Genomic DNA, 142402 nt, shown 5'->3' with positions numbered 1-142402 from the left:
TGCCACCACTGCCACAGCACCGGCAGCAGCCACAAACGCTTGCTCTGACACGTCCATACCCTGCAAGTTAGTAAATCAGGCTCAAGAGCTCTGTGAAACACACTTGCTTCTTTCTGCATGAACAAGGTGAAGCACCCCCCTTTTCAGCCACCTCTGGGGAAAGAAGCTCTGTGGGAAGATTGTCAAACATTTTCCATTTTGAATAGCTAAATAAAAACCCCACATTCTTCCCCTTTTCAAAAGAGCTAGGAAGCCTTGGCAATACCAGCATTCTCATCCTTCTCTGTAAAGCAAGATGCTTCCCAGAGGTTGTCCTGTTTAATATCAGCTCAAGTTTCTTGCACTTTTTCTCTTGCCTTAATGTTTTATTTGGAACTCATTCAAGCAAGCCAACCCCCAATTTAAATTTAAAGCAATGCAAGCTTTGTTTGTGGAAATATGTATGTTGGCAGAGATGCCTCCCAGACGCGTGGGCCAGATTTAAAGATTGCTTGGGCAGCTGGCTTCAAGTATTAACAAGAGTAGAAGCTGGTCTGCGATGAATACAAACCAACAACAATCCAGCAGATTAGTGAAGACAGGATCTCAGCTGGCATTGGGAGGAGAAGGCGGAAAATACCTGGAGGGTAAAGTGAACAGGACAGAAGCAGATGATAGAAAATTGTGTCTTCTGGTGGGGAAAACAAATTGAAGTTCTGCCAGCAATACAATTGAGTTTGTGGTTACACTTCAGCCTAGCACAAGGAGAAATGGACTGTAGTTCTGTAACAGAGGGTGCACTGTTAGTACATCAACTTAACACAGTTTTCAGAAAGGGCTTTTGGGTGGCAAAAATGAGCAAGAATTGGGTCACAAGGAGGGTAAACATTCATCAGCCCCCAAAGCTTTTTCTTCACAAGCTTAGCTCAGCAGCCTCCCAAGTTTGCCTTCTGACACAAAGCTCTTGTTGACCAAGCAGAGGGAAGTCAGGCTCTCAATCCTAGGATGTTCCTCCTGTAGAACGGGACACGAGCTGCTGAATACTCCAATAATATTTTCCAGTATTTCCGCCTGTGTTCAAGATATGGGTGAGCCTGACTGACCTTGGGAATAACTGGAAGAAAACAAAAGGGGAACTGAAAGGACAAACCGCTGTGTCTGATTAGCAAATGCAGCCACACTAACCAACTCCACTGTCATAGCTGGAGCAAAGGTCTGTTGCCAGCAGCTCCCACGCAGCAACAGGAGATGCTGCAAGGTAGTACCGGTGGTCACAAGGCCTTCATCTGTACTGTGGAGGAAAGCAAACTGGGTCTGCCTAAATCCTTTCAGTGATGGCTTAGCAAATTCACCCTATTTGCATCTTTGAAAGTGTGAACTGATTAAACCTGTCCAATTTTAGCAACCAGCAGGTCTCTAAAATGGGGTTGTGTCAAGCTGCCTCTTCAGTCAAGGGAAGTCACGACGTTCAAGTAGCTGTCTGATAATGTATGCAAATGTTAGCGTAGCTGATCAATAAGAAACCTAAGCTCTGAAGTGCTTGAGTGCCTCACGTGAACCAGTATAAGGCCCCAGTATGAACGCTGGATTGATTATAGGTGCAGAGGGTTAACTTCCAGCTGAGAAAACGTGAACTCCTTAAAGCTGTGCTATGCCCTGCCAAAGGCAACGACCTCTCTGCACCTAATCGAGAGGAGCTGGAGCCAGAACCACTTACAGATGTGTATGGTGCTTGCTTAGACAAACAAAACTGCTCAGCTGTTTAACAATCACCTTAGCTATTGTTATCCAAATAAAGCATACTAGATAAGGCACTGGAATTGAACATTTCAAAGCTAGTTAATAAAGCAGGTCTTTGAGTCTTGCGGGGTATTGATAAACTCCTGCAACAGCAGTTTGATCTTTGCCTGTTAATTATTCAAACAAGTTCAAGTCACATGCTCTTCTTGCTAGCAAATGTATGTAACAGCTGCTAAAAAGATAATAATCGTTCTGTTCTACTGTAAAGCCACTTCTGAGGCTGCAAACTCCCCCCAGGGAGAGACGATGCCTCAAAGGGTTGAAAATTTCTTGTGACTCTTAGGAGATTTGTTTTGGGTTGGGCTTTGGGGGGTAGAGGCTTTCTCCACCCCATGGAAGAAGTATGGGAACCTACTGCTGAGTGGAGACTTCCAAATGCCTTTCCAAGGTCCCCACAGCGGCTTTTCAGGAAAACCTCAGAGGGTAAGGTGGTTCCTCTTGGCAGCCACAACCTGAGCTGATGTGTAAGAGACGGGGGCCATGTGCACGGGGGAAACAAGGGCTCCACGCCAACAAGAAACTGCCAACAGCCAAGCAGGCAGCAGATGAAAGGGTCCCCATGCAGAGCTGGTTCCTCCGGCCCGTTTGTGAACAAGGCTGGGAAGTGTCACACTGCAGTGCCTGGAGCAAGAGGAAGAACATTCAGGGAAGCACAGCACAAGATGGCAAGATAATTAAGCAGCCTTTCACCAGACTGAAGGAACCACTCATTTCTCAAGGGAAAATATCTCCTTGTTGCAGCCTAACATTGAGGATAAGGGCACCGGAGACAGGCTGTAATCAGCACAACCCAGCGGCTTTTACCGTCAGTTTGTTTGATTGGTGGCAGTGAGATTGGCTTCCCTTTCCTAGGGCCAGATCCTGAGAGCAAGCAGCGCCGGTTCCGCAGCTCCAGTCGAAATGCGTTGGCTGCCCAAAGCAGACGATGGGCAGAGGAGTTTGCAGCGGACAGGGCTTATCTCAGCCACAAAGAGCCGCTTCTGGTCTTGGGATGGAGGTTGTGGTTTGTTTGCCACGCAACAAACTTTGCAGAAATACCCATTTGGAGCTATCAAAACACCCTGTTTTCAACTCTGATAATGTAATACAAAAATTAAACCAAGATGCTAACTTAGCACAACATGCATGTTTTACCAAAACAAAGGAAAAATATTAGTTGGAGACTAGGAAGAGGCACATTCCTGTGCAACCTCTCAATTTTAATGAAACTAGATTTTTTCCAAAGGAAAAAATGTTTCAGAGAATACATTTCAACCAGCTCTACAGGTACCCAGTTAAAATAAACCTCAAATGATACTGAAGCAGAGATTTCACAGGCAGGAACAGTGCTACTTAATCAGTTGCTTTCCCAGGATATCTCCTTCACCTACTTTGGTATGATTATTTGTGTGGACACAAAATTAAACAGGTCAGGGCATTCAAGTGAAAGGTGACTTTTCAGGCCAGCCAAACAGCTCCCTGACCCAGCTGGCCTCAAGGTTGCAGAGTTTTAGAGGTGATCTAAGGTGGAAATGACACTTCGTAAATGCAAGAGATCCAAAATCAGAACAAAGCTACTTTTCCAGTCACCTTCCATCCAAAAGGTGCCTTCACTCCTGGAGAAACTAGATGGCTGCATCAGCTACAGGCACGGGTGGGAGGGAGGTCTCAGCACAGAGGAGCAATACTCAGTTTGGAAGAAGCCACCCCGGGGTGTGTGGGGTGGGGCGCCTGACCAGTTCCCAACAGCTCAGGAATAAATATCCCTTCTTGGAAAGGCAGGAAATTGCTGTCGTGGCTCCGTCTGCAAAGAGCACATGCCTTGGGAACAAGACGTCCCGTGAGATCAGTGGTGTCATATGGCGATATTTAGCTCCAGGCAGCATCTGCCAGGCCGCACACCAAAGTGCTTTTGGGTGCGTCACTCCAAGGTGCACCTGGATCCAGGCAGGCACAGAGACCCCGGTACACACACCCACCGCCTGGCTGCAGCCGCTGCCTTAGCCCGTCACCTCAGGCTATGGGGAGGCCATGAGAAACACGCTCGGCTATTGCGCAGCACCAAAGTTCTTGCTCTGAACCATCCTTCACAGGAGCAGTGTATTTGCTGTTTGGTACGGAGAGCACCAAAGAAATTAGATGCTTAAAGCCACATGATACGGAGCCACCCTCCAATGCAGAGCAGCACCCTGCCTCACCTACCGTCTCTGAGCAGTGACAGAGCCACGAGCCCTCCTACTCTCAATGGGTGTGATGAGTGCCCTTCAAACCATAGATAAGCTACAGTTCGAGCTACATCACAAGAAGCTATTCATGGATCAGGTCAGGGAATGGCACAAACCACCAGGTTTTAACAGCCCTCTAGAATTCCTTAAAGTGGGAAGTCACATTAATATACTAAGCTTAGACTTGAGGAACTGTGGGGCAGTGGATGAAAAAGGAAATAAGTTGGCAGGCCTCATTCAGTTTCTAGAAAACGGCTCCCCAAGATAGTGACCCCTGTTTGCAGTATCCCACTATGACTGGCTGGCAGCTCCAGAGACATTCAGGTCAGGAACAGGAGAGGCTCTGGTGGGTCAGGACTGAATTAGCCTGAGGACCAGAGTGGCTGATATTGCCGAGGCCGGGACGACGAGGCAGCAGCGGAACTATGCGGAGTCTAATGCAGGCGTAAGCAGGACAGTGGTGGCCACAGGGCTTTGGAAGAGAATCTTATTCAATGTTTTTCTGCCTAAAGCTGCAGAGAGGGCACTCTTTCATCAACTGGCATATTTTCTGGTCTGCATGTGTGGAAGCAAGCTTGATCAGAGAGCATCTCTTACCCAGCCTCCTCTCTTTTTCAGCCAAGTCACCAAGCTCTTGCGGACAAACTCTCCCAGGCAGTCTACGATGGTGTGAACCATGGCTGGCTGTGCGTGCCGCACGCAGTCCACCGCCAGCCCCGCTGCCACAGCGTACAGGGACACCACCTTGCCCCACGTTATGCCTGTGGAAAGAAGAAAAGTAATTCAAATTTACACACGCACAGAGCTCAGTCTTGAATAATCAAGGGAAACAGCTTTCCTTCATCACACATGCCCACGCTACACGCGTGCAGTTCCCAGTTTAGGTGCAGCCGCAGTTCTGCACCATGGGGGAAAAGACATATGATGGAAACAGGACTGGGGAAAACTCTCCATCTGGAGAAACAGGATTAAACAGTCTGACTTGGGCACACTTTGACCCTCTCTCAGCACTGGGTGCACAGCTTTGGAGAAAGCAGCCCAAAGGCACCACCAAAATTGGGAAGCTGTGCAGCACCATGGTTTATATTGCCGTTAACTTTCAGCCATGCACGTGTAGCACAGGAGGCGATTGAATTCAAAGAGTTTGAGCAACCTAGGATTTTTGTCACCAGCACAACTCTTGAACACCCTTAAAACAAAGCAATGTGAAACACAGAGCAGATGAGATAAGCATCTTCAGTTGGTTCTACCATGACACAAGAGCAAACAAGGGAGGGGAGGCTCTAGGGCCAAGAGGGATGGCTTCCTCCTTGATGTGAGGAGTACATCTCAGTCTCCACCTGAAAACCAGGTGGCTTCAAGAATTCTGCCACTCTGCCTACAATACTTAACATTGCATGTCCTATCCCATGGAAGGCAGCACAGGGATGGGGTGTCAGTCAGTTATCTAATCTCCTGGAAAACAGTCTTCCTGCTAGACTGACCTGTCAGCAGCAAACGCCCCATGGAAGCTGTCCCAGCAGCAGTCATCCCCCTGTTAGTGCTGGCGGTAAGCGCTCCAGCTCAGTTCTGGATACCAGCCAGCAAGCCTGGGTCTCCCTCAGACTTTGCCAACACCACTGGGCATAAATCCTCTGTGCTTGAACATTGCAGCCTGCAGTCCTTAATTGGGCTTTTGTCAGGCCCAGTGACATGGAAATGTCACTTCTGCACCCATATTGAAGAACTATCTCAGAACAACAGCACTGGATTTGCTTTGGATCCACTAGGAAGTTTAATTCCCCCCCTTACTTCATTATAGAATCACAGAACAGTTTGGGTTGAAGGGCCCTTCCTAGCTCCCCCAGTGCCACCCCTGCCATGAGCAGGGACATCTTCACCAGCTCACGTTGCTCAGAGCCCCATCCAGCCTGGCCTGGGATGTCTCCAGGGATGGTTCATCCACCACCTCTCTGGCCAACCTGGGCCAGGCTCTCACCACCCTCACGGACAACAATTCCTTCCTCATGTCCAGCCTGGATCTCCCTTCTTTAATTTAAAACCATCACCCCTTATCCTATCACAACAGGCCCTGCTGAAAAGTCTGTCCCCATCTTTCTTATCAGCCCCTTTTATGTACAGAAAGGCTGCAATGAGGTCTCCCTGGAGCTTCTCTTCTCCAGCTGGACACCCCCAACTCTCTCAGCCTAAAATTGCCGTACCTGACAAGCATACTGTGAAGCATTTTACCGTGTTAGGTCTCTGTGGAGTCTGTCCAAGGCCTTTCCCAAATGTAGCCAGAAGCCAGGTGAAGTTTCAGTATTTAAAAATCACACAAAACCATTTGTGCTGAGTTGCAACAAATAAACAAGCAGGTGAGACAAAGGAAAGCTTAGTTCAGTCACTAGATCTAAAGACCAGAAGGGGTTAAACACACAACCAGAACACCATATGTGCTCAGCAATCCATGAGCTAAGAAAGCAAAACCTTAGCTACAATTTAAATGAAGGGTCTCCTTCTTTCCTTCCTCGCACTCCCACATACCCCGGTCCATCTGTCTGGGATGGAGCTCCAGACTCCTCATGCCTGTTCACACCACAGCCATTTACAATAACTGCAGGTTTCAGAGCTTTTACACAATCCTTCCACTTACTGCCTCTAAAGGGACACTCACAGTAACGCTTTAAGGCATTTCCTAAACTTTAGAAAAGCTGTTCAAACGTCAGCCACAGGAATGGCTTGTTATACTGAAATAAAACAATTCAGTGTTCAAAAAAAGCCACTTTTCACTCCTGGGCGATGTAAGATCAAAAGCTACAGATGATCCTTCTGTGAGGCTCTGTAGCAACAGGAACAGCAGTAGCTCGGAGTCTCCTGTGATACTCTGTCCTTCACCAGCACTATCTCCAAGATCAGAGGAAGTTATTAATATAGCTAAATTGGCTGCTATTCTTTTTCGGGTTTTATTTTCCAAGTAGGCCCTGCGGTGTCCCTTCCCCAGAGCTGTCACTCAGGAAGTTCACTGCCGGTGTGGTATTCACACCATTTATCTGTCTTTCTCACATTGCATGTCACCATGGAGCCAGCAGAATGAGCCAGGAAGAGGCTATGAAACCACATGAGAAAACACTAGACAGAGGCCTTCTCCTGGCAAGAAAGCGGCTGTCCTCCTGCAGGTCAATACGTCTCCACTCAATTAAGAGGCTTTCAGGGGTTACCTCTTGCTGACTACAGTCTCCTGGACCAGAGCCTCAGCTGGCTCACATGCAGCTTTAGTGTGAGCCAGTTTTTACAATCATCCATCCTTACAGGAATGTGGCTCCTTGCATCCGGAGTCACATGAACCAAAGTTACCCAGAAATCCAGGAAAGAGTTCACTGACTTTTTCCCAAGCTTCTACTGACAGCGCTCGCTCTTAAGGATCTTATCTCAAGCAGCAAGCGATAGGACAAGAGGAAACGGCCTCAAGTTGCACCAGGGGAGATTTAGATTGGATATTAGGAACAATTTCTTCCCCAAAGGGCTGTGGGGCATTGAAACAGGCTGTCCAGGGCTGCGGTGGAGTCACCATCCCTGGAGGGGTTTAAACGATTCATAGATGAGGTCCTTAGGGACATGGCTTAGAGGTGGGCTTGGCAGTGTTTGGGTTAAAGGTTGGATTCAATGATCTTAAAGGCTTTTTCCAACCAAAATGATCCTATGATTCTAAGCAAGTCCGTTAGCTTTAAGATATTTACATGGCAGTAACTTAAACTGATCGGGGGCTGAGGCTACCCTGGTAGAGAAAGACTGCTGCAGTCTTCACTAACTTTATTTTAAACCCAAGTTTCTCCTTCTAACAGAGAAGTGCATCCACAACCTATGCAAAATAAAAGCTCAATAGACCCACGGTTTCCCTAAAACAGAGGAAAGCAGTTTTCTCTACAGACCTGTTGGTCCAGGTGTCTCCTCCCAGAGAGGATGGAGAGAAAGCCCTTCAGCTCTGGCTTGTCTGTCACAGCTGCTATGTAGTGGCACCTGCTGCAGGACTTGTGTGTGGTGAACACTCCCCAGTAAATGGACAGAGCCCCTTTCCCTCTTACACAGGCAGCAGAAAGAGGGCAAGTTGTTGGCCAATGCTTATCATGGTGATGGATGTGAATGGCTCAGCAGTCACTTCGCATTATCCTCTGCTTTACAGAGCATGACTATCAGGGTCAAGCCAATCTTACAGTCTGTTATTCCTGTTGCTGGCAGAGCCACAGGTGTGAGAGAGGAGTTCTCTGTATGGAAACTGCTACAGCCACTGCTGGAGGCAGAAGACAGAGACAGCTGGTTGGGGTCCTCACCTGAGACAGCAGAGATCACGAGATCATACACGGAACCATTTTGGTTGGAAGAGACCCTCAGGATCATCGAGTCCAAAGATAACCTGACTCCAGCACTAAACCATGTCCTGAGAACCTCGTCTATGTGCCTTTTCAACCCCTCCAGGGATGGTGACTCCAGCACTGCCCTGGGCAGCCTGTTCCAATGCCCCACAGCCCTTTGGGGAAGAAATTGTTCCCCATATCCAACCTCAGCCTCCCCTGGCGCAACTTGAGGCCGTTTCCTCTGCTCCTGGCACTTGTTCCTGGGGAGCAGAGCCCGACCTCCCCTGGCTCCAAGCTCCTTTCAGGCAGTTCAGAGATCAGAAGGTCTCCCCTCAGCTCCTGTTCTCCAGCTGAACCCCCAGGTCCCTCAGCCACTCCCATCACACTTGTGCTCCAGCCCTTCACCAGCTCCGTTCCCTTCTCTCCACTCGCTCCAGCACCTCAAGGCCTTTCTTGGTGTGAGGGGCCCAGAACTGCCCCCAGGATTGGCGGTTGGGCCTCACCTTGAATGCCCACACCTGGTCCCTCTGTCCCAGGGGGCTCCAGCAGCCACCCAGCCCCAGGCCTGGCAGGAACAGGCCAAGCAGCCCCAGCTGCTCTTTTCCAGAACACCAACGCAGTTAACTTTTCTCTCTCCATGACTCCCTTGGCAGGGGTAGAGGAACACAACCTACTGAGCAGGCAGTGCCTCTGCCCCCTGTGATTCCCATGCCAGGGTGAGAGTCACTTGATGCATCCCTCAGCGTAAGGTGGAATTGCATGTGGTCAGTGCAGATGAGAAGACACATTGTCTTGCTGCAAATTCCTCCACAGGTATAGCTGCCATCCAAATTGGGTGAAACAGGCGCTCATCACCAAGAGAAACAACCTATCCACAGCTTCCCACTGTGCACAGGAGCTAACAAGAGGGAATGGAAAACTGGTCCAGAATGATCATAACAGAGAAAGCTCTGATACTTGTGCTCACAGAGATGGAACAAAAGAAGACGGAAAATATGAAGAGCTGATCAGAAGACATTTGAAAAAATTAGAAATACAAGTTGCAGTCTGAATGCCAGCCATGGAGCCGAAGGTATGTAAACACTGGCAATCCCAGGGGAAAATGAATTAGCAGGAGAAGACCGCTCTTGAAAGCAGTGCTGCTGCAGATCAGCTTGCCTGGCAGATCCAGCAGCCACGAGACTGGAGTGCGCAGAGCCGCCGAGCACCGCGCTGCCAGCGCCACTCACACAGACTTCCTTCTGCTCCACTCAGCATCAGAGCTCAACTTGCAAACCAGGCCTAAGACAAACATGACCAAGTGCTACATTTCAGCTGCTGGAAGGATACAGCCAGACACAATATACTTTCCTCTGGTGGAAAGAAAGAAGCCAAGAAGGACGTGCACAAGGCAGGAAGCTTAACTCATAAGGCCCAAGCGATGAGGAAGCAATGGGATGCATTTCTGACACCACTTGCTCCTGCAGAGGAAAGTGTTTCCTCCTGAGAACACATCAACCATGCACACCCACTGTACAAGGTTCACTTTAGCCCAAGAACTCATGATTAAAAACTGAGAAGCACCCAAACCCATCCAAACGCAACATGAAGGCTTTGGGAGAGCTCTCATTCCTAGCAGCCTTTACCAACTGGAGGAATCTATTTGCTTTAGGAAAGGAAAATACATCTCCCTTTTCTTCTTCTGTTTTTCCACCAAGTGACCCCTTCCTTTTGGGATTTAATTAAACTGCTAATGTGAATGCCAGCTCAGCCAGACTCCAATCCAAAGCCTGTAGAAGTCAGTGGAAAGTCTCCTGCTGGCTGCAGAGCAGCTTTGGGCCCCGCACCAGAGCCAGGGCTATCGTCACAGAAGTGATGCTGCTGCAGATACTTCACCATCCAAAGCAGGTTGGGCTCTGCGATGCCAGGCTCCACACAGACGGATTCTCCTCACTCCAAATAGCTAACACGTCGTACGGCAACAGGGAAGCAAGATACTGCTTGAGCCTTCCCATGCTCTGTGAGCTGCTCGCCTTCTGCCTATATTCTCAGCTGTAATAGGAATTCAAGCTGTCTTTGCTACACCAGAGAAAAGCCAAACCTGAGATAACTGGGACAGACAATGCTGTAAAGTCAAATACGGCACCATGCACTCATGCAGTAGGACCAATAAGGATGCCAGATGTCCTCAGTCTCGCCTTCCTGAGAGGTCCAGCAAGGTCTTGTGCTTAGTCACGGCTTGAACACAGCGAGGACGGGACATAGGCACAGCCAGAGGTACAGTGTGAAGACTCGAAACCAGACCAGGGTATGGAAGAAGGTCATGTAAAAGATTAAGGAGAAAACCTCACCAGCAGCATAGGGTCAAAATGCTCCACTCCCTTGCTGGAAAGGCATTGCGAGCAACTAATGGGGCTCCCCAAACTGCCTAGGCACTGCAGTGTCAGACTGTAGCTGTTTTCTTAACAAACTGGACAGTGAAAAACAGTCTGAGATGCTTTAGCTGTTGGTAATTGGCATAAAAACTCCAGCTGCACTTGAGTCTCCTGTTTTCCTTTGCGCAAAAAGAGCCTCTTTCCTCTGAACTGTGAAAAAAACTAGGAATGAATGTCTGGCTGCCAGACCTAGCTCCAATTTGCTGGATTTAGCATTAAATGCTGAGTGTTGAGACTGCAGTTGGAATCCAGGAATGTTAAAAATCAGCGAACTCCTCTGCCACTCAACAGCCTTATAGCAAGAGAAATCACAATAAAGACTTGAAAAAAAGCAGTTGAATACACAACTCCAGCTTCATGCTCACGGGTTATCCTTTTAGTTGCTCCAAGGCAGAGATGAGGAAGAGGAAAAACCAGAGCATATAGAGCACCAGGAAGGTTTGAATCCACCCCCAGTACAGCCAGCCAGCTGCCAGCTGTTTATGCAGCGCAGTATCCCCAGGCGAGGGGCAGCACCAGCAGCAGAGGTTGAGCCTGGGCTTCTAGCATGTTCCCAAAATTTCCAGCATCACCAGTCTCAACAGGCTGAGCCCAGATCCCATTCTTACTACCCTGAAAACCTCAAGTTTAGAACCAAGAGTTACACTTTCTAGCTTTACTTTCAACAAAAGCATTTGAAACCATCCACACTTTTCACTTGACTCCTGAGCTGAGAAGCTGAAGAACATAAAAAAATACAACTCTCAATATACACGGGGGAGCGCAGGACTTGCAGAGGCCAGCAGAGCTTTCTCCCCGGCATCACGTCTGTGCAGCACAGCAGCATCCACAGGCTGCTGCACCTGCGGCCACCCGCCTTTCCGGCTTGATTCCCTGTGCCCCTTCAGCTTCAGAGGTGGGCCAGTTCTGATGTAGTCACCTCTAGTCGTCTAAGAAGATCACCTACGTACCTGCAACAAAAATACCAGAGCCTGCAAACTTGACCTCCGTGTTCCTGTAAGCCCTGAAGCCAGTAAAGCTCAGCACCAAGTGACAAGACAGGGCTCCTGCACTTTGAATGAGACACACTCGGACATTCCTGCCATACTCGCCCAGCTCTTCCTTTCTGAGCCTCCATGGCTTGCTTCCCAAGCCAGCCCAGTGAAAAGGCAATCTGCATAACAGGCATGCCCTGAAGGGATGAGGGCTGCACTACTAGCTACGGAATCCAATTCCATCCATTTCTTGTGACACGGCTTCTGTTTCCCAGTTCCAGGGAGTGAATCTGCCCTGCTCAACCCACCAGGAGCCCTGCTTGAGCTCTCAGAGGTCAATTCTCTCGTGTTTCTGAAGAGGATCTGTGCTCCCCACCAAAACACACTTCGGAACTGAGTCCAGGACGTCAGCACAGGGCTTCTCTGGGGTGTCAGCAGTTCCCATGCAGTTCAGATGCATACAGATGCATAGCTAATTGAGAAGATACAAGGGATTTGGGTGACAAAGCCTATTTGAAAGTACAACAGAAACCTGGATTTCTGTCCTATATCAGCTACTCCCAGAACAAGAATCATGACCTCCTGGGACATTCCCATGTCAATGTCCCTGGATACCATGTTTTCACACTACTATGCTGCCAGCAAGTGACTGTCTTTGTTTTCTGCTCCCCGCCCCTTTTTGTTGTTGTCTTTTAGTGGGGTCTTATGGAGGATGGGGGAGGGATTTTTGGTTTGTTTGTTTCCAGCCTCTAACGCCTACTGTCCCTTCCATGGACAATACAACGAGACATTGCAGAAACCCCACAACTGTGTGAGGGCTTGCCTGACATGAATCTCCATGCCAAATGTTTCTCTTCCCTTGATTCCCCACCACAGGCAGGCAATGCTTTCAGGGGAGGCTGAGGTTCCCTCATAGGAGGGCAGTGCAGAGTGCATCTTTCCTTACCACAACTATCTCTGGGAACAGGCAGCAGAACAACATGAGCCAGCGTGTGCTCAGCTGGCCAAGAGGCCACCAGCATCCTGGCTGGTACCAGCACTGGTGTGGCCAGCAGGCCCAGGGCAGTGACCGTCCCTGTGCTGGGACCTGGGGAGGCTAAACCGCAAATCCTGGGGGCAGTTCTGGGCCCCTCACACCAAGAAAGGCCTTGAGGTGCTGGAGCGAGTGGAGAGAAGGGAATGGAGCTGGTGAGGGGCTGGAGCACAAGTGTGATGGGAGCGGCTGAGGGACCTGGGGGTTCAGCTGGAGAACAGGAGCCAAGGGGAGACCTTCTGATCTCTGAACTGCCTGAAAGGAGCTTGGAGCCAGGGGGGTCGGGCTCTGCTCCCCAGGAACAAGCGCCAGGAGCAGAGGAAACGGCCTCAAGTTGCGCCAGGGGAGGTTGAGGTTGGATGTGGGGAACAATTTCTTCCCTAAAGGGCTGTGGGGCATTGGGACAGGCTGCCCAGGGCAGTGCTGGAGTCACCATCCATGAAGGTGTTTAAAAGACATATAGACGAGGTTCTTAGGTCTAGTGCTAGAGGTAGGTTATGTTTGGACTTGATCATCTTGAGGGTCTCTTCCAACCAAAATGATTCTATTATTCAGGCCTAAGCAGTCAGAAAGCTGACACCTGCTTGTCTGGAACAGCGAGCCTTGAAGGCCAAGGCTTGCTCTCTCTGCCTACAAGAAAAGAGAAGCAGCAACTGGAAGCAGCAGCTCCATCGCAGCCGTGGCTGTTGCTGCGGGACAGACAGCCAGGAAGAGAGGAACTCCCTTGTGATGAGTTGCTTCTGGCTCCCAGCATCAGTGGCGTGAGCTGGAACAGGGGAGACTCCCATGTAATGTATCTTCTCCAGCTGCCAATGGTGAGCAAAGGAGCTTGGAATGAATGACCTCCTTGTGCAATGAGATAACACCACCTCCTAACAAGGAAGGGCAGGAGATGCCTTCTAGAATGAGCAAGAACCTGTCAGGATTATAAAACAGGGCATTTCCCTGCCAGAACAACAGAGCACCGAGGAGCTCTCATTAAACCATTAAAGCAGGGCACGCTGCCAAACTGCCCACGGCCCTTTCAGAAGCAGGCCCCACCTTGCAGGCCATCCCAGCAACACGCCTTCTCCGGGAGACGTGGCTCCATCCCATTCCTTTCCACCCAGCCCTGTCTGCAGCTCTGTCAGGGCGCAGTACCTGCGGTGAAAATCTGCGCGGCTACTGCCAGGAAGGCGTCCGTCACCACCGTCTCCGAGTGCAGCGAGATGTTTAACTGGCGGGCGATATTCCGGTAGACATTGGGGCGAATGTATTCCAGCTCATCTCCTGGAAACAAACAGTCAGGAGTCAGCACACAGAACCCCGAGTCCTGCTCTCATCGTATAGGAGTTACAGCTGGGGCCACTCCACACATCCCTCCAGCCCAGGGGACTTGGGCCCAGCTCCACGGGATTTTAAACAGGCAGCAGAGTGTTTCAGGTCATTTAAACACGACCTCCTGCCACCAGCGCCCTGCCGTCCTAATATCCCCTGTGCCTGGGACTCCTAAGGGGTGTGGAGACAGGTAGTGGCCCCGTACCAGTGGTGCGGCTGCAGTAATCCAGGATATAAATGAAGTTCCCAGGCCAGCTGCCTGCCTTTCCTCCAGCACAGGAGACAGGCCTCAGACAAGCAAAGCCATCTCATTTTTCTTCAGAAGTGAAAAGGAGGCATGTACATCTACGTAAGCTTTTGAGAGATACGCCCTTTCTCAACACCCCATCAGACTTGTACAAAAAAGCCTCAAGATGAGAGCGACTCAAGAATGCTGGAGGCTGATGAAAGCCAAGGATCCACCCAGAGCTGCCCAGCATTAATTGAGCAAGGAGACTATCAGCTCAGCTATTTTATGCTCGCACAGGCACTGAGTGATGATCTGGAGTTCTTTCTCTCGTCCAAATTACTAAAGGGATGTCCATTTGCCTGGCTGACTTCCCAGAAACCAGGTTCCCAACACACACACAGGCATGTGCCTCTAGTTCCAGGCTGTTTTCTCCTCAGCTGGGAAATGGTTGGAGGTACTGAGCTGGCTTGAAGACCCAGACAGAAATACCAAGGACAAGCAGAGAACCACATGTTTGAGCTATGGAGCTTGGGCAACAGCGGTAAAGCTTTTCCTCTGTAGCGAAACAAACCATTTTTAAGCTGAAGAATTAATAAAGCCCAGTTTCCAATGGATTTATCTCTCTGCAGGTGTCAACAGGTATTTAATGAGGGCTGCACAGCTGCTGTAGGAGCATTACACAGTGCAAACACTGCATGGGACCAAGGCCCTTTGTGCATGGAGAGTCCTATTTGGTTTAGATTTATGACACTCTGCATCCTTCTCCTGCACAAGGGTGCTCTGGAGCACCCAGGGGAAGAGGAGACTTGTCACAACAGCCTTCCGTCCCACTGCGAGACTCAGACAGCTTGTCGCCGTCAGAGGGCAGCTAATCCTCCTGAAAATTTCATTTCTATGAGAACAGAAAAGATGCCACGCCAGCCAGGAGCTTGTTGGAGTCATTAGCTACTTACTGATCCTTAATTCATTTAACTGGCATTCAGCACAGCACCGGCAAACCCCAGCTCTACAGGATTCCATAGACGAGCTCTCTGGGCCCTTTGTGCGTGTGGGATTGTCCCACACAATGTGATGGCAAGAGGAAATGCTGCAAACACATGGTCAGCCCTGATAAGAGAGAAAATGACTTGCACTACTCACCAGCTGTTTTCTCCTCACAGGGAGCACACAGGCTTCCCTGTGAACGCAAGGAAACGGGGATAGCCCTGCCCGTGGTTAGCTGGGATCAGCACTTGGTAGCCTGCCACCGACACCGCTTTTAACGAGCAGTGCCTGCAGGCCCAGGCTGAGATCAGGACTTGTTTTGCATTTTGTTTGGAGCCGCACATGCTGTTAAAGCAGGCCCTGCCCTGCAGCAACCGGGCAGACAAGAGCGTCGGGGCAAGAAAAGTAGCGCCAGGCTCACAGAGACTCTGCCCCAGGGGCCCCAGGACCTTTCCAGCAACACTGTTATTTTGGTGGCAGTCTTCTGTGTCCATGTTCAGATGCCCAACCGTGCACTTTGCTATATTCAGAGTAATTTCTGTGCTTCTCCTTCCTCCAGTAATCGCGGAGGAACAAGCAGGGCAGCAATGACTGTGCCCACATACAGAAGCTCGGTGCAGAGGTGAAAGGATGCTTGTCTGGGTCTCAGCCACAGGAGAGACAAGTTCAGATAAACCAGACCTCTGACACACACGGCAGGTTGATCTGGAGTGGCCATACCACTAGGTTTTACCACCTCTGACTCATTAATTGCACAAATTAGCTGCTAAGCCTCCCTGAGCTGACAAGGACTCCCTCCCCAGGACTTTGCAACTGCATCGCCTGGGCCCAGCACCTCTGCCAACCCCCCGGCCACCGCATCAGACTCATCAGCCGTGGCACATGCAAAAGGGCTCGGAAATACTCTATCATGGAGAAAAAATTGGCCTGTCTTGTTGCACTGCTTAGCGAGCAGCTAAGGATTTCCTGGCAGGTGGCTGGATACCGCTGGCCTTGTACAGGTTATAGCAGCAAAGGAGAAAAGAAGATGACAGGCCATGTGGCAGGCAGCGTTTCTGAACAAACAGTTCGGAAACAACATCTCGTCCTAATCAGGAGGACTGCTCACCCGTCTTGTGGCATGGTTGCCACACGGCGCTCTCCAAACAGATTTGCTCAGGGAAAGTGCCAAGTTCCTGAGACTGTCAGCCAAATCTTTCCATCTGGACATGAATAAGGAACAGAAGAGTCATCCAGGAGACGCCTTCAGATCCCGTCTGCCACCTGCTTGCCCTTTAACGTGCTCCTGGCCACCCACAGGAGATCTGGTTGAAAGCAAACAAATCTCAACCCCCAACCCAGGCAGAGAAGAAATGGAAGACAAAGACGGAGTGAGACTGAGAGAAGAACAAAAAAACCCCAACCAACCAACCAAGATACCAAACAACCACTGGAAACAAAAACAGAAGTCAAGAGAGAAAAAGTGAAAAAGAATGAATGAAAAAAAGTCAGCTGAAAGAAACACACTTATGCCTTGAAAAGAAATTTGTGCTAATATCAAACAGAAGTAGAAATAAAGGGGAGAAAGTGGGGAGCTCAGCCTGGTCCTGAGTTGATTAGGCCCAGCTAAAGGTTACTTCAACAGACTTATTTGAGCTTTCATGTAATTAAATCAGATGCAAATGCTCACGGTAGTTTCCAAGCCAGATGTCAACTAATACCTGAAGGCAAGAGGGATGTTGGAAGCAGCTTCCAAGAATGAGGGAGTTGAGATCCCAAAAAACAAACAGCTTGGCTTGGGCAGGAGGCTCAAACCTACAGCAAAAGGCCTGGCAAGCACCGGCATCAAGAGGGTGCTCCTGGCACAAGCTCTTCTTCACACAGCATCCCACAGGCATAACCTGCAAATCCCTCTCCCCGCAGCCTTGGCGGTAACCTGGCCATGACAGGGGCTGGCACAGAGTCTGCCAGGCAACGTCAGCCAACTCCTCCTTGCTCCAGCAAAAAGCAAGAAACACAGGTCTTCCGGAGCAATTAAGGTAGGCAAAAGGAAAATTAAGCACACTGTCACTGAAAGTATTTTTTATAAGATCTATAATGCACATGGTCTAAGCAACTACCTCCAAATTAAATGTCCTTGCAGCTGGGTGAGGAATGGATGAAGCTCAGGTCTAGAAGTAGCAGTACTCTTACTAGATTCCAAACTTGGGTTGTGTCACGGCAGCCAAGTCACCTGCGTCTGGAGAAGACACTGCAAGACCCGCTAAAATGCCAAGTTGAGAAAGACTACTGAAACTACTGTGAAAACTTACGCAGGTAATATTAGTTTGCTGTTGGGCTTTCTTGGACTGCATCACACTTTAAAGATCTTGCAAGTCCTCAGAAAAAAGTAGCTCTAAGGAAACACTGCGCTGAGCAGTGTTCCAAGGGACTGGGGAAACGCAGGTAAAGGAGCTGTTTAGGGAAGATCAGCAAAACCAAACCACTAATAGCAGAGAATAAAATCCTCTGTATCATCACATGAAAGCCTCTTGGCACCCATCAGTTCCAGGTCTGAATTGCTCCCCCGGATCTGAGGGACTCACCCAGTCGCAGCAGGATGGTGGACACCTCGGCCAGCTTCCCGCCAGGCACCAGCGTGCCGGGCTCAGCTTTGCTCCAGCTCACACCCGCTCGGATCAGCCTGGAGTTGATGTAGTCTCTGCACAGAGCCTTGGCTTGGGACACGAGCTCCTTGTCAGTGGGAGACCTGTCAAAAACCTCCATCACCTCCGCGGCAAAGACTGAGGAACGGCGCAGCACTTCCATCCTTGGCCACTGAGTCCCCACCTCAGCACACACCTCGGGACGGCTGAGAACCTGCTGAGCGATCCTCCACTCCCTTGCTTTGTCACAGCTCCTGGCAGCTATTCTCAAAAGGCCAGCTTTTCATGTTACCTGGGTGAACAAAACCACCTGTAAGTCCTCTAGCACTGCAAGGATGTAAATCAGAAGCCCAAGTATTCTACCTTACAGTTACACTAACATCAGTAGTATCATAGTTGGAAAGCATCTGTCTCAGTACATCTTATAGACAAGAGGCAGTGTCTCCCATTTTCCCGGCAGGTCCCCAGCAGCAGGACCCACACAGGAGGGCTGCACTTCGGAACTATCAAAGCGTTTCCTCTTTTCCAGTTCAGATTCAGCAGTCCTAGAATTACCCTTTGGAGAGACTGGATGGTCAAGAGCGTGGAAACAATTCATAGAATGTGTAGACAATCTCAGCTTGTTTCAATTAAACTGGAAAAAAACCCTGAATCTCAAATACCAGCTACAGTAACTTCAACCAGATGTCAACAGACATTCCAGCTCAGTAGGTCATGAATCTTTCTGCAGAAATGGCACAGTTGCAAGAACAGGGGTGCGGGAGCATTTGAAATGCCTGACTGCAGACAGTTTACCACATTCTCAGTTTAAGTTTCAGTTCTGCCACTCTTTTTCTCTTTCTTTTTTTCCCCCAAAGGAGCATGCATGCTACTTCTCAAAAACCTTACTAACAGCACAGAGCAAAACAGAAGAGCAGATCTAACATTTTTTTTTCAGGTGTGAATGCCTAAAGAAAAAATTCAGAATTTCTTCAGTCACCTGAATTGTGTCAATATGACTTTTTAGCACAGTGCTGCTTTTGAGTCAGACCAGTCTTTATTCAGATGTTAGTATTTTTCAGCCCCCAGTTTTAGACATCTACTTACAATAATGATTTTTAAACGAAGTAAAGCCGGTTGTTTCTGTTTTATTTTTCCAAATGAAAAACATATTTACCTCTCATCTTGCACTTTTCCCCCCTCAGTGATCTCTTTTTGTGTTTGGTTTCACGCTGCTTTGGCTGGTCTGCATCAGTGGACACCTGGGCTGGGGTTCAGAGGACACTGCCACACCAGCCGCCTGCACCGCGCTCGCTCCATCACCCTGGCATCCCGGTACCCTCGCTCCTCCGGGATCCTCTGCTGCTTTTAAGGGACCCAGGCGGAGAGGAAAGCGTCTGGTTTGGCCTTGTAAGGAAGATGAAATAACTGGAGGTGGGGTTGCTATAGCCAGGGAGCAGTGCTTTCTCCTCCCCTTTCTTCTCTCTTAAGGAGGTTCTTTGTTGTTCTCCTGCCAGCGCACAGGGGCTTGGTTCAAGGGTCTCCCAGGTGAGGGAAGGAGCAGAATATCTGGAGCAGGTCGCCCCGTGGAACAGAGAGCGATGCAGGCGCTGCTGAAATAGCACCAGGTCCCGGTGAATTCCCCAGGCGACTTTTGCAGAGTCCAGTTATTTTCAGCGGGGATCTGTGGGATGTCACAACTCAGCGCTGGGCTAGGCACACCAGTTCTATCCAAAATTATGCCTAAGTGAGGGTCTTAGGAATATTACATTAACAGCTGGACTCAATCTTAAAGGTCTTTTCCAACCGAAATGATTCTATGATGGATGAAATTTGCAAACAGCTTGGGGCTAAATCAAGCGGTGCTTGCATTCCCCAAACATTGAGTACTCTGGTTAAAAACATGTGGTGGGTTTGCTGATAGGAAATAGTTTGTCCAGAATGAAGAGCTGTCCATTTAGAAAACTACCATACAAAGTTTAAGGATAACATTTCAATCAGTTCCAACATACTTAGAAATTAATTTCAAAATCAACTTTTTGCTGCAACACTATCATATTGATGCCACAACACTCAGGTTTTTGTGTGTGTGTGATACTATTCAAACCAGCAGACCACATACAAATGTTGGCTTCCTCTATTCTGATTTGAAACAAAAGAAGTTTTAGAAATACAGGTTTCCTGCAGACTAGAAATTCCACCAGCACAAACTCAAATTCTCTCCAGCAAATAAGAATTTGTAGATTAACGACTGGGTAGGTGGGATGTTCAAAACACAGCCTTTCCAAAAGCAGGTCAGAAACAAGAGGTTGCCATTGCCATCCCTTGCTCATCGCCTTTGAGAAAAGACAGAGACAAAAACAGTGCCCCAAGGTGAGGGTCACACAAAAACCCCAAGCACGACCTGCACTACTGCTGGTCTCAAAACTGAGGGATAAAAAGGCACAAATGAACCGCGTGAAAAAGCCTTATTATATGATGTATCAAATACCCTGGCCGGCATGCAACACACATCTCATGCACAGGCTTAATGCAGAGCACGTGCTTTGGTCTGCCGTGAACTGGGTGAACTGGGTGGACTGGGGAGAGTTTTGCTGCGCGGGGAGGGCGGCTGCAGCAAAACCGTCCTCGTTCCAGCAATGGATCCTCCTCCGGAGCCGGCTGCTCCGGGAGGGAGCGGGGCTGAGGACACACGGTGAGGGTGGCAGAGCCTGGCCCAGGCTGCCCAGGGAGGTTGTGGAGTCTCCTTCTGTGCAGACATTCCAACCCGCCTGGACACCTTCCTGTGTAACCTCATCTGGGTGTTCCTGCTCCATGGGGGGATTGCACTGGATGAGCTTTCCAGGGCCCTTCCAACCCCCGACGTTCTGGGATTCTGTGACAGGGACGCCCAGCCCAGCTTGATACCATCGCGTTAACACGGTGATAGTGACTGTGCGTCCCCAGCGCCACAAGCATTCGCTCAAAGATTCTCTCAGAAATTTGCTTTTATCCACTAGCCTTCCTCAAGTGTGAATATAGTCACTATAGACAGAGGTCCATCCCATAGAAGCTGAAACCAAGACTCCAGAGATCTGCTGTTACTGCTCATCCCTAACTCACCCCGTCTCCACAAAGTGTGCCCGATGGGCTCTTGGAAAATCATTTTTTTGCCCTTGCAACTCCGATGGCTGAAAAATCATTAAAAACGATGTCTTAGCTTCCTGCCACAGCTGACAGCTTGAAACAATAGTCCCATTTAAACTGTGCCTATTCAGTAGAGTTCTGGAACAAAAATGAGTGCTTAAATATCAGTATTGCTTAACTAATGATAATGTTTTCCAGAATTCTGGCAAATACGCAAGTGCCACAGTGCCTGCCAGCCCTCCAGGGGTGCCAAGCCCGTCCCACGTGTTCCCTGCCCGGCTGTCACCCCCTCAACTTCCACCCTGCAGGATGACAGAAAAACTGGAAACGTGAAGGCTGTGTGCAATAAACCAAGCTTTGTACTTAAAAACAAAGAAAAACAGTGCATGGTATTCTACCTATGTTATTTACACACTAAAAATACAGCTTCACACTGAAAGATACCTCTATAAGTAAAAATAGATGAAACCGCAGTACGTAGTGCTCAGCTGACTGCAGAAGAACAGGGTGTTACAATCCAAGGAGCTGCCAGTGGAATCTGAGCCCCTTTTTCCATAGTATGTGTAGGCTACAACAATGGAGACTAGTTCTATACTGGAAAAACCTCAGGAAACAGTGCAGAAACAGCTTCTATCACCCAAACCCACAGTTCCTGGTATAGCTATTATTGACCTTGCCAGTGTTCTGGCTGGAACAATGGGATTCCCATCACAGGTCCTGCCTGTCTCCAATGGGGTGACCAAAAGAGCTTGGAGTATTCATTTAGTAAAACTGGGGGACCACAGACATATGACTACATTTTGAATGTACCTCAGGTGGGAGCAAACCCTGGAGAAACCACATCAGTGAGAACACAGCAACAGCCCAAACGTGGACACCTTGTAATATGTTAACCATTCAAGAAGTCAGTCTCTGGAAGGGCCTTTTAATAGTTGCAGTGGAAGCAAAATAGCTGGCTAATTGTGAGCCCACGAAGCTTATGAAGGGGTCTGCATGATATGGTTTCCTGCTGCAGCATGGGAATAACCCTGCATCCCTCAGAGCTCGTTTCCAGCCTGGTTTCCATGAGAGCTCTTGTTTTGTTTCACCTCATGGTGCCAGTTCCAGCAGAAACTCCGCACTGGGCAGTGTCCTAAAACACCTGCAGAGCGAGGGCTTAGGGAAGCCAGAGACACAGAAGCGATGCCAGAGACACCAGTAACAGCCAGAGAGCCGGGGAACCAGCCTTGTGAGCCCCTGTCTGGGCAAGAGCTTTTCCTTCCAAGATGCTCTGCCAAAACACTGTGACCAGAGCAAAGCCTTCTACAGAACCATCCCTCAACCTTGCTCTGCAGCATCTCACCCAGTTAACATCCCAGCTGCTCCTCACTGCCTCTCCATCTCCCATTTTTGCAGTTCTGTGCTGGTGAAGTTACCACTTACCCCTGTGAAAACCCCTCGAATGTCAGGCTTTATGTTGCAGAGCCATACAGTAGGGGCAGGGGGGCTAGAATAAACACTTTTTTAAAACAGAAATGTTTTGCCAGCTGCTACAGGAAAACAATACATGGAAGTAGCAGCTGAATGGGACCCAAGCAAAACACCGGGGCTTTTTGAACCTTTCTCTCATTTCTGAAGGGCTCGACTCAAACCCTCCTGAAAGCCAGGCAGTGTTTTGTGTTCTCTGCCTGCCAGGAACACCCTGGAGCACCTTTCCCGAAGGAGGATTTTGCAGTGCCAAGCAGCACATGCCACCCAAAGGGGCAGCATAACAGCGACCTGATCTTCCACGGCCATCAGGCTGTTCTCCTTCATGAAGACGCAGGGATAGCGGCTTCTATGCATCCAATTTAGCAACCAATCTATTACTTAGGTTTCTAACACAGATTATCACTGATACCCATAGAATCACAGAACATCGGGGGTTGGAAGGGCCCTGGAAAGCTCATCCAGTGCAATCCCCCCATGGAGCAGGAACACCCAGATGAGGTTACACAGGAAGGTGTCCAGGCGGGTTGGAATGTCTGCACAGAAGGAGACTCCACAACCTCCCTGGGCAGCCTGGGCCAGGCTCTGACACCCTCACCCCCAACAAGTTTCTTCTCAGATTTAAGTGGAACCTCCTGTGTTCCAGTTTGCACCCATTGCCCCTTGTCCTGTCACTGGTTGTCACCCAGAAGAGCCTAGCTCCATCCTCCTGACACTCCCCCTTTCCATATTGATCCCCAGGAATGAGTCACCCCTCAGTCTCCTCTTGTCCAGCTCCAGAGCCCCAGCTCCCTCAGCCTTTCCTCACACGGGAGATGCTCCACTCCCTTCAGCATCTTGGTGGCTGCGCTGGACTCTCTCCAGCAGTTCCCTGTCCTGCTGGAACTGAGGGGCCACCACTGGACACAATATTCCAGGTGTGGTCTCCCCAGAGCAGAGCAGAGGGGCAGGAGAACCTCTCTGACCTACTGACCACCCCCTTCTAACCCACCCCAGGTACCATTGGCCTTCCTGGCCACAAGGGCCCAGTGCTGGCTCATGGTCACCCTGCTGTCCCCAGGACCCCCAGGTCCCTTTCCCCTACACTGCTCTCCAACAGCTCATTCCCCAACTTACACTGGAACCTGGGGTTGTTCCTGCCCAGATTCAAGGCTGCTGCTCCTTTGTGGCTTGGAGCTGGGTGGGGAGGAATTTAATGAAATAGAACAAGGGCAAGTCTTGAGGATATTTATATGCCATACCACCAAAACAGAAAAGGTAGAAGACACCTAATGAGGCCTCTACCCCCAAGAGAGCAAAGAGGACTAGAATCATAGAATCATCTCTTTCCATCCAAGCTCCAAGCCACAAAGGCAGAGGATGGGCCTTTGTCTATTCCAGTGACTGATCACCCACAAGGACTGGGAATCAGTTCACACTTCCACACGGCACAGGTGAAGACAGGCAGGTGCCTCTGCCCCAGCGATCCTGAAATCTCGAGAGCCCGAGGTGGCTGCAGGCACTTCTGCATCGGCTCGGCAGCATTTGTGAGCTCTGACACATCAATCTGCTGCTTCAAGACACGTGCTGAGGCACAGACACGTCCTCCATGGGCAAACAGGTCACTGGATCTGTAGCCACACATCGGCAAGCCCTCAACACGCTCCAGTGGATTTCAACTCCGATTTTGCACGTCCAGAATGTAGCCCTTCTTTCAATTAAGCCCTTCCTGACTTTCAGTCTCAGCCTCTAGCGCTGGGCAGGGCAGCAGCTATGTTTAAAAAACAAACAAACAAGCAAAGGATCTGTCTTTTCAAGTTGACAGACAAGATGGGCAGGCTGAGGTCTGTAGTCTGCACAGATCAAATTCGGAACACGTGGTTCCTTCAAGTGTGGTTGATTATACCATGCAGCGTTTCGGCCATTAGGATGCACAGTTCCACCCAGACTGCCAGCAAAATGCTTCTGCATACACAATACACCCCTGGACTTTGTGGAACTCCATGTTGACAAAAATTTTCTTCAGGACTGCTTTGGTTAACAAGATTTACCCTCTTACTTTGGGCTGTTTTCTTCAGCACAAGGTCAGCTAAAGCAACCTTCACCTCCAGCTGCTCATACCCATTCCCAAATTGTCCTTCCTAATTGCACTGCTATAATTTTGCGTTTGCTGGCACTGCAGACTGGTTCAGGGAGCTGGCTGGTTATTTTTCATCCGGATGCAATAAACCTTCCATCCAAAGCACATCTGCAGGCAGAGTTGTATTAGTACAACCAAGGCAGCTACAAACAGAAGGAAACAATTTCAGCTTTGCCATCAAATGGCCATGAAACTATAGCATTATTTTGGCATACAAAAATGCAGTTGTGGTGATCTGGAGCTTCCTAGTGCACTGCAGGAGACGGAAATGCTGACAGAAGGTAATCAACAGGTCTTTCTGTGGGAGCGAGTGCTCAGCACACCTGTGTTTCCCAGCACTGTGAAGATGACCGCTTGCTTCCAGGGCTTCTGGTGGAAGAGACCAGCTAAGAGAGGTTCCAGCAGGAGCCAGGAAGCTCTTCACCTCTTGCCGAACCTGCGCATCTCCCGTGCGTCAGACGCCAGCACTGCACATCAGCAGGACACCTGCCAACATCTGGCCAGGTGTTAAAAGCCACCCCCAAAGATGCTCAGGGTAGACCCACTTCAAAGTGATTCAAGTCAACTTTAATTGTACGTAAGAATCAGCAAGCTGGAAATCTCGTTTGAGGTCACCAATTTTAATCTGGGTTTATATTTGCTTCTAAGAGAGGGCGAGCCTGAGACTTGCAGGAATTAAGACCTGTTTTTATTTGCATCTGAACACAGCTCAATGCTATGTTTTCTTTCTCAGCTACAAAGGAGGAATGTGATGTGTATTTAAACAATTCTACAGCTGATACAAATCAGAAATCCAGGTCTCTGGATGGCAGCACAGCTTCCAGTGTCAGCCGCTCCTCCTACCTTGGTGGCATCAGCAAACTTGCTGAGAGTCACTCTATTCCCTTGTCCAAGTCACTGATGAATATATTGAATAATATAGGCCCCCGCACTGCCCCCTGAGGCACTGCACTAGATACAGGCCTCAACTGGACTCTGCCCCATTGGCGACTCTCTGGCTTCTTTCCTAACTCCGCATCTGCCTGTTTACAAAGGCTTCCGGACAAATATGAGCAAAGAGAAGTCTTTCCTCAACGAAACAGGGACTGCTAGTTTTCCCTTCCACAAGGTGTCTCGGATGCACAGCATGGGAGTTCTTTTCTCTGAAGTACCTACATCCTAGCTACGGGTTTTATTTACTGTTATATTTTAGTTTAATGGCACGTAAACCATGTATTGATAAAAAAATAAAATCCATCAGCAAGGGAGTAACAGCAGCTCAGAAGGAGGAGCTCGGTGCTCATTTTGAATTGCCGAGCAATTTGGAAACACGAGTGTGACCACACTGTGGTTTGAGCAGAATTTTAGCCGAGTACTCCTGTTCCTGGTTCGGACATGGGTGAGAAGGCAGATGTTTGGCTGATCTGCAGAGGCAACAGGCAGATAACTAGAACACTTTTCTTTCCTCCAGCAGTTCTGGATAGTGCCTTCTGTTTCTCCTAATTTTCCTGGGTGGATAATTCCAGCTGGATTCAACCACACTTAGTGGTTCCAGCTTAAAAGCAGGTAGGTGGGTGAAGCATAATGTCATGCTCTCGGTTCCAGCAGAGCATTTTGTTCTCTGTTTCAAGGAGCATTTATTCTAATTTCCATAGATCCCTCCTGGTTCCAGACAGGGCTCTCTCCTGAAGAGTTCAGGGAGTGCCAGGCCCATCCTCAGATCACTTACCCTTTGTCACTCAGCTAAACAGGAGTCCCATCTGCCTACGAGCTCCAGGGCAGTCAGAACACACTAGCAGGAAAGCAAAAATCTCTCCAAGAACGACACTGGGCACATCCATTCCTGCCTCAGCAAAGCACAGAGCCCAGGATTCAACTTTGTCATCTTCACTTGTTCCCTACCGCTAAAGAGGAAGAACAAGTACTCCATGTCTTGGCTCGAAAGAACCCTAGTTTAATTTAGGGGTTAGTCACTGTGGAAAGCAAAGGGATGCTGAGACGGGAGAGTCAGCTGCACTCTGAGCTTTGCAGCTGCAAGCGTCACTCTTGCTTATTCCACTTTGCCAGCAGAATTGGGAGATAAAGGCTTTTTCTAAGACAGCCTTAAGAGACAGCAGAACTGCCCCATGCAACTGATATTGCAAGGCCTGTAGCAATAGTCGGACTGCAGGAACAAGAGCACTTTGGCTTTAACAGTCTGCTGTGGTCTCCAGGAATCTCCTGAAGAGCTATTGTGGATTTCTATAGTACCAGCTCAGCTGGGTCTATCTTGTAAGGGTGTAGAGTCCTCTTCGAATCCCCTCTTGCATTCCTACAAAGACCAAGGTTTAAGGCCCAGAGCAGTACATTAGTGCCAAAACAAAGCTTATCACTTCATGTTTATCAGTAGCTGTGATGCGCCCAGGTAGAGCAGAACTAAGCAGCCCTATGCCTCTCACCAAAGGGAAAAGCACTTTAGACGTAGGGCACTCTTTGCTACTACTTTGCTAAATGCAGGTAAGATACTTAATGTTGCAATTCCAAACTTTGACCAAAAAGAAAGGTGAGCAGGAAGAACATCCACATTTTAAACTGTCAGTGTAGGTTGCAAGTTCAAGCAGAGACTGCTTGGCATGAGCTCATGTAGCATGTGGTATAGAGAAGCTCAGTGGCCAAGTCCAGTCTGGCAAAGAGGAAAACAGCAGGTGAATGCCAACTCTTGCTTCTCTCTGTACAAGCGTGTTCTTTCTGTGGGCCTGAAAGCTCCACTTTGCGCTGGGCAAAAGGATATACCTTGGGAAAGCCACAAATTCAAAAGGACCTTCTTGTCAGGAAGATAACTTACCTTCTGTTACCCTAGTGTTAATGTTTAACTGCATAGCGCAGCAATAGCACTTTTCCACAAATCTGATCTCCAGAAGTACAGTACAGAAAACTACTTCAGCCTCTCGGCGTACTAATGGAGCTAGAAATATCTCCTCTGTGGACAAGCACTGCAGCACTGAGAGAGTTATTCTGCTGTACTTCTCACAGTAAAGTTTAACCCACGTAACTTCAGGGAGAGCACTCACCCTCCAGCGCAGCCTCCGAGGCTCACCGCTGTGCCCAGAGAGCATGGCCACTTTTCAAGGCTCTCCAGACTCAAGGTGCAAATAACATCCCAAAATGACTCCACAGAGCGGTAGAGAAGCAGCTGAGATGCCAGAGCCGATGTCATCCAGACACCACATAATCCAGTCCATTCGCAGCTGTTTCCATTGTCAGCCTCTGTGAGACACACTTTACTCCCTGCTCTTTTACCCTCCCTGCGCCTGAATTGCTTTTATTGTACCCGGGGTGGACTGAAACCGAACCAGACTTGGGCCACACAGCACGAAACCTGGGCATCCCGGGTAGTGATGCGGCCACCACCCCTGCTCCCCATCTTCCCCTTCGCAAGCGAGCGATGTGTGGTTTAAAGCTGAGCAAACAGCGTGGGGTGACTGGCTTGGAGCGCTGCTTCATGCTCCAGCACGACCCACGCAGGAAAGAGCAGCACCAGAGCAAGGGGGATTTGGCAGGAGTGGGAGCCGCCATGTGTCGCCTTCCTGCGAGGAGCGTGGGGTTGCAATGCACTGTTGCCACCTGCTGACACCAACAAAAGAGCGGCCCGGGTTTGCTTTTAAAACCGCTTAGCAGAAAAGCTCTCAGACAGCACGGTCTGTGCAGGGGGTGGAAAGCCCTGAGCTGCTCCAGCCCCAGGACTTGGACAACAGCACCAGGCTCGTGTCCTTGCCCTGAGGTCAGACCAGCTCCTGCACAGCCCAGGGACTGCAGGACACCTCACAGCCTAGAAAGGAGATCCTCTAAGGCAAACAAACAGACACTCAAATCAAAACAACTTTTCTAGATATTTCTTAAGTCCTACAACAGTTTGCTTCACCTAAAAGACTTAAAGGAGAGAATAAGAAACCAGTTGTTCATCAAACTTGGAGGGTTCCAAATGACATGACTCAGAAGTTCTCAGATACTGCCTTAACTTCCTAATGATTTCTTTTCAATAGCGTGGATAAACAAAGTATAGGCAACTGGCTTCAATTTTTAGACAGTCATGCTATCCAAAAGTTAGAGCCACCAGACTTAAAAACGCACACACTGCTCTATTTTCTTACCTCATTCTCTTTATATTTTGGAACAAAAGCAGCAAAATATTGAGCCACAGCAAAGTGAAACTGAGCTTCAGAGAGCACAACACAGCCATACTTCTCACTTTCACAGACTAATAATTCAAAAGCTATTTCTAGACTAATGAGTAAATATGATCTGTCAAAATTCCTTAAATTCCAACTCATGTAACCGGATCAGTATACAGTTGAGTTGCAGCCTAAATTCAGCTTTACCATAATTTTTAAAACTTCAGTAAGACTAGAACAGATAACAGAACTATGCACATAGCAGCATTTATAAGATAAAGCCATGAGAAATTAGGCTGCGTAATCTCAACCCACAAGGAGTTCCAAATATTTCCATTCACACCATGCCGCTCTCTGACAGCGGTGCTGCAACAGGTTTCTCAAGATGAACTGAACGGTGTAAATCTGGGTGTGTTGGGTAATTCATAAAGAAAAATCTGAAGCAACCATGAACAGACACTTCCTTGGAAGAGTCCCATAAGCCAGAGCAGGTAAAACGTAGAGCAAGAGCTCCTGAGGTCCTTTCCTCATGGTTTGTTTTGGCCATAAACAGCTACAGCCCCTGGCAAGCCTGCAGATCCTGTCTACAGACCAGCATTCTGGGCTCCGGATCATCCTCCTTAGGATCTCTTATCACACTTTGGAACACATATCCCCCAGGTAAGTCCACAACAGGTGGGGATAAAGTAATACAACTGCAGCACTTTTCCTTCAGGTGAGGAAGTGACTTTGAGCTGTCTCACTGAAGAGTTTCTTGTTCTCAAAAGCAGCAGGAGAGCAGGCGGCAGGAGCCGGTGTGATGGGCTCAATGAGCAGCGGGAGAGCAGGCTGTGATGGGCTCAACGCTGCCTGGCAAAACGTCAAAGCTGTGTCGCTTCGGTGGAACATTTAAGAACACATCAGCCAAAGTTTCTTTAACAACTATTCACCTTCTTCTCTGGACTTCGCTGAAACACAGCCAGGTGTCTCAGCTTATTGAGCTGTAAACATCTCCGCTAAGATTTCTCTTCCACAAGAGAATTACATGTGTTATCTCAAGCAGCGTTCGTGCCACACTGCCAGCAGAATATAACAATTTTATGAAATAATTACTTTTAGCTCATCTCTGACAAAGGCTCCTGTTCTGTGGACAGGCACAGAGCAGGTTCCACTGCCAGGCAGCGCTTGACTGGGGGACGGGGACCGCAGCACCTCTTTTCTTTAAGCGGCTTTCAGAACCGAGGTGAGGTTGGGGGGGGGGGGCACATGGTGGAGGTGAGCAGAAGACTTCTTTAAGTACTACTTCTTTTTTTGTCACCAGTTTTAATCTATTTTTCATTCTTTAGGTTTATATTTCTGCTTTAACAAAAAAAAAATAAGCAAAACTAGAACATGGAGAAGAAAAAAAAATCAACTAAATCAGCTTATCCCCTTTAAAATAATAATTAATAATTTATTCCTTATCTTTTGTGAGAAGAAACCCCAACAACATAGACAGATACCTTTGGGGTTTGGCTTTATTTCCCCACAGCCTCCAGGCTTGGGCAGCCATACAGCACACACAGCTAACACGCACCCACACGGGTACGTATGTGACTCTTCCCTGCTCAGTTTTCGACCAGTTTTAATCTGTGTGTGAAAAGGAGCAGAAACTCCCCAAACATGGTGTTCCTACAATTTTGGGAAGCAAAAGGTAAGAACTTACTAACCCTGCTATGGAGGAAAAGACTAACAGCAGCGTTGGGACCGGCACAGAAGAAGAGGAGTGCGGTGCGGCCGGCTCGCTGCTCAAGCTGCCTTGCGGCTCCCAGCGCAGCTGGAGTCGGGAAAGCTTCAACCCCGAACAGCAAGTGACAGACACTTTGTGGGCCTGGGAACGTGTCATGAATCCTCTGCTGCGTTCCTCCAACTGAAATATTTCCTCTTTTGCACTTGCTTCGCTGGCTCTTTTTAAGCATAGGTCTCCTGGAGGCAGGGACCGGGTTTCTTTCTTTGAAGGTCCAGCTGTTAGCGCAAGAAGTTTCTGGATGCTGAAGCAACAACTAGATATATACATATACACAACTTGTATGATGATAGTTCTGTAACCACAATGGCTAATGTTAAAATAAAAAAAAAAAAAAAGAGAAAGGGCTCGACTAGTAGAAATACAGCACTAACTGAATATGAGGAGCAGGGAGCATAAGGAGACACTTCTGTGTTCTTTTCCTGGATTTTGGGAATCAAATGGAGGTGGGGATGACACAAACATGCCATGGCAGCCACAGAGAAGCCAGGGAAGTCTGCTTCTCCATGGTCAGCAATTTGGGTTTGCACTCTTCTGAGCACACTAAGATTACTAAATCCTCTCCTCACACAAGAAAGTCACAGAAATAACTGCCTTACGCCAGAGCAATCACCTCCAGCACTATATATATATACATATATATATATACAACTTGTCCAAACCAAATTGACCAGGTACTGACCTGTATGTGGTTTCTTGTAGGTGGTGACCAGAGGACAATTCCCACACAATTGTTCCTGCCCATCCATGGACCCTGTTGTTATGAGGTAGGTGGCCCACAGGTCCCACATGAGGGGGAACACCAGCCTACACTTGAAACCCCCCCTCAGTCTTCTGTGCTTCTGGGCCAGCTCTAAAACAGCTGGTCAGCATTTGCAATTCCTTTTAAGATGGGTCTGCAATGCTAATCCCACATGCTAATCGCCCTTATTAAAGACTTACATAAATTAAGCTGACAAAACAAGTTAATTGCTGCTCCTCCCTGCAGTTGTTAGCAGCTCCATACAGTTATCCTGACACTGCACAACCAACCCTAAAATCTATGAGTGAGTTTAGCGAGGCAGCTTTTTGGAATGTGGTCAGACTTGGCACATTAATTAACATAAGTACTTTTTGTGAGAGTTTTGCCTGATGCCAAGAAAGAAATTATGTCGTTAAATTCATGAGAGCTGGGCTGTCAGGGTGGAACTATTCCCGGGTAACAAACACAGGGACTCACGACGTCCCCGCTCCGAAGTGGCTTGTGTGGTACCAAGAGGGAAGCGCTCAGGCCTCGGCCCCTGCTGGAGCAGAACTCCCTTCTCCTGCCTTTTCCCCTTCACAAGGAAGCTTCGATTCCTCCACGTGCTCCTGGACCTCCTAAGCCGAGCTGTGACGTTGGAATAGGGATGTTTATGAGATGCGTCTGTGGGGCTAGAAGACTGGTCCTGCAGGTATAACCCCAAACCTCAAGCAACCCAGGGATCCAACAGGTAAGCCCTTTGTTGAAAACCTTCCAGCCGAGATACAGTTCATTTAAACACTAAGGTATTATCTCATTACAGGGGTATTTGATACCAGTCTCTAACTGATGTTTTCACTCAAGTACCAGGTGGTTTGGTGGGGGCAGAGAACCAGGGGCTGCTGCCGTGGCCCAGCCCTCTCAGGGCTCTCCCTCTTGCCACAGCCTTCACAAAAGCAGCACAAATTCATCACCAGAAGCAGCAGCCGATGAAGAACAATTTGTGTGCCGGCAGACACACCAGAGCTGGGGAAAAAGTTGTGTTGGTTTTGTCGGCTGTGGGGAAGAAATGTCAAGCCTGGCGCTAGAGCTGACTGGAAACTGGGCTGCTGAGAACTATTTTGTTGTTGTTTAAAAACGTGAATTGGTCACTGACATTTAATGCGGAGAACAAAATTAATGCAGAGAACAAACCAACCTTGCAAAGCCCACCCTGGTGAAACGGAGAAATAAACTTAACAGCAGAGTCAATTATACTGTTAAGCATCATTCTTTATTTTATCAGCACCGGGGATCATCCTCCATTAGTGCTCCAAACACTGGATGCTCTTGCGTTGCTTATATTCACATAATTATTACATACGTGTTACAATTTTTGAAAATTTTGACATAAGTCAATACTAAGAAATAATTGTTTGTGTTATTTGTAATTGTTGCATTTCTTACTTACATCTATTAATTATTAGTTAAATATGAACTAAAAGCTCTGATTCAAACCTCATCTGGGTGTTCCTGCTCCATGGGGGGATTGCACTGGATGAGCTTTCCAGGCCCTTCCAGCCCCTGACATTCTGGGATTCTGTGATGCTAAACGACATGTCACTTAACCTCCTGTGTCCCTCTTGTCGTGTGGAAGGATCTAAAGCTTGAGAAATATCCCCTCGTTTTGCGGGTGGTCAGGAAGCATTGGTCACGTCGGTTGGTTATTGACGGGTGCGTGTTTTGCAGCTTGTACCACAGCGCACATTAACTGGGCGGCTTCTCTTCAGTGAGACACGTGCCGCTGAGGGGCTCCCGGCTCCTCACGGGGACGGCGGGCTGAGGCCGGGGCGGCCCGGGGACACCGCGGGCTGCCGGCTGAGCCCCGGCCGCACGGGCCCCCGCTGGCGGGCGGGCCCGGAGGACCCGGTGGCCCCGCCCCGCCCCCAGCCGCGGGCACCGGGGCCCCGCCCGCGCCGCGGGGGCCGCTGGGATGGGTAGTCCCTGCCGCCAGCGCCGGAGGACTCCCCGTCCCAGCAGCCCCCGCGCGGGCGCCGCGCCCTCCCCTCCCGCCGCGTCCTGTCGCGCCGCCTGCTGGGCCCTGTAGTCCGCAGGGGCAGCCCCGCCGCCCTTCGGCATTGCGCGGGAACTACAGCTCCCGGCAGGCAGCACGGCGCGGCTTCTCCCGGCCCGCGTCCCCCACCGCGCCGTGTTGTTGCGCCCGGCCCGGCGCGGCCCGGCCCTCCCCACCCCGCTCCCGGCGCTCCCGCCCCGAGCTCGGTGTCTCAGGGCAGCCCGGAGCGGCAGCGGGCTCGGCGGCGGCTCCGTGCGCCAGGGCCCGGCATGGCACCGCGCCGCCCTAACGGCGGGGACCGTTCGCCGTAGGTGCGGCGGCGCCCGGGACCGGGAGGGCCCCAGGGGCCGTGCGGGGCGGGGATCCGCCTGAGGGGCCCTGAGGAGGGGGCTGGCGTGGGGCGCTCCGAGGAGGCCGTGGTGGGGCGGGGGTCCGTGAGGTGGGGTGGCAGAGCGGGGCCGGGGGGCGGCCGTGGGGCACCGTGGCAGGGGGACACTGAGGGGGCTGTGGGGAGGTGGGGGAGCCCTGGAGAGGACCTGAGGGGACTGTGCTGGGTCGGGGCTCTTTGGCTGCGGAGCCCCGTGGAGAGGGTTGCTGAGGAGCACAGGGCCCGGGGCAGAACCGGGGAGCACTGGCGGGTGTACCCGGGGGTGGGGTAGGGTTGGGGTTCCCTGGGGAGGAGGAGGAGGAAGGGTGCTGGGAACTGAGCTCTGCAAGTGGATGTACTGGGGAGCAGAGGGGAACCCTCAGAGGATTGCTGGGGAGCACGAGGAGGAAGGGGATGTCAGGATAACACTGGGGATGGTGACGAGGAGATGGTGCTTGAGAGACAACTGTAATACTGGGAGCAAGCTGAGGTGATGGTGCCTGAGGCTCTGTCAGTATACATCATTAAAGTGGGTTTCTTGATACATCTGGAAAGCATGTCTGGAAAGAATTGAGAAATGGGGTCTGCAAGGAGGGGCTGGCATACTTAAAATGGGCTGAGGTTCAAGGAGAACTGCAAATCGAGTTGAAAAACGATGCAAGTAGCTCTTTTGGGGAATGAGCCCGGCTCCAAGAACCTTGAGTCAGAGCTGTTGTGTTCTTGCTTGTCGCAGTTGACCGGTGGATGAGAAAGCATTGCTTTCCCGCTGTGCTACGACATCCCAACCCTCCCTGGTTTTGCCAAAGCGGATGTCTGACCATCCCGTAGGCATGGCTCACTTGAGAGAATTTGCCAGCCAGGTAAGTGGTGATTAACATCTGTTTTAAACTCTTGTATCAAGAACAAACATAACACCCCCAGAAAAATCACATTTTGCCACTCTTTATCTCTCTTTCACACGTCTTGGCTTAGTCCTGTTAGCCAATTGATTTTTGTCTTAGTCCGTGGTGGCGTTGGACTGACAGCTTTAGGTTGCCAGCCAAATAGAAAGGGAATTCTTCGCCCGGTGTGCCACCTTTCTCTGAGGTTAACTTTGCTCTTCTTAGGGAGACCGGAATAATTTGTTCTCTGTTTTTGGGAGGGGGAAGTCTAGAAATGAGAACAGAAAAGCTGTGTGTGCAGGCTGTGCGAGACATACCTTACTGGAGTGTTCATAGCAGTAGCCTCAGGTTGCTTGTAACCTTAATGCATAGAAGGTAGTGATATTTGGTACTGAATGTTTAACCATTCTGAGAGAGATGTGAGCCTCAGTGGATGCGGTTAAATCCTGTTGTTGTGATGACATTTTCATAAGAGGAATGTGGAAGGATGATGTCATGGCTTGGGACTAGAAGCTAAACCACATTAATAGTATTGGCTTGAATCTTCTTTCTTCTGAATTTGGTTGTGGGGTGTGTTTTATTATTGGCAGATGTCAATTCTGAATGTACGTCTTGTTAAACCATGTTTTGTGAGAATTTTTGGCATTTTTCTGTTCTGCTCCTAGGTGTAGAATTATAATACTAAAAGCCTTAGTGGTTCGAGATGATGCTTTCACCAAGCCTTTTCTGATTTAGAAGTGATTTGCAATGCATCTTAGTTTGCATGCTGTCTTTCACATAAACTGTTTCCCTGCAGTGTGTATGGAATTAAATGCAAATATAGTGCTTGAGTGAGTCATGGTACAGGGAGGGAAATGAAAGGAATAGGAAAGGATACTGTCTGGTTAGGGCTGAGAACTAAGTTCTGTAGCTACAGCAGAGGTTGCTCTGAAGCTTTTTTGTACCCAACATTCACTAATTAAGCTAATCAGAGTTCTGGTGGTCTCATCTCAGAATTTATTATGCAGATGTAGGGCATTCTCAGGTTCTGTCATCCCATGACTCTCAGTCTGAACCTGGAATAGGAAAGCAGCCTGTGTTGTCCTTTCTTCGGGAATCCTTGCTGGGACCTTGTAGCCTTTGCAACTGGGGCTTGCTGGAAGAGCAGGAGGAACTGGCCTGCAGTTCTGTTCACCAGAGGCTGGGGAGTGGTGGGAGGCACTGTGAAAATTGAGAGGTGCTGGACTTGGCTTTGCCTCCCAGTTCTGTTGCTAACACGCAGGATTACCCTGGGCAAATCCCCCAGCTGCTTTACCTCTGTTTCCCTGCCTCCAGTAGCTGTCTCTCTCTTTTCTTGGCTGCCCTTTGTACATGGCACACAGTGGGCCTCTGCTCTCTGTTGGGAGCTCTCTCTGCTAGATGGTGTATTTGCAGTGTTTAAAGCTCTGACCTGAGCTCTGTTTCTAGTTTTGTTGTTCCTTATGTGACCTTGAAGGAGGCGTTCAGGTTCTCTGGCTATGTAACACTTCCCTTGTTTGAAGCAAAAGAATACTATCTGTGAAGCCAGTTGGGAGTCTCAGACAAATTGGTGTTCTTCAAAGGGTTGAACACAAATTTCCCTCTTGTCTACACTACAGAAGTTGAAAACTGTCTCAGGTTTAGCAGTCGAAAAGAGCTCTGCACAGATTTCCTGTAGACAGGGAAGCTTTCAAATGTTTTCAGGTACAAAGCTGATTTCCCCCAAGAGAACACAGTGCCTGCTGCAGGTATCTTTGGTGGTGGCCCAGAGATGAGTGTGTAGCGTGCAATGTGGGTAATAATGGATGGGAAGTTGGGGAGGAGAGGAGCCAGTGGAGGAAAGAAGGTCAGTAGCTGAGGTTTTTTAAAACCAACTTCCTCCTTCCACTGTGTTTGGCAGAGGAAAATGGTGTTTGTTTGGCTGGTTGGAAAGTGCTCTAGTCAGAAGTAGCACTAAATGCTGCTGTAGTTCCATATAAACCTTTGTTGGATGCCAAACTCCCAGTCCGCTTCAGCTCTTAAAGTATTGAGACCTTGACAGTCTTTTTCTGTTACAAACTTCTGCCACATAGAACAGTGATTCTGATGCTGACTGCTTCAGACTGAGGAACTCTCATTTCCAAAAGGGTTTAAGCACCTCTCCGTGTTCCATGCAGCAGATGCAGGAGTGACTCTTGCTCATGATGCTGAATGTGACTCTTTTGAGAGCGAGTTCCAGCCAGCCACAGCCCAGAGAGAAGACCTTGAGCTGGTTCAAAGGGTATTTGCTTCTGTTCCCAATATGCAGCTTATCTTTCCAGCTAACAGCTTTGAAATGAGGGTAGATATTTACCTTCCTTCTCTAGTCTCCTCTCACAGGCTGTGGCTATCAGGTCTCTAGCTGGAGGTGGCAGAGCTGCCAAACCATTTCTTTCCCCATGGAGCAGCTGGTGTTGCTGCCAGACTTGTCTCATAACACACTGCAATTCTTAATTCCTGATGTCTGCAGCGAGTTGCTCTGTTTTAAAACATGGCATCATTAATTGTGATGACAAATGCCCCCACACCTGTCATGACAGAACATCCTCCTTTCTTGGGGTGTGAGATTAAATCCTGGGGGGCAGAAGCAGAGTACGTTGCTAGTAGATTGTCCTCATCCCTTTTTTTGCCTCCCCTTCCTGCACGTAGAACCAAGATAGCACTTTCTGCACTGTTCATGCCTGACTGAGCCGTCTCTGGTGTCTGACTGCTCTCATAGGGGAGAAACAGCACGAGGCTTTTTGCTCCAGAACTGCCGTGTAGCTGACATTCAGTCAAGTAAAATGTGAGGTGACCGTCCCTTAAAGGCTTTACGTGTTGTAGTAGAACAAGGAGCAGTAGCTCTTCACACTCTGTCCTGGAGCTCCGTTTTGCACCTCTGGTGGGTTCTGTGAATGTGGAAGAAGATGGAAAGATCCCAAGCTGGCGAGCAGTTGCAAAGTTGACAGTTGCTGATAAGCGTCATAGAATCCTAGAATAGTTTGGGTTGATGGGACCTCCCCAGCTCCCCCAATGCCACCCCTGCCATGAGCAGGGACATCTTCACCAGCTCAGGTGGCTCAGAGCCCCGTCCAGCCTGGCCTGGGATGTCTCCAGGGATGGTTCATCCACCACCTCTCTGGCCAACCTGGGCCAGGCTCTCACCACCCTCAGGGCCAACAATTTCTTCCTCATGTCCAGCCTGAACCTCCCTCCTTTAGTTTAAAACTTGTCCTATCGCAACAACCCTTCTTCTTGTTGTGGTGTGGAAGGTGCTGGCCTCTTCTCCCAAGTAACAAACACCAGGACCAGAGGAAATGGCCTCAAGTTGCACCAGGGGAGGTTGAGGTTGGATGTGGGGAACAATTTCTTCCCCAAAGGGCTGTGGGGCATTGGAACAGGCTGCCCAGGGCAGTGCTGGAGTCACCATCCCTGGAGGGTTGGACAGACGGACATGAGGTTCTCAGGACATGGGGCAGTGCCAGGGGTGGGGGAATGCTTGGAGTCTATGATCCTGAGGGGCTCTTCCAACCAAAATGATTCTTTGGGACACCTGTGCTGATTTATGCAGGTGTAAAGAATTTCAGCTGGCTGCCGTTACTTTGTACTAATGAAGTTTTTCAGGTGTGTTCATAGCTGTGCATTTCCAGAATAATTCTCTAATGAGTGGCAGTGAGAGCAGTTTGTATTTAGAAAAGGGGCAGATCCTGCGTGTTACGCCCCTCCTTGCAGTGCTCTACGGATGCCGATTTATTGGGGTAAGGGAGAGTCAGGCTACACAGAATGCATTCTCCTGCCAGAACGGCATTTATTCTGCTGAGTGCTGAGGCTTCTTTGCCCATGAATTGGAACATCTGCTCATCAGCAGTGAGTTACTATGTGGCAGCTCCGACAGGACTCTTTTGATGGACAAGAGCTTCAGAGCAGATGTCCTGCAGACTGGCATAATTTTATCTGTCCTCGTCTGTCATGGGAGTTCAGGATTGCTTGCACGAAGGTGCCAGCTCACAGTGTGTTCTGCGGTGCCCTCAGTGGCAGTTCACAAGGTGTTCCACTGGGCAGGCACTGGCTTGCTTGAATCAAGGACGGGCCTGTTTCCTCCTCCGTGTTTGCAGCAAGTGAAGAGATTTTTTAGCAGCCTCTGGTCTGCGGCAGGCGTCCGGCAGACTGGAGCCGTGGCTGGAATGACTCTCTACCACTTTGTTTCATACTTGCTTACTAGGTTCTGCCTGTTGCTGGGTATGATTTGTGTGATTTTGGCAACTTGGCAAACATCCTCAGGCCCTCCATGAAGTCAGACTCTTGCCCTTGCACCTGAGAGCTCTGAAGCATTTCTAGATCAGTTTTGAAGTGACATGTACTGGGAAGGAAAATCAAGTACCTACAAAAGAAGTTTCATGTTCCAGCCTAAGGTAGTAGGCCTGTCTCTTCTGCTCAACAGAGTTGTATTATTTTCCTGAGTCCCTTGGGCAAAGTTTCCATGTGCTCATCAGGAAGGTTTGTCTCCCTCACCATCCCTACATGAGCTTCTTTTTTCCACAGAAAATGGGATAATCTGACATCAAGGTATGGAAGCTTGTTCACAAAGCTGTCTGTGATTGCAGAGTCTGATAGGTAAAAAGCTGCCTGCAGTAGCCAGTGCGCTTCTGTTTGATGTCCTGTTCTTGAAGAATGAGTCCTGATTCTTTGATGTGCCATGCCAGGCTGAGGAGGGGAGCAGTAGCTTACACCTTGCCATTTCTCGTGAAAAAAATGCTTACGTGGGAGTGGAGGAAGCTTTTCTTGCAGGGTTGCTTCCCTGCAGAATTCACGTGGATAGCGTTTCCTTTACCAGCTGAGCCAAGTGCTTCTAGGAGACGATCCTCTTTTTCTCCCTTCCTATGGTGTGTGGAGCGGCTGGAGTGGCGAGTGGCATTTTAAGGGGCGGTAGGTCGCTGTGCAGGGGAACAGCAGAGCCAGCTTGCTGCCCCTTCCTGTTAGTTGGTCAAGAGGTGGACACTGCTTCTGGAGTAGCAAGACCTCCCTGTGCTGCAGGCATCGTTCTCCTTGTCTCATGGCATTTCTCAAGCTCAAATCCTCTTCCTTTCCAGTGTGCCTGGTATGTATCTCCAGTTCCTTTCATCTCTGCGTATCCCCTCCAGTCTGTTTCCAGTGCATTTGTTGAAGTACAGCCTGTTTGGGTGTTGCCATGGATGCACAAGGATATTTGCTTATCCTTCTGTATCTTGGGCTGTGATTCTGTGACTGTAAAGCTCACTCTGGGCCTGGCTTAACTCCGTACAGCAGTGCCCTGGGCACAGAGGGCAAACAACCTGTAATGACTGGCTGGCTTAATCATTAAGCAGTGATGGCCTGCTGCTAGAACCGGTATTAGATGGAAAAATGCAGCTGCCCTGTTCTCGGATAAATCCCTGCCAGCTCAAGGCCCCTGCAAGGGAGTGGTCCCTCTGGGTGATGTATTGGAGGTGAGACCAGGTGGTTCTGGGTGTGTGAACCTCACTGTAACAGCTTGGCTGCTTCCTCTAGGTCGGGCCATATTTTCCAGATTTATTTATTTTTTTTTAAACTAGACTGATTTTTTTAAAAGTCAGAGAAACTAAGCACAAGGAGCCTTTTAGTAGCATGAAGCAGAGCAAGACCTCCTGGCCTGCAGCTGGGCAGAATGAACTCAATAATTTTAATTTCTCCCTTTTCTTGGCCATACTCATCTTAATAAAGAGTTACTCTGAAGACTCAGTATTTCTCGGATGATGATCGTGTTAGTGTCTTCCCAGTTGATGTGCTTATCTAACAATATTTGCTTTTGCATCTGGGCATGCCAGCCAAAGGAGAGGCTGTTCCAGGAAAGCAGGTGGGGTGTCCATTCAGCTCTTCTGTCTTCTCTGGTTCGGGTGGGTTCCTGATCTCTGTGCTGCTGACCTTCCAAAAAACACAAGGCTCCTTCTGCAAACATCTGAAGAGAGCTGTGCTGGGTTTCCGTCAGGCTGCAGCAGAGAAGTGGCTGACATGAACTGGTGTTTGTATTACCGGAGTATTTCACTCTCCAAACAAGTAGGGAAGGGTGAAAATCTTTCAGATCATTCCAGTCTTTGAGTGCAGGAAGGCAGACTAGGGAAGCATCCGTGTGAACTTCTGATGGCCTCTTGCTGGTGCCCATTTTCTCATCCAGATCTTCCAAAGAAGGCTGGTTCTGGTACACCATGCCTGCCCTTCTGTTCAAGCGTGAGCAAGTGCTTGCTCATGCAGCAAGTTTAGTGCCCGCAGTTGAGCACTCCTGTCCCAAAGGAGCTGCCACATTCCGTAGAGATTCTTGATGATTTTCTTCTTCTGGGTTTCTCTCCCATTCCTCCCTCACTACTATCTGCGGGGGCAGAAAGCCCGTGTAAAAGACTTCTTCAGGTCTTCCCATCTTGCATATGTTCTGTGTTAAGTTTCTCAGCACATGGAGACCCTTTAGGATATGTGAGTTTTGGGTGAATTAAATGCTGCAGTAGATGCGCAGGTAGGGGGATGTGCTGTGCAGGTGGGTATTTTTGGTGCTCCGCAGATGCTGTGAGACTTAGTGTATTTTTCTCATCTCTGCTTTCTGGTGTAGCACTCCAGGGTGGATCCTGAGGAGCTGTTCACCAAGCTGGAGAGGATTGGCAAAGGATCGTTTGGTGAAGTGTATAAAGGGATCGACAACCGCACCAAGGAAGTAGTTGCTATCAAGATCATTGACCTGGAGGAGGCTGAGGATGAAATTGAGGACATTCAGCAGGAGATTACAGTGCTCAGCCAGTGTGATAGTCCCTACATCACCCGGTACTATGGCTCCTACTTGAAGGTAGGACAAAGCCATGGCAACTCTCTTGCCAGCAGTTTGGGAATGGGGTCGGCATCTCCGTGGGTGCTGCAGCTGGTGGTGGTACACAGCGCTGAAAGGTGCCCGAGCTGCGAGTGGCAGCAGGAGCAGCAGTGGCTCTGCTCACTGCCCTTCTGTGGCCTTAACAGGAAGCTGGGCTTTTAGACACTCACCAAGCACATGGAAATGAGGTGCCTGGTACAGTGTGGTCCCAAGAGGAGGGCACTTCACTGGAGAGAAAATTTTTTGTTGAAGATGCTGATCTCTCCTCAGTTTGACCATTCTTGAAAGGAAGTTTGTGGAATACTTTCCCAAAATGCCACAGTTTTAAGGTAGTACCGCTGAGGGCTTTATGCCTCTGGAAAAAAGAGGAGTTTGAAAATGTACTTCGTGATGTTGTGATCATAATTTTGTCAGAACTGATGAGAACAGGACCCGAGTCTTTGTGGGAGGGCTGATACTGCTGCCATTGAGATGATGTTTAGGAGTCCCCTATGCAAGCCACGAGTAGTGATGACCAGAAGCAGCCTCTGCACGACGGCTGCTGGAGGTGCATGTAACACTGGGTCTGTAGCAAACAGTTCCTGACCTCTTTGGATCCCGATTATTCCTTACGTATTTTTCGAAGGCCATAATGCCATAATGCAAGCTATTGCATGGATCTGCTTCTGATCTCCTACCAGGACACTGTGAATCTCAGTCTGGAAATCTCTTCTCTTGAGGAGTACAAGAGTGTCTTGTTTATCATGCCCTTCAAGCTGGCAGTTGTGTTAATGAGATCAAAGACTCCAAAGCTCCCCTGTCATTGTCAAGAATGAGATGTGCTAGATCTGATGGAGTGAAGTTAAATGTCTCCAACCTGAGAATATGCATATATCTGTGGGCTGTGTAGTTTGGTGCCTATAGGGGCACTAAGCTTGCTCAGATAAAACTGCAGACCAAGAGAGAGAAATGTACTGGCGGCAGGTGTGCTGTTACAATGCTGTGTCAGCAGGAAAGAGAGAGCTGGGAGCTCCCTCCATAAGCTTCTGAGAGCTGTGGTGTGCAGCCTCTCTTGGACTGCGTACAGGACTACTCGTGTGTCTTGCTGCCTCTGGAGTGTTTCACTTTTCTCCCTGCTTTTACTAGTGTCTTTGTTCTTGATTGTGCTCTTGCTTGCAGGGCACTAAGCTGTGGATAATCATGGAGTATCTAGGAGGAGGTTCAGCCCTGGATTTGGTAAGTACGTGGTGAGCTCTGAACCATGAAAAATGTTGGCTGGAACCTTAGTTTGTGAAATGTCCTTAAGCCAGACACTCACTTGCCACATACCATCTTTTTGACAGCCCTGTGCTGGAAGGGTAGGCACTGCAGGACAGACAAGCTGCTGTTGTGTGTCCTAGGACAGAGGGAATGTTTGCACGGAGCTCAGCTGTCAAAGCACTCCTCTCTAGCACGCTCTGCTGCTTTACAATGGGAAGAGCCAGTGAATTGATGCGTGACAGCAACCAGTTGGTTTTGAGCAGTGGAAATCCACATTTCCCCTAATCAAAGCTCTGTGCCTGCAAAGAGTTTGTGATATTGTTTAGTGCTTGCGTGGCATCAAGCTCAGCAGGGAACCGGTCTACAATCAGGATTCTCGGGTGTTTGATAATACAAATTGCATCTAACAACTTACTCCAGATTTTGAGGGAATGCAAATGCAGAATAAATATATGGGTAAAGTTCTGCTGTGCTGTATTCTGTCACAGAATTTTGCTTTTCTCCTTAGGATAATAAAGCCTGTTTTTTCAGAGCAGTAACTAAGGTCGTATAGTGAAAGCTGCCGAGCCTGCACTGACCTGGAGGAAGCGTGTGTGGGAGGCTGTCAGCAGCAGAACTCAGTGTCAGAACCTCAGTTACTGCACTGTGAAGGCTGAGCTTGCTTTGGGAAGGGATTGAAAGGAGAAGAGCTTTAACACAATACTCCGCAGCCAGAGGGAAGAAGTTGTCTCCGGGCTATTTCAGTGGCTAAAATTCACACAGTATCACAGTATCATGTTTGGGATTGGAAGGGACCTCAAAAGATCATCTAGTCCAATCCCCCTGCTGGAGCAGGAACGCCTAGGTGAGGTCGCACAGGAACATGTCCAGGCGGGTTTTGAATGTCTCCAGAGAAGGAGACTCCACAACCTCCCTGGGCAGCCTGTTCCAGTGCTCTGTCACATCAAAGGTAAGAGTGGATAGCTGGGCTCTCTTTCTTGTAAGAGAAGTTCAGTTCTTGCATGCTAGCAGAGACTTGCACAAGAGAATCTGCTCAGATGTTCTGTTCACCACTGTATTTCCAAGCCAAAGCGAGAGATGAGCATCCTGCTGTTTGCTGGGGAAGCCTTTAATAAACTAACAGAAAATCCCCTGAAAGTTTTCCATTTAGTGTTACCAGGTGCAATGTCCAGCATTCTGCTTGCGGAGTGTAATAGGTGTTTCCTGCGGAGTATGACCTGTTGGGCCCAGATTCCCAAGTAACAAACTGAGAGACTGGAAAATCCAAGGCATCAGTCACCCTCCTTAAAAATCATCTTTCTGCCCTTTATCAGCTGAAGCCGGGACCCCTTGAGGAGACTTACATAGCTACTATCCTGAGAGAAATCCTAAAGGGTTTGGATTATCTACACTCTGAGAGGAAGATCCACAGGGACATCAAAGGTAAGAGTGGATAGCTGGGCTCTCTTTCTTGTAAGAGAAGTTACTACCATAAGATTCAGAAGTATTATACAGCAATAATATGAGAGGTTTCAAAGGCTGTTTGTTAGTGCTGGGTTGCTTGTTTCTAAATCTGATGCTTGTCAGTCTACTACAACTCATGTTTTTCACGTCTTTAGAGTTTAAAGTAACAGTAGGGATCTGTAGCTCTTTTCTGATATTTGTAGTTTGGACAGGCAGGGGGCTAAAGCAAAGGAGTCGGCGAAGGGCACGCTCAGATGTTAGCTGACTCTCAGTTATGTCTGGATATTTGCTTTAGTGCTGGACCTCAAGGCCCGTGTGTGCTGGTTATCGAGGTTGTAACTTACCATGAAGGTGAGCTGTCCTCACACAGGGTTCACAGCCCTAGAAAATCAGGGCAGCTTGTCTCAGCTTATCCTGCGCCTGATTTTTATTGTCATTGGCTGTGTGCAGTGTAGGGAGACCTGGCATCTGCCTCCCGAAGAGCATGGAGCATCAAAGGACGGGGGAGGATGAGGGGATGGTGCTGCGGAGACGTGGCCAACTGCTCTGACCCTCTGCAGGAAGGGGGAACAAGCAAAGCAGAGAAACCTCATGCAGGGAGATGGGTAGAAAAGATTCCATTGCGTATGTGAGACACCAGGTTTCTAGTGCTGCAGGCTGTGCAGGACTGTTGGCCACCAGCAGAATAGGGAAGTGCTGAAAGTTTGTAGGTAGAGTCTCTCTTGGAATGAAAAGTCCTGCCAAACAAACCCAAACAAAAAAACAAGCATCCCAAAAACTGAACAATGCCACTGTGGGAATCAGTACAAGACCAGGACTTGTGAGCTATTTAGAAACGTCTTCTATTTAACCTGTGCTGAATGCTGCTCTGAAAAAAAATTGAGACCATTTGAGGTGTCTTGGGCCACGTTACCCTCTCTTCTTTGTGCGGCCATGAATCACATGTAGTGGACTGTGTGGCCCTTCACATCTACTCCTTGCTCCTACCCTAGAAATATTCCCCTTCTGATCTGGCCAGGCATATGAACTTGCTCCATGTTACACAGCAGAGGTCAGAGCACGAGAATGAGTCTGAGGCTGGAAATCCCAGCTGAGGGTTTTCTCTGGGGCAAAGGCGGATGCCACGGGATGTCTGTTCTCAGTATTCAGTTTTGTGTGGGCTGGAGATGATTCAGAAACCAGTGGCCTTAATGCTTATTTGCATGAACAGCTGCCAATGTGCTACTTTCGGAACAAGGAGATGTCAAACTGGCTGACTTTGGGGTGGCTGGACAGTTGACGGACACGCAAATCAAGAGAAACACCTTTGTTGGGACTCCATTCTGGATGGCACCAGAGGTCATCAAACAGTCTGCTTACGACTTCAAGGTGAGCTGGGAGCAGGGTTGCTACTGTGTGTGAGAGATAATGCTAGGGTTTATATAGGGATTGTAAGTGCTGTTTGTTGCAAGAATGATGTTTTCCTGTTACAGTTCAGGGTCTGTTGGAGACGTTTGCCTATGAGATGTGAAACACCATATCTAATTTTATGTGATCAGCCCTTCAGCTGTGCTAAAGCTGCATGCTTCCATGTTGCAGATTGCTCCTTGCTGCTCTGTGCTGTCACTGTTCTTGCTCTTCTTTCAGGCAGACATCTGGTCCCTCGGAATTACAGCCATTGAACTAGCAAAGGGAGAGCCTCCAAATTCTGACTTGCATCCTATGAGGGTTCTCTTCCTGATCCCCAAAAATAACCCTCCAACACTTGAGGGTCACCACAGCAAGCCCTTCAAGGAGTTTGTGGAAGCCTGCCTCAATAAGGATCCTAGATTTGTGAGTATTGCTGTCCCCCTCTGAATTGCAGAGGGCAAAGATTCGTTTAGCAGGTAGAGCTTTTGGTGCAAGGCTCCTGAGGAGAAAAAAGTACTGAGCTTGTGGAAAGGGCGGGCAAGTCTGGCAAGAATTGAAGTCAGTACGCTTGCATGGTTCATGTACAGAGATGGTGACATATTGCATGCTTTCCTTATTTGCTCCAGAGGCCAACAGCTAAAGAGTTGCTAAAGCACAAGTTCATCACACGCTACACCAAGAAAACCTCATTCCTAATGGAGCTGATAGATCGATTCAAGCGCTGGAAGTCAGAGGGCCATGGAGAAGATTCCAGCTCTGGCGATTCAGATATGTACGTACGTGTTCTGTGCGTGGGGTGTCCCTGCTGTATGCTGCACGCCCTGGGACAGCCCACTGCGAGCAGCTTGGGTCCTTTTGAGCTTTTCCCTGCCTGCGCTGGGGATCTTGTGGAAGCTCAGGGAGCCCTCTGAGTGTCTGCTTGTGGGAGCAAGCGACTGAAGAGTGTGCCTGTGACCTCCTGTGTGCTGGGACCCGGTACTCTGTTCTAGCCTTAACCAGCGCAGCCTCTTTGCTGAGTGTAAGGAATCAGAAGTACTAACAAGAAACATCTAGACTGTGCATAACTAGTAAAACAAGGCTCTTGGTGCACATTTAGTTAAACACATCAACTTTCCAAAGAGCTACAGGCGTTAGTAGCTGTTGCAACAGCTGTGTGTGTTTGTGTATTTGTAGTTTTTGTAGCTTTGCTACTGGTGGGGAGGATATGTTCCTTGGGTGAGGACAGGGCGCTTCGTTGCCTGGCTGGTGTCACAGAGCTTCTCTTCACCTGTAGTGGCAGTGACTCAAGTGACCAAGGACTCTGGGAAGCTGGCTTGCAACATCTAAGCCTGGCCCCTCAAATTGTGAGCTTGGATTGTCTTGAAGTTCTCCTAAATTTAACTACTGCTTGAAACTGTCCTTATGCTGGCTAGAGCAGAAAGGTAGCTGTGGTGATTTGGAAATACGCTGTAGTACTTGGCTTAGATCTCTGTGGTGCTGTACTGGTTTCTCTTTAGGATTTTTTCTGGGACAGGGAAACGCCCGGAGCCCTGCGGTGATATGGCAGTTGGGAGGGAGAGCTTGTGGCTGTGGGAATGCGCGGGTAAAACACGCTGTGTGTGGAGCTGGGGCTTTGTCTTGACCATCGCCTTTTCATTTGCAGTGATGTGGACACAGAAGATGGAGACCAAGGTCCAATCTGGACATTCCCACCAACGATTCGCCCCAACTCCTTAAGCAAGCTGCACAAAGGAATGGCTCTTCATGGTTCCCAGAAGGTCTGTTTGCCATCAGTGCCTTCATAAGTGGACTGAACTAACACAAGCTTTTGAGGGTCTCGTGGAAGCTACCAGCCGCTTGTGCTCTAAAATTTACTTTAGTCTGCTATCAAGGGCTAGTGGCCCAGAGTTGCCTCTTCCAGGGTACCGCGGTCTGTGCCTTTCCTGAGGCGTGCTGGGGGACTGCCACGGAGGTGCTGCAGATTTACTGAAGGCTTTGCAGTCTGTGTGCCCTGGGAGCCTTGGCCTGTGCTTGTAACATTTTTCATGTTGCTTTCTAGCCTACTGAGCCCATCAAGAGGCAACCACGGTCACAGTGTCTCTCCACGCTTGTTCACCCAGTGTTTGGGGAGGTGAGTAGAACCTTCTTGGTGTCTGTGGTGGCTGGAGATGAAGAGATACCTGATATGGGTAGGCAACTGGGAAGGATTTGGAGAAGGGAGGTGGGGTAAGGTATGTAGTGGGGTTAAGGGGTTGTGCATCTGTTCAAAGGTGTATACCCTGTGTTAGCAAAGTGAATATGTCCCTGAGTGTCCTCTCCAATACGAGTGTGTTCCTAGCAGCATTGCATTACTGTGGTGTCTGCTGGCGAGGACAAGACCCAAGAGAACCCGTTTCTTATCAGCGGCAGCTCTGGCCTCTCATGTCCCTGGCTGACGTGCAGCTCATGTCAGGGCGGGCAGGAATTGGAGTTTGCTGTGGCTGTGCTTGTTCCCTGTCCCCACGCTGGGTGCTGCTGCCCACAGCAAAGTTGCTGAGGGGAACGTGGGTGGATTTAAACAGGAGCTGGCTTTGCCCGTTGTTAGGCCACCTTCTTAATTTGTGCATGCCTGCTATTGCTGGCATGCCAAGGAGTGACCTACTGCATGGCCTGTGGAAGAGAGACACAGAAAATGGTTTGGAAAATCCACCCTGTTTCCCTGCCTTGTGTTCTGGGTGGGGATGTGGAGTTGCCGTAGAAGCTACCATTAGTGATGGGGTAGTGTCTGTATCAGCAGAGAGCTGAATTGTTTTTCCAGCTGGGTGATGTTTTAAAAGGGAGGAGAAGAGGATGATAATCATAAGGGGATGACTGGCTACACAGTTCAGTTGCTGTTTCCAGTAGGAGTGTAGGAAAGGAGGTTCTGCTTCAGAAGAAATAGCTAACCCAGACAGCAGCCCTTTTTCTGCTCCTGATGAGTTGCTCTTTTCTCAGTTGCGATGCTGTTCCAGGAATGGTCCAGCAGAGAGCTGTGCTTTTTCAGGCATAGTCTCTGGACTTAAATTTCTTTCCTCAGGTTTAGTGCTATGTAGAAAGAGAGTTTGCTGCAGGGCAGGAAGCAGAGCTTGTTCTGAAAAGCAGGCATGCAATACTCTTGAGACAGCACCGCTTTGGAAATTGAGAGTTTAGCTAACTGGCCTCTTCTCTACTCCACTGGACTTGACTTCCAGAGGTCAGGGCGTAGGGCAGATGGTCTGGGTCTTGTAGACGAAGACCTATGAGATAAAAATGGGTAAAAACATTGTTGGTTCCTGATGCAGGCAGTTTGTCCGTGCAGCGTAATCACTGACATCTGGTTCTCAGTCCTTTCTCTGTAGGAGCCTTCTAGGGGAGGGGATTCTCAGAGCTGTGAGTTCTCAAACCAATGAGCACATCTTCATGCTTCTCATTTCCAACTCCCTGCGCCAGTTCCAGGCGGGAAGAGGCTTCCTGGGCCTTTCATTTCCGCTAGTTTGACTCCCTTGCCCCAGATTTGCTGGTCTTCCTTTCCTTTGATTAGACTTCTCCGCTGATCCCACGCAGTAAAATCAGGTGCGGGAAAGGTTCTGGGCAGTCTGTGAAATAACCTGCATTCTGTGTGCAGTAGCAGGGGCCTGGAAGGAAATCTGCTCCACTGCTGGTCACACTTGTTGTTCTTTTCAGTGTGAGTTTCCTACCAACAGCAGACTTTTTCCTTCTCACCATCGCATTAGTGCCTCGTAGGCTTTTTGAGTTGAAATCTTACAGAGATGCTGTTCATAATCTTTTATATGCCTTGCCTGTGTGTGTATTATTGGATGTTAATACTGAAAGTGACCCATGGTGGGTCGTTAACAGAGAGGTGGGCAACTGTGAAGCTGGAAATGTGTCTGCCCCCTCAGGGGCAGGGAGGAGAGGGCCGGGCAGTGGATAGAAGCCGCGCTGCAGGCTGTGTGCAGTGCTGCTCTCGGCCCCCTGCTGCTCCCCAGAAAGTTACTCTGCCTTGGAAAGCAGCAGATCACACAGACTGCTCACACCACAGGCTGCCAGGCCAACTAAAGGTCAGGGCTCGGCATCAAAGGCTGATCAGAAACCGGCAGCTTAGCTGCTCAACGGACCCTGTGTTGCATTCTGCTCTGGGGCAGGCAGTCCTTGATCAGGTAGACATCAAATAAAATCCTTGGCTTTAGCATCACAACTATTTTTGGCCTAAGAAATCTGTGTCCTTGATGTGTAACTGAGTTGCCCTCCATGCCCCCGGCCACTTCTGGCTGAGCAGAGGTGTGTGCGAGTTGCTCCCACAGCTTTGCCTTAGGCAGCAATTACCCCACTGAAGAGGCAGCAGCTCTTTTTGTGTCCAGCGGAGGGCATGGAGCACAGGGACGGCTCCAGCTGGGGACTGGCATTCTCATTGTCCTGCTATTTGCACCATGGAGAAAAGGTGAGCTCCAGCAACAGGAAAGGCTGATCCCAGGACTGCAGGCAAACAACTCTGAGGCTTATGTAAAGCCCTTTAATCAGCACAGCCTAACAGAGCTTAATTGAACTGGACAGTGGTTAGCTGGCAGACACTGCCAGTTCAACAAAAAGGTTTGATTTGTGTTCAGCTCACTGTGTAATGAGGCACGGTCAGGAAGGGGCTGTCACACCAGCTGATTGTGTGAAGGAGTTGGGGAAATGCTGCAGAGGATGAGACTGGGTGTTTTCAATGAGAGATCATTCAGGCTCAGCATCCGTGGCCTGTCAGGAGCTCCTTAACGCCAGAGGTTTAGCTAGTTCCAATTGGAACCATGTGCAGGTCGACTCGTGGCTGGCTCGGGGTGTGCTGACCGTGATAGATGCGAGCAGAGACTTTTCATCCGGGTCAGATGCTGCCCGTGGAGGTCCTGGAGCGTGGTTCCATTCCCTGCTCCCACGGGAAAAGCTCTTTCTCGGGGAGGAGCGATTGAGGCCGAGTGGCTCCGGATCTGTAGCGTGGCTGTAGTCTCCCTTGGCCTTCCAGCCACTAAAAGCAACTCAGACGTTTTTGTGGTTATTAGAAGTGGTGGTAACTAACTCCTGGTGTTACGGTATTTTCTGCCCTGCCTGTCAGCAAGCCTTTGTGTGTGCCTGGCTGCTGTTGTTAGCAGCAAAGGTGACAACACTGGTTCAGATATAGCTGGAGTTCTTTGTTCTCTTACTACTTTTGGGTTTTCGGGGCTGCTGATCCATTTCTAATATAATTTATGCTGTTTAAGAGTACACCAGGACCTGTTTGTTAAGGACTTGAATCGCTATTAGCACCTGGAAGAAATTCTGAACTCCAGATATTGGAATTCTGTCTTCCTGACCTACAAAAAGATCTCTTCTTTGTTCATGTCTTTTTAAAGAAGAATGTGGGTGTCATTCTGCACCCTTGTGCAGTCCCACTGAAAGGGACTCCACGTCTGTCCCGCACTGCTTGTCCTTCTGCAAGGAGGTGGGGAACTAACGCCTTGTTTCTGGGTTGCAGCTGAAAGACAAGCACAAGCAGACCGGGGGCAACGTGGGAGCCATGGAGGAGCTGGAGAACGCGTTCAGCCTGGCCGAGGAGTCCTGCCCAGGCATCTCGGACAAGCTGATCGCACACATGGTGGAGCGGGTACAAAGGTGAGTGTCCTCTGGGGCGGAGCTGGCGGGGAGCTGCGCCGCGCTCCTACCCTGTGGCTGCGTAAGGTTGGCACTGAAGACACCCAAAAAGCGAATAGTGATGACAGCTGACCTGACAGTCCCTAAATCACTGCTTTGGACTGCTTGTCATGTAACAGAAGCAGTTCTTCCTGCCTCAGAACTCCCTTCTCACACTGAACAGGTTTTTGTAGTGTAGATGAACGCTGCAGAGCACAGAAAGATGCTGTTGTTCACCTTCCTCTTGCATATATCTGTATATGACATCCTGCTGGTCCCGTGGCCCAGGTAGCAAGGACTATGCAAAATGTCACCAGGATTGCTCCTGCAATAGCGTTTCATGGCAAGAAATGTGATTTACAGCACGATGCGCAGCCAGTCACTCTGCTTGCCCAGCCTCGGGGAGCAGGAAACTCCCTTTCCTGAAGTGAATTACTTACTAAACCGGTGAAGGAGTGGTTAGAACCCTCATCAAATAACCACCTAAAGCTGGAAGCAGAATGCTCCTGTCTCTTCTGGCTGAGGCACAGAGGTCACAGAGAGTGTCCTGGTGGTGCCTGCAGCCTCTGAGCACGAGGGGCTCACAGATGTGTGCTGGGTGCAGCTGTTTCAGCGTCGTTCACTTCGGTCAGCCTGGAAACAGCGCTGCTGGACGGCGCATCGGGCAGGAGACTGGTTTTTGGAGTCTTGCAACACCTCAGAGACCCTGGGTGATTTCTTACTGCAAAGCACTACACTCAAAATTTATTATTAGCCTAAAATTGAATCTTAACGGCGTGAGTGAAGTGCCGCCTTGGCTTTTTGCTCAAGTACTGGATTTTTCTTTCAAGGCTTCTTTATCTAGAAAGTTTGGTAGTGGGAGCGGGACTGACAGGTCCAGCCGTACCAGTGTGACCGGTTCCCCCCCTTGTTCCTCCCTGCAGGTTTTCACACAGTCGGAACCACCTCAGCTCTGCCCGCTGACACCCGTTCCCTGCCGCTCTTTCATGAGAACAACATCTCTAATCCCGACCACCATCTGCTGTTGGATGTAACGTTGTGTTACGGACTCCAGAACATTTCAGAGCCTTCATGTTATACGTGTTTCCATGATAACCCAGGGTGGGGTTTGCAACGCAAGTACAATTTAGACCTTTTGCAGAACCCGAGATGGGTGGTCTAATTGTTTTTACCATGTAATCAATGCAGTTTTTAATTGTTACCCTATGGATGTATCCATTTTGGCTTGGTTTGATTCACAGCTTGTTATTGGTCAATGCCTGGCTGCTGGAAAAGAGGGAGACTCTTCCACTGAGAGATGTTTCAAAGGCAAGTCTGATGGGTCTGGCCTCCCGCCCTTCCTAAAGAAGCGTTTGTGAGCAGTTGTGTGCGAGCGCAGGTGCGGTTGAGCTCTCCACACGTTAGAGCAGCTCTCTCGTTGTTCTGGAGGACCGATCCAACCCCTTCACACACTAGCAACAAGAAGCTTTCGAGTGGAGCAGCCCACACTGCTGCTTGTGGTTTCACAGGACAGGTTTGGGGTTTGCTGACTGTTCTTTTTGTGGGGCTGGGACATCATTCTCTATTAGGCCTTGGTTCATCTAATTCAGGCCACAGCAGAACTTGCCTTGTGTCTCCAGGGACTGGAAGGCAAAGGGGTTGCGGCTGTTTTGGGAGCTGGTGGAGTTCCTTTGCTGCTGCTTTCTGCAGCTGAAGCGACTGGATACGCAGGTTTGGCAGTCGGGGTCTCTAAGCTGAGTACGTGCCCCACAGCGCGTGCCCAGATGTTGCAGGATTAAAAAACCACACCAGGCGAAGGTGCTGACGGGGCTTCAGTTCCACGGGCAGATCAGCGTCGTGTAGCAGTTCTTGAGGCGAGAGCCCTCTGCAGAAAGGTCTGAATGGGCGGCTGGCAGTGACGGTGTCCCTGCGCTGTGGGTGCTGGGTCGCAAAAGCTGACCCAGGCTCCTTCCCCTTCTTCTCTGCTGTTTCTTTCCAGCTCTTCTTTCAGTCTGGGATCTCAGCTCGTGGAAGCCGGGGCTCTGCTCGGCTTGACAAGCCGTGCTGGTGTTTGCTGGCAGAGGTTAAAGCATTTGCTGCCGTGTTGGCTGCTCAAGGTATTCCAGCAGAGCCATCCCCAACCAGCTTTGCTTTCTGTACAATACTAGTTTATAAAGCAAATCTTTAATCCAGGTAAATGCACAGAGCTTAAACCTGTACTTTAAAGGTGTAGAAAAATAGACTTATGAAAATAACTTATGGTAGTTGGTTGCTCAGAGATCTGCTCTCTAACTGTAAAGATATTCCCGTTAAGTCAGCAAGACCTTAGAGAGCCAGATCTTTGTGCCTGGGTGTTTGTGTGGATGCTGGGGCTCGCCCCAAAGCCACCCCGAACAAAAGCTCCGGCTGTTCAGCAGGTTTTTAAAAGACAGGCCACTCGGTTGGTTACAAGGCTTGGTTTTTGGTACGTTGATTCAGACCTGCAGATTGTAAGTGCTGGGCTAAAAGCAGCTCAGAAAGAGCTCACGTCCCCTCCTCGCAGCGCGCGGTGTTCGCTCCAGCTGGCGGCCTCCCTTGCTCTTCCTCTCCGATGGATAAATCCAGGCTCGTCCGCTCCGCGAACATCTCCAGCAGAGAAGAGGAGCTGCTGTTGGATCTGCTGCGAGAGCCGTCCGGAGCCTGCGGTCATGAGGAGCAGAACAAACCCATTGCCTCTCGGCAGGAGAAGGGTTGAGGTGCAGACAGGAACGTCCGGGGGAAGGCGGAGGCTGCAGCCGGCACAGGCGGCTGAAGGGCTCCTGCTGCTTTTGAAGTTGCTGTTCGTGACGGTAGCAAATTGTGTCAATAAGGTACCTTGTATTAGTACTCACATGCACTGCAGTGTAATGAGTCAACTTTTTAAAGGAAACAATTCCCACAAACTTTGTCCAGTATTCAAAGCAACAGTGGTTTTAGTTTTTAAAACCGTTGCAAGGGATCTGCCACTTTCAATAAAGTAACAAAACAAATGCGGTTGGTGTAACTTGGTTTTATTAGGGAAAAAGGTTTTGTTCAAGCTGCACTTTGGATTCTTCCTGGTCTTTCCATGCACCTTCTGCCTCCTGTGCGTCTGACAGGGACCTGTGAGCCAGACCCCTTAAATCCTGTGTGGGGAAAGGCATTTTAAGCCTGTGTTTAAAACCTCACCTGTGCCTGTCCTTGCCCAAGCAGAAACACAAGGTGAAGGTTGGGCTTGGGTCTGCACTGAAGCCGGGCAGTACTGCCTCAGCTGTTTCCTCCCAAGAGCCAAAAGGAGAGACTGACAAACATACTTGTGTGCTTTTTTTGGCAAATTTAGTTCAATGTCACCTCTCCTCAACAGCCCATGGGGGGTGACAATTCGCTCTCCCCCAGCTCTTTAAACGCTCCCCCCAGCGTGTTTAACTTCGCTGCACACAAGCACCGATCCGCCTGCACCTGTGCGGGAGGAGTGTCCGTGGTGCCAGTGACAGTTCACAGAGATAAAGCCGCTTTGAAAGAGGGACGTGAATTAATCTGGTGTAACAGGAGCTGCTCTTGTAAGTGGGATGCAGGGAGAACTGGTGGCGTTCACCAGAAACGATGGCTTTTTGACATGAGACAAGGGATGTGAAGCCCTGAGGCACCAAAAGCGTGGGTTCGTCTCTCCCTTAATGTCCTGCTAGCAAGAAACTAACGATTAGGACCAAGTGTCTGTTCTTTCCTTGTGCTCCTGTTAAGGAAACTGCTCATGATTGTAGCAAAGACAAAAAGAACACTCCTGCAGATTCTGGTAGAGTAAAAATCCTGCAGGGTATGTCACAGAACTGATGTGCCGCCAAAATCCTCAGCAGTTGGAAAGTGTGCCAAGGGGAGAGGCAGGCAGGTTTTGCCAGGAATAGTGATGTTTCTGGCTTTTATAGCCTATGCTCCTGAAATCTAAATGCAGAGATACTTGAGCTTGCTGTTCTCCATGTGAGAATTGAGTCCAGCTCCTGTCCCTGCAATGACAACCCCACAGGTCACCCCGTGTGTCTGAGGACGTTGTCCAGTCTCTTCTTGAACACTGTCAGGTTGGGGCCGTGACACCTCCCTGGGGAGCCTGTTCAGCGTCCAGCACCTCTGGGTGAAGAACCTTTTCCTCGTGTCCCACTGCCCCTCCCTGGCACATCTCCTGCCATTCCCTGGGCTCTGTCACTGTCACAGAGCAGAGCTCACCCTGCCCCTCCTGCTCCTGCTGAGGAACCTGCAGCCCATGAGCTCTGCGCTCAGTCTGCTCTGCTCCAGCTGAACAAACCCAGGGGTTCCAGCCGCTGCTCACACGGCTTCCCCTCCAAACCCTTCGATGGCTTCGTGGCCTCCTCAGACCCCTCTGCAGAGCTGCTCTCCAGCGTCTCGTCCCCAGTCTGTCTGTACAGCCAGGGTTGCTGTGTCCCAGGTCTCCAGTTTGCCCAGACCCCTCTGCAGGGCCTCTCTGCCTTCCTGTCGACAGCTCCCCCTGATTTTGTGCCAGCAAACTTACTAAGCAATCCCTCACGTTCTGAGTTCAAGTCATCCCAGTTGTTCTTCTTTGTAGATTGGGACAACATTTGCCAGCCTCCAGTCATTGGGATTTCTCCAGATTCCCAGCAGTGCTGAAAAATCACAGAGGGGTCTCAGTAGGACACCAGCCAGCTCTCTAAGCATCCCTGATAAAGCATCAGGCCCCACCGCCCTGCAGGGCTCATGCCGGAGCAGCAAATCTCATACGAATTCCGGATTGATTGGGAGTGTATTGTTCTCGCAGCCGTGGTTTTCTAACCCAGGGCATGGGGGCCCTCAAGCTCATTGTCGGTGTTGAAGACCGAGGTGAAGAAAGCATTAAATGTCTCAGCTTTGTCTGTGTTAATAAGGTAACCACGGTCATCGAGTAATGGGCCAATATGTTATTTCTAGTTTGCCTTTTGCCATCAACGAATTTTTAAAAAGCCTTTTGTATTGTCCCTCACAGTACTGGCAGCTTCAATTCTAATTGAGCCTTGGCTGCACAAATTTCCTCCCTGCCGTGGCGAGCAGGTCGCTGCAGCGCTCCCACAGGGCCTGACCTCGCCTCCACTGACCGTCTGTCTTTGTCTTATTTCAAGAACAAGATCCCTGCTTAACCAAGCTGGCTTTGGACTTGCCTGCTAGGTGTTCGGCATTCTGGAACCGCCTGGTCCTGTGCTTTGGTAGGTGGTGGGGAAGGCACAGCAAAGGACCTCTTCTCAGGCCCACGGCAGCTGCTGCGCTGGCACACGCGTGTTCCAGAGGGGGAACACGGAGCTGCAGGCTGAGCTGGCGCCAGCTCGAGGATCCTCCGCTCCTCCACTGCCAAAAACCCCGGAGGCAGGAGTTAACAGCGCTGCCCTGCACGGAGCTGATGGGAAGATAAACAGCGCAGGTGCTCACACAGGATGGATCAGCCATGGGCTGACACCATCAGATTGTGCCCTTCCACTGTGCTCTGTGATCATGTTGCGAAATGTCAGAAGCATTGAAGGCTGAAGCAGAGTTCCTGTGACAGGAGATGAAGCCTGCAGGGGAGCAAACACCAGCCCGGCCTCTGCGCCGCTGTTTGTGCCTTCCTTCCGCAGCACCTGGAATGTCTCAGTCTGATCTTTAGCGCGGCTGATTTATGGAGGCAATTGAGACAAGTCTAGCTGATGTTAAGAGAACGAACTATCTCTGTCAGCTAGCGAAGGACAAATAATTAAAAACCCCAGGGCCAAATACGAGGCTATTACACCCCAGGCGGAAAACGCTGCGCTCACAGAAACACACGTTCCTCCTGCTCCTCCGGCCATTGCCCGGTCTGGTGTTCGGAACACAGGTGCCAGAGCTGGCGCACAGCCCTTCCACAAACACAGCGGCTCTGCGGGGACCCAGCGCCTGCGCCACAGGGAACGTGCTCCCCCACGCACGACTTCGCACTGATCTGTGTGGAACTTCCAGCGGTGTTCGTCAGCGGAGCCGCCCCAGCTGCACTCACAGGCTCCACTAGTGGCTCTGCCACCTCCTCCCCGTCACTCTGACCCGGTGCTGTCTCTGCTGGGGATGGAGCTGAAAGCCACAGCCTTGGAAAACTGCCGAGTATCCCGAACACTTTAAAGTGTTTCGAGCCCGGCGGCAGGGGGAGCGCAGGGCAGCGCTGCGGCCGAGTGCCGGCACCCCAGGTGCTGCCAGGGGCTCTGCTGCCCACCAGCCCAGGGAGAGCCCTCCTGAAAGAGCCGAGCCCTGGAGCCCAGGAGAGGAGCCGCCACGTATCCAGGAAAACCACGGGACACAAAGACCCATTAACCAACCTCTCAGTTCTGAGGAAAAGCGACGCTTCTGTGCAGACGCCGTCCACCTTCTGCGGATGGGACAGTGGGCTCAGGAATAAGAGGCTGAGATAGTTTTATACCAAGATGCTATTTACTTTCAACAGTCATATGCAGCTGTGTTATAACATGATGTAGTCAATCTACATGTGTATACCTACAACAATTTAAAAAAAAAAAATGACATCACTAATAAATTAAGTACATTTAACTTGGCTGGGGCACCGGTCATTGTGACAGTGGTAGTGAAGGCTGGATCTGCAGTCACTCGTCTTCTCTGTGACGCAAAGGCCAAGCGAGCGGTCTGGACAATCTCCCTGGACGTCCCTCCGTGTCATCCCGCGCGTGCTCTGGACCAGCACCCGAACCGGCCCCGGGGATAACACGCTGGTCTCGGCACCTCCCGCGTTCCCGGGATCTCCACACTGCCCGTCCTCACTACACGCAGCACTTGCCTTTTTCTTTCGCTACACCACTTCATTGTTCCTTCTCCTAGTACACAAACACTTTTCTATCTAATATGAAAGCAGAGTCCCCAGAGCCCATCCGAGCCACGTGCACCAGCCTCTGCGGTGCTCAGCGTACGGCAGTCCTTCCGCGGAGAACCAAAGGTGACAGCTTGAGAAAAACAGAACGAACTGCAGGGATTTTGGATTTAATGCAGAGATTTAATGGAGTCCACAGACAGTAATGCTCCATCTGGAATCCAGTGACTTTTACACCTTCATGAGAAACAGAAGATGGATCCCACCCCAAATTTAATGAATAGGGATTTTCAGAAGTCTTCGCGTGATACAAGCACAAGGAACAGTGACTTTCAGAGAAGTTTGTTCTCCTGTATTGCCTAAATGCCTTGAGAACATCACCCATGTAGGGGTGGAGAACGCGTTTGCCATCCCATGCCTTAAGTAACGCCTACTACAGGATACAGAAACTCTGGAGCTGTGATATGAGAATAGCGACCGACCCTCTCGCACGTGCTGTAGCTGAGTTCTGAGGAAAAACCACACACCCTACCTGTACCAACCCACATACACCGAAACCTCCACAGCTTAGCAGAGCGTTCCACGGCAGTTCTGAAGAGCAGTTGTTCTAGGAGAGCTGCAGTTTCAGTTCAAAATGAATGGTGTTTAAGCCAGTATGTCTGTGGGTGCCGCTGGTCGAAGCCGATGGTGCCAGCAGGACGTTAACGGCAGTGACACAGTGGCCGTGCCGAGCAGCGGGGAGAGACCGGCTGGGTGGCAGCGAGCCCTGGCACAGCAGCTGGGAGCCCGTCACACCAGACAGCTGCTATTTTTCTCCCGTATATGCTGACCATCCAGTAAAATGTAAAAATGAGGTGGCATTTGCCTTCAGGGCAAGCAAAAGGGTGTTACTGTACAGGTACAACTGGAACATAAACCTTCCGCGATGTGTGCACACCGGAGCTCTGCGGTTGTTAGGTTCTCTCTAAGTAGGTTCAGCTGGAACAGACTTGACCCTCTTCCGCAGCGCTGCGAATGGAAGTGATCCCCGGGTGCAACTCCCTCGCTCCCATCTCCATCCCAGGTGGAAATGAGCTTCCTGGTTCTTTGCTTTATCAAGTCCAGAGACTCCTGGTTCCACCTGCCTCTTCCGCGGATGTCGACAGAGACCCAGCTCTGCCGTTTCAGTCGCTGTGACTGTCCTTGTCATCCTTTGGCAGCTGCAGGCTGGACCTGGCCGGAGAGCTGGTGGCTCTCTTGATCACCTCCATCCACCTGGCAACAACAGACAGGATAAACACTCGACGCCTCACCCACAGACGCACCCTCTTGTCCTTCGGTTATGAGCTGCACTCCCCAAACCAAACCTCCCAACACATCCATCTTCTACCTTTCTCTTAGGAAACTAATTCTCCAAATGAGCAGCTTGAGATGTGGTACATACACCGCGGGACACGGCTGCCTGTCCGAGTAACAACTGCTCTGCTCTCCTGTTCATGTACGGAAAGTGTTCACCAAGAAGGACAGGCTGACAAAAATTTTCCTTAGTCAATGGATTGCTTTTCTTACAATAAATTATGTAATAAACTTGATCATATGGAAGAAAGCAAAGGAAGAAGGAAAAAAGCAAGACAAACATCCATTGCGGATTAGACACTTTTTTCCTTGAAGTCACCACGAGCCCAGGGGATTGAAGAGCACAACCGCTGCTCCCAGGTCTGCAGTCACCGCCCACGGACACGGGGAGCGCGGGCACCTCAATGAAACCACACTCCAAAACAAGCAACGCTACCCTGCACAGCAGAACGCAGCGCAAGCGCTTTCAACAGCAGAGTTTAGGATGTGATGCATTTGAAACACGATTCACTTTGGACCACGTGTTGAAGCCCCTGACAGCGCTGCTAAACATAACTGTAGAGAAAGCAGGAAAGTGAAAAGCAGCGCTGCACTTGTTGCTCTCAGCCTTGTGTTATAACTCCCTTTTCCAGAGATCGAGAGGGGAAAACAAAAGCAAACAAACCGTTTTCTCACCAGAACTCTAACTTAGAAACGCGAGTCCCAGGACCTGGTGGGGCTGAGCGTCTCCCAGCCCCACTGTGCTGCCCCCAGCTCCAGGGAACCCGCCTGGCTCCAGAGCCTCCAGCTCGCGGTGCAGCCACCGGCTCTGCCCCACCAGGACGGTTCTGGAGAGGATGGATCCCCAGACACGGCCATTAGGAAGAGGAGGGAACGTCATAAGGTCACTCAGACTAGGAGGCAGTCCAAAGGGAGGGCTCTGGGTGATCAATCAGTGAGTTAAGAGCGTGTTATATACCAAAACAGACAGAGAAAACAGAAGATTACCTCTCAAAGGTGTATTTGCTCTCAGCCCTGAAGAAATACACATGGGACTTGAACTGCAGCTTGAAGACGTAATCCTTCTGGATGCCGTCGGCCTCGGCAGGGGAGCTGACTACGTAGCCCAGCAGCGGGAGACTGGCCAGGGGAAAATCGTCCTGGAAGAGCCGCAGAGCCCAGCGCTGAGCGAGGCCGCCCGGCCTCAGCGCTCACCCAACACGCTCGCTCCTTTGTACCACACAGCTCAGGGCTTGGTGGGTTTGTTAGGAGAGAACGGGAGGAGGAGCGGCCTTTATGTTTTGTGAAGCCTCCAATAGCTGATAACAAAACCTTTCCCCAACTCCTTTCAGTGTTTTTACAGAGCTATTTGCTTCTGTTCCCTTGCCTGTCACTGCCTCCTCGGGCTCCCCTCTTCCCCCTCCACATCCTCTCTCTGTAATTCCAAGCACAGATCCAATACAAAAGTTAAAATACCCTCCCCTCAAAAGAAACATGCACTCAAGGCAAGAAGCCTGAAGAAATAAACACGGTTTATTGGGTTAAAAAGATTAAAAGTTAGGGGTTGCACTACAGCAGAATTCATTACCTAGCAGGCACTGAATGCACCATGGGCAGAAAAATCCCTGTTGCCCGTGCCCATCAGGGAGAGAACTGAGCAGAGATTGAGCAGGGACTGAGCAGAGACTGAGCAGAGACTGAGCAGAGATGAGCAGAGATGAGCAGAGATGAGCAGAGATTGAGCAGAGATTGAGCAGGGACTGAGCAGAGATTGAGCAGGGACTGAGCAGAGATGAGCAGGGACTGAACAGGGACTGAGTGGGGACTGAGCAGAGATGAGCAGGAGCTGAGTGGGGACTGAGCAGGGACTGAGCAGAGATGAGCAGGGACTGAACGGGGACTGAGCAGAGATTGAGCAGAGATTGAGCAGAGACTGAGCAGAGATTGAGCAGAGATTGAGCAGAGATTGAGCAGTGACTGAGCAGAGATGAGCAGTGACTGAGCAGAGATGAGCAGGGACTGAACGGGGACTGAGCAGAGATGAGCAGGGCCTGAACGGGGACTGAGCAGAGATTGAGCAGGGAATGAGCAGAGATTGAGCAGAGATGAGCAGGGACTGAGCAGAGATGAGCAGGGACTGAGCAGAGATGAGCAGGGACTGAGCAGAGATGAGCAGGGACTGAACGAGGACTGAGGAGAGATTGAGCAGGGACTGAGCAGAGATTGAGCAGTGACTGAGCAGAGATGAGCAGGGACTGAATGGGGACTGAGCAGAGATGAGCAGGGACTGAACGAGGACTGAGGAGAGATTGAGCAGGGACTGAGCAGAGATGAGCAGCGACTGAGCAGAGATGAGCAGGGACTGAACGGGGACTGAGCAGAGATTGAGCAGGGACTGAGCAGAGATGAGCAGGGACTGAGCAGAGATGAGCAGGGACTGAACGGGGCCTGAGCAGTGACTGAGCAGGGACCAAGCACAGGCTGCCGATTGCCTCCCCTCCAGCAGTCACTGACCGAGGAGACATTTTCCCCCTCACCACAAGGTCAGCACCATTAACAGAACTGAAAACGCTGATTAAATTCTGCAAGAAGGTCCCACAGCCTTAGAGAGACCAGCTTCAAATGACCTCCTGTCCCACTCTCCTCCACGCAGCACCGAGCTGCAGAAACCAAGGGCTCCCGGGCGCCCTGACCCCCAACCGCAGCCCCACAGCTGCGTTCACCCACCTGGTGTGTTTTGTAGAAGAACAAGCAGAAGTTGGTGAAGACGACCCACAGTTTCTGCCAGCCATTGCTGTTCTTGAACTTCCTCAGCAAGTATCCAGAGAGCTGGTTCTAGCACAGAATGAAAAGAAAACTCCGGTGAGACCCCCGGTCACTGCCGCAGATTAAACCTGCCCTCGCTCCCCTGTTGCAAAAGACCTTCCAGATATTTCACGTGGTGACTGAGTGACTTTGGATCTTCATTTCACTACCTCACAACTATCTTCTGATGAACAAATCAGTAATTTCTCTCCACTAAGGGCAGGTTTGCCTTTACGACTAAGCGCTGGCCACAGTGCAGGGCAGCGCCAGGCAGCGCACAGGAGGGTGCTGCACCGACCCGTCCCTGCAGCAACCGCTCTCCTCTTGCGGCCCGTGGTCAGGGGAACAGTGACAGCCCCCAGGGCATCCAACCCTTTAGCCACATTTTTTCACATGCAGAAAACCCAGGTAGAACACACTGTGCGAGATGGAAAATAAAGCAGAAGAGGAAACCAAGGGTGCCAGAGTTGTGCCAAGCTCCACGTGGCAGCTACGCAAAGCCAAGCCCAGCATGGCAAGCAGGCTGCGGGGAAGCTGAACATCGCTGCCTCAGGGCCAGAGTGGCTGAGAGCTTGTGCAGCGGGATAAAGAAACCTACGGCACAGAGTGACAGCAAATGAGTTTTGTAATTAGAGGAAAAAGCAGGATACACAGCAGAATTACACAGAGAACCATTTTGGGAAGCAGAAATAGGCAGGTATCCTGTCTCAACACATCCCTGTGCCAGCGCATGTGGGGCAGTGGCACAGCAAGCAGCACTGAGCTTTCACAGAGTCCCAGAGTGTCAGAGACTGGAAGGGCCCTGGAAAGCTCATCCAGTGCAATCCCCCCATGGAGCAGGAACACCCAGATGAGGTTACACAGGAAGGTGTCCAGGTGGGTTGGAATGTCTGCACAGAAGGAGACTCCACAACCTCCCTGGGCAGCCTGGGCCAGGCTCTGGCACCCTCACCATGAACAAGTTTCTTCTCATATTTAAGCGGAACCTCCTGTGTTCCAGTTTGCACCCATTGCCCCTTGTCCTGTCACTGGTTGTCACCCAGAAGAGCCTGGCTCCATCCTCCTGACACTCCCCCTTTCCATATTGATCCCCAGGAATGAGTCACCCCTCAGTCTCCTCTTGTCCAGCTCCAGAGCCCCAGCTCCCTCAGCCTTTCCTCACACGGGAGATGCTCCACTCCCTTCAGCATCTTGGTGGCTGCGCTGGACTCTCTCCAGCAGTTCCCTGTCCTGCTGGAACTGAGGGGCCACCACTGGACACAAGATTCCAGGTGTGGTCTCCCCAGGGCAGAGCAGAGGGGCAGGAGAACCTCTCTGACCTACTGACCACCCCCTTCTAACCCACCCCAGGTACCATTGGCCTTCCTGGCCACAAGGGCCCAGTGCTGGCTCATGGTCACCCTGCTGTCCCCAGGACCCCCAGGTCCCTTTCCCCTACACTGCTCTCCAACAGCTCGTTCCCCAACTTACACTGGAACCTGGGGTTGTTCCTGCCCAGATTCAATACTCTACACTTTCCTGGGCATCCCAATGCTCCTCCCCACCAGTACAGCTCAAGAGGCATTTTTACCTGGATCATGCACAGGTAATCAGACAGGGACAGGCTGTGGTTCCGGTACCAACAAACATGGGTGATTGTGTTGGGCCGTTGGGCCTGGCCCAGCAAATAGCGAGGAGGAAGCTCTGGAGAAACAGCAAGAGAGCAGAAAACTGAGCAGAGAAAAGGGGGAGAGAAAGAGAACAATGGAATATTAGGATAAGAGAAGTGACGCAAGAAAGGCGTCTGTTAAAGGAAAATGGATTGTGAAAAAAAAAAATGGTATTAGAACATGGAACAGACCAAAATGAGAGGGAGCTGCAAGAACTCAGATGTTTAGTCCCAGACCGTGGCGCAGGGAGGCCTCATTATCTGCGTACAGAAGATAGCGCCTTTCACACACTTACCAGCAGGGAAAAGGAGGCTTGTCCCCTCTGATAGATACCACTTTCTTTGCCAGCTAAAGTGCCCAACATCTGGACTGTAAGCCAGGGTGTCATCTATAGGGCGCCCTTTACTGAGATGATCGATACGGGCTTTACATCAGGGAAACCCAGGAGCTTCAGTGCCCAACTCTTAACTCCCTCCATCAAACAAAAAGTGCCTTAAGAGCAAGGGAGGGAAGGCAGGAGGGTACAAACACAGAGGTGCAGCACTCTACCCCATTGCTGTTTGTCTAGTTAGTGACCTCGTTGTTCTCCTCTCAGTGTTTACGGTCCTCCCCACTTCTGAAAGTCTTCGAAGCATCCCAGCCTCCAAGAAGGTGTCCTACCCACCTGACCTTGCCAAGCTGCCGCCTGAAGTCAAACTGTAGTGCTGCTGCAAGCAGCGCTGTGTGTAAGGAGCGCTCAACAGACAGCTGTCTCGAAATCTGCAGCATTCAGTAGCAAAATGTGCCACCAGTGCTGCATCAAGTCATGCCGAGCAGTGAGACCCAAGGTAGGAGCAGCTAATAAGCCCCTGTTCAGCACGACACACCAGTGCCCCAGAATGGCACTTCCTAATGTCTGCTGCTTGCCCTGCCAGCGAGGGAAGGGCACAGAAGAGTCATGTTCCCGCTGAGCTTAACACGCTCTTCGTAATTCTAGGTGCAGTAGAGTAGCTAGCCAGACTCCAGCACAGCAGAGTCATTCTCTAAAGGAAAACATCACGGATATCTAATTTATCCTCCAGTGAGGCTGCTGAAACCCAGAGGAATCCTAGAATGCCAGGGACTGGAAGGGCCCTGGAAAGCTCATCCAGTGCAATCCCCCCATGGAGCAGGAACACCCAGATGAGGTTACACAGGAAGGTGTCCAGGCGGGTTGGAATGTCTGCACAGAAGGAGACTCCACAACCTGCCTGGGCAGCCTGGGCCAGGCTCTGACACCCTCACCCCAAACAAGTTTCTTCTCAAATTTAAGTGGAACCTCCTGTGTTCCAGTTTGCACCCATTGCCCCTTGTCCTGTCACTGGTTGTCACCCAGAAGAGCCTGGCTCCATCCTCCTGACACTCCCCCTTTCCATATTGATCCCCAGGAATGAGTCACCCCTCAGCCTCCTCTTCTCCAAGCTAAAGAGACCCAGGAACAACTCGGTCCGAGGATATCACGGGCTTCCTTTAAGGTCTCCCTCCTCCAGCGCCTCTGCCAAAGCCAAGCCCCGCTGCCAGGACGTGTACGCGGACACACAGACATGCACAGGCAGACATGCAGCGGCCCGCGCCCTCCGGGGGAGATGGAGGCCGAGGGGCGGCCGAGCGCGCTGGGAAGGACAGAGCAAGAGGCGAGAGCTGCGCCCGGTACCTCGACAGCCACACTGTGGTCAGTCATGGAGACGCTGGTGTTGCGGTACCAGCACACGTGCATGGTGGTGTTGGCACGGTGGTGGCTCTGCCTGTCCAGGGAGCTACGAGAAGAGTGTATGTCATCTTCGGACTCCTGTTCTAGAGAGACCTCATCAGAGGATCCTGGGGGAGGAGAATTCGGCAGCGGTTTAAGAAAAGTGTGCAACGCAAAGAGCAAGAGAAGCAGGGATTCCTGAGGAAAACTGTCGTCTCTTGCAACGGTCCCGTTTTAAAACACATCAACTTGGATTTGTTACACAGCTCCCAAAGGCCACTCGGAGCAGACTGCTGTGGCTGTCAGTACTCTGCTCTGCTCGGGGCAGCTGGCCCAATTCTGTGTAAAACAAACCAAAATCCCCACGCTTCAGCTTCAGTCGATTCTTGGTGAGAAATAGGAAGAAGTGCTCCAAGGAGGGATAACACAAGTTTCACATATCTGTAACACCACCGAAGACAGGCACAAGAATGCTGGGCTATAAAAGAACTTGTGGATCTCCAAAGACACCAAATTTCTGGACAAGAAAATACACTGCATGGTGAAATTGAGAAAAATCTATGTAGGAAATGAATAAGGACTTTATAAGATTAACAGTTCTGCAACTGGAACATCTCTGCCGCATCCAAAGCAACTGGAAACTCCAGTCTAGGAAAACAAACCAAAAGCACAATAACTTTCCATTACCATATGAATTATAAAAATACTCCATTTCCGTCAGCAAATTCACAAAAGGAAAAATGAAAAGGACGGGAGAACAGATGCTCTTCAGGACGGCAGGGAACATCACTTACTGTTGGAGCGGTTGCACACGGAGTTTTCCAGCAGCATGTCAGATTTCTCAGTAGATTTCTTGGCCATTTCAATTGCCACGTTGAGGTCCTCCATCCACTTGCCCATCTCCAGGCGGGTACTGCAAGACAAGCAGTGCAAACAGAGACTAAAATAACCCCTAAAAACTTGGAATTGACAGTAAAGAGAAGGGCACGTGGCATCGCCCTCGGGAGCTGTCGGCCTCAGCAGAGGAATTACGTGGTCTAGGCCATCGCTGTTCTTCATACAGAAAGCTTCGCAGCTGATGGGGAATTTCAAACATCAAATCGCGTTTTCCCTCATAAATGTATTTTGGAGATGGGTGGTATGACTGTACTGGAAATGATTTTTTCAAAGGATGAAAGGCCACCTGAAAGACGGCGCATCTGGAAAGGGATCTGGGATTCGCCTCTGTCCTGGTTTGACAGAAAATGAGTTAATTTGCTTTGTGCAGTTAGAAAGCTTTCTTTTTCATAGCTAGCACGGTCATTATTCAGACTTAGTGTGAGAACAAGAGATAATACCCCAGCACATGGTTAGTGTTTGTAATTGCTCTGATCTGAGAGCCAAGGCCACTCTGAGCTCTGCCCGCAGGTGTGAGGCAGCGAGGAAGGGGACGGACAGACAGAGCTGGACTGACACCCAGACTGATCAGTACGGGTATTCCAGCCCATTAGCCTCATGCCAATTATTTAAGGAGGTGGGGGGATCTCTCTCTCTCTCCCGGGTGTTCTCGCACTTGCTCTGGTTCTTGGGCACTTTCTCTTGCGTGTGTTGTTTCTTTCCTTCGCTCGTTTTCTTGTTGCCGGGCCCGGGTGCAGGACATTTAGTTTGGCTTTTTGCCATTTTCCAGAGGCCTCAGAGCCCTTCTGCCTTTTTCCTTTTTTCGCCTCTTTGGGATCAGGACCAGGCGCTGCTTCCTGGGACTGGCTGCTCATGGATGAAGTTCATAGGGGGTTGTCTTGAGCACCTTTTACTTCTATTTTATATACATATTTACTAGTACTGTATTAGTATTTTGGAATTTTATTAAACTGTGTTTATCTCAATCCAAGTTTCTCCCTTCCCACAAAAAAAACAACCACAAACAAACAAAATAAGCAAATACCCAAACCAACCAACTACACCCCCCACCAAACCAACCAACCAAACCCCCATAACAACAAACGCCGAACTCGCTGCACAGAGACACGTTACACAAACAAGAAATCAGTTTTTTCTCCAAGCCAGCCTTTAATTTTTCTTCTCCCATGAGATCCATGCAGGAACTCTCCCCTTCTGACACAAGTTTGCATCTTCTGGATTTTAATGCTTTTTGCATCTCAAAGATTTGGATGTTTACATTTTGTTTTGTCTCCTGCTTCATGGCGGTGACATTGGCAGCTCAGCTAACTAGAAAACAATACAGTGGCCACATTATTGCTGCTGCTGTGTGTTTAACAACACAGGCTTCAGCGAGATAAACTGCTCCTTCCCAAAATACAACCCTGATAAAGGAGCTGCGAAGTGTCTAGTGTTTGTTTGGACGCTTTCCAGAGGGCGCATGAAACACTCCCCTGGCTCTGCAACCACACAATCCAACAGGAACTCATTGGAGAGAATCTATTACACCTACCAGCAACTGAGGAAAATTAATATTACCTTGCTGCCACCACGATGGTTTTTTGTGCTGAATAGATGGTGAAGCAGTGTGGGACAGCCCATTCGTTCTCACTCTCCTCCACCTGCGGAAACAGGTTTTTCTCATCACTACCGCGACTGAAAACCACTATATCTGTCCTCCTCGGCTGGTTGGGAATTTGAGTCGTGATGCGATTACAACATGGTGGCAGTTAAGTACAAAACATCTACTCTTTTAGGAATACCACCTACTTCAAGTCTATGTTTGCTCTATACAATAATCTATACTGTGCGTTTCTACGGCCGCACGTCTAGCAGCACAGCACCACATCCAGCAGGGCAGGAAAAGGAGGGTTCTGAGCAGGATTCAGCTGGTAACTTACCGGTGGGTCAAGCACTATCAGCTGCAAACCAAAGACAGAAAGAACAGTCCTGTTAGAACAGGGGTGGGGAGGCAGCAGGACTGATCCTCCGCCAGGGGAGAAACGCCACCACCAAACCCTGTTTCCAGAGCAGCCTCGCACAGCAGCAGGGCAAGGAACAAGCTCTGGCTGGTTTGCTAATGCCACGGAAGGAATGAGCTTATCACACAGACGAGTCTGTGTGTGACAGGTGAAGGTCCGGGTGCGTGGGCAGCAGCACCACAGGCTGTCACTGCCCCGGAGTGGCCACACGTTGGGTCCTTGTGCCCTGAAGGAATTGCCTCAACCTGCCTTCAGGCAAAGCCATTTCCTTTACGCTGGGATGCAACCGGGAACCACTTACCAACATGCCGTGCAGAGGAAGATGTCCATGAATTTTGAATTGATTCGTCCCTGTAACCCCTTTGCTCGTGTACAGCAACATATCTGAGAACTGCGAAAGGCAGGAAGAACACAATCAACGTTCCCAAGATAGCATGTAGACCCAAGTGTTTTCTGACATAGTTTCTAAAATCTGTTGTTTCAAGGCCACTGTACATGCAGGGAAAAAAATGCCATTTCTCAGCCAATTTGACCTACTTTCCTTAAAACCACTCTTTCGTTTACTTACAAAAGAGGCAATTATTTTTTAATATCCTGTTTAAACTACATGTCATTAAGGAAACAAGCTGAAGAGAGTGTATTGTCACAGTCACCCTCTATATAAAATTCCCTCAGAGTGAGTTTTCAGTTATAATTGCTGATTTTCATCAGAAGTAGAAAACACACTTTCACAACAACTTCATCTTGAAGACTTTGGGTTTATGAAAAGCAGAAGGAACACCCACCAGGAAGAACATCCGCTGCTGCAGACCCTTCTTAGTGAGCTTGTACAAGCAGCCTTCCCGGATGAACTCCTGCAGCAGAAAACAAAGTCAGGCAAAGCTTGGTCTTTTCCAATCACAGAGAACTTTAATGGTTGGGTTTTTTTGTATCCCAGAGTATACAGATGTTGATTGGTGCCCAGCAATGATTGCTAACAGATTTGTTGAACTGCAGATGACAACTTTCCTCCTGTTTTGTCACCTGAATCAGCTCCTTGCTGCAGCCAGCATTTAAATCAGCCAAGGAAGAGAAGGAAAAGGAGCAGAGTTCCTGTTGGACACCAGCAGTTCACCTATTGCACTTACATCCCACCGCAGTGATGCCATAGCATCCCACAAGCATATGCGATGCTCCTGCACTTATGCTCAGTACATCTATCGAAAACAAAGAAACAAAAAACCAAGCAGGAACTAAACAACCTCCCAGAAAAACAGTCATTTCTACCAATTTTGCCCAGTGGCACAGCTCTCGCCGTCGCTCTGTTCCCCGTGCAGCCCCAGTCCACAGACAGAGGTTGCACCGGAGATGTGAGCAGAGCTGGCCGTGGATTTCCTACAAGGACACGGCAAACCGCCTCCCACGTGAACACAGCACCGTGCCCCCGCACACTGGCCTCAGCGGTACTCAAAACATTAGACTATAGCCAGCGTCTAAGCAGAGGCATTTTTGATCTGTTCTGTAGGACATCACCAAGACATCCATGAGACCTACTATGAAGACAATTCTACAAAGCCTTTACAGTTGCTCCATAAAACACAGAGGCAAATATTATACATGGTTGAAAGGCACCTCCTTGGTAATCAAAACAAGAAATGCTCTAAAAGCAAAGGTACTTACCCTGCCGGGTGCCGTGAGGTTGTCTATCCCAATGAGGTCGTGCTGCAGCTCGCTCAGCTTCTGGAAGTTCTCCAGGCGGATGAGACTGTGCTGCAGCTGAGCCGTCATTTCGGTGACCTCCCTGAGCGCATCTGCAGGGAAACGGCACCGCGGGTGAGGGCACAGAGCGAACCCCCCGCTAACGTCCCTGCAGAACCGCAGCCGGGAGGTACAGCCAGAGCGCGGGACAGAGCAGTCCAGCTGGGAGGGACCTTCGGCCAGCACCCAGCGCCAGCTTGGTAAAGGATGTTTTGTAGCTACCCAAGGGCAAAATGGAGACCACCAGCCAACTTCATAGCACTGCCTGTGCTCCGGGAGATTATTGCTTATCTTATTATTGCTTATAAGTAGTATTTTACTACGTAGCCAAAAGTAAATTAAAAAATTAAAGCCAACTATTTCTACCAAAGATTACTTTATAAATTAATGGAATTTACTATGCAAGCTTTTGATGCTACAAAGCAATTATTTTTTTGCCACATTTTGTAAATAATGAAGAGTTCCTAAAAAACTTACTTTTTCCCCCACTAAAAAGAGGACAAGAAAAGGACTGATTTTCCAGCTTTGGCTGAAACATTAAGATCCATCAGGATTACTATGAGAAAAACACTTTCTGGAGTGCCACAAAAAGTATTCAATTAATGCAGAGAACAGTCTACAACTAAGTTATCTTCTGCATCTTCCAAACGAGCAGTAAAGACAATCTCTAGCTATTGCAGAAAGTCTACGAGCCCCACACCAGAGCACAGCGGGACAGTAACGAAACCTGGTACCAAAAACCTTAAAGAAAAACAAAGTTAATTTTAAAACATAAGCTAAACTGTTTTTTGTTTGTTTCTTTTTTTCTTTTTTAAATTAAGCTGCCTCCTGCCTGCTTTCTGCTGTTCTACTTCACAGAGTCACAGAACGTCAGGGACTGGAAGGGCCCTGGAAAGCTCATCCAGTGCAATCCCCGCATGGAGCAGGAACACCCAGATGAGGTTACACAGGAAGGTGTCCAGGCGGGTTGGAATGTCTGCACAGAAGGAGACTCCACAACCTCCCTGGGCAGCCTGGGCCAGGCTCTGACACCCTCACCCCCAACAAGTTTCTTCTCGGATTTAAGTGTAACCTCCTGTGTTCCAGTTTGTACCCATTGCCCCTTGTCCAATCACTGGTTGTCACCCAGAAGAGCCTGGCTCCATCCTCCTGACACTCCCCCTTTCCATATTGATCCCCAGGAATGAGTCACCCCTCAGTCTCCTCTTGTCCAGCTCCAGAGCCCCAGCTCCCTCAGCCTTTCCTCACCCGGGAGATGCTCCACTCCCTTCAGCATCTTGGTGGCTGCGCTGGACTCTCTCCAGCAGTTCCCTGTCCTGCTGGAACTGAGGGGCCACCACTGGACACAAGATTCCAGGTGTGGTCTCACCAGGGCAGAAGAACCTCTCTCGACCTGCTTGCTATATTCTGTGGGGTTTTTTTCCAGATATTTAAGTTACATTGAATTTGTATCTGCTTGTTGTTCCCCAAAAGGTACAGGCAAAATGTGGTCTGTAGCGGGGGGAACGGGTTTGTGCCCCGCGTGTATCCATCTGCACGCTCACTCACTGCGGCAGTCGGCGAAGTCGCGGTGCTCAGCTGTGTAGTGCTTGCAGAGCCGCCCCAGCACCAGCTTGTAGTGCATCAGCCTCTGGATGGGTTTGAGCAGGAACGTGTTGAGGGGCAGGTAGCAAACCTTCTGCAGTTCAAACTCCTTATAAACCATCTCCAGCTTCTTCAGGCGCTTAGTTGCTTTCTCCAGTTCTGTCAGGACCTCGTCATGTTTCTGCAGGTAATTAGTGAACTCCTGTTGAACCATACAAACGATAATGGTCTTTAATTGATTTCACAGTGAATAAGGAAAAAAACCATCCTCTCTGTGGAATGTCTTGCAAATGGTTACCTTGAGTCACTGGAATGACCTTGACTAAAACAGAATAAGAAAGCAGAATGTTTTAGTACAAGAAGAGATAGAACTAAAATAGAATGAGAAATCAGAATGTTTTTAGTTTAAGAAAAGATACTTACGATGTGTTAGCCAAACCGCTAGAGCACGTGAAAGATCAATTAGACCAATCGCAAGCTATCTTTGAGCGTGCGAACAGCTGGCATAAGCCAGTTAAAACAGAAAGTTAAACACGTGTACAACAGCTACTAACTATAAAGGTAAGTGCCTTGCCAAAATAAAAGCTCTCTTGGTTCACCGGCACTGAGAGTCTGTGCTGTTAATCGCTCACTTCTCCTCACTTTGCTTCTGTCTCCAACCATGGTTATACAAGCCAAAACTGCATATATTGTCATAAATGATGATGAAAAAATAGCATTAATATTATATGTTTCAACGGCTTCATTTTTAAAAAGGTATTAAAAATAAAGATATTTGCTTGGTTGTCCTCCGTTCACATTTACCGCAGCCACGGCTCCCTGTGCCTCTGATGAGCGCTGGCAGCACCACCCGCCAATCCTGGCGCCCCCAAGCCAATGCCTGTCGGTGACCGAGTCGGGACAGCCAGTGCTGAGGGGGTTTCTCAACCAGGTTTACACACTAAAGACACTGGTGGGCTGTTTTGGAAGGGACTCTACTCCCAGTAAAGGTGCCGTCAGCTCAGAACCTGCTCCGCTGTTAAAAAATATGTCTCTTTTGGAATTAAACCAACTTCTGAAACAGTGTCTCCATAGGGGAGAGTTGTGCAAATACAGGAAAGACAGTGGAGCTAATGAAATAATTTTTCTTTGTCTTCTGCTCAATAACCAATAAGCAAACAACCTTTACTCAAGGTAAATGTAGGTGGTTAAACAAGCAACAGTGGTATAAAGCCTTGCTGTAAGTATTTTATTATCTTTTCTTTTAAATTTGTTTATCAACAATAATTATTTGCAAGTCACTTCAAGTTCAGTGGAAATACTAAACCTTGGCCTCTCATCCTGACAAAAGGCAAAAATGACTCTATAACCTGAGATTCCATTATTTAACTCCTTTATCTACCTTCAGAGTGCGCATATTCCTGAGCATGACATCTCCAATGCGTTGATAATCTCCTTTCACGTGAGCGTTGGTTTTTCCTTCCCTGCAACACACATGAGCAGGTGAAGACAGACGGTGCAGTACATGGGAGACCAAGAGATTTCAATGTCCTCCCTCCACCTTCCCCTGCACTTCAAGAAATAATCATTAAGAAACGCTATCTGTGTATTTTAAGGACTGCTTTAGTAAAATTAAGGGACTAAAACCAAGCTCTTTGAAATAAGTTGTGCTGCAAGAACTGAACTATAATCTTAGCTACAAGAAAGTGTGTGTTTCCTAGATTTTTACCTGCAGATTCATTAAGTGGAAGGTGTTGAAAAACACACACATTATCTTTCTGACCTTGTGTTCCTTCTCTTTTCCAAGGCTGGAGAGACAACACCAGGTTCAACTCAGTGATCTTAAGAGTCTTTTCCAACCCAAATGATTCTGTGAGTACACAAACCTCGGTGCAGTGTGCAACTCGTTCGACTACAGGATATTACATTCAAGGCAGTGCTTGAAAAATAGGCTTTGCAAAATGTATTGAGCACATTTTTAAAACCTGAACTTATTAAAGACTTTTTCCTTGACTCTGCTTATGCAGAAATACCAGTTCTAATATAGATTAAGTACGGTTTTGACACAAGGATGTAGGAAAAGGTCTATTAACACTTACCAGAGCGATAGCCTTTGCTCAATCTCTTTCAGAAAGCCTCGATGAAACTCATAAATTGGGTCTATGTTAGAGAAGAGTAACGTCATCAGGCCCTCTGGCATAGCGTTCTCCTTGATGACCGCGCTGCGAAACCACTGCCGGGAAAATCATAAACTATGATAAACTTCTCCACTTCAGAAATTAATCCCTAGCATAAAAGCTTCTGCTCCTGCAGCGATGGAGGAGGAGAGAGTGTGTGCACAGGGAAACAGGAGGAAGGGGAAATCTTTAGGGAAGACGTAATCTGGGAAAGATGAAAAGATGTAACTTTTTTCCTTGCGAAACATTACAAATATGAGGCTTATTACTGGTTGTGGGCACAAGCATGTTTCTTAATGCAATGATGAGATGGTTGGTAACGGCTCTACATTACAGACAATTACCGAGCGGCTGCTGCAGCTGATGTTACACCGCTGCTTTCCCTTCCACGCAGACACAACTGCTCGCTCTTAACACCTGGAGCCCTGTGCAAGTTATTCAGTAGCTGGAGGCATCTTGTTGCATGTCACATACTGCACTTTTTTTATCGCTTTCGGTTCCCCACTCTCTGGCAGGGAGGCGAATAGCACAAAAATCCTCCGGGGTGCCAGGTGTTCCCCATCTTTTAGGAGAAGTGCTGGGAGGCCTGTAGGAGGAATTGGAATGAGATGGAGCTCGCTGAGCTCGCAAACAGCTCAGCTGGAGATGTACAGTGTTGAAGGACCCAAACTTCCTTTTGATCAAAGGAAAACAATGGCTTACAGGAACCTAACAGTGACCATGGTCAAACCTGGAGTAAATCAACTAACAGCTCCTAAAGAAAAAGACTTGGAAACTCAAGCTGCCTTCCAAACAATGACTCCCATGTCTACTTTGGGTGAAAGGAGGGGAAAGGAAAAGAAATGACAAAAAAAGACTGAACTCCTTAACCCTATGGATCCTTAATACTCTCTGCAATTGCCATCTGCTCTCCCAAGCTGAAGGCACAGAGACTAGAGCCTCCCAGAGTGGCTGGAGCGGCAGCAGAGCAGGGAGCACGAACTGGTCTGGCAGCTCAATACAAAACATTTTCAGGCTGTTCCTGATCACAGGTTTGAGAGCAAAAGTTTGCCTAAAACATCCAAATGACATGCGATGTAGCTGTTGGAGTTAACACCAGAAGTGCAGAGAAGATATCTGCCTTCCCACGCAAGGATCTAGGTACCAGAGAAGGAAACAGCCACACAGCCCATGGATTATGCTTTATCATAGGACTTCCTTCTTCTGTTACATGGGAGAAATCCCAGGTTTTTCCAAATTAACAATTACAAATCTGGTAAGAAAAGGAAAAGCATTAAAACCCCTTACCACTGTAATAACTTCCAAGTCCTTTAAATATGTCCGTTCTGTAGCAAGGATCTCCTTTGCTATGAAGTACGCCTTGTCAGTTGGATAGCGCTGAAAGAACACACAGTAATTAAAAAGCATTTAAATATAAATGTTCTATTGATTACTAAGGACAAGCTCAAACCTTACACACATCTCCCTTTGCTACGTGCAAATGGAGCAACTGATCACCAACAGGGCACCTCTGTATTCAGTATCATCTTCTCAAATACTGATTTTATTGCAACATACTATTTGTATTTCAAGATTTTTTTTAAAAATAATGTCAATTATATGTCAGTTGTATGAACTTCCATTTCAAAATCAAGAGAGCACTTTACAAAAACATGGAAACAGTTATTTCAAGTTTCCTAGGTTTTGAACACATCCCTAATCAAACGAAGCACAGCGGATTTGCAATACAGTCCTTTTCCAAAACCATTGTATTTCCACTTACAGCTTTCACCCAAATCCTTTGAAGATCATATTAATTAGTTAAGAAAACACAAAAATGTAACTACATCAACTGTTGGCTGCATGGCTGCTCCAGGGCTGCTGTTTAAAGAGAACAGTGGACAGAATGGATGTGGAAGCACAAAGGAATTAAATGGTCAAGAGAGATATTCTGCAGCTGCAATGAACCAAAATCAGAGACAGCGTGAAAACATACATTATTAAAAAATCACATATTAAGGAACTAACCAGTTTAAAGCTAAGATGCTGCTTTGTCTGCTTAGCTCACTATGCCACGCCACGGTTTTGCACCAAATCCTTGCCTGGTGAAAAGAAATTCCAGCAAACCTGCACTGGACTCTCTGCAGCAGTTCCCTGTCCTGCTGAGGGGCCACAACTGGACACAATATTCCAAGTGTGGTCTCACCAGGGCAGAGAAGAGAGGGTCCCTTTGTGTTCAGGAGCAATCACAAGAGAAGTGAGCTTTGGAAGCACCAAATCCAGAGTGGCACCTCTGCTCGTGGTGGGATTTCTGTGCGTTCCCTGAGCAGCTGAGTCGGGATGAGATCAGCCGAGATGAAACAAGAGTGAGCAAGCTGGCAACAAGAGGGACCCAAAGACGTGGTGAAGACAGCAAACAGCATGGGCCTGTGACCTTCTTGTCTGAGGATCCTGACAGAGGTAAGACAACCAGAACATCGGATGGGGCGAGCAGAAGATCAGAAGGGCACACAAGGCAATTTCTTCTTTGAGGCTGCACAGAAAACTATAAATTACGGTGTGGACACTGACTCCATAAGGAACTGAGTTTGGGTGATGGAGCCTGCCTTGCACTGTAATGGAAGGTCCTGGATCCTTCTCAAGTACCAAAGAGTGAGCAAACCTGGCTGCTCTCATTACCCTTCTGCAAGCAGGCAAGACAAAGCAGCTTGCAGAAAAATGGTCACACAAGTCTGCTGCTAGGTGGACTTCTCTACCTTACCAGGAGCAACGCAGCGTTCTGTGAGTGCGGTTTGTCAGATACTATATACCATGCCTCTGCCAAGACAAAGTCTGGTAATTTGTTATCCACATCTGAAAAGCAGATGAAGAACGCACGTGTCAGTGTATGTAGACGTGCACATTCATTTCTCCTGAGTGCAACTAAATGCTTGGAGTCGTTGTTGAGGAAAGAGGAGGTGGCTGGACTAGAAGATTTCAAGAGGTCCCTTCCAACCTCGGTGATTCTGTGGTTGCAGGCTGCTTTGCTAGCAGCCACGGTGGAAGCTGGATAACACAGTGCAGCAGGGCTAAAAAAGATAATCTGAATCTCACCATGACATCTGGCTCTCTCTTGTCATTTTGAAAAACCACGGGGGCACACAAAGCCGCTAACCCACCAGAGCACATGATGGCATGTCAGTATGAAGCGGGAGGTCAGCTCTGCCACGCAGACCAGAGGAGCCTTGGTGCACAGAGGGTTGAAGGCTCTGCAGAAGGTCCTGGGAGATGTGGGTCAGAATTTGTGGATTACCACCACTTACTTCACCTTTCAGAAAGGCTCTGCAGCATCTCAGTGCACCAGAGGGTAGATGAAGCCCTAGGGCAGAGAAGCCTTGCTGAGTGGTGCTGAAGCACAGACCGAGGAGCTGAAGCTCCTGTCTCAAGGACTAAAGGTGGAATCACCTCCAGAACAAAAACATTTTATAATCAGTATTACCTGAGAAAGCAAGGGTGAATCCTGAGCTCTGCAGGTGAGGAAAGGTCATAGAACACGCACCTCCTTCAACTTTGCAGCTTTTTGTGGTTATGTTGGGGAGTTCCCAGTAAAGAAAGGGAAGAGAGAGGAAAGCAGCCTGGGCTAAGGGTCAGGACCTGGACATAAGCACACCTTGAAGACCCGAAGTCTTTGCTGCTTTGAGACTTGTTGCACCCAAAGTCAGCGGCATTTTTGTGTCCCACGTTTCAGAAAACGAGCTCAAGCCTCCGCCAGGCCAGAGCACTGCCCAGCTCCCACAGACAGAAGAGTGGGCAGCCCCAGCGATCAGGCTCTGCTGAACCACCCGTGACCGATGGCATCAGAGGAGTCACCGTGACGGCTGCTGCTGCGAAAGCTGGAGTCGAGGTCAGGTCTTCTGCTGCATGAGAGGACCACTCTAAAGGTCCTGTTGTGATCAGAAAGAATGGCTTGGAGGACCAGCGTGTGGTGGTTTGGACCAATGCAACCATGGTGTGACTGCGTGGGAAGAAAGGAACCTAAGAAGAATGCACCTTCTATATTAACATATGTTATCTCTGCACTATATTCTCTACGCTGGTAAATGAAATTATTTTAGAACGTAACGACACACAGCACTTTGCACGGACGGCACAACCCAGTGAGATGACGTGGGTCAAACGCGACAGCATTCAGCAAAGACAAAGCCAGGTTCAAGGTCATCATGTGACACAATTTTTCATCACTGAATGAGCCCAATGCAACTGATTTCCAGAACCAAGAGCCACCCCCCCAGCAGCCTTTCAGCGTACCACCCTGGCGAGAACCACCTTCAACAACTCACCTGCTCTGCAGTGTCTTCAACAGTCTTGGCACAAAGACAACGGGGTCTTTTGGATCCTAATAGAACAGTTACAGCCCAAAAGGCACCAAGTGCACTGACACTGTTTTACTTCACATCCACCGTTTCCCCCTCAACGCTCATCTCGGGAGGCCACATTTCTTAGAATATCTCCCATTGGAAGGGACCCATCAGGATCATTGAGACCAACTCCCTGCTCCTCGCAGGACTGCCCAGCACTGAACCACAGGACTATGAGCACCGGCCAGATGCCCCTGGAATTCTGAGAGACCTGATGCCACAACCACTTCCCTGGGGAGCCTGTTCAGCGACCAACCAGCCCCTCGGTGAAGAAGCTTTTCTTGATGTCCTGTCTGAACTCCTGTGTCCATTCTGGGGTATAAAAGGCAGATTTCAAGCACAGCCCCTGCTGTGCTGGGACCTTTGGTTCGTGCACATAGGGCGGGAGGTGGTCCCAGCAGCTGAAGGCTGAGAAAAGCCCTACAGCAAGGGGGCAGCAGGGGCTCCGGCCACAACAACAAGAGAAACAGACCCGACCAAACCTTCTGCAGCGGAGATTTTAACACTAACCACCAAACACATCTGTTCTACCACAAAACATAGTGCAATCAACATTCAGTGACCAGCAAGCGCAGCTCCTCACCCGAAACCACCCCTGTTTGCGGTACACACGTTCCCAGTCACATTTCCTTACCTTACGCTTCATTTCCTCATCCTCTTCCATCCTGGCACCGCCAGCGTCGCTGAGGACAGGACTCAGAAGAGGAGATGAACCCTGGCCAGCTGCGTTCAAGTTCACCTGGAACGCCGGGGTCAGGCCCAGGGGACTCTTGAGCACGAGGGCAGCGAGCGGAGCATGTTCCTCTGGGAGCCCTGGGCAGGACAGAACGAGAAGATGGAGTGGAAAAGGAGAGAAAACGGTTTCGAAGACAGCGCATCTAAGACTTTATTAACATTACCCGCTGTTAGTGTAAACCATAATTGCCATCTCGCATTATTTAAAAAAAAAAAAGGCAAAAGAAAAGAGAAAAGAAATAAAAAGGGCATACATAAATCCAAAGACTAAGTGCGTATCTCAAGCCAAAACGGAACGTTCCCCACAACCCATTTGCTGCGTGGCAGCATGATAAGGACAGACACTGTTACAAGTGCACGTAAGGGAAAAGATAAAATGTTCAGTGTCTCAGAAAAAGTGCTCAAATCCCATTGGATTTTGTTGAGTAGCAGCAGGGTTTGCAACATAGGGTTATACCGCACTAACGAGAATACAGCTTTCCATTTTTTCTTTTCAAAATAAGAGTTGTTTTTTACCTATGACAAATCATTCCACTATTCTCCACTCCAGAAAAAAATCCAGAAGACAAAGCTCATTAAAAATGCATTCAGAAATCAGGGAAGTTTATGAATCACCTACTGATCTCAAAGGAAAACAATTTTGCAACAGTGAGAATTTACGGGATGGACACAGTCTTGCACAACAAAACCTGGGTGAAGCAGGAGTAACATGCACTGCTTTGCTTTAGTTTATTAACTGGCAATCTCTTAATCTATATTATTTCATTTGTAGGCCTTTTCTGACATACAAGGCACCATCCCAGTCACCTGAAGCCTGTGAGAAGCAGCTGCTCTCCCTGTGTCCTGCAGACTCCGCGGGGTTCAGGGAGCAGCTCTGCTTTTTGGGACCAAACGAAGGCAACAGACACTCCAATTTCACTGTGCCCGCAAAACTCCTACCTAAGCTCATCTACATTTTTTTTCTGCTCTTCCCTGTGACAGACAGTCAAACTTGGGCAGCTCAGGGAGCTGAGCGGGTACCAAGCACTTCAGAACTGCCGCTTTGGCCCGGCCACTCGAACCCTTGGCCGCGCTCCCAGCGCCATCCCTTGTGTGCCACGAGCAGAAAGCGAGGGCTGCATCACACCTACACCAACAGCAAAGCCCAAAGCGCCAACTCATCCATTCCCAGGCTACTTAAGATCATCCCCAAAGGCTTTAAAAAACATAATAGCGACCGGTCCCCATGGACAGGCGCTACGTGGGCAGCGCCATGGGGAGCAGGGTGGGAGCTGCTGCGTCCCCGGGCCCGAGCGGCCGCTCTGGGGCTCGGAAAACCCGCAAGGCCCCGTCAGGGCCGAGCTGAGCGAGCCCGAGCGCAGGATCGCACACGGACAAATGCAGGAAGCAAAACAGTGCTGCGCTCGGTCACCTGGAAGAGATTCAGAGCCTCCGGGCTGCCGGGTTAACTATTAATACACTAGTCACTCTGGAGCGGGTTTTTGTTTCTGTCTGAGCATTCTCTTCATTCCAGCTGCTTTTGATATCAGCACAGGAAAGCCACGTCTGGCATTAGCTTCACCTACAGGGGACAGGAGTTTATTGGAAGTTTGCTTTTACATGTCAGGGATGCTGAAACAACAGCTTAAAAACAAACAAGCCACAGGCTCACAGGCGTGAGGAGCTTCTTTAAATGCTTGGAATTTAACATGATGTAGCAACACATTCCAGAATTTGTCACTTGACAGACTGAATGCTCAGATACAAGGGGAGTGAAAGGGATATAACTTGCTACAAACTCCACTGCCTGCCTACTTCAACGGAGTTATTCTGTTTGGGTGGTTTTGTTTTCCTCAGCAGATGACGGTACAAGCGTGTGCTGAAATTTTCCTCTGCATAATCCAACAGTACTTCCCCACTAGAGCAGCGAGAGCGGAGCTCCCAGGCTCAGGTCAGACGTACAGCCATTCTCTGTTCTCTGGTAAAGGAAGATCCGTGCAACAGAAAACTCTTAATGAGGTAGAAATATTGGTGCAAAGGTGAAAACACGTGAATGATTTCCTCCGACATCAAAGCGTGGTGCACCACGGTGAGCCCAGCCCGGGCAGCAGCGTCCTCTCTGCTCTTGGAGAGGAACGGTTCCACGCCTCAGCGTTCTGCGGGAAGGGGAAATTTGTTCTGCACAAACGTGGCTGTGAGCAGCGGGCAGGGTTTCCGCACAATGACGTGGCTATTGAGCGATGGAAACCAGACACGGCTGCCTTCGCTACACAGCGAATTTCTGCTCTCACAGCACACGCGCGAACACTGAACTCAGTGCAACATCCAAAAGTGTGACAGGTGGGTGGAACATCCCACATACTTCAAGATCTTTAAGAACATCAATACTTCTCAGTTAATTACACTATGTAGTTATAACCAGCTATCCTTAAGCAAACAAAGCCACAGGTTCAGAAAAGATCAGCATGCATATAATTGGGAGTAAACCAATCAATTCTAACCGTAGAATATTGCAAAAGGCCGGCAGTTTGCATGAACACGGCCATGGGCTTCAGTGAGGATGTTCACCTTATCTTCCACAGCTACTGCGGAATATTGACAAACTGGTTTATTACTGTTTGTGGTGCTTCTTTTGTCCAGGTATAAAAATGCAAAAGCCTCTGTCTAATATATAAAAGTATGAGTTAATACAAGTGTTTGCTCACTCCAGATTTTACTGAAAGGATCTTCAGCGTATACAAGTGTGAAGATTCATACTAGAGTTTGAAAAGGAAATGCGTTTAAAATATTATAGAAAACCAGCCACAACAAGTTCACTATGGGATTACAAAACAACCTTAAGCCAGATGCTGTAGCCATGGCCTTACCTTTTATTTTCTTCAAGAGTACTTGAATCCCATCCCTCTCACTGACATTATTCCAGTTAACATACAAGTGTTTTCTTTCTTTCCTTTTTTATTTCTCAATACATCTGTTTAGTGGCCAATATCCCAAAATCATTTGCCTTGCTAACAGAAATGCAGCAGAGATCTTCTCTAGCCTGTGGGGCGTTGTGCAGGGAACACACTCGCAAACTTCAGAGGTGCGGGGAGCGAAGGAAAATTTTGGAAAACTATCCCCAACCTAAAAGTTGAGTATCTGAGTTTCAATTGCAGCCTTAATTTCAAAAGTGGCTCTGGGAAGCTGGCGTGCCAGCCCCCAACATCTCATTTTCCTGTGTGCACGTCAGCTTTTCCCTTTCCCCACCACCTTTCCCCGAAACTGGACTAAAACGTCACTGCAGCCGTGGGCACTCTGGAAAGGTGACAGTTTGATTTTTAGGTCTGAAATACCCAATGCAGGATGTGTCGTACCTGACATTGCCAAGGTCACTGCCCACCTCCTGTTTCAGGAAAAGAGACACAGCCCACGGCTCTGGGGGCTTTCATCCTAGATTAACACCATTTCAAATGGGGAGAGCTCCCACTAGGCGACTAGGCCAGTTTATTGCAATACAGGTTTTGCTGACTATGTTAATATGGACGAGCTTTTACGACAACTCTAAGTAGAAGCAGACTTCATTTGGTTTACACTTAGATAACAAGCTTAATAGTAAGGTAATAAGCTTCACTTCTCAGTTATTTTTCAGAGGATATTTCCATCCTTCAATCTAAACTCTATCTCTACATGGGCAGCCAGATTTGAGTGCAAAGCTTGACAAAAATAAAATGCAAGTACTGGCTCTGTAAGCTTTACACTCGAACGCTTAAGGCAATTCAGAGGCAGATAACAAAACCAGTGTCCCAACAACAAAAAGCATTACTGGATGTGATAAAAGCCATGTCAGCAATTAGAGGCCTCATCAGAAGGGAGCGTCCCTTGCAGTTCACTGGCTGATTTCCTTGAAAGATGGAACTTCATTATTACTACTGCTTCAAACAGAGGAGGTGCCCTTTGGGCTGAGCCCCCACGGTGGCTGCTGAACCATCGCGTGCACACACCGAATCACTATTTCTAGAGTGAAAAGTGTTCTGCAAGCTAATGCGCTGCAGCTGAAACCCTGCAATAGCCCCGACCTTCCTTGTTTCCAAATATCACCACTGATACATTTTTCCCCTGCAAATCTTCCCTTTAAAATAACAAAGGAGGGTTGGGAGATACAGAGAACTTTGAAAAAGCCTACAAAAAACATCTAAGAATCTTCAGATTCTAAGATTCGTTTTTCTTTCTTCCCCTGCAACGGGCACAGATGACAGTAAACATTCAAGCACATTCACAGCAGCTGACACCCCACTGCAACCACGTGTACGTGGGCAGTTACACCTACACGTGATGCTGTAGGACAGTCCTAACGCTGGTCCTGGTTTTATGGTTACATCCAGGATTTGAAACGACTCTTGCCACCTTTTCCCCCTTGTAAAGTTCACACTATTTGCGGGTGAGAAAGGACATGTCTGTGTTGTTCCAGACCACAGTTTACTTACACAAGCACTACTGAGTTCTTACAAGCAAATGTTTACATGATTCAGGAAAAGAGAATTTACTCATACATTGGTCACAGACTCCTGAAGAAGAGCTTTCAACCTAGAAAACATGCAACTGCCTCCACACCCTATGTTTGTAAAAAAGGACGGGCTTCAATACAAACAAATACACGGGAGAGAGTTTGAGGGGCGTGCCCAGTTTAAAAGAAAATGTCTCCACAATAAACATAATTCCTACAATAATATTAGAATTTTTAGTCCATCTGTATCCCAAGCAAAAGGTCTGCGCAAAGCAGTAATTTGAAAAGCACACATGGATGTTTGCCCCAGCTGTGCTCTGCTTTCAGCAAAGGGGTACAGGAGGAAAACCGCCTGGAAAAACCTGGTAGCAAAAGTCTACGATGCCCTGGCTACAATAACAAGTATTTATTCTATCGCAAACACGATGGAATGAAAAATAAAGCTAAAAAGCCCACGTTTTCATTTATATCAAAGTTTTCCTTATTTTATTGCATAAACAATTAAAATTATGAATTAGTACAAATCTATAGGTTCATAACCAGCAATCTGAACAGACACAAAAATATTAAAAATCCCAACATGTAATTCGACAAAGCATTTACCGCATAAAAGACGAACGTTCAAGAGAGCGATTAAGAAATTCCAGCCATCTTATGTTTTCTTACCATGATCCTTTCCCGAACGGAACAGCACCTATGGGACGGGAGCCGCTCTGCGCATGCGCGCGGGTCCCTGCACGCGTCCATAAGCGGCGTTCCATGTTCCTCGCCCACGTGTGTCCCAGCAACAGCAAATTACAGGGCTTTGGAAAAATGTATAGCAACACCTTCCCCAGCAACCAGGTTCAATGAACCACGCTCCAAACCGGAAACCTGCAAAGCTACAGCTCGCCCGGGGACTCGGCCCACCATAGCTGATAATAAATTAAGTGGATTTTAGGACACATTTGGAACCGTAAAGTCTCCCCATATTCATACAGAGAGTGTATATGTACACCCATACATATACACACAGCATTTGTGACAAGCGCCCATGCAAGATCTACTGAAAACTACAGCTAAAAGACTACAATTGAAATTATCTTGTATACTCAATCAATACTGGATAATTATGGCTTAAAACTTTTTGCAAAATGACAATAATGGGAATGACTTACCGAGAGGTTTGCACCAAAAAGCATGAAATTATGACTTTTATTAGTGTCTCCACAAAACGTTACCCTTATCAAGATTTGCAACTAAGGACTGCCACCACCAAAACACACCAAACCAAAACCAAGCCACCACCAACAAGAAAATTCCCTTAAACAAAATCACCTACGACCACGACATAAATATACACAGGAAAAAGGAGATCAATACTTGGTATTATCCAGCAACTCTGAAATTCACTGGAAATTAAAGTGAAAGCTGAGCAGATCAATATATTGCCCTATTCCATGCTGAGATAAAATATAAGTCCTGGGAAATATACAGCAGGTATTACTTGAATAATGAATGAGCACTTTAAAATTACAGAGGGTACACACAATAGATAACACAGGCTTGTAAAGTTTACCAAAGTTTAACTGGGTGCTGGATGGGGCAGAGAATACTCTATGGCCTGTGTTTTGTGCAAATTTAAGACCTCCAGCAACTGCACACACAAAGATCAAAAATGTTCTGATATAGTGCCTTAGGTTTAATAAATGTGTTTAAGCATAAGTACACATATCAGAACTGCAGGTGCAGATTTAATTCCCCACTCAAGACACACATTTCTGAGCCTCTTTTAGTCGCACTGCGACACACAAGTTGAGTACCACAAAAGAGCTAAACCCAGCCTAACTCGTTCTGAAAGCCGCTAATCTGGACACCCATCCTGCGGCCGCATGGGTTTGCTCCAGCAGGAGGATGGAGCCACTGGTTCTGAGCAAACCCGGGAACCCCTGTGCTTCTCCAGACAGGAAAAACACGGCACTAAAACCTGGACATCAACTAGAATATAAGTACCTATGTACGGCCCCCCAGCCTCCTACAGATGGGGGTGGAAAGCAAATGGGAAAGAATGTACCTGCAGAAGTGACACTGGCGGGAGGAGGAGAGGACAAGAGAAGGTTTACACCTCGGCTTTCACCTGCTCCTACCATCCTGCTTCCATAGCTCCTCAAATGCTGCCTTCTCAAGACAAGTATGCATGGGATACTCAACAAAGATCTTCTGATTTTTCCTACAGAATTTCCCCCCTTTTCACGGTATGTGATTCCTGCAGCAGCTTTTGCCGCTCGGGGTCTGCAAGGGCCTCGTCTCTCACCGCCAGGCGGCTGGCACCAATTCCAGCATCCTACGAACACAAAACTTGTGTGCTCGGGAAAAGGAAAAACAGATATTGGTACCAGGAACTAAGTTTTAGTAGTATCAACACCAAAAAAAAACCAAACCAAACCAAAACAACCAACCAAAACTCCATGATTAACATGGAAAGCTTTGCAGCATCGCGGGTACTCGGGCCACAACCACACCGTGCTGAAGTTCCCTACGCTAGCCCAAGACAAACGCTGTGGATGGACAGACAGAACTCCCTTCCCTCATCTCCTCCTGCCGCCCAGGGACAGTGGGGGGAGCTGGGGTGTCTGACACAGCTCTAACGCACTAAAATAACTCCCTGGGGAGCATGGAGCCGTCCCCATGCCCTCCAACGCAAGCTGGTTTTGTCTCCACCTCTATTGGCAAGGGAGGAAATGCCAAAGAACCTTTTCTCACAGCTTTCTTGCTCTAATAAACACTCTACTTGCAAACTAAATTTTCTCCTCTATTGTGCCTATCTTGGAAACCACAAACAAACCAAGAGCTAAGCGTGCAACTGGATCATCAGAAGCAATATAGCTTTGAAAATCAGAAAAGCCCAGAAAGAAACCACGGCAGCTCTGTGCTATATTAATTAGCAACAGGACCGATATACCGAGCAGGCGCCCGGGCCCACGCGGCAGCACGAAAGCCTCACACCACGGGGGCTGGTGGTGCTGGGCAAGTGTCCCCAGTCCCGGCACACAGTGGAGGTGGGTGACGTGGGCAATCCATGCTCCTGGTGACACCACCTTCATCCGACCAGCCCCGTGCCCAGGACAAAGCCCCCAGCCCGTCCCCACCTGTGGCTCTGCACATCTCGCTCTAAGCTGAAGGACTGGAATCCCAGTCTCTCATTCCTTCAGAAAACAAAAGGGGCGTTACATTAAGACTCATTAGTTGTTTTTTTTTTAATCCCTGAGATTTAAAATTCCCAATAAAAGACGGGCATGGCTGCAAAATAAAAGAGAAAACAAACTTTGAAGACGCCTTTTCCAATTAACTGCGTTGCAAGAAAACGTATCGGCAAACCTTCTCTCAGGGGTGCTTATTAAAACACAGGCAGCTTTTTCCTAAGATCTTTGAAAACCTAGAAAATTTTGTTGGATTTATAGCCAGGTCAAGCAATTCTACAACATTTAGAGAGAATGCCTGTGACTGAGGCACAGAGCGTGAAATGGAGGCAGACGCAGTTATAAGTAAATAGCTGAATCCTGACTCGTTCTTTAAAAGAAACCTTCACCTATGTATCTGTCCCTGACTCTACCACCTGTAAGAGTTGCAGACAGAAGACTTTGCTGCTGTTCATTTTCCTTTTTAAAGTCACATAATGTAATTAGCTGTGGGGAGGAAACCAACCAAACCAGCTCAAAACGTGCTTCAAGTACCAGCTCTGCACACAACTCCAGATCTCTCCCGAGTGCCTGTCTAGAAATTCCACATTACACGTCCACGATGGCATCTCCACAGGTACGAATGAAGTCACACAGACAGCCACAACGCATACTCAGCACAAGGAAAAAACATAAAATGACATATAGCACCTATAAATAACGCAACAGCAATCAAACTGCTGTACGTTCCTGTAGGTCCAAACTAATCCTGTGTTCTAAATGTGCTCTGACTTTCTATGCCACTGGCAAAGGCGACAGGGTTCTTATGGGACAAGAGCGATTCCGCTCAAACACAGTAACCACAACATAAAACCAAGCGCTTGTAAAAACTAAACACGCGACCAAAAGAGGTTTTATCTCCTCGTCTTCTGACATACATTGAGAAGAATTCCCTTGAGGTCTTCATTATCAGAATTTTGAGAAATAACAGGTTTTTTTTAAATGTTCGAGTAAAGAATGAAGGTCTTTAAATGATATATTAAGATCACATTTAAGATATGAGTAATATGGAGCATAAAGTTCTGCTTCGGGCTGTAAGTTGCTTGTTCTGGAGGCGCTGGCTGCACCAGGACTGAAAACTGGGCAACGCGGAACCTGAACCCAAACAGCTGCTGCTCCCAGCACCAGCTTGCATGTATTTCAAATTCTTTGCTCGCACAAAAGCAAAATACCCTAAAAAATGGTATTACGAGCTGAAGCTCCGAATGTCACCCTCCCGACACATCAGGCTGGCAAAGAGGAAGGATGGTTCACAACTTTGATTGTTCCAGTTCAATAAATGTTGCTAAATCACACGTGTCCAGTTCAGTAACTGGTTTTTCAATTACACTTTCAAACCTGCAGATCGAGTCTCACATTGGACCCACCTGATTACAAAACAATTATAAAACAGTGAAGCTCTAACTGTTGTCTAGAGTATTCACTCCTCCTAACATCTCCGTTTCTCAGAAAGATTACGGTATTTTCCCGAATACTTCTCCTATTTTATAGGAAAAGCTAAAGCTATCACCAAGTTTACCACCACCTGCCTTCCACAGATAAAGGCCACTTGTATGAATTAATTTGTAAGCACTTTTATGCAGAGTGATTAAATAAAGAAAGTGAGATAGAATGCAACAGGGATTAAGTGCTTTTATAGTCTATGCATATATTTCCAAACTGCTACAAAGCAGGAGGCACTTTGCTGCTGGGCTGCTGAAGGCACTTGGAAGTCAAAAAATATTATTGTCTTCATAAGAAGTTTTGGTGACAGCTATTTTCATTCGATTGTGTATACATTCTCTCTTCTAAACTACCAGGAAGGTTATTTATTCTTCCCCGTATACCACAGATGTGTTGCATAGGATGATATTTTAAAACTTTCCTTCATATCTGATTAGAAGATTGTTTTTTTGATTGTGGAAACAAAAAGAGAGAACTCTCAGTGCAGGAAAACAGCTCATTTACTGACGCAGCTGCTTGTTGACAAGCATGTGCAAAAGTGACTTGAGTTCAGGTGCTGGAGAAACAGCATATTATATGGGACTCTTACAGACACATGTATAGCCAAACAAATCCTTCAGTAGACTGTAATCTGTGATGTCTGCAGGAGCCAGCTGATGATACGTCTCTGAAATCAGTGGTTTTTCCTAACTGCAGTATTTTGCAAACATCGTAGCCTATTATAATACATTCAGAATGCACTGTGATGCATATAATGCAGCACCAAAGTTTGGAGGGAAACTGAAGAGATATATGGAAAAAAAAAATCAGCTATGCTATGTGATCTAAAATCCAGCCACCGGATTAGAGTTTTGTTGTGTAAAGTGATTGCCCATCACCCCCTTTTGACTTTCCAGCACAAGAGGGATCCATCACAAAAACAAGAATCAATTGACATGTGCCTTCTCTGTCCAGTCTTCTTGCGTGAGATTTTTCAAGTTATTCTGAAAGTCAAAAGCAAAGTTTTCACTGGTGGCTTGAGCAAAAGGGTTACTGAAGAAAAGGTTGACGTCCAGCGGCGCGGCGGTTTCGGAGTCCCAGGAGTCGGTGTCGGTGCTGCTGGAGTCCTCGGTGGTGGTGGGCGGGCAGCTCAGCTGCTCCAGCTGGTCGATGATGTCTGTGAACTGGAAGGCCGAGCTGGACTCGGAGCGGACCGAGTAGGCGGGGAAGTTCACCATGGAACTGGCCTCCGAGTGGTTGGCGGAGCTGTACGTGTGCAGGGAGGACGTGCCGTTCAGTGGCAGGTTGTTGAGGGAGCTGCTCTCGGAGCGGTTGTTGACGAGCGAGCTCGTTTCGGAGGGGCTCAGGAGGCTTTGCATTCTGCTCGCTTGCGCCTTCACCTCAAACAGCTCCGAGGTATCCGATGGTCTCTCGTTGCCATTGAAATCGCTCCCTCCTTCAAATTCAAACTCATCTTCCATATTCATATCTACAGCTTCAGTTGAGTACCTGTCAGGGCTTGACTGGGAAGAGACTGTATTTTGCTGAAGGGCATCTGTAGTTAAGGCAGGTGACTCTGACACAAGCCTAGAAAAATCAGAGCCCTTCAACTCTAAACCACTGTACACGTAGGAAAACGCCTCAGAGCCCCCAGCGAAAAAAGAGATTTCTGCTGGGTCATCATCAATGAATTCCTCTGACACCTGTAACTGGGAATTCGGTAATGCGAAAAGAGGGGCACTCCGACTGCCCTGCTGATGCTCTTGTTCAGCAACGAAACCACCAGTGGTAAAGTCATCCTCATCATTGTCATTTGCACAAACAGCCACCCTGCTCTCCTTACTACTCTTCTCTACATCTACATCTAAACCGCAACCACTCTCACCAACAGGACAAGCAGGGTTACAGTTTCCTGCAACACTACCAAACCCAACACCTTGGAGCACAGGAGATCCAGGCTGCTGCGTCGCTTTCCTCCCCGCTTCTTCTGCTGGCACCGCAGTTGGTTTTTCTGGAACCCTCGTGTACGTCGTGCGGGGGTCCACAGAGGAAGGGCTGGTTTCTGCAAAGATGGGCCGGACAGGAGCAGGAGCAGCTGATGAGTGAACTGAGTGGAAGGAGGTGGCTGCTGAGGCAGGAGACCCTGGGGCTCTCAAGCCCTCAGGGAATGGGACACTCTAAGAGGAAACACAGTAGAAACACAACAGATAAAATGGTTTTTATAACACATAAAACCAAACGCACTATCCAGTTCCTGATACAGAAGGAATACTTGCTTTGAAAGAGTTCACTTTACAGCAAACAAAACATTGCATACAGAAACAGATCTAGAATCTCTAGTAAGAGGCAAGATCTTTTTTTCCTGAATTCTGATAACTGGATGGAAAATTACAGCTATGTATTCTATAGCATCTGCTGAATAAGCATCCACAACGAAAAGCAATGCAAAACAATGACTTGCAAAATCCCATGATGTGTCCTTAACCTCTCGCATGTAAAGCAAGTGCATTCAGAGAAACACTTGCTTCTTGCCATTGACTGTAGCAGACACCTATACAATGAACTCAGGACTTCCAGAGAAAGCAGGTAGGTAGTGGCTGAAGACAAACTAATCCTGTGAAATAATAACGTACTAGAAAGTATGATATTTTCTTTTCACAGTTAAGCTGTGATGTGGAGCATCTCCCGTGTGAGGAAAGGCTGAGGGAGCTGGGGCTCTGGAGCTGGACAAGAGGAGACTGAGGGGTGACTCATTCGTGGGGATCAATATGGAAAGGGGGAGTGTCAGGAGGATGGAGCCAGGCTCTTCTGGGTGACAACCAGTGACAGGACAAGGGGCAATGGGTGCAAACTGGAACACAGGAGGTTCCACTTGAATATGAGAAAAAACTTCTTCCCAGAGCCTGGCCCAGGCTGCCCAGGGAGGTTGTGGAGTCTCCTCCTGTGCAGACATTCCAACCCGCCTGGACACCTTCCTGTGTAACCTCATCTGGGTGTTCCTGCTCCATGCGGGGATTGCACTGGATGAGCTTTCCAGGGCCCTTCCAGTCCCTGACATCCTGGGATTCTGTGTGTGATTTTGTGATATTACTCACAACTAGCAAAACTGGTACCACTCACAAACAGAAGAACAGGAGCAAAGACTGAACAGTGAAAGCGACTCCAGACAAAGGGTTCGCTCTGCTCAGGATGCTCAGGATGCTGCTGTGTGGCCACACTCACCTGCTTTGGCACGTCGGTGTTGGGAGTGCGAGTGGACGTCCTGGCTTTGCTGTGCCTCCTGCGGAACAGAGAGCAGCCGTGAGCTTCCAGGACACAAAGCAGCCTCCTCCCTTCCCCACTCAGCCATTTCCATTCCAGCCACCACTATAAACAGCTCAAGCTGTATTTTACCACGGTTTCTTAATAACTAGTTCAAGATTTTGCAAGTCACAACAGTTGTACATGAGTAAGAAACATATAGAAAATGGAATAAAGCAAGATCCAGATCACTTGTACCACTGAAGGAGAACTCAATAGCAGCTTATGGCAGAAGACGAGACTAAATAGTTTAACTTCTTCCTTTGTCATCGCTATAAACATCTATAAACGAATGGCTTCAAAACTAAAATGAGTTAAACTGTGAGAATTTTACAAAGGACTTACAATTCGGTCAACCATATAATTTCTAGTGTATAAAATTCCATATGCTGCATGCCCAAAAGTGGTATCCCGCATCACACTTGTGGTTAGACTCGTTCTATGTCAATAATTTACCACAGAATCAATCTTTCCTACAGAAAAAGAGCTCAACTGGAGTTGAAGGCATTAAAAATACTCATTAATAGTAGATAATTGCAAACTTTTAAAAATTCCAATAAGTTCCTATAATCTTTCAGATGAAAGACTATGAGGAGTTTCCCACAGGTTGACAGGATGGTTTCATAGTCAAGTAAGGTTTCATAATGAAAACGCACGTTTTTAATGTATTTCTGGATATGTTTAGAAACGTATGAGTATCTGAGGCCACAGACTGCAGATCCCCCGTTCAATTACGCGCTCTGCCACTGGTAAAGCTACAGTGACACCCAGACAAGCCCTCACTCATTTAGGTGAATCTTTGAATTACACTGTGCTTTAGGATGGGTAAGCCACACATTACGGACACTGAAATGCAAAACTAAAACTTTCCTAAGCTTACTAAATCACGACAGAATTATATATTTTTTACAATTTGGTTCAGCTACCTTGAATTTGAGGTAGACGAATATCTCAAATATCCGTTTACAGGTAACTGAACAATCAGGAAATGCCCATGCCTCCAAGCATCATTTAAAACCACTGAAATTAAGGACATACGGACACTGTGAAAGGCTCAACTACATTTCACCTTACATAATTATTTGTACTTACCTTTCATACGGGGTTTTCTTCATCCCACTGTCCTTTATATAATCCACCAGTTGCTTCTGTGTTCGGCCACTGTGAATCCACAAAAGCAGAAATGGTATGAAATGTAGTGGATAAGAATTAGAGATGGAATTACTTTAGAATACTTCTTCCCTTTGATCTCATTTTCTAAGAGATAAGGAATTCAGCTTGAATAAATCCATTGTGTTTCTCCCCACCTGTATCTGAATGATGAGCCTCTGGTGAAGAACACGGCTTTAGCCTTTGGCTTTGGCTGATCAAAGAGCCTAAAGAAGGTGTGATATTCAACACAGATTTTCCAGAAGTTTTTACACTCATCTCTACTTCCCAAAAGAAACTCCAGTGTATCTTGATAAAGGCCCTGGGAACAAAACACAAAAGGTAAGTAGAACAGAAAATGGCAATGAAGGAGAAAAGTACAAACAGGTGCCAACGAAAAGCTGAACCCCAGGGAGATGCAGTGTTTTGACAAGTCAAATGCCCAACAGCAATGGAAGTGATTCTGAATGCAGTTTAAATCATTTAATATCTCCCAAAAATATTTGTTTACCTTCAAACTGTAAAAATGTTTAAAGAGTGCTTGACTTTAGAAACATGGTTAGTATAGTCTGCCTTGAGAAATATGGATCATAATGTTAGTAATGTGAAAGAAATTAAAACACTTAAGTGAAATGGTAGCTATTTAAAAAAACCATAAATTTTTCCTAATAATTTCTGATGCTTACTTCCTGAGATTTAAACGAGACTAGAAAATACCATGTGTGTCAGAGTACAGTTATCACAAGAAACCTGTGAGGGTCTCTCCGTTAGACAAGTTACTACACATGCAGACGGTGTGTCCTGCTTCAGGTTTCCTTGATACACACAACTCTATTATGTCCAAATATTTTTTCCCCCCATTTTAATGCAACCCCATGTTGAATATAATCTAGTCACTCAGCGTGGAGGCAACAGCAACTCTGATGCTAACTACAATCAAAAACATCTGCAGTAAATCAGCCACGCACGAAAAATAACAGACGTACAAAAAAAGATAAGGCTGTAGCATGATCATCCCACAGTCTCTAAAATTCAGCTCCAACAATACAATCTCAGCCACCTATTCTTTCCTGAGGTGCATCAGGTTGTTCTCACTTGGATCAAGGGAATCTCTAGCTGCTTTTTCATTTGAGCAGCACATATTCAACAAGTTCCTGGAGGAAACAGCCATACAGAGCAACCACTGTTGGTATCAGCAGTAGACTACAGTGTTCCTTTAAGGAGCTACAGCCCAAAGCACCTTCCTAATACACTTTTACCTAAACAACAGAGATTTACTATTTCAATGCTTAGGTTACTTAGGTTCACTTTGATGACAATGGACCAGAGAGTTCATGAGAGCGCTACCCTCCGTTTATATGCAAGGGAAATATTCAATGTAACATTTTCCAGAGTAAAAGTACTGAGACAGGATGCAGCAAAGAGGCGTCCTATCTTCTTTTTCTATGTGAATGTTACACACATGTATGCCTATGTCAAGGACGAGCCTGATACCCAGAATGTAAAAATCTAAGATGACAGACGTGGGGCGAGAAAGGAAAGATTTTACTTGAATGATGAAGCCAAGCCCACCCCACTGAAGCTGCTTTCTAAAACTATAAACTCTAGAATATTTCATAATAAAATTAAGTATACATATTATTTTCAACACTGACCAGCCTGCTATTGTGATAAAACTTACACAGACCTCTGGGTGGAGTTTAATAAGGAATCTTTTCCTCTTGAAGCTTAGTTTACGGACCTTTGACCAGTTGAAGGTGTTGATTTTCGTGTTACCCTGAATTAAAATGATAACAGTTAAAAGTTGGGAAAGGTTCCACAAGTAAGAGCAGCAAACTAAATTTTGTTGTGGGTACAGAGACATGAGCGCACACACCAACCTCTCCAACCACTCTGTTGCATTTTTATTTCTGGCGACAATATTCACTTAGACAATTTTATCTTTGGGGACAGGGATAGCTACAAGTGTGCAATGTCTGTCTCTGAGCACATCTGAGGGAACTCAATGAAAAGGGAGACAAAACTCGGTCATTCAAAAGACCCAAATGAACTGAAATGATGGAAGCCTCAGGGGCTGAGAGGCCACTGGGAAGGTCTAAGGAAGCGGAGGCTGCAGGGATCTCTGGAGAGAAGCTGCCCCGCAGTAACAAAAGAACAGGTAAGACCCAAAAGAATGGAAAATGTGCCCAAATGGAAAAAAATTCAGTAGGTCAGCTGCCTGTGTGGTTTAGGGGAAGAAAATAATATGATCGCATTCAGAAACAGAACTCTGATCATCGAGTCGCTTCCTTAATACAACAAAAGTAGTTGTTCTAATTGGTCCGATCGCTTCAACAAAACAGCACTTCTATACACTAAAAGCAATGCTATCCAAGCAAAAATACACTGCCACATCAAACGAAAGAAAACTGAGCCAAAGTTCCAGGGTTACAGCCCATTCCAGGGTTGTACCAAATGAACTGATGATCTCCTCCGAATACACATGTAACTTTCAAACAGACAACAAACTTTGTACTTCAGTGTCAAACGGGTTTGGTTCTCTTCTCTCTGCACCAACAATGGCAAACTGCACCAAAAAATATTCAGGGGGCTTAAAGGACACTCCCTTGACCGCAAAAATGTGCTGTGTTTGAAAATCAGAGACACCTGAGGTGTCATCAGAGAGAAAATCATCAGAAGCACCTGAAGCTAAAATGAGAGGCTCACTCCCAAGACACGCTACTAGACAGACAGACAAACAGACGTGCCCAGGCCGCTCCCCTCACCTGGAACACCAGCACGCCCATGTGGGACACAGCCAGGTTGATTTTGGTGCCCTCGCGGTCAGACGCAAGGTGAAATCGGATGCCGTACATCTCCAGTTTCCGAGCAATTTCAAGCACTTGGAAGTCGGATTCAGCAGGAGTTTGACCCCTATAGTGAGGAAGAAAAATAAATAAAGTTTAAGAACAATCTGATTCTACAATATGGCCAACACAGCAAAGAACCTTAAAGCTTAACTCTAGCACTAAGTGAGACTTCTCTGCCTCATTTAGTTGGGCAGTTTCACCCCAAGTATTACATCAAAACTTCTGTGTTAGGGGCAGATAACAGACCCAAAATGCATCCCCCTAGACAGAGGCACTGAAACAAATGTCAGCTAGTTCAGAACTTTTCCAGTTTAGAAACAATAAATTTCAACAAATCAGAATTCAATCCACAATGCTTCTCCTGCTCACTTGTATACACATTAATATTAACCAGATAGACAGCGGGAGACGAAAGAGCTGCACAGTCAGCACGACAGAAAGAAAGCAAACACTGCCCAGAATGCCCCACTTCGGGTGGGTTTCGGGACGGCATCGCAATTATTCCCCATGCTGCCGGGCGCAATGGATTCCTCTTTGCCACAGGATCCAGAGGAGGATTTCAAACACGTTTTTGGAAGCATCATCTGCTGTTTAAATGGCCCTGAAACCAGGCTGAAGATGTACACGCACGGAGCACGTCCTTTTGGAGTGTGCACAAAGGCCGGGTGAGAAATACAGAGGCTGTTACAGACTCTGGCACGCACCACTCGCAGATTCAGCCTCTATCTACTTCTTCACAAGTTTGCTGAAGACAAGAACCCAACATCTTGTTTTCCTGCATCTTCTCGCCCCCACTTTTCTCCAGGAGGGGGAGTTTCTTGGATTACAGTGCAGGTTTGGGCTGGCTCTCAAGAACAGGGGTGGCCATGGACCCTGCCCAGGACACACAGAGCAGTGCAGAGACCTCAGGTCACCAAGACATGCAATGACCCCAAAATACAGACCACCCTGAAATAAGTAATTTCACAAGCCTTGAAATGACCTACTGAAGCACTGGTACTTGTACTGACGAGGGCTTTTCCCTACAAGTCAAACCTGTCTGAGTCAGTTTGGGGATCCTGATGGGGAGTTTAGAGCATTCCAAGAAAATGCTGGAGAGCTCTTGCTTCTCAACATGCCCCAATCATGCTGCAAAGTAAAAAAGTCCTTAAGACAAACACAGACTTGTTGTTTCAGGTAGTGCCTGAACTAAAAACACACTGCAAGACAACACCACCAGCCAATTTTAGGCATAAGTATGGTCCAGCAGGCCTGGCTGAGGCAGGAGCCCCTTCTCCGTGCTGAGCACATGGAAACACGAGCAGCGCAGGACGTGCTGGGTACTCGGACCCATGAGCTGTATATACAGTGACCCCCGCGTCCCCACTGAAAACTGTTACAAATAATAGATATTATGAGACTTCCAAGCAAGTGTTGCGTGAGCCACCTCACTAGTGCACTGAATGAACTGCTCCCGCAAGGCACAAGTTCACTGGGATAAACGTAACGGTATAAAGAAGACACAGGACAACAATTTATTATTATTCTATTTACAACCAACTAGTGCTGACACCAGATTAGATTCCTACACACACAGTCGAAGACGAATTTTATAAACCCTGTTTTCCAAGGAATGGCCCTCCTTCCATAAATCTGTATTTGATTTCATTTATTTAAACCAGAGGAGAGGCTATTTGTAGCACGATCTATTTTGGTGTCCTGTGCAGTGCCAACCACAACATCAGTACTAAGTTTTCCCGCTCCCCTTGCTAGGCGTGCTCCCTAAACATACCACCTCCCACCCACCTGCAGCCGTGCTCTAGATGAAACGACCTTTTTGCTCCATGTAGATTTCTTGTAAATATAAATTTATAATATTGAAGTCGATTATGACTTCTTTTGAATTTATCAGAAACGGGGACAATATATCTATAAACTGCAAGTAGGAGCTGTCTCTAAAATTCAGAGTGCAACTAGGAAACTTTTTAAGTATGCTAACGTTTTTAAATGGAAGTTGGAAACAATGCTGCTTTGATTCTTAACAAAATGCTCCTTAGACTGAAACGCACACATACACAAAAACGCACTGAGAAAGTAAAGCCTGGACACACATATATTTGACGATAGGATTTCAACAGTTTTCTATTGCCTTATTCATTCTGGAGGGAAAAAAAGCAACCTAAGCCACTACAACAGGAAATCTTTTTTTTCCATCTGGAAAAAGCAGGATTGAGGGGACTTCCTGACTTTCTAAGTTCAGTCTATAATTCCAACCGTGTCCAAATGTCAGTATTATACGACCAGGTATGTATAAATGGATTGTAAAGAACAAACACAGAGGAACAAAAATCTGATTTCAAATGGAAAAAGAAATGCCAGACTACATAAAGAGTCTTGTAGTTGCATTTCTACCAGTGTTACCAACACCTATTCTAGTTATGTCTAAAAGCTTAAACTGGCGAAGCAAATTTCTCTTCCTCTTAGTGAAATGAGTAATGCTGGAAGAAGTGTTTTCATACCGGCTTTAAGTGCTACTAATACTTCGCCCATAGATTCCTTAAATGCATCAAAATACCATGGTCCCTCTTCATTAAACACATACAAGAAAAAAAACATAGATCATCAATATTAATTTTGGCCACCATTTCCCGCGTCACACTCTGAGCACTGTGTGTAACTCCCACCCACACTAATTCCTGCTGTAATTCCTCCGGGCAGAGCACATTTAAGCATGAAAGCAGCGCTTTGTCTTTTAAAAAGGATGCTGAGGTTGCTGGAGGTTGGGAAGCAGGGCCGGAAGGGAAACAAAAATCAGCATTAAATGGCAACTAGGAAATCAGAGCTACACAGTCCTGAAAAATCCTCACAAACAGTCCGGTATAACTGATGCAGAACCACCGAGACTTATTTTATGTTCCGTCAGGTATGACCCAAAGCACAGCACATCTCAGAATGAATAAAACAAACCGAAGCAATAACCGGACGCTGGTTCTCATGCACACAATGTGCTGGCCGGTCCCTCAGACGTTTGCTGCAGACTAAGCCGCACACACCAGCCTGAAAACAATCTGCTCTAATTTTGTTCAGCCACTAAGCAGATAAATCTACTTAGTCTTCGCCAGGTCAATGGACAACACACTATCTATTACAAGGATTCTCTGGTAGAAGCTGCTGTCAGTACAACAGGCTTTAGTGTAAATGTTCCTTATGTACATCCATCTAGACAAATACTGGTAGCGTGTTACAATATTCATGTGGCAATTGGGGTGATCGATTCAAAATAAACACTGTTAAATGCTAGCTGATTTACAGAGCATTTAAAACCAGTGATTCATATAGAATTTTAAAGATGACATATCAAGACGCTGCATGGGTAGAAATTGTTTAGACTACGTAGCAACCTAAAGTTACAGTTTTTCTAATTTAAACACAATTTATGAACAGTCTATTTTCAAAAAGAACTTAAATCACTGACAAGTAGGCTCACAAGTTGTGAAAGGACACAAGGCATAAAAGTAAACGTAAATATACATATATCAAAGATTCTGTTTCTTTCCCAAATTATGTATATGTACACACACAAAAAGAGAGGAAACACAGCAACCTGAACAAGGAAATGATGATACATCTTTCTGAATAGTTGATACGACACAGAAACCCCCTGCAAACTGGCCTCTGAGTAAGGGCACTCGAGCTGAGCCATCCTCCAGAAACGGGATTCTCCTGCAGGCTCTGGTTTTACAAGGCTCTGTCAAAAGCAATCACCAGTGAAGAAACCATAGCATCAGCCTGCCAAAGGCAAGCAAGGGAATAGTAAGGTCCGCTAAGGAAATAAAAAAATGAAAATAAACCACAAAAATAAAAATATGACTAAGAAGGATGATGGAGAGGGAAGCATTTTGTCCACTGAACTGCACCGTGCGTCGCTGGGAAGGAGACAGGGCCCATGGTCCATGTTCCCGCCTGCTCTTTGGAACCGAAACAAGGAAAAATGTGTCTGAACTCTGCAAAAGGGCGGCACCGTCACAACTCCCACTGCAAACAGAACAGGGAGGGTCTGGGAAGGGAGAAGGAAGTCACAGCTGGTTTTAGGATTGCAGCGCTTCCAAAACAACACGTCCTTTAACGACAATTTTTCCAAAGGCACGGGGAAATTTAGAGCACATGTCCAAGGTGCTCGGGCATCACTAACCTTCACCTGGAATCTTTTCTAACCACGCGCCTCGGCCTTGCATCTTACCGTGGTTTGAACGTACAGTTCTAAAACATTGTTTTAAAATAGGATTTGCCATCATTTTAATAAAATGGTTCTATTAGATGCAATTCTTATTCAATTAATGAAAAGTATACTTATGAAGCAAGGAATCTTTTCCTGTTAATCTTCCTCTGAATTCTTCCTGGTGGGCAAAAATACAAACTTCCCTTACTGTAAAGAATGATTAGAAGTAACTTGTCTGAAAAAAGCTCAAACCTAATTAATAAAATTACCAGTCCCTGACTCACTGGGAAGTCAGTCACGACCTTCCCATCAAGCAAAGCAGACCCAGAAAATTCCCCGCGAGCAGGAGCCGCCCAGAGGGATCCAGGCACGAGGTTAACGACGGGCTGTTCTGTGCAGGGTCTGGATGGACGTATCTCACAACTACAACATCACGCATCTCACGTTCAAAAGAAATCTCCAGTTTGGAAGCCATCAGCCTATACTGTATGGTGTCATCAAATCCTTTCCTGAAGTCATCTGTAGCTTTAGACTGTGCAGCGTCTTGCAGCACTGAAGTTTCACAATGTTGTTACGAATTGTATGAAAAGGACGTTCCCCCTTTTCCTTTAATTTGCTTTGAAGTTACTGCCTAATTGTTTCAGCACTTTTCTTTTGACATGAGAAAAACGATGAAATACTTCTGAGCAATTAATGGTTTTCTTTGCCCAGCTACATTCTCCCAAGGTGAAGAATCCTAGCAAACATACTAATTTTCTTCAAAACTACCTCAAATTACTTCAAAACAGCATTTAATACGTTCTTTCATCATTTCCACACACACCTCAAAGGTTCAAAATCAGAAAAAACATCTGATTTCATTAAGAATCAACAAAGCTGCAACTCCATCAGTATCAATAATTTCAGTGCTAATAAAAAAGAGCAACCATAAAAAGCACACAGTTTATTATTTAAATGCTCTGGAACAGATCTTCTAATACAGAAGGATATGTATTATTAGAAAATACATGCCTTAAACACAGATGCCGCCCTAAAAAATCTCCATTCTGTCTTAAAGTCAGTCAGCAACGATCCCCGAGTCCCCACGCAGAGCAAAAGGAAAACTTAAACTTCTAATATAGTATTTGCATTACAACACATAACCATGCTTAATATAATGTATGTGTGGATATTCCCAACTAATAAAAGCACTCCAAGTTGCTAAATTCTAACACTCGAGGTCTCAAAAATTACAGAAAAGACGGACCTATTGGGTGAAATCAAACCTTTATCACCATTTTATCAAACACCTTCTCCTGGTTTAAGCCATCAGCTCTGAACTGCACACATGAGGTTAGGACCGTGACGGCAGGCAGCACACTGAAATTTCGCAGGGATATTAATACTGTGTGCTTACAAGCCTAAAAGAACAAAGTTGGGGCAAATACAGATCACGCAGTGCAAACCCTGATCTTCTGAGCCGTGTTTTGGTCATGACAGATCCTCCCCGTAGGTTGGCTTCTCCTTTACAACCACCATGTTGAATCTACTCCAAATCTTGTTACTTACCAAAAAACCTGCTACACCATCGAGACACAAGTCTATGGGGCCGGATGGGATCCAGCCATGCGTACTGAGGGACCTGCTGGAGGTGCTCACCAAGCCACTTCCAATTGTGTATCAGCAACCCTGGCTAACTAGGGAGGTCCCAGTTGACTGGAAGTTGGCAAATGTGACGCCCATCTACAAGAAGGGCTGGAAGGAGGATCCAGGGAACTACAGGCCTATCAGTCTGAGCTCGGTGCCAGGGAAGGTCATGGAACAGATCAACCTGCGTGCCATCATGTGACATATACGAGACAACCAGGCAATCAGGCCTAGTCAACAGTGGTTTATGAAAGGCAGGTCCTGCTTGGCCAACGTGATCTTCTATGACAAGGTGATCCGCTGAGTGGGTGAGGGAAAGGCTGTGGGTGTTGTGTACTTAGACTTCAGTAAAGCCTTTGACACTGTATCCCACAGCATCTCCAGAAGAAGCTGCAGCTCATGGCCTGGATGGTGTATCTATGATGGATAAAGAACTGGCTGGAGGGCCAGGCCCAAAGAGTTGTGGTGAAAGGAGCCAGATCCAGTTGTTGGCCGGTCACAAGTGGTGTCCCCGGGGCTCAATGCTGGGGCCAGTTCTGTTTAATCTCTTTATCACTGATCTGGACGAGGGAACCAAGTGCAACTTCAGTAAGCTTAGAGGACACCAAGTTGGATTGTAGTGTTGATCTGCTGGAGGGTATGAAGGCCATACAGAGGGATCTGGACCAGCTGGATCAATGGGCTGAGGCCAACTGTCTGAGGTTCAACAAGGACAAGTGCTGGGTCCTGCACTTGGGTCACAACAACCCCATGAACGCTGCAGGCTGGGGAGGAGCGGCTGGAAAGGAAAAGGACCTGGGGGTGTTGGTGACAGTGGCTGAACATGAGCCAGCGTGTGCCCAGATGGCCAAGAGGCCACCAGCATCCTGGCTGGTACCAGCACTGATGTGGCCAGCAGGCCCAGGGCAGTGACCGTCCCTGTGCTGGGACCTGGGGAGGACAAACCGCGAATTCTGGGGACAGTTTTGGGCCCCTCAGGACAAGAAAGGCCTTGAGGTGCTGGAGCAAGTGGAGAGAAGGGAACGGGGCTGGTGAAGGGCTGGAGCACAAGCGTGATGGGAGCGGCTGAGGGACCTGGGGGTTCAGCTGGAGAACAGGAGCTGAGGGGAGACCTTCTGATCTCTGAACTGCCTGAAAGGAGCTTGGAGCCAGGGGGGGTCGGGCTCTGCTCCCCAGGAACAAGCGCCAGGAGCAGAGGAAACGGCCTCAAGTTGCACCAGGGGAGGTTGAGGTTGGATCTGGGGAACAATTTCTTCCCCAAAGGGCTGTGGGGCATTGGAACAGGCTGCCCAGGGCAGTGCTGGAGTCACCATCCCTGGAGGGTTGGATAGACAGAGATGAGGTTCTCAGGACATGGGGCAGTGCCAGGGGTGGGTTATGGTTGGACTCGATGAGCTTGAGGGGCTTTTCCAACCAAAATGATTCTGTTATTTTACAGTGCACACAGGGTAGATCTTCACATTTTAAGAGCAGACACATTAGACTGTAAAACACACAACCTCACTGTACATCAAATGGACAGAAGCAAGCATTTCAAACAATGAAGTTTTTGTTTCTGGACTTCCTGACTGTGTACTGCAATTAATTTTATTTTTGTGAAAAAATGTTTCTTTGTCCCTAATAAACTTTACTGATTTAAAAAATGATATGATTCTGATGAAAGTGACTTCTCCCCCACTCCCTCCACCCTTCTCCATCTCCTTTATGCTTAATGAGTACAGAATGAGTACAATGCAACTGATCTATAATTATTTAAACAAAAGCAAGACCTATGCATTTGACGGCAAGCTGAACTTAAACTTGGTAGACTGGAAATTCTGAAGAATGATTTTGCTTAAAACCACTATTAGAAGCTCATAGTAGCTTTCTCTGGCCCATTATTTAAGGTGCACTGAAAAATCACTCAAGAAAAACTATTGCCCAACAACTCTGTCTTAACCACGTAACTACTGCTGCATCCAACTTTGCTTGTTAGATATAAACGGTGTTTAACTTATACAATCTTCACATCATGCCATTGCACAGCGTGCTCAAGCTCTACCGAGCGAGTCCATCTCTCCCAGGAGTAAACGTTAGGGGTGTACATTCACCCTCACTTACACATGCTTCCTGTGGAACTCCAGAATCTTTCCTTCAATTCTTCCCTGGTTTGGCAAATACTGGTTTGTTTTAAGGTGTTCTCGATCCTCTGATTCATCAAAATCCCCTATTTCAGCTGTTAAAGAAAAGAAAACAACATTAGAATAGGAAGAACCAAAGGAAAATGACAGAAAATACTTGGTAAGGAATTATAGAGACCCCAAGAACCAGAACGCGTTTTCCTTTAAGTGCTTCAAATTGGTGCACTACGCTTTGTATCCAGCTTCATTTTACAAAACACTCATGTTTATTCCAAAGAGACTTCCTGGGGATTATAGCACTATTGGAACATCATTTGGAAAATGCAGACTTTACAAAGATACGAGACTTGTGCAGCAGGCCCATGAGGTGGTCTCATCCAGGGTGTCAAACCCATTTTCATGGGCGCACATCAGCCTCGCGATTGCCTTCAAAGGGCTGAATCTCATTTTAGGACAGTATAAACATAGGACTAGTTATAAATATTCCTTTCTTACAGATACCTCATACCAAACCAGTATATTTCAATTTAACTTTTGCAAATATACGTAAAATAGTTATGGACAAGCCTACATGGGAAGAGGGGAATTTACATTTTAGGAACTGCCAAAAAACATAGCAAAACAAGAAAGGAGTGTTATGTGACTATAATCCCTTCAGAGCCTCTGGTGTCTCCTTCACATATTGATGCCTTTCAGAAATGATGCTGTGGATTTAGGAAGAGATTTACAGAAGAAAAAAGCATTAATTCCAAGTGTGGAACAGCTTCATGTGATAAGACACAAAGCGACCAGAAGACTTTGGCTTGGAAAAGAAAAGCATAAGGCAGGCAGAACATATGCAGACATACGTAAAAATTACATACATATATGAATAAATACACTTTAAAAATTATTTACTTTTTCTGATAATAAACTATGAAATTACAATATTAAATTAAAATACAAAAAGTTTTAAAAAGACAAAAGGGTAGATGTCACCCTACAAAATTCCCCAAAACTAAGCTGTAAAGCTCATTTTCATGGAAGGTTGCCAAAAATATAAGCAAATTCAACAATTGGACAAATACATGGAAGCAAAGCTCATCAAGGGCAACTAAACATCTAACTAATCATCTCATCCAGGGCAGTTGTTCTTAAAAAGAGTTTAAAATCACGCCAGCATATGAAATGACAAGGAAAAAAACCTGAAAGATACTTTTGTAATATCATTTATGTTAAAAATAATCATATTCTTTCTCGTTTCTAATTTTCTAGGAGAGCAGAAGCAAGTTAAGCGAGGGGAGATGCTGAGATTCGCTCACCAGCTCTGCACGGCACTGCTGGAAACCACAAGCAAATGTTAATTGTGTCACTCACCGATGCCACGCACAAGATGGCTTCGCTTTTCCAATAAAATCACCATAACTAATTGTATTATTATATTACAATGCAGAATTATATAACTAACAGCTATTTAGCAGTGCACATGTGAAGAGATATCATTTAACGGCTTTTGTTCCAGGCCAGTGGGGAGGCACAAAACCCCCTTTCTGTAGCTCAGGTTACAGATTTGTAACCACTCTTATCATTTGGCTGCTGCTCCAGCTGATTCAGTGTCTGAACACATTCGAGGATTCAAGCTGCTCATCTTCAAGGCCACATTTTTAGGCCTCTAGGCACATACAGACTGAACAAGCAGCAACACGGAGAACTTCCAAAGCAATTGCTTCCCATTTCCAAGGAGGAACAGCCCCACTGCTGGACTTGTTCTGGCGTGTTACTAGTTTTATTTCAGCCCAGTCTCTATACACTGATGTCCCGCCAGCCACGGGGAAATTGTGAAACCAAGGCAGGGAAGCCAGGAGGCAGACGGGAGCAGGAAGGGGAGCGCTGGTGAGCTGGTTCACAGACAGCACGCAGGGGGTTTGGTTTCCTACAGCGTCCACGAAGCCAAAGCTATCCCACTCGTAAGCACCAGCTGTTCCACCCCATAGCTAGCCCTGGGGATAATCGTGGTGTTCAAAACCAAGGGGTTCACTGCACACACAGAGGGAAATACTGCAGGACGGAAAACGCTTTCAGCTCCCACAGGTGCGATACTCACACTGCAGGAGGTGCGAGACCAGCAGGGCGGCCGTGTTGTCGCTGCAGGTCAGACGTTCCTCCGCCAGGTCCCTCTTGATTTGCAACGCAAACAGGTACCTGAGAGCGAGCCACAGCTTGGAGTTACAAACACCACCTCGGCACCAGAAAAAACGGTGAGACAAGGGCTTGCTGAAAGCAGGATTTTATAAAACCAGCATCTCCTCGCTCTTCCTCTTTCCAAACACACGGTAACTCAGAAGCCTGGCTACCAACAGCGGTCAAATCAAACCAAACAGCCCGTGACTATTGCAGTGCAGTTTATCAGTACAAATGAACACACAGGAACATGGGCAGAAGGAAAACCACACTTTGAACAAGTCGGATTTGGGAAGTAACAGCAGCTGTCATTTTCAGCTGGAAAGAAACTTACTGAATACTTCAAGTGGTTTTATCTATTAGAGAAAAGACAGAGGAACATTGCTGGTTCTAGCACTCTGTTTATGCAGTGGTTGTATTTTTCAGGACTGTGTTAGCAGCCTACAAAGACAGTAAGAAATTCAATTTGCTTTTCTTACACTGCTATACTCACTTAACTAAAGTATTTTCCAATCAGTTGTTAAAGAGGAATAGATTTCTATTCAACAGTTTTGTATAACAACCTGCCCGCAAAACATACAAGGGTAGAAGGAAAAACATGGCAGCCTTGAACGCACCAACCTTGAAAGGACCAACCTAACCCAAACTTAATCTATTTCTATGAAAGCAATGCTGGCAAGTTTTTTGTGATTTCCTTTTTACTTGAAAGACGGTGTAATATGGACTCCAGTAAATAGGCAGCTCATTACTATAAACCTTTGAACTGAGAGACTGATTAATATTCATCATGAAATTACACCCTGAAAGACACAGTAATTTTTTCTAAAAGAATAATTGATTTTAAAACATTATGTATCATATTCTTGAGGCAAAAAGATAATAAAAGGTATACATTTTGAATGGGGGGGGGGGGGTTTGAAGTACTGAAAGTATGCATTAAAAACCTGTACAAAGTATGCTCTGTTTTCTGCATATCTGACTGAGCTACTTTGATTTCTTCAATATAGTCACAATAAAGTGTACATATCATTAATAGCATTATGAAATACCAAGACGCTCTTAAGTGCAGACCAGAATTCCACAATAAATACTCCATAAATAGGCAAAAATACAGTTCCTGCTCCAAAAAGATGCATTCCTAACGAAATTCCTACAAAAACCTGCAATTAACATAGAAAAATGGGGAGCAAAGGAAACATTGAGAAAGTATTCATCATTACAAGAGACAATTGCATCTCATCACAGCAGTTCTGCTGGTTTACTGTGAAATAAGGAACGCTGCACATGTCTCCAAGGATTTCCATTTAAAAGAGGAAACGCATTAAATGAGCTCTTCCAACACTAAAATCCCAGGGAATGTGCCTGTTAGAGGCACAGACGTCAAAGCACGTTCGCAGGTGCCAGTGTCTGCTTGACTCACTAATGATCAGCGAGCGACTGGCCAAAGCGACCCATGGGGAGCACTGGTGAAAAACGTGCACAGCAAAGCCAGTCAGAGAACACTTAAAAGTGTGGACTTAGGAATTTCAAACAATCAATCATTTACAAAGTATGTACTGGTTATTTTATCTAGTTACTGCTTATAAATTTGAGTATTTCCTCTCTAGCCTGTCTCTTGGCACTGTGATGTCTGGCAACCCCTAACCTGCGTTGTTTTCTGCCTTGAAAAATAGGTTTTCCAGTAACATTCATCTGCCGACGTGTGTCTTCTGAAACTGTGACACTAATGAGAACTGCATTTTTGCTCATCTTCAATGTCAGTTTGGTTTGGAAGCAGAACCCATGTCCTCCTATTCTTACCTTCCTATTGTTTCAGTAGGTAATGCAAATCCAAATCTTCAAAACGAGACTTTACCTGGTATATTCCTCTTGCAGCTGACCCGGGTCTGGAGGGAAAAACTTGACCGCTAGACGAAGCATTGTAGTCTTTGGTCCTGTAAAAAACGTTTAGTCATTTCACAACAAACTCTTGTTCTTCATCAGCACATGCAGATTACGTTTTCCAACAGGCAGAGCAATACAGCGCACACAAAGTCTGGCCAGCTTTCAGCTTGCTGGCTACCTATAGCAGGGCTCGTGGGGTATAGATAGCCCATGTCAACGGAGACACAGCAGACAGAGCTGTTCAGGTCCTCTGAAAACAAGTGCATCTGCAGCCTGGTCCTGGCATGCCCGCCAATACCCATCTCATCCCCTTCTTAGTGCTGTTCTTGTCAATCTCAACAACAGGGAAAAAAAAATTCAACATTTAAATCTAAACAGAAGCCTTAGTAACTATTTGGAATAGTCCATAATGCTCTGTGTAACATTTTATATCACGAAAACCCAACTGTGACTGGAACACATTATCAGTTTCAGTGTCATGACTCTGGCTGCCTCAATGAGAGCCACCAAGATGCTGAAGGGAGTGGAGCATCTCCCGTGTGAGGAAAGGCTGAGGGAGCTGGGGCTCTGGAGCTGGACAAGAGGAGACTGAGGGGTGACTCATTCCTGGGGATCAATATGGAAAGGGGGAGTGTCAGGAGGATGGAGCCAGGCTCTTCTGGGTGACAACCAGTGACAGGACAAGGGGCAATGGGTGCAAACTGGAACACAGGAGGTTCCACTTGAATATGAGAAGCAACTTGTTGGGGGTGAGGGTGGCAGAGCCTGGCCCAGGCTGCCCAGGGAGGTTGTGGAGTCTCCTTCTCTGCAGACATTCCAACCCGCCTGGACACCTTCCTGTGTAACCTCATCTGGGTGTTCCTGCTCCATGGGGGGATTGCACTGGATGAGCTTTCCAGGTCCCTTCCCGTCCCTGACATTCTGTCATTTTGTGACGCCCACAAAGCCATGTCAGCAGGGTTTTCAGAAGGATATGACAGGGCACCACCATCGCCACGACTGGGCAGCCCCGCTCTGCCGCTGGGTTTTCCCAGCTCCAAGCAGGAACAGCCGCGTGTTCAGCAGCCAGAGCACTGGACCCACCTTTGCTTCCAGAGCCAGCTGAGCTCCATTTGCAGACCCCCCCGGACAGGAGCTGCTCATCTCACAGCCCCACTCATGGCATCTCCAGCCACTTGCCAGGGACCTGGACCTGTCCCCAGGAGCAGGGACAGGCCGCCTGGAGCGTGCAGAGCTGGACAAGGCAGGACAAACCCTGGAAAGTCGGACCCCCTCTAAAAGACAGGGGAAGAGCTGGGAAGAGGAAAAACTGCAGCCCTGCCTCTTGCTACACCGCTGGCCATGGATTTCATGAAGCGAACTTCAAGGCCAGCCCTGCTTATGGGGGAGACGCCTTTCAGCCCTGCCTGCCCTGGGATTCCACAAGCTGCTGCAGTTCCAAAGCAAGCCTAGCCAAATTAAAACAAAAATAATAATCAAATTTGTTTGAGCGTGTTGGTAAGCGCACTAACCAGCCTGGTTTATTTTAAGCTCTAAGATCTCTTACAGCTTGACAAAGTCCAGTTTAACCCTGCCCGTCCCAAAGCACACTGGTTTCTGCTGGCCGGAATGGCCGATTCCCACACCCCAAACGTTCCTCCACTCACTCACGCTCTTGTTTGCTAACAGGGGAATAACAAACTCTGCTTCCTGCCAAGTAGCTGGAGAACTAAGGCTCACACAGCGGCAAGAGGAGCAGCTCCCAGCCTCTGAGCCCAGAATTACCACAGCTTTGGTGAACACAATCCCCAAATCCTCACCCAAATGACAGTGCCACATCCGAAAATGAAAGGAGCTGGAAATAACACCTTATAACGATACACAAAGCTCGCATTTGGCAGAGACTAAAACCATACTAAGGATTTTATAGTTCCTGAGATGTACCAATTGGGGAAAATAAATAGTTTTAATTACTCCGGGGCAGGGGGAACATCACCAATAAAACAACAACTTTACATCAAATTTCTGAAAATAGTTGGAGCCGTTGGAGAGCTCCACAAGGTTATGAACAGATCTGTGCGTTACTCTTGCGCATCAATAGGAAAGTATCGCTGCCAGAGCAACTTGGGCAGTGTTCTGAGCATCGCTTACAGCAAGTGACAATGAATATTACAAACTAATAACTACTGCATATTTGTACATAATACTGCATATTTGCTTCTGCAGCACAACTCCTCCTCTTTTCTTTCTATAATCTTGCCTTTCCTCTGTATGTCCTATTATAATTAGGAGAAGAAACACTGAGCCAGTCTTAACGAAGCTACAGAATACATTGTAAGAAACCAAATCTGAGCAAAACCAAGAACACCGCCAAAAACATCAGGCAAAATTACCCATGCAGGTATGGTGAACACAGCGCTATATAAACTGGCAACACCCCCAAGAAGGTACCCACATGCCAGCCCAATATTGTACACCTGTCAGGTAGTCAAGCATCTGGATCTGAAGCCCTCGGCCTCCAGAGCTGTTCAGCAGTAAAACTGACTGTGTTCATTTGAAATGAATCAAAAATAAAATCTTTCTCATGCAACACAATGTTCTTCACATCTCCAAAGAGGTCGTTAGCCAAGACTAATTTGAAGTAAACGTTAATAATCTAGAGCTTTTGTCTTTAGACTCAGAACTGCATTAAACATGAGAGTCATCAACACAAAGTACCAGGTCTGGGCTGTGGTTCTTTAAAGCACATGATACCAGTTCACACATCCCCTGCTGCTGGGCGAAAAGTTACAAGGTGAACTGCAAAATCATTCCATTCTGAAAAAGCAAACCAACCAAGAAAACAACAAAAAAGAACCTCAGCAAAACTGCTGAAAGTGAAAATATCGGAAAAGGTCCCTTAGTTCTTAATGTGCACGTTGTCAAACAGTAACGTTAATTCCCCTCTGCAGGCTGTGGATTCAGCAGAACTGTTCAGGAGTTCCCAGGAAGATGCTCCTGAGCAATCATGTCAGTGCCAGATTCAACAACAGAAGAGCCATACATTTTAGCAGACTCTCATGGTTTTAAACCATTTTAGAACAATATAAGCACCAGCAGGGAACACGCGGCCTAAGGGCAAATCTCCCCAATGGATCCGCTACAGAAGAGGATACAAAAGGAGCAACCAAGGAGCACCTGTGCTCCACCAGATCTTTTGACTAAGACATAATTCCTTCCAGCCAGGAACCCTGGAAAAAGACCAAACTACATGGAATGTAAAAAATAATGGCACTCAACAATATTCTGGCGGGAAGGGGGAGAATTGAAAGCATGACAAACCCTCCTGAGGAAGCCGCCTTTTACAGCTGTTTGGCTCTTCTGCTTAAAACCCAAAGGTTAAAACCATGACCTTAAAGTTAAACAAATCTCACTAGAATTGGTGATTTCTGATTTTCTGGCAATCACTTTCAGGCAGAAGAGTAACTAAAAACTACCTCCCAGTACTAATTGTCAACATTTTTCAAGAAAGATTTTGAGAGGACCAGGAATCCACCACACCCTTGTGGATCTTGTTTTTTCACAAAGCCTTTGCAATCAGGAAAAGAAATAAGCAAACAGATTAAACTCATTCTAAAGGTTAAAAAAAAAGGTTTGATCTAATCTTTCAGTGTCAGAAGAACTACCATACTGTATTCTTCAATTATTTTTAACCTTTTGAGTGCCTCTAACGTTGCTTTTAGAGTAGCACAAAGCAAAGACAGCGTCGCTATTGCAATATCCTCCTGGCCACAGAGCAGAATAAGCTCTGAGACGCAACCGGCGCAATAAATCAGAACATTCCTTTTTCTTTCCATCACCAGACAACACAACTTACAAAAACTCACAACCAGCACATGTCATGTTTCACTTCAACTCGACACCAGCTGAGCCAACCTGTCTAGATATTTATCACAGAGATTCATGGCTTCAGTGCGTTTCCATTCTACCCACCACATATTACATATTAAAAACGTCAGGTCTGCATGCCCGAACAGGAACCACCATCACTCTCACAGCAAGTACCATTTTCAGGGAAGCATAACCAGTAAATCAAGTCATAATTCTGAAAGCAACCCACATAAAAGCAGATGCAAATGAAGGAAAACTTCCTTTTTTAAAGGTACTTACTCCGTACTTGTTTAATAACAGGTTTCATAGGTTCCAGCCAAATCTGAAATGAAAGAAAAAAGAATTACAAGCTGACATTCATATTTGAATACAATATGAACACATCAAAAGTAAATTCAAATAAAGCAGTAATTTATGAGTATACATTTCTTCCTCCCTGAAGTGACACAGCAACTCCTTTGCTTTTAAAAAATATACTCACCTATTTGAATTGACATTTATCGTGTATCAATAGAAAAACCACTGATCTGTGCTTAAAGCTCAGCTGGGCAGGAGTCCCGACAGTAAAAGCAGCCACCAGAACACAGAAGTGGCACAGAACACACGCAGGAGTCAGGCTACAGAACTACACGAGGTCTGTACAAAATGACACGGTACAACTTTTTTCCCCTTCAGTGCTTTGTCCATCTCTCTTACCTACCTACAGATTTTTACTCAGCATCAATTCCCCACAGTTTTCTTTTTTGACAAGCACATTTTTAAAGCCAGACTTCTGTTGTTCTAGTAAAAGTATCCATAAAACTAATGCAAAGTGGAGTGGATGCTCAACTATTCTTTTTTTCCCACCCCTCCAAAAAGAATTGTAACAAGACAGTGAAGTTTGGTCCTTACTAGTTACTTGTCTGTCTGAGAGAGAGTTGAGGATTGTAAGAACCTTATTAGATGCAGAAACACTTTAGAGGTTTTGCAGAACAGAAACTAACCCAGCTTCACTGTATTTGCTTCACTGAAGAGCAGCATGTATTAGTGCTACTCGCGTTCTTGTGTTCTCAGTCATATTTTGTGTGTAATAGAAAAAAATAACAAAGACACCGTTTTGTTAACATTTTCTAGTTTAGAAGCCACATTGTCCTCCTCACAAGGCAGAGGATAAGCGACTAGGACACTTACAGAGCACCAGCACTCATCTAGATCAATGATTTTAAAAGCTTGCAGGTCTGTATGTCTGCTGAGGTTTATATTTATTAGAAAGAGGTTCATAATGACTCCTCAGGGAAATTAATTGAATACTGAACTAACTGAATATGAACACTACCAAAATTACCTGTGTAATATGATTTCGTAAGTGTTCCACAGACTACACTTTGAGTTGATGTCCCTCCTTCCAAAGGGAAGGAGTTTATGTCCCTGAAAGTGGGAACATCAGCAACTATTTAGCTGCTTTATACATAGTTTGAGATTTAACAAGAAGCAGAATCTGATTCCTCCCCTCTGCTTTATTAGCTGCCATTGTTCTGGTGAGCAAAGCAGATTTGCAGGAATCAAAGAGATAATCCTCTAGCAGACTCTGAAACTTTTGCCATGCAGGCAACTGCATTCACCCAATCTTTTTATTATAGAATCATAGAATTGCTTTGGTTGGAAAAGACCTTTAAGATCTTAAAATTCAATTGTTAACGTAGCACTGCCAAGAATTATACCGAATGGGTCAGGAGACTGTACATACCCAATATGACTGGATGTTCTGGAACTCAATCCCAAAGTAGTCTGATTCGATCAAATTCAGATGCTTGTAAACTTCTGTCAACAACGTCTGGCCATAATATTTTGACTAAGGAAGTAAAAAAGTGAGATTAATATATTTTAATAAGTTTACAGCAAATGAAAAAAAATGTCATATTTAGAAACCATAGAAAAATACCTCAAAGACTTTCGCCATCATTCTTGTCAGTGTAACACACAAACACCCCATACACAGAGATGGCTCCACTAACAGCTTCCACAGAAGCCAAGGAACTTGAGCTGGAAAGGGCTGCTGGAGCTCAAGGTCACCTCTGTCCAACCTCCTGCTCACAGCAGGGTCAGCTGGGACACCAGATCAGATCAGCTGCAACCGCCTGCAGCTCCTCCAGCAACTGCTGAGAGAGTCCAGCGCAGCCACCAAGATGCTGAAGGGAGTGGAGCATCTCCCGTGTGAGGAAAGGCTGAGGGAGCTGGGGCTCTGGAGCTGGACAAGAGGAGACTGAGGGGGGACTCATTCCTGGGGATCAATATGGAAAGGGGGAATGTCAGGAGGATGGAGCCAGGCTCTTCTGGGTGACAACCAGTGACAGGACAAGGGGCAATGGGTGCAAACTAGAAAACAAGAAGTTCCACTTAAATATGAGAAGAAACTTGTTGGGGGTGAGGGTGGCAGAGCCTGGCCCAGGCTGCCCAGGGAGGTTGTGGAGTCTCCTTCTGTGCAGACATTCCAACCCGCCTGGACACCTTCCTGTGTAACCTCATCTGGGTGTTCCTGCTCCATGGGGGGATTGCACTGGATGAGCTTTCCAGGGCCCTTCCAGCCCCTGACATTCTGGGATTCTGTGATGCGAGTCCATGCCGGCTGAGCAAAGATGGTGTAGGGCAGGTCGCACCCAACCTGAATTTAGGCCTGGCCTAGGGAGGCCCAGGCGGCCCCACAGGACAGCAGGGGCTGCATGAGCAGGACCTGCCAGGACGACACTGACCCAGCGTAGGCTGCATAGCCAAGGCCTTTGCTGATAAAACTGCAAAGGGTTCTAATTCAATGGGTTTTAATCCATCTTCTACAAAGGAACATCTTTGAAAAAACCTAAGTCTACCTTTTTTCTTACAACAGAGCTCAAAAAAACCCAAGGCAATAGTATTTATTCTGTTCATTAAGAAATAAACAGGAAGGCTACAGTTCCCTGCCCTAGAAACCAGCTGGAACCCAAACACCCTCCCCACGCCACACTTTCTGTGCAAAGGCGTTTGTGATATTTCTCTCCTCGAGAACCTCTCACACCAGCCCCTTCAGAGCCAAGTTAGGTGCAAAGCCACAAAACAAATACCTGGCTGTGGTAACACAGCACAAAACGATAAACTTGCAAAGCACACCCATCACAACCACACCTGGGTCTGCTGGTGAAAACATCCAAGCTTGCTCTCAGCCACTCTTATTGCACGACTGCAGCAGCCACCGAGGGAAGCGCAGAGGGAGCAGGACAGCACCGATTCGCACTCCCACCAGGCACGCTTTCCTGGGTGCGAATGCACCCGGCCCTAACTCCGCTCGTTCTGAACGTTTCTTGGTGTCACAGTGGGTCAGGCCACCGACGTCAAAACCCCCAAATAAAACTGCAAGTCAGGAGAAACAATGCAGTTGTTCAGCATTTCAGCGATACAGAGATGCCTGGGTGGGATATGACACAGAAGGAGCACTCTCCTCTTTCTCAGGACGAGTTTTGTGATGGCTAAAATGGCATTTTCTTTGTAAGAACACAGGTGATTTTTTTATTATTATTATTTTTTATTTTTTAGCCTGCAGAAGACTCTGTGGGTGTGGGTTTTGGTTGTCAAATGACAACAATGAAATAAGGAATGGCACAGGTAATGGTAAACCACCTCTTCAGTAAATCCCATTGTTCCTTGTCTGTCTACACACACGTTTCTCAGACGCATTACGGGTCACTTGCCACAGGGCCCACATGCTCCTGGAGAAATACATTTTGAACATTAAATTTTTAACTTCAAATGAAATCCATTTTTTGGTTTGCACTTGTGGATAAATCTTGAAGTAGTAACAGCAGAAAATATCCTTAAATACAGTAGGACCATTTTTTTTTTTTTAAGGTACAGATACACATGCATTTATTATTATAATATGCCTACTATTCACGGGCACCATTCATCTGAGAAAGAAATGCTTTTTAGCCCGTGATGCAGAGATGGAGATGCAGTGGTGCTCTGGTGGGCCTCATGAACTGCAGAAGATGGGCCACGCCAGCCCTGCGTGGCCACCTCCAGGAGCCACAGCCCAGGAGATGTCACATTTCTCATCTGTGAAATAAGCAGGAATTCTGGTTCTGTTAGAATCGTTAAACTCGGATTCAGTGCTGAAAGACGTCTGGTAAGAGCCAGACAAGCTTTACAGTCAAACCGAGTCCTGTCTGTGGCTGATTATACACAGGCATTAAAATGCTCCTGATCAGACCGTGATACTCAGGGCTCTCTGGAGTTACATTTCTGTGGCCCCGTGGGCAGCCCAGCTGCCTTCATTTCGCCCCAAAAACGTGTCTGTTCTGCACCCGGCGCCAGCACCTCATGCCATGACCATCCCTGCGCTCCCGGCCAGAGAAACCCACCGAGAAACAAAGACGGTCGGAGACGGGAGCACTTTGCACCTGATTAAATTATCAAGGTGCCACCCAAATGGTAAAAGTGTAACATTATTTTGACTGGGCTATCTACTGTAACTTTAAATGTCACTTATGATAACAAGCTGAGAAAAACCTTTTTCTAAGCTGCATGTCATTTCATAGTACTTCCTTCAAACTATAAAGCAACAATAACAATGTAACATTTTAAAAGAACAGTATTAGTTTTATTTTATAATAAAAACAGGTTACAACAGCTTGAGACAGAACACAATATTTTATTACTATGTCTCAAATGCTGTCAGGGAAAAATTTGAGCTATTTAGTTCCTCAAACTGTTTGTTACATTTATAACCATCTTTCTGAAAAGCTTAACATGTTGAAGTTGACAAAAATAAAGTTATGTAGTGGGTACCGCCACATCATTGTTTAATCTGCACAAAAGCAGCACAAAGCAAAATCTTTGAAGTAATTACTTAATTACTGTGATTTTGACGTCAGGGCAAGAAGCTGCATGAATGCATTTCAGAAAGGTCCTGTTTTCAATACAAATTCACCACACGGCATGCTTTCCATTCCAGACTTCTCAATTACTCTTTATATGCTGCCAAGACGACGACTACTGATATTACGGAATTATTCCATATAAAAAGAAAGAAAAGAAACAGGGTAGAAAGAATGAAGTGGAGAGCTGGCCAAAGCTCTCCCTGCTGACCCAGCCCTAACTGTGCACAGACTATTTTAACAAGTCATCATCAGAAAGCCGTTCGGTCCAATTATATATATTTTTAATGGATCTGTATATTCAGATGAAGCTGGAAGAGACCACCAGCTCACAAATTCTAAGCTGAAGTTTCTTGTCTGAAGGAGGTATCTGTATTTTTCAGTCCATCAGAAAAGGAAACATATTCAGTGTGAGCAATTTTTAGGACAGAGGAGTAAAAACGTAAATTGGAAAGAATAAAGCTGGAACAGCTGCTTTTCTTTTATCGTCCCAACTGTTATTTCCTGTTTTCTCAACCACCACCTCCATGGCAGAGCCTCCCTCTGTCGGAACGGTCGAGCTTAGGAAGACAGGAAAACAAACTAGGAACGCATAGCCTGTGATTTTCAGCAGACCGGAGTTCAGTATTATCGAAACCATTTCTTCCTTCGTAACTCCCAAACTTGTCTTCCAGAATGTCTTAACTTTCTGCTTCCATATATTTCAACTTAAAAAAACCCAAACCACCCACACAGTATTTTCATAATGAGTAGTACTTTCATATTCCAAAACGGACAATCTGCCCCTGCTCAGACTTTCCAAACATGAAAATCCACTTTTGGCAGCAGTTAGGCTGCAGAGAAAAAGAAAAGTCACTCCAAAAGTCAACAGTTTGGAGAAAAATGCGAGTTGGAAGCAGAGGTGTGGAATGGAACCTCCTGTGCATGCAGAGCTGGAGGAGCCGCCGGCCCCAGCCCCAGCAAACCCTGCATGTTGTTTCACTGAAGCTGCAGAGCTGGGACAATGAACAGGGAATCTGCACGAGAGAACAAGTTTAGATTTGACATCAAGTGGCCGACACAGCGTGGCTGACAAGAAGCAAAAACCGACCGAGCCCTGCACCACTCACTGATCTGCCTTTTGTGCACTGGTCTTCCTAATGAAAATGTGATTTCTTATCTTTTGGCAAATGAAAAAAATGACAATCAGCAAGTAAACACAGTGGTTACACTGGACTTGTTATTTCCGTTCTTACCCAGAACCACACAAACATTTCGGTGAGTTTATCGCTCTGTTTATCCACAGCCCTTGTGTAATCTCTCAGATCTCTGTCCAAATGCAGCGTGATACAGAAAAATGCCTTCAAAACCCCCTATTAATAACCATCATTAATGCCACGTGTAAACAAAAACTGCACTTAGGAATACAGCATGTACGTTCAAACCATATTTATTTTAAAGAAGGAAATCACATAAGATGGCAAGGAATACCATTCATTAACTTTTATTTTCACAGCTCAAACAAGATGACCTTACAACTGCATATACAGTTTTTAATCTGCAGGCTGGAAAAGTAAAAGCAACTGTCTCCTCTTTCAGTACTCCTTTAATTTCCTCAATTTTGACTGGAACAACTAACTCAAATGCAAACAGTCCCTGCCTCCCCACAGAAAGGGTACCTGGTAACAACAGATGTGTGGAACTCCGGTTTCACGTGCTCAGCCAGCAACTGATTACGTACTATTTCATTTTGATAGTCTGAACACTCAACAAGAACGTCCAGCTTCAATTATTTCAATACTCTGTGAGGAAAACTGTGTTTTAATTGTAAATAGATTTGTTTTATTCACTCTTACATGCCGACAGGTTCCAACTATGGGTTCTTTTACCAACAGCAAAAAGGGGTTGCAGAGCATGTACCAACCTACAGAGCATCGTCACCGCGCCTACACCCGCACGTCATTCACCGTCACCAACCGAGCTTTGGGAACACACCAGCACCCTGAAAACCACTTCAGAACTTCTTCACTAATTTAGATAGCATATATTTTCACGTGGAAAGTGTACTTCTTTTTTTAAATGTTGTGCATCATGGTATTTTTACACGGCACTGAAATCCAACCTACTCAAACATAGAAGCTGCAAAGCCAAATACAAATTTCTGAGCTGATTTAAATTACATTATTACACTGTACATTCAGTATAATTTCTTGTTCAAAAAAAATAAATCTAAGACTTGCCCCCAAGATTCTTTATCCTAAGATTTTAATTTTAATCCTGAGATTTTAGTGGTTGCTTTTGTTGTGAATAAAAAAAAAATACAAATCTAGTCAGACAAATTATTCTAGAAATGCAAGTCTCTGGCTCGTATAATTAAGGTTAGCTTTAAAACCTGTGGCCATGTAAAGGTTCAAGCAGTGTTAAAGCACTTCACTGCCAAATGAACAAACACGCTTTTCCAGAGCAGCCAGACTTGCCAGATGCCTGAAAGGAGGAAAACAATTTGTTGACATGGGAAAAGATCCCCAAGAGGGAGGGAATTATGCGAACGAGACTGGGAAATGGATACTTAGGTAGAGAGCATGTAGGGACAAAAACGGTCCCAAGTTCCAGAAGTGCTCTTGTGCTGAAATACCTGGAGCACTTGAAATAAACCAGACTGTGCCCAGAGAAAAACAAACTACCACCATGTTAAGCATTCAGCCAACACGGGGGCCCTGAGCCCTGTGTACAAACAGCACACACAAAATCCACATAAAAACTCTAAGGCGTCGAGGAGAAATTCTCAGTCACTTTTATTACCCAGAGAGAAAAATACCGATGTGCACCCCCCGATACCTCTGGTTCGTACTCTGCTCTAGACTACCTGGAGAAGAGCGAAGTCACCCCAGTTAAAACCCTGGACCACGTCACCACTCTGTGACAATCTGGCACTAGAGTTGACACTTGCTAATAATTAAACATGCAGACGACAGTGGTGGCAGCAGCACGGAAAGCAGCTGCTTTGTGGAGGTGAGGCCCACGCAAAGATTGGGGCGGCTAAAATGCCAGAAAATCGCGCTAATGGTGATGCCAGCACAGTTTTTACAACACGTAGTATTTCAAATAACCTGCGAAGGGCCACAGCACCACCACGGCAAAGCCTTCCTCAAGCACGGAGCCTGTACGCGAAAGAGCTCACACTCCATTCAACACCTGCACTGTTTGACGCCTTCAGACGATTCGGTGGCTCAAATAACCGGGGACGGATACAAGTGCCTAGTTATAAAGCGGCCTGCTGCCAGTGCGGGCAGGACGCCTTCAGCAGCCACTCTCAAAAGAAGCCTTTTTCCACTTCAAGAAATTAAGGTTCATAACAGAACGACTAAGCACCTACTTTGTTCACACGAGCTGTAAAATAGTGTAACAAAGCTAAGAAACTAGAAGCTAGGAGACTCTTTGCTCCAAGGCCTTCCACGCCGTGCAAACCACAGCAGGCACTCCAGGAATTCACACAGCACCATTTTGTGTCTGTATATGTATACAAATACAGTTTTAAGTTTTTAAGCCATTTTAAACAGAGGCACTCCTCTGCTTCCCTTTGTTCACAAAAAAACCAAACACACTTAAATTGCTAGTCCTTCTCCACTAATTACACTTTTGCCTCAAAACCTTCATCCATGCTCACATCACCCATTGACCTGGTCTTTCCCTATGAGGTGTTACGGTACTCCAGGCTGGCACACCACTTGAAGAAGCCTCTCCGAAGGAAACAGTTTAAAACATTATGGAAACAAGCTGACCATGAAAGATTCTTTACACAGATTGGGTATTTTTACAGGAAAGGCCAAAGTTATCTTCTGTTTTGTGCAAAGCTGAAATTGCATCAGCTGTCCTAACATCACTCCCCACTGTACTTTGAGCAGAGCTTCAATACCACGGCCATCAGTTAATAAATACCTACAGACCAGGTTAGATAAGGCCAAAGCTTTGTTAACATGCTCCCTCCCATCAGGAGCCTTTCCTACAGCTCTGGGCCGGGCTGAGGGGCACAGGGATGCTCGTCCTTCACAGCTTCAGGTTTTGTAAGCAATGTACTCAAACCTGCTTTCACCATCACGACAGTGGCACACACACATGTGCAAAACCCGAGCACGGTGCCCCAAACGTGTCACAAGGACGTTACAAGTTCTACCAAGAGCACAAAGAGATGACTGAACAGCAATACGCTCCAGTTTAGAACCTGACTTCTGCTTCCCCTTCGCATTTCGACCACAGCAGCAGCACATGCAGAAGCTGTTCAGAGACTTCCAGAAGCATCTCTGAACTCACAATACAGACTACTTGGCAGCTCAGTACTATTTTCTTTTCTTTCAAATTTCTTACTTCTATTCACATTCGACTGCTCTGTCACACAGACAGGTCTTCTCCCCTCCACATCCAACATCACAGTCTTAAAAAGTAAATCTTTTACAGCGAGTATCGTCACCACAGCACAGTTTTTTTAATATTCAATTTATACGGTCTCCCTCTTGCACAAGTAGGCACCGTTGCCCCTGCCAGAAACGTGTTTTGTTGCAAGGAGAAACAGACGATACACAGGTATGCTTTTGCAACCCTGTTTGTTTAAATGCACATTCACAAGGCTTTGCTTGTGACATAGTGGGTGCCAGGTACCGCCGTCCTTGCTCAACATCGAGTCCCTTTTTTCAGCAGGCACTAACCCGAAATCTCTCTGAACCGCCTCTGAGCACGCTGCATTTCTGCAGCTGTCTTTAGCTGACTGTGGGTTGTTTCTTAGTTGATCGGTTTTCCCTTTCGGGCTTTATACAGTCTATGGAATTATCCATCTGTGGAACCAACTTTAAGTATCATCCACAACCAGACAAGGCATCCAAAAAGATATTTTTTTTGATACAGCATTTCTTACCGTTATTTTGATAGAACAGCGTAAGACTAATTTCAGTGGATTTTTGCTATCCTTCACCACTAGATTATGAAAAAATACATGAACAGCTGCATTGTGCAGAAGTGTTTAAGAAACAAATAGTATTTCCTTTCTTTATTAGTGATGATGACTCATTATTGGAATTCGTAAGGAAGCCAACAGGAAACAGCTTTTTCTTTACAAGGTTGTGTATTGGGTACTTCAGAAGGCACTTGAAAGGAATTAAGTACAAGAATTGTACCACTGCACGCATGCCAAGCCCATTAAGTTACGCATTGGTTTCCTTTATTAGATCTCATCCAGACAAAACAATTTCTGCTGGAAGTTCTCAGTGTGCTGTTGAAGAAAGCTCAGAAAGAGTTCGGTTTTACACCAACTTAGTGCTGAGCCAAGTCATCGCAGCCCTTGTACTGTTCCTCTTCTGAACCCGCCCGTGAGAAGCTTTTCATCTACACACATCCCATGGTGAAGCACATTCACTATGGTACATCACAGCCATACACATCCATTACATTCACATTGCATGGACTGTGATAACACTTGGTTGCAATTTTACTATATGGTTTCTGTGTTTCAAGTTACAATACATGCATTTAAGAGACTTTTCCTACAGGAATATTCAGATTGTTCTCCTTTGCTGCCGCATAGCTCTATTTTCATTTCGCATATTGGGATACCTAATGTCCAGGAAAAGGTAAAGTAGTAAATTGTTTTTATAGTACAATTTAAGCTCACATCTTCCCTTAAAAAACATACAAAGAAAACATCACACACCAAATGTCTCTCAATAAAATGGCTGCAGTTTTACCTTTCCCCACCCAATACCACATTCCTACACGGCATCAAAAAAGTCAAACCCCCAAACACAAAATACGGGTTTAAAAAAATATAGAGTTGAATCAAACAGTACACAAATTGCAAAGCTTCAATTACTTTCTTTTTTAAACCCTATAATAACTTCAGATTTTAAACAGTGAATTACTAACTTTCTCTTCTGAGGTCAGACAAAAATAAGTCCTAAGGCAGCTTATTTGCCATATTTAGGAGAGTCAAACCAGAGCAATGACAAACATCTGGCTATGATTCTTTCTGGAATTTTGACTATTTCTTCCAGGCCAGGGAAGAAAAACACTGAGCTGACTAACACAGCATCTCGATTCCTTCAGCACAGCGCTTAATAGGATTCAGGAGCAGCCTGTCCTCCCACTTCCCACATATTTAAGCTGTTAATACTTTTACAGCACAGAGGGAAAAAAGCCGTTGTGAACGGGGGTGTGAGCAGGCGAGGGGAGCAGCTGCAGCCAGAGCCCCCCGCAGCCTCCCCGGCCCAGGCCCAGCAGGGAAAGCGGGCGCTGGGCTCAGGCCTCGCCACTGCCTCCCTGAAAAACCATTTCAGAGCAAGTATTTCAGTGCCCACAGCACACTCGCCAGTTTTAAGAGATGCGTATTTTACTTAAAACTGCTCAAAACCAGCCTTTTAAGCTGCATAACTTCTGCTTCAGCCCTAATGAAGTTCCACAGGGTACTAATGCTATCCTAAGAATTTACCGATGAACAGCATTTTCCAGTGTGCACAAGCTGAAAACACCCTCTGCAAACCACGGGAAGTCGGGAGGCACGTACAAGCTGTCAGACCGCTGCCTCCACCAACCCAAAACCCTCCCATGTCCCAGCCCAGCTCCTGAACCCAGTGCCCTTGACTGCGGAGTCACAGCCACGGCCCCCATGGCCCGACGGGAGCAACAGGCAGCACAGAGCTGCCGCTTTCATGGCACCTTTTCAATTACCAATGCCTCCAAACTGCACAGAAGCTACAACATGTAAACATAGTTATTCTATTCTAAACATGGGGAAGGAAAATAATTTTGCACTTTTAAAAATGCCATTTGTAAATTTAAATAAACCAAGGAAGATGCTGAAGGGAGTGGAGCATCTCCCGTGTGAGGAATGGCTGAGGGAGCTGGGGCTCTGGAGCTGGAGAAGAGGAGACTGAGGGGTGACTCATTCCTGGGGATCAACATGGAAAGGGGGAGTGTCAGGAGGATGGAGCCAGGCTCTTCTGGGTGACAACCAGTGATAGGACAAGGGGCAATGGGTACAAACTGGAAAACAAGAGGTTCCACTGAAGTATGAGAAGAAACTTGTTCATGGTGAGGGTGTCAGAGCCTGGCCCAGGCTGCCCAGGGAGGTTGTGGAGTCTCCTTCTGTGCAGACATTCCAACCCGCCTGGACACCTTCCTGTGTAACCTCATCTGGGTGTTCCTGCTCCATGAGGGGATTGCACTGGATGAGCTTTCCAGGGCCCTTCCAGTCCCTGGCATTCTGGGATTCTGTGAAGAGTCATATAGGTGGCCAGGAGAGACAGTATCACTGTTGCACGGGGTAATAATCAAGTAGCTTTTTTCAACTTTGTATGGAATAAGCCATTTAAATGTTGTAGTAATACAACAGTAAGTTTCACAGGGTACATCAGTAATCTCTGATATAGACAGGAGCCGTGAGAAGAAAATACCCACTAAGAAAATACAGGGAAACAAAGGGCAATCTTTTTCCGAGGCCTGTGGCCACGAGTGGCAGCAGGGCTGAGCGTGTCCCCCAGCCACACACCAGGGTGGGGGACAGGGACACACCGCCCAGCACTACAGCAGCACAGAACATGCTCCGTCCTTCATTTGCTTGGTAAGAAAATGAGAAAAGAAACAACCACCTTCAAGAAACTGAGTCAGACCCAAGGAAACAACAGGCCTGGTAGAAATAGAGTAAACAGGAAAAATCCTGACAAAACGGAAAAGCATTATCTCCATCAGAGGCATCAGAATGCTTGCACTAGAAGAACAGAGAAAGCCTTAAACGATAATTAACTTCAGAGCACGGTGAGACTGCATGATCCCACCACAAGAAACACCATATATTTGAAATCTAAGGCAAATTCAAACCAACATAAAGCCAACTCATACTACTAACACGTACATAACACCAAGATAACATTTTACTGAGAAGCACGTTATTATATTAAAAAAAATATATATAAGAACAGGCTTGTGTGCTCAAAGCAACATGACGACAGCATGAAAGGAAAACTCCAGTTGAAGTTTCCCCACTGAGCAGAGCAGGCAGGCAGACCTGGCTTTGCTGAGTGCTAAGAACTGAGCTATGATTTCATGATGCCTATTACAGTTCAACAGAATTCATTCTCCAATAGGTGAAAATACAGAAAAATTCTACTACAATACAATGCATAAGCATTTCTCACTCACAGATTTTATGTTTAAGTGGAAGTCAGCACAACTGAAGAGGTGTCAAGTTTTCCCCAAAGTTTAATAAACTTGAAGCATAATAATCTAAACTTCTTTTTCTGGGACACTTCCTCGTAGCATAGAGCATAATTCACACATGAAAGTAAGCACACATATTTCCCACATGAGGAACAACAGATTGATCAAATATTAAACATCACATTATGGCAGCAATTCCATTAAATGTTTTATAAGCTGGTGCAAAGAGAGAACTGGGTCAGAGAGGCGAAGCTTACAGTGTGCTTGCCTGCAGGCCCCAGGAAAGTACTGCACTGGAGAAGGTCGCTGCAAGATGTGCTTAGTCTGACCCCTTCCTTATTGACCAAACCTGCTGTTTCACTTCCTGGGATTTTCAGACAGCATCAGCCTCTCACCTATCACCAGCATCACTCTCCTTCCAACAATGCCTTGCGCTTTCTCTAACCAGGCTCACACGCTGCGCTCCTCGTCTTCTACAGCCCCTCAACCTCCAACTCTACCAAAAATCAACAGAAAAGCTTTCAGCAAGTGTAAAACACAACCTCCTATACCCTAAATTCCTATAGCCTAAGTTGTCCTTTGTTGCAGCACATTCCATAACCAGCCCCAGACAAATATAATTCCACCAAGTGGTCATTTTGGCAAATTTAACCCAGCCCAGTAACTTTTGCTTAAGAGTCTGCCACATTTTCATGCTGATCAAAGGCCTCCAAGTTTAATCTCTTAAGAAAAATCAGGAAAACTGGCAGAAATTCAATGGTAAAACCCTGATTACTTTGAAGCGTGCCCACGGTCTGAATTAAATTGAATTTCCGATCGTTCACTTAGTAGTCTGCAAAACCACCCATTTGGACAGACTTGGCATGGAGGGAAGAGGACAGATAACCTGTGATATGGCACATGCAAGATTCGAACCAACTAAACAAGCTGGTTGTAAAAAGGAGTAAAAGAAAAAACAACACAGCTCATAAAAATAATGAATATTCCAGTCTAGTTTTGGATGGATGTTTCATTCTCTTTTCTGTTTTGGGAGGGAAAGGAAAAACTATAAATACCTAATTTGCAGCATTTGAACTCTAGAAACATGTGAGCATTTCACCGTCCCCTAACATTCAAAACAGATTCCCCAGAGAGGAACTCTGCCCCAGCACCCTTTAAAACCAGCTCCCTCTTACTGATTAACAGAATTCATAGATGGAAAGAAAACCTTCCAGTACAGATGGTGAGAGCAGAGATTTTAGACAAAAGACATTGGAATGTAGCTACATTGAACTTCTAACATGCTGTTCTAGGTACAACAACAACATGAAGGAAAGACCGTCCTTCCTGATTTTGTTCTCATCCCATCTGTTACACCACTGCATCAGTCTCTTTTCTTGCTCTTCGGCGAGTTAAAAAACCCAAATGATGGGGAAGAGCTACCAAACCAGAGTATCCACCCACACCTACCAGGAGATAAGCAAGTGTTTTAAATGCATCTTGGAGAAAAGAGCAGCTAACAAGGAAAAGCCACATGGATGAAATCATTATTGCAGCTCTCCTGTGCACCCTGTACAGCTAAAATTGCTGATGGGCTCATTTTAGGCGGCTTCACAAGCAAGGCATTAAGCAGGGCGCTGGCACCAGCCCCCCTGCCGCGGCACTGACCACTCGGCCCTGGCAGCCTCTTCCACCAAACACCTCTTTTCCAGTTAAAATTATTTGCAGTGCTTTTTAAAGACTGAAGGGAAAATTACTTGAAGAGGGAAGAAAACACCTTTTGCCATAAGCTACATCTCCATTAGAAGGCAATGACCTGTAAGAAACGCCTCAGTGTCCCGCTACACTGAAAAATTATTGCTGACCTGGATCAATCCCAACAAGCCCCATGAAGCAGGTAATGAAGACAACACCACCTCTCATTTCCACACCAGTGGAAAAAAAATTGCAAAAGCAAAGAGGAATGGGCAAGAAGCACTGCAATCAGAGCCTTCATCCCTGTGTGACAGCTGCTTAATTATGAACTTCTCTCATTGCTTTTTTAATGAACATCTGTGCTAGCCCACAGGACCTATTCATATTCAGCAAAGCGTCTGACTTTGCCTAATTCTTGCCCTCAGTCCCTGAGAGAGAAATTTCATTTTCCATCACAAACAGCAGCCAGCAGTTACTGCTATCCCACCAGTCCACTGAATAAATTAGGAGGCTGAAGGTTACAATTTAATACCTCATCCTTGTTTGCTACCTCATTTAGACAAAAATAAAGGAGATGTAGGCGGTGTATTAGTGGGACTAATGCTAGAGTTGCTGACTATGGACCTTTTTGCACTCGACGCTCTACAGATGAACAAAGGATGATCCCTTCTCTTCACTGCTTGCAACACCAGGCAAAAGTTTTTAAGTTGCCCTGGTTCCAACTGACCTTGCAAAGAAGAATAGTACGATATTAACTATGGCCTCAGCATGCTATTATAGTTACCCAAATTCAGGTGTTTCTGCGGATGTTGTAGCCAGAGGGAGCTTTCCAGGTCAAAAGAAAACTAAGATAGCTCCTAATTATGGGAAAAGTCTTGTGATGGGAAAAAACAACAAAAGCTCTGCATTGTGGGCCAGTCAGGGGATGAAGCCAAGTACCTTCTTGCAGGAGACTCCAGGTAGAAGCAGAGAGAAGCAACTACGTTTGAAGCCACAAAGAGAGGAGTGATGCAAAACCCACAGGAACTGCTGCGGGGAACAAGGACTGAGCAGGGAGACTCTCACTGCGACTTGTGAAGTGGTACGTACACAGCAAGAGAGGCTAAAGCCAACAAGAAGGTGATCACAACGAGGGTGTGAAATGCGGTGGCGGTCCTGGATGGGATGAGTTTCAGGCGTTTAGTTAAACAGCACCACGCTAGTGATGCCTGCAGGAGGTGGCTGCTGAAGGAACGGAAGGTATCGGAGGTGAACAGAAACTACATTATTGTCAGGTGAGACTGGAGTCTGACTCACAGCGGTCAAAAAATTACCATGAGTGAGGAATTTATGTGTTTTTACATGTGAACCTTGATGTTGACACATCAATATCAAAACCAGGTGTCACAAGGCAAAGGCTGATTTTATTTAGAGCCGAGAGACAGTCAAGAGTTGAGACATCATAAAGAACCAAGCCACAGCTGAATTTGTGTTCGGTGGAAAAACTAGCAAAGTGCTGTAGGATAAGACACGGGGTTAAGGACAGAGCTAAACTGGACCTGCCAGAAGAGAAATGCAGATAGCTGGAATGATGTACAGTCAAGACTGCTCCAGTAGGCAAAGAAGAACCAGGTCAAGAGAGTTTCAAAAAACAAGCAGTGAACCATAGTGAGCACAGGGGAAGCAGGGGGAGGCTCGGGGAACCTGCATCCCCAGCTGTCAGGAGTGAGCACGGTCGAAGGATTTCCCTCCAGCAGCAGATCAAAGACAAGAAAGCAGGCTTGGCCATGTCAGAAGAGCCAGAGAAGAGTTTCCAAGTAAGATGATGAGGGTAGGACTCCTGAGGGAAGGAAATGGTTTGCAAGAGAAGGGCAGACGGAGTTGGTACAAATATGACAAGGAAGATAAGGAAAGCATCTATGGTAATATATAGATTTCTGGTCATTGACTTCATGTAATAAAGCAGGAACTAGAAGCTATAAACTCTTTCTTGATTTTAAAAAATTGGTGGGGGGGGGTGTTGTGGTTTTTTAAAAAAAATCTTTAGAATCAAAACACAAAAGCACCAATGTCTACACCAACTGGTGGGGGAGGGGGAAACATCACACTTCAAAAGAACCAGAGTCAGCATATGGGTTTTTTTTTGTGTTCTGTGCAGTAAATGAGGGCTAGATGTCCTCAGGAGGGGACACGGGCACAGCCTCACACGTAACAAAAACAAAATCAGAGCTCATGTTTGGGCGTTGAACAGCTGGCCTGCACTCTGGAGGAGACATCCCCAAAAGTCACTATTTCTTTAGCGCTCCGCAGACATCTTTTTCACTTTATTTGGAAAAACCTGCTTATGCAACAAACTAAGGCTACAAGTGCTAATCATGAAGTCAGTTCGACACTAATGTAGAATAGCTGATAGCTGGGTGTCTTCACTAGAACGGAGCTGTTTGCCAACAAAGAATCTTTAGGCAAGCTAAAATTAAAGTCTGAGGTTAATGCTGAGAATAAAATAAGAATTTGAAAAACAAAAATTGTCAACTGTTTAAAAACAGAACCACCCCAATCTGAACATGGTTTGTATTTCTTAAGGCAGATTTCCCTAATTCCTAAGCAAGCTCACTTTTAAACACAAATTTTCAGAAACGCTGTCATCCCTCCGGCGCCTCCCTCCCAAAGTGTGGCAACAAGCAAAAATGTTCAAACAGAAGCAAGTTTACTTGAAGAGGACACAAACCACTAAAATAATTAATAGAAAGCAGTAACTAAAAAAAAAACCTCTTCTGCTATCCCAACTGCCAAATCGAAAAAGCTGCATGTGGCTCAGGAAGCAGGAACAGTTTGGCAGAAGACAGTTGGTGTTCCCCCAAAACAAATAACAGTTAAAGCTTCTTGTTACAGTATGTGCTCGCATTTGAAGTCTGTTAAAAATACAAAGCATTTGTTATGCTTAAAAGATTTTTTAAAAATAGATGTGCTATTCATTTCACTACTTGTAGGCAGGTAAAATCCCTACAGGAATCTCTATTCAGATACTGAATAAACGTCCCCTCTCTGTACAACGGTGCATCCTGTGAGCTTTACATTACCAGAGGCTAAGCATACTCAAAATGGGTTTAAATCTCTCCTACCTCAATGTCAAGTACTTCCACTGTGTTGTCCAGCATCTTTATTTTGATCAGCAGGTCCCGCTCGTGCGTTTTGGCAGGTGACGATGCCATTGCAGTGGAAAGGTTCTGTCCCGGCTCCAAGGTGCTCACTCCCGTGGTCTTCTGGACGCCCAAACGAGAGCCGGGAGTCTGCAGGACTCTGTATGTCCCTTCTATCTCTCCCATCTTTCAACGATGAGCAGAAATCTGGAAGAAAACAGACGATTACAACCTGAAAGATAGTTTTCCACTGATATCCCATATGAAAATACTACCCACTGAAGCCCAATCACAAACAAAGTCCTTATTTAATGCTCTTCATCCCACTACCAAAAGCAATACTAAAGTTGATGAAAGTCTGGTCAAAAATCCAGCTGCCGGAAAGAAAAATAGGTGGCAAAAAAAAACCCCAAAGATATTCTGAAACATGGTTAGGAAATAGGATAGTCCAACCTGTGCCCTCCACCCTCCTTACACACTGGCATTTTCATTTCTGATTAATTTTTCTGCTGATTTAGCTCCCTAAACCAGGCACTGCTGGCAGCAGGAGCAAAGCCACTGGCAGGGAGGGCTAAGGCAAGACTCTCACCAGTACCCAGCCATGCCACTGACTCTGCTGAACGTCAAACCGCGCCCCGAGATAACAGGAACAATTCACTTTCTTCATCCCCCAAAATGATGACTCACACAAAACCGTAACTATTCCAACCAATGCTGGCAGCTCGGAGCCTTCATAACAGATTTGTGCCACAGATAACAGTTCTTCACCTTCTTAACAAACCGGTGCTGTACCCAGATTAAGTCAGCGGGCAAAAATCTCAATCACAGAAATCTACACTAGCTCAAGGAGGCCGATTCCTGCATCTCGATCCTTACTTTCATGGTCTGGTGGCAGCTGTCCCAGAGAAAATGTTTGATTTGACACGGGGAAAAAAGACCCAAACCAACAAGGTGCATGCGGGGGGATTGCATCAGGGTCTGTGCGATCGCAGGACACAGCGCGCCCAGCAAAGCCACCGCCCCACGCTCACCACAGGCACGAAGTATTTGCCAACAACGTGCGAGGCGTTCAGCAGCAACGCACACGGAAACCACCAGGCTCCTGGCTGCTGCTGGTTGCATTTCCCAAATACCACGCTAGGTCTGAACAATCGAAAGTATGTGGATCCTGCCGCTGGGACGGCCTTTGCGTGGCCACCGCACTACAAACAATTCAATGAAGTGTTAGATTATTGTGTTGTAATAAACGTGTTTTGTCTCAAAAGGAGAGAGGCAGATCATGACAACGGTCCTTTGTCCCTCTGTGCTTTGAGTAGGTAGGCAGCCTGCTCTGGGGAGTTAAATGGAGCCAGCCTTATATGTTGTTAAAAATTAGTGGGAGGTTTTCGGTTTTAATCCTTGCACACACTGAGACTGGCGAAACATTTTGTTGGCTTTTAGACCAGCTTGCTTCAACATCACTCTTCTTTTTTCTCTTTATGCTTGCGGATCCATGAAAGTGTCCATGCAACGTCCAGTACCTGACCTACCAGTTTTAGGTGACGTATTAGCAGCAAGTTTCTTTCTCAGACCATTTTGTCTACACACTTTCGCCAAACTTACCAGCTTGTGTGATCACGCAGCCAAGGAGAAAAACTTTCAGGTCACAGATTTTAAAACCACCACAACAGCAAAAAATCAGCAGCGACACTTGCCCAGGTTACACAACTAACTGCTAAGCTCAAGAGAAACCACAAGTGGGTGTCACCTATACCCCCTCAATATTGTGTCCATTACAACTTAACCCTATAGAAGGGTTTTGTAACTGCCATTCAGGAGCTTACGAGCAACTGAAGTTGCCCAGAATCAGTTATACTCCTCATAAGGCTATTTATTAGACAACCACTCTTAAAATTAGCACTTCATGAACACATTCATCCTGATCTGAAACAACAGCTACTGGAAGGGACAGACACTGCAGCTACTCAAAAAGGAAAAGCCGTGCGTGGTGACAGCCGAGGCAACATCCCCTTCAGCCAGTGCCCAAGGGCAAGGCTGCCTGGCCACCCCACCCCAGACCAAACCAGGAGCTCCCGGCTGCTTTTACAAGCTTTGGTTACCGGCCAGCAGAGACCAAAGTCACATCAAACAGAAACTGCAGATGTCGAAGTCCTTCCTCACAAGTGTTAACAGGAAGAATGAACTCAACAGGGCTTGGCCTCACATCTTGCTAAGACATTCCTAAAAATATGTACCACTGGACTAGTCCCTGGCCAGCACACATGCAGATTTTTAAGGTCTAACAAGCACCTGGGCAGAAAACACACACAGAATTGCAGAATGTTAGAGACTGGAAGGGCCCTGGAAAGCTCATGCAGTGCAATCCCCCCATGGAGCAGGAACACCCAGATGAGGTTACACAGGAAGGTGTCCAGGCGGGTTGCAATGTCTGCAGAGAAGAAGACTCCACAACCTCCCTGGGCAGCCTGGGCCAGGCTCTGCCGCCCTCACCCCCAACAAGTTGCTTCTCCTCTTTCAGTGGAACCTCCTGTGTTCCAGTTTGCACCCATTGCCCCTTGTCCTGTCACTGTTTGTCACCACGAGCAGAAGCAAGACGTGTTTCCCTGGAAAGCAGAGCCCTGTCTACAGTGTGGCAGCTGTGAGCATCTCCCTGTGCCACATCCAGCACCCTCCAGCTGCACACCACTAATGCTGGTACAATTACTAAAAATCCCCAAAGAGCCTGGCTTGCTCCAGAGGCCTCAAAAACCAAAAACGTGAGGAGCGTTAACCAAGCCAAGCACTATTTCCATTTTCACCACTGATTATAGTTATGTATTAGGTTTTACCTAAGCTGACTACATGATGTTTCTTAACAAAAAACTTGGTGCCATGACTGAGAAAGCAATCCAGTCAAGGGGTGACTAAATGAGAGGTGGAGGAAGAGGAAAGAATGAAGCATGAGCCAGGCTGCAAGCACCAGAGGCTCTATGGGCAGCAGAGAGAAAGCACCCAACAGCACAGGGAGACTCCCAGCCCAGGAGAGCCAGAACAAGGTCTCATTTACCTCCTCGCCAATGCAAAACTAAACTGCAATGTTACTGCAATATTAGCAGTTTCAAGAAAAACAAAATCTTCCTTGCATTCAGCCACCCTGAACTTCTTTGGATTGAGCTTGTCCCAATAATTTCCTATAAAGTAACCAAGCACCAAAGCTAAATCAGCTCCCTGAAGCACAGTGACAGAATGATTGTTGCTCTCAGCCCCAAGGGAGTCTAAAGAAGCAGGTAGGAATAAAACTTACAAAAATAAGGTACCTATGTACTTTTTGTTGCTTTTCTGAAATAGCTTTGAGGTCGTAATGAATTTTACCTTCTACCCGGACAGAATAAACTTATTTTTCAGAAGAAAGACAGCATTTTTTCAGCTAGCAGCAAACCTCGAAAGGCAGCTTACACCTGAGCATATGCTCGTGCAAGATACCCAGGGCTTTCAAAGGAACTCTTCCGAGTACAGTGTCTTTTGGTCCCTGACAGGGTCACTATGACGCTCCATCCCTCACCCATGCAAAAGGCTGCTCTGAAGCCAGGCTCCTGGAGTGAGCAGGGGGATCCCTGTGGGAGGGGATCCCCCGTGTGCGGTGAGAGCCCACAGGCAGCAGCACGGGAGCACTCTCAGCAGGAGCTCTCAAATCAGGTCCCTTCAGTCCACCAGATGCAATCTTTCCTCTTTTACCCGTTTCCCTAGGCTCCAGCAACCCGTTAACACCGCTACAGCAAACTGGCACCAATTGACACATCAGGAACGTAACTGCAATGAAGACAGATGAAGACCACGAGTGCCGCCGCCGCCCCGGGAGACGCCCGTCCCTGACACGCGGACCCCTCGCTCCCTGGGCACGGGAAGCCCCTCCTGGCTGTCCCCGCAGGGAGCGCGGCCCCTGGAAGGAGCCGGTGCGCGGGGCGGGGAAGGGCCGCGGCGGGTCCCGCAGGTGAGCGGGGTCGGGGGCGCGGGGCCGGCGCAGCAGCGGCCCCTCGCAGGGCGGGCTCCTGCGGGTCCCCGCGGGGAGCGGAGGGGCCGGGCCGCAGGTGCTCAAACACCCTCGGCCTAAGGACCAAGTGGCGAAGCCGCCCAGGCCGGGCCCCGGCAGCGCGCCGGGAGGCACGGCCGAGCCAGAGCCACAGCCCCCGCCCCCGGGGCTGGAGGATCGAGCGCCGCAGCCCCTCCGGCGGCGCGGGCAGGGCCGGGCCCCATCCGGAGCCCCGCGGCCGGGGCCGCACCACACGACAGCGGCCGCGGGCGGCGGAACAGCTCGACGCGCAGGCGGGCCGAGCGGCGAGGCGGGCCGGGCCAAACCACCGGGCTGGAACGCCGCTCGCCGGCAGCCCCGGTGCGGGGCCCGCCCGGGAACGGGGACCCCTCGGGGAGCCCCCGCCCCGCCACCCCTCGCTCCCCGCACTCACCTCAGCGCGCCGCCACTCCGGCCCCGGCCCCGCGCAGCCCGCGCGCACTGACCCAGCGCCGGCCCCGCCCCGCCCCGCGCGCCGCGCGCCGCCATTGGCCCACTGCGGGCGGGGGCGGGGCCGCCCGGGGCGGTGGCGGCGGCGGGAGGGACACGGGGAGAATGGACAAACGGGGACCCGGGACGAACGGGAACCCCGGGACAAACAGGGACCCGAAACAAACGGGGACCAGGAACAAACGGGAACCCGGGACAAACGGGAACCCCGGGACAAACAGGGACCCGGGACAAACGGAAGCCCGGGACAAACGGGAAGCCCGGGACAAACGGGAATCCGGGACAAAAACGGGGACCAGGAACAAACGGGTACCCCGGGACAAAAACGGGGACCAGGAACAAACGGGGACCCGGGACAAACGGGGACCTCGGGACAAACGGGGACCCCGGGACAGCCCGCAGCAGCAGGACAACCCAGAGCTGGGGGACAGTCCAGAACCCCCAGACAGCCCAGAGTCCCGGGACAGGCCGGAACCGTGGGACAGCCCGGAGCCCCGGGACAAACGGGAGACCTGGGATAGCCCAGAACCCCAACCCGCTCCTGCCGCAGTGTGAGTGCCCCAGCGAACGGTGTGACCGGACGAGCCTGTGCCCCGGGTGCGGGGTCCGGGGGACTCCAGGCCCCTGCGCACGGAGCATCCAGAGTGGCAGAGAGACGGGAGAGCATCCCATACTCTACCCGTCCCCCTGGGGCTTTTAGGATTATAAAACCAAAAATAAAGTAAAACCCAAAGCGTATTCTTCCAGCATGAGGAGGGCGCTGGGAGCTTTAGAGGAACATGGATGCCAAACCCTCTGGTGCTGGAGCTGTGGGGCAGTTGCCTCCCAGGGGGGCTGTCCTGTCCCCCGCCTCAAAATAAGAAATGCAAAATCCTGCAAGTGTCCTGTCCAGGGGAGCAAACACCAACACACTCTGTTTGCGGGGGTGAATGCTGCTGTGGTTGGGACGCCAGCCCCTTCACCAGCCACTGAGATTCAGGCAAAAAGTCTCAGTCGTTTTGCTTTGAATAACGATCATTGCGGGTCTGCCTTTGTTTCTCACCAACAGATAAATTTTAAATAAAGATAGAAGGGGCCACAACGCTATGGAGGGGGAGAGAAGCCGCAGGTACCGCATCTCCGTGCTGAGCTCCAGGGGCACCGGGCACTGCCCATGGCCCAGGGGCTGAAAACCATGAGAACATCCTCCTCAACCTCCTCCCTCGGGAGCACAGGCAAGAACCAAACGCTGTAGAAAACGGAGCATGGGGTGAGCGGAATGCTGCACCTCCCGCCCTCCAAGTCTGCTCAAAACTAGCCACCAAGGCTGATGGATCCAGGGGCACCAAGGGCAACATCACACCCATCAGCCCCCCACTGGAGTCTGCAACAGGCACAGGAGAAACGCTGTGATTTCTCTAGGGAAGGACTGATGGCTGGTAGCACAAGAAATGCCAAGAGCCACCTTGTTTCTGAGAACTTGACCTTTCCACAACCATTTGAAAAACAAAATATTAGCGTTGCATATGACTTTTGTATTAACAAAATGCATAAATCATGCAGAACAGCTCTTTGAACCAGGAGAAGCTTCACCACTTTCACCCACAGAAAGAAGGAGCTCACAAATTCGATGAGTACTTCCTGACTAACAACATTCTCATTCCTTAAAAAGAAATTAGACAGAATGTTTTAATAATATGTCCCATTATTTCTTGTCCTTAAAAAGGGAAATGGAGCTGGAGAATCTCAGGCATACAAAAAAATTAAGAAAGCTGCAAAAGTACACGCAGCATTTTAGTAACTCCATTCATAAAAATGTTTGTGATTCCAATAAACTGAAGCACTTTCATTACTCAAATGGATGTTTCAGCAACCTGTTTTGCCTGCCATTTGCATTGTACTTCCATAGGCAATGAAAACAGTGTAGTCCCTGCTGTCCTTGCTTTGCTGTCTATTGTTCACACAAAACATAAAACAATTCAGCAATGAAAGGCACTGAAGTGCTTAAGTGTCCCCATCCCCAGTGCCTGTTTCTACACGCAGCTCATTTCTGCGCTTTATATTCACCACAAGCAAAAAGTTCTTTTCCATCACCGCACGAGGATGCGGGCGGGACGCACAGGTATCCCTGCGAGACCCGTTTGCTGCCGTGAACCTGAGCCTTAACAAGTCTCTCCTTTCCATACCCACCTGGCCAATTCTTCAGGGCAGACAATCCCATCCATGCTGACAGTACCTGGCAGCTGTTGCTGCCTCTATGCTAAAACCTTTCTGTAACAGGTTTTCTTGTGTACATAAGAAAACTATGACATACGCATCAGTCACTGTAACAGGTGACTTTTCCCTATCAGACAAGTCACCCCACATTTTCACATTTCCACCTGTGTGCTTAGGACCAGTCTACGAAGGGACACGGCACCACCTGCCATCTTCGGCTCCTTCCACCACAGGCAGGGGAAGGGACAACAAGGGACAAGACTCCACTGGTACCAGCTAGAAGACAAGAGCTTGGGGACAGCCCTGTGCTCACTGAATCGCTTGGCAGGGAATCACAGAATCACAGAATTGACTGGGTTGGAAAAGGCCTCAGAGATCATCAAGCCCAACCCTTGGTCCAACTCCAGTCCATTTACTAGATCATGGCACTAAGTGCCGTGTCCAATCTCAGTTTAAAAACCTCCAGGGCCGGTGAGTCCAGCACCTCCCTGGGCAGCCATTCCAATGCCTGACCGCTCTCTCTGCAAAGAATTGCTTTCTAATAGAAAGAACGGGTGATGTGACTTCTACTCCCAGGGGACAAATAGGAAGGGCCTTATCAAACAGAACCTCTGTTCTGCACACTCTTTCACTGACAAAACAACTGGAAGACACAAAACGTGCTCGAGACACGGCATCTGGTGAATTGGAACTGAAAAGGTGGAATGGGTGGTTATCTAACCCACCACACACATTCAGCGATATGTTTTTCACAGCTACCCACACAGACCCCCAAATCAGCCCCCATGAAGGGAAACTTTCTGCCCATTGGGTGCTGTGCTTGAATCCTCCACAGAACCAAGCCAGGAGAAGAGGAATGTCATGACACAGGAAAGTCAGCTGCTGCTATTGGAAGAATGCAGTGTCAGGACAAAGTACGACTTTATCCTTGTGAGATAAAAACTGATAATGAGGTGTAACTTGTTCACTCAACTAATATTACAGATAAGCTACACCACATTCACGTCTTGGCATGAGTAGGACAAACAGAATTACCCTTTTACTGCACCATGATGTCGTCTTCTATAATCACACTCTGGATGAGGGTGAAGGAAGCTCTCCAAAGCAGACTTCTTATCAACCAAGAAAAACAGCAACTGGATAAGCTTCTTCCTGTTCAAATTCTTCTTCACAGCAAAGAGAAACTGTGCAGATGGAAAAGTTATACCTACTGCTCACTTTGTTAGCACATATTTTCCAAATACATACTACAAAGTTCTGTTTCTTAGAGGTCTCCTATCTCATAATAACGAGGCAAGCAATTCCAAAACATTACATTTTGTTCCCCCTTCTGTCTGTAGCAGAAGATGGGTACAGCTGAGAACAGAGATAGGTACAGCCGCTTAAGGCAGTGTTTTACGCCACGGTCGCTTCTCCAGTGGGTCACCCTGCGGCTCTGCAATGACGGCTCGTGAGGACGTGCCAAGGCTGAGACATGAAGATGAGCATCACAGGCCAACCAAAGCACCAGAACCCTGGGAGAGCTTGGAACAATTCTCCCATCAGTTACTGCCTGGATTCAACAATTTGCTTCACACATTGTTAACCTAAACCTAGTGTGAGTTAGGACTAACCGCAAGGGCTGCTGGCTTTCTCCACAGCATGAGCGCTCTTCTTTCCCGCCGCCTTTGAGGACCTCAGGGGTCCATCAAGAGGAAAACTCTCATTTCCACAAATGTGTTCACGTCTTAGGTGAATCGTGACTCCCCTGGTCATATTCCTGATCTGAAAGTGCTTAATCCCAGCAGAGCTCTGTCGAGTACTCAGCAGTTTGTAATGGTCTGTGCAGCGGAACCAGACAGGAGACCAAGTTGCCTTGTCACCGACCCACGCTCTGGATTGCTGAAACGTTCCTCAACTTGTCTCATCAGCGAGAAGTTATCTACCCAAGAGTTCAGAACTGCATCAGACCACTTCTCAAATAGGAAAACCAAGCCAATTTCAGCAATTATAGTCGAGTGTTGTTCTTTACTTACAGGCCACTTGTACCCAAAATGGTAGGAAAACAACAAAAAAAGACAGTGAAATCACAGAACTGATTAACACACTGCCTGTCGCAAGCAAAGGGCAAAAGATTCAAGCCAGGTGAACAGGAATTGCTGGATAACCAGAGGTTTGATCCTCATGATCAGCACAAAGAATGAATAACACAGACACACCTGTACATCGCACTTTCCACAATTACTTTCTTATAGCAGGCTTACTTGCTGTTAACGCTGACCTGGAGGCACAGGAGAAATCCTGTTTTTCAATAGCGATGAATGAAGACACTTCAAAGACTGGTAGAGCGCACCTTGTTCTGCTGGTAGAAATACAATGTCAAAGGCACTCGCCATTAGCAGCACCTTGCAAAAACAACCGGTGAAACCAATTTCCAAGCTCCAGGAACATGTAGACTCCGTGGGGGGTGGTTTCCACTTCAACCCTCGTGCCTCCCGCCCCCGCAGCCGTGCTATGGCTCTTCTTACAGGGCTCGTCCTCAGGGCTTTTCGGGTTGTTCCCCTCCAGGACACACGGAGGTGAGGTTCCTAGGGACGTGAGTTGGAGGTGGACTTGGGTTTACAGTTGGACTCAATGATCTTAAAGGTCTTTTCCAACCCAAAGGATTCTATGGTTCTAGGATTTTTCAGGAGCCCTTCTACACGCAGTCTACTTAGCAATTACATTGCCTTTTATAAAGTGCAAAGTCCACCCGCCTCAGACTATGACTTAGAATTAAACCTTCAACATTGACTAATCCTTTAGAACAGGTGTGGGCACTTGTGTACAGGAAAAACTTTTGCTCATCGGTTTACTGAAAAAACGAGGGGACGCAACCCATTTTTGCAACCACCCACTCGGACTTTCATAATTGCATTTCACGGTGAAAGTGGCAATTACAACAAGCACACAAAGCCCGGCCCATGTCGCCCCCGGCACTTGCCCAGCAGCTCTGCTCCATCCGCCGCCCGGCCTGCCCGAGCACGTTCTGCCTGCCCAGGACGCTCCGTTTGCAGCCGGACGGACAGAAACCGAGCACACACCAGCTACGAGCTGCAAAGAAATACGGCTGCTGAGCCACTTGCGCCAAAACAGAAGGCCAGGCAAAACCCGCCAGCTGTGCCGCCTAATCTATGGGTACATGTCAAAGAACAGACACAGTCCCGTCACATATTGCCCCCATGTGGCAAACCCCCCCATTGCAGAAGAGCATCAAGATCCCCAGAATTCCCCTATGTTGGTGTTTAAACTGGATCCTCATGTGTTTCGATAGATGTTATAATGTTCTTTGACTGTAACACCCTGAACATTTAGCAGATACGAAACAGTTTTTTCTACAGCTACACAAGTTGTTTCTCTTTTTAACTGAACACAAACTGCACAGTGAGGTTAACCAAGAATGTCCGAAACTGCGAGGCCTGGAAAAGCCCCCATACAATTGGGAGTGTCAGAAGCTTCGCCCCCTCCCCTCTCTTGTTTTAAGTCTCACTGATGTTCATCTAATTTCCCTATCCATACAATCAGGCTGGTGTTTGTTACCTCAGAGGAGAGCACAAGGTTTTAATCCAGTCACAACTTGTACGGTACTTCAAAGATCTCCATCAAAAACCGCTCTGGGTGTTTGGGGGAAAAAAACAGACACCACCAAACAGAAACCACCACTCCTCCCAAATCTGGTGTTTTAACAAGAAAAAAGATCACCTCCTTTTCACATGGCTGGGTCACATACCGATAAACTTCAGTCAACAAGAATTGCACAGGTAATAAGGAATATGTTTCAAGTATCTTAAATATAAAGGAGGAAAAGGTCTAGTCCTAGTGCATACCTCAGAATAAACAGAAAAACTAAGGATCTACAAACACTAAGCACAGATAAGCGTGGTGATTATTTCACTGCCAAATAAGCCTGGCTGAGGTTTTTGATGACGCCGAGTGACTGTGCTACATGAAGTTATTTTCTAAAACAGCGGTAGAGTGTCCCCAAAATAGTAAACTGTCAGATTCCCCACTCTGCCCGCAAAACCAAACCAATTGTTGCAGCTGTTTGTGCCAGGAGGCAGACAAGGTAGCTTTATTCCAGCTGTTCGTGCCAGGAGGCAGACAAGGTACGTCCCCGATGTCGAGGGGCTGCGTGCGGCCGGGCGGCAGCGCCACGCTCTGTGCTCCACAGGAGATAAAGCAGCATCGGTGACTCCTCGCTGGGCGTGGAAGTGAGATCACAACCAGTTTTCTTGCTCTGAGTGCGAACTTCCCAAAGAGCGTGCTAGCCAGCGAGGTAACTGCTTCACCAGAACACCACCGGAGAGCCAAACCGTGTGTTCAGCTCAGGGTGAAAAGCTTGAACTTGGAGCAAGTCCCACTGCAGGAACAGCCTGGCCTAGGTTTTAGGCTTTCCCCTGTGCAAAAGCTTCTTAGCAGTAAAAATGAATCAAAAGCATTAAAACAAGGGTAGAATTGCAAATGACGAGGCACAGGAGCGGGCATGTTCTGAACAAAGTATTTGACTAGCCAGTACCCTTCTCTTTTTTTCATAAATACACTGTTGGAGCAGCACAGCATCTGTTTTAATGAGTGTTTTGCATTAGCTCTCAGGGTGTGTTTATTTACTTATTCTACAGAACACACTAAGTTATCCCCACATAACTTGGGAACTCCTCTGTTTCCTACATGGGAACTTTCCCATGAATTTTTGGCTTCTGCTTATAAAAATGCGGTGACTCCTTCTCTTCGCCCTACCAGCCTCAATTCGTGTCTCAGTCAAAACCAGGAGGCCAGGCAGCCTGGGGCACTGCAAGCATGGTACCTCAACATGGTGAAGTTGCCGATGGCTGGCATGTCTTACAACTCAAATATCTCTGACCTTCTGCCATATCTTTTTACCATATCACCCCTCAGTTCCAGCAGGACAGGGAACTGCTGCAGAGAGTCCAGCGCAGCCACCAAGATGCTGAAGGGAGTGGAGCATCTCCCGTGTGAGGAAAGGCTGAGGGAGCTGGGGCTCTGGAGCTGGACAAGAGGAGACTGAGGGGTGACTCATTCCTGGGGATCAATATGGAAAGGGGGAGTGTCAGGAGGATGGAGCCAGGCTCTTCTGGGTGACAACCAGTGACAGGACAAGGGGCAATGGGTGCAAACTGGAACACGGGAGGTTACACTTAAATCTGAGAAGCAACTTGTTGGGGGTGAGGGTGGCAGAGCCTGGCCCAGGCTGCCCAGGGAGGTTGTGGAGTCTCCTTCTCTGTGATCTTCCTTTATGTGACTTAAGCCGTTGAGCAGAAATTTGTACCTGGCGATGTGGACCGCTCTTGGAACACAGCCACAGCTTAACTGTGACGTGCCAAATACAGAGATGTGTGGAACACTGAGGATCCAAGGAGGGCTGAGAACAGAGCACAAACAATGAGCTGCACCCGTCCTACCAAAGCACTGACGCTGGCAGAGTCCGCAGTGCTCCTCATCCTTTTCCTATCGAGAAATTCTCTTTCTCACCGCAACCCAAGCGCTGCACTTTGTGAGACCTGTTTCTCACGAGCGAAGCAGCTGTGTGCAGGGCCGCCCCTGCTCCAACCAGAGCTCATTTCCAAAAAGCATGTTGTTCCCTGTCTGAGATCGCTGGGCTCCTCCTCTGCCTTGCGAGATTTGCAGGTTCCCCTTCCCGTGGGTGGCAGTCGGCTTCGTTTGTCTGCTGCATGTTTCGAACACCGAAACTCAACTTGCAAGCCTGGAGCTACATCAGAAGATCCGGCCTTGCTAAATGGTGCAGAAACTCCCCAATGCGCCCAAGAGCTCGACACTCCCTGGCGGGGCCACAGCCGGGCCCGGGCAGCCCTGCCACGCCGGCCACCAAACCACCCTGTGACAAACCCCTTCCTAACACCCCTCTGAAACCAAGAAACAAACTTAACAGCAGAGCCAATTATACTGTTAAGCGTCATTCTTTATTTTATCAGTGCTGGGGATCATCCTCCATAAGTGCTCCAAACACTGGATGCTCTTGCGTTGTTTATCTTCACATAATTATTTCATATGTGTTACAATTTTCGAAATTTGTGACATACTAAAAAATAATTGATGAGATGCTCCACTCCCTTCAGCATCTTGGTGGCTGCGCTGGACTCTCTCCAGCAGTTCCCTGTCCTGCTGGAACTGAGGGGCCACCACTGGACACAATATTCCAGGTGTGGTCTCCCCAGGGCAGAGCAGAGGGGCAGGAGAACCTCTCTGACCTACTGACCACCCCCTTCTAACCCACCCCAGGTACCATTGGCTTCCTGGCCACAAGGGCCCAGTGCTGGCTCATGGTCACCCTGCTGTCCCCAGGACCCCCAGGTCCCTTTCCCTACACTGCTCTCCAACAGCTCGTTCCCCAACTTACACTGGAACCTGGGGTTGTTCCTGCCCAGATGTCAGACTCTGCACTTGCCCTTAATAACACATGCCTGTGAGAAACTCAAAGGCACCTTATTGTTGTGCCTGAGATTCCTGCTCTGTAGTGAGAAAGCACAAGGCTGCGCCTGCTCGAAGCCTTGAAACGCAGGTGAGCGCAGCAGAACCAGGATCTTCCCGCAGGGCTGAACTGACCAGCGCCTGCGGCCCCCCTTGTGTCACCTCTGCCCGGGAGCTCAGGTGCTGCATCAGAGACCCCCTGGTAGCGAGGTAACTAAAACAGAACTTGCTCTTTGCAATCGCATTCGTGGCCTGTGGTTGTTCTTGGTGTGACCAACTCCTCCCAGCTGTCAACTCAGCAAGTGGTGGAAACGTGACCTCCAGCCCGGCCGTCCGATCGGCAGGACCTGAAACAGGC

The 142402-nt window shown here is 47.6% G+C and overlaps 3 protein-coding genes and 1 long non-coding RNA gene across 11 annotated transcripts in view; 2 read left to right on the top strand and 2 right to left on the bottom strand.

The window, feature by feature from the left end:
- BOK (BCL2 family apoptosis regulator BOK) overlaps positions 1–19632 on the bottom strand; it is a 20856-nt gene extending 1224 nt beyond the window's left edge. The window contains exons 1-4 of one of the 2 annotated variants that reach the window (XM_005501546.3): positions 19046–19632; positions 17830–18181; positions 13876–14004; positions 4581–4744 (exon numbers count right to left, since the gene is read on the bottom strand). In XM_005501546.3, the coding sequence (XP_005501603.1) occupies positions 4581–4744; positions 13876–14004; positions 17830–18052 (516 nt within the window). In that variant the 5' untranslated portion in view covers positions 18053–18181; positions 19046–19632. The remainder of the gene's footprint in view (positions 1–4580; positions 4745–13875; positions 14005–17829; positions 18182–19045) is intronic. The other variant, XM_005501547.3, reaches the window with a different exon arrangement.
- Positions 19633–29026: 9394 nt separating this feature from the next.
- On the top strand, positions 29027–32619 carry LOC135580256 (uncharacterized). Its single transcript, XR_010474752.1, has 3 exons — positions 29027–29932; positions 31178–31947; positions 32061–32619. It is a non-coding gene; the product is annotated as an uncharacterized LOC135580256 (long non-coding RNA).
- A 759-nt stretch (positions 32620–33378) lies between these two features.
- Positions 33379–54018, top strand: STK25 (serine/threonine kinase 25). 2 transcript variants are annotated; one of them, XM_065074222.1, is made up of 12 exons: positions 33379–33556; positions 34350–34476; positions 41087–41317; positions 42497–42553; positions 43891–43999; positions 45231–45388; positions 45647–45832; positions 46036–46181; positions 47052–47166; positions 47448–47519; positions 50877–51013; positions 51955–54018. In XM_065074222.1, exons 2-12 carry the CDS (start codon positions 34426–34428, stop codon positions 51992–51994), a joined length of 1302 nt encoding a protein of 433 aa, XP_064930294.1. In that variant the 5' UTR covers positions 33379–33556; positions 34350–34425; the 3' UTR covers positions 51995–54018. The 2 variants fall into 2 exon arrangements, with proteins under 2 accessions (XP_064930294.1, XP_064930293.1); XM_065074221.1 differs by having other exon boundaries at positions 33379–33560.
- A 3402-nt stretch (positions 54019–57420) lies between these two features.
- FARP2 (FERM, ARH/RhoGEF and pleckstrin domain protein 2) lies at positions 57421–133418 on the bottom strand. Of its 6 annotated transcripts, none has more exons than XR_010474750.1 (28): positions 133328–133418; positions 128868–129092; positions 112755–112859; positions 111308–111350; positions 107151–107229; positions 105219–105316; positions 103116–103230; positions 95108–95255; positions 94024–94119; positions 92501–92664; positions 92286–92354; positions 91116–91173; positions 89830–90070; positions 78691–78869; positions 74968–75057; positions 73603–73736; positions 72906–72987; positions 71489–71726; positions 69863–69993; positions 68989–69057; positions 68505–68594; positions 67761–67843; positions 66101–66219; positions 65271–65434; positions 63520–63632; positions 61872–61979; positions 60153–60304; positions 57421–59084 (listed from the first exon to the last, which is right to left on the bottom strand). XR_010474750.1 is itself a non-coding variant. In XM_065074217.1 (27 exons), exons 2-27 carry the CDS (start codon positions 129069–129071, stop codon positions 58994–58996), a joined length of 3150 nt encoding a protein of 1049 aa, XP_064930289.1. In that variant the 5' UTR covers positions 129072–129092; positions 133328–133418; the 3' UTR covers positions 57421–58993. The 6 variants fall into 6 exon arrangements, 4 of the variants coding, with proteins under 4 accessions (XP_064930289.1, XP_064930291.1, XP_064930290.1 ...); XR_010474751.1 differs by having other exon boundaries at positions 94030–94119; XM_065074217.1 differs by lacking the exon at positions 63520–63632.
- Positions 133419–142402: the final 8984 nt, after the last annotated feature.

This window comes from Columba livia, chromosome 9 (genome assembly GCF_036013475.1).
Source record: "Columba livia isolate bColLiv1 breed racing homer chromosome 9, bColLiv1.pat.W.v2, whole genome shotgun sequence".
Lineage (NCBI taxonomy): Eukaryota > Metazoa > Chordata > Aves > Columbiformes > Columbidae > Columba > Columba livia.
The sequence above is the reverse complement of the archived record's forward strand: the minus strand, read 5'-3'. Positions and strand labels throughout refer to the sequence as shown.

Excerpts from the sequence above, each read along its gene's own strand:
- STK25 (XM_065074222.1), top strand. The coding sequence starts at position 34,426 with ATGTCTGACCATCCCGTAGGCATGGCTCACTTGAGAGAATTTGCCAGC. Across the intron at positions 41,318-42,496 it reads ACTATGGCTCCTACTTGAAG|GGCACTAAGCTGTGGATAAT; the intron begins GTAGGACAAAGC and ends TCTTGCTTGCAG. Across the intron at positions 42,554-43,890 it reads GAGGTTCAGCCCTGGATTTG|CTGAAGCCGGGACCCCTTGA; the intron begins GTAAGTACGTGG and ends GCCCTTTATCAG.
- FARP2 (XM_065074217.1), bottom strand. The coding sequence starts at position 129,071 with ATGGGAGAGATAGAAGGGACATACAGAGTCCTGCAGACTCCCGGCTCT. Across the intron at positions 92,355-92,500 it reads GGCTCATCATTCAGATACAG|TGGCCGAACACAGAAGCAAC; the intron begins GTGGGGAGAAAC and ends GTGGATTCACAG. Across the intron at positions 90,071-91,115 it reads ACACCGACGTGCCAAAGCAG|AGTGTCCCATTCCCTGAGGG; the intron begins GTGAGTGTGGCC and ends GTTTCCTCTTAG.